The following is a 144,179-nucleotide window of genomic DNA, read 5'->3' on the forward strand; positions in this document are numbered from 1 at the left end:
AACAGATTTTCAGGAATTTGGATATAATTTATTGTAGCTTATAGTCTTACTTTTACACTGTTTTGATGGTGGTTACTGATATTCGTGCTTTGCTTAGTACTTCAAAGCTATTTTTTTGTCTTTTTAAATGGTTTAATATATTGTTATTCACAACTAACTAATTATATACTAGAAAACTGTAACCTCTATGACATTTGCAAATCCCTTGGTTATTCATTTGTATCTTCTTTTATCCCCTTTTTCCTGCTTTATCTTGTTTCTATGTCTGCTTTAGAGTGTTCAATAAAAAAAGAAAAATGGCATTCTTCAATATCAAATGTTTTTTATGTCTGTAAAATGTTGAATGTAAATTGTGTAACATTGGCCAAACCTATAAACTGAATAGTATCTTGGACAGAAAGTTTGGAATTACACATTTAACACTTGTTTTTTAATGCAGGTAGTTCCCAATCTAAATCTAAAATATTTGATTTGTTTCTGTACTCAAAATTTGTTGGATAAAATATAATGCCATTTTTGCTATAGACTGAATATTACAGCTGTATTAGATCAGTGTTTCACTGTATATATTATGTAGAGCCACCTGTAGGCCAGAAGGAATCAAATAGTGGTGTGTTCCTTTTTCCATTAGGTGCATGGTACATAGAACTTTATATGAGTTTATATTTTCATAGAATAGTTCAGTATGTAGTGCAGAATTAAGCCAGCTTTTATCTTACTTGGGGCCATACTTGGGTCATACTTTGTTTTGCCCTGTCCTTGGTGAGATATCTGTGTAGAGTAGATGATCTTTCTCATCTTCAATTCAATTAACCTTGAGAAACAGATACTCCTTAACTTTGAGATTATCTTCTCACCATCCAGTGTAAACAAGGACTCCCTAGATTTGGTGGTCTCCTTCTTGGCAGGACTCTTCAATCTTGAACCTTGATGGTTTTCCTCTTGGTAAAATGGTAAAGCATTCCAAGATAAGATATACTTGTCCCCTTTGTCATTGGTAAAATCCAGTGACATGAAACCATTCAAAAACTGGTATGCTTAATTATGGTTCAGAATCTATGTAAGCTAGTCAACCCCTCTCCCCCAAGGAACGGAACTTCAGTGCAGACCTAATCGAGGGTGCTACACATTTGCTGACCTTTGAAGGTCTGTCTATCATCATCTCTCTGTTTCCTGACTGGCAGACAGATTCTTTCTCTTACTGTATTCTTGTCGTCTTGAATATTTGTAATTACTGTCTTGTGTTAATATTTTTTTATTGCTGTCTTACATTGTGTTATATTCTTCAGTATTCCTGTATATTCTCAATTTACTGTCTCATATTATGTGATTATGTTATGTTCATATTCAGGTAGCCCTCACTTAACAATGGTAATTGGGATTGGCAACTCTGTCACTAAGTGACACAGTCATAAAGTCTAATATCATATGACTGCGCCAATTTACAAAAGCAGTTGCAGCAGTTCCAGTTGCCATTGTTAGGCAAATCCTGCAGAGTCTCAGCATCCCATGGTCACGTGATTGCCATTTGCAACTTCCTGCCGGCTTTCCCATTGACTTTGCTTGTTGGAAGCCAGCAGTAAAGGTCACAAATGGTGTTCAAAGTGACCATAGGATGCTGCCACCATCGTAACTGTGAGCTGGTTGCCAGGCACCCAAATCACAACCGTATGACCGCGGGGACACTGTGACGGCCGCAACTACAAGGAACAGTCATAAGGCTCCCTCATTCATCATAACTTCGAATAATCGCTAAACCAGTGGTCATTCAATGAGGACTACCTTGTATTACCTTGGAATAAAACCTTAAATATTGATATTGGTGACCCAACCCTGCTGGGCACCTTTAAACAAACATATAAATAAATATAAAATTTTAAAATACTTATGTAGTACATAATTACTACCAGCATAGAAAGTGCTTTTCATACAAAATTTATTTCACTTTTATAGACATATCCACAGGTAATTTTCAGGCATGATGCAACCTTAGATGTTAGTAACAGTTAATGTGGAAAGTGAGTATATACCAGTGATGTGACTCGAGATAACACTTTTACTTATTGATTATATATTTGTTTATTCTGACAAGCCACCAGAATAACAGGTTAGTTTGAATGAAAACATTACAGTAGTGTTTCAATTACTTTTTCAGTTGAATAAGGCCATTCCAGAGATGGAGTTTTAAATGACATTTATCCATCATACATACTGTTATGGGCTTATTTTTATGGGCCACATATAAATAAAGTGGATGGGGGAAACAAAACAGCAGCATTCAGTAGATTGTCAGGCACCAAATTTGTACCTGAAGCTTCAAAAATGACCTTATACTTTTTAAGTTAAAAAAGCTTTTAAGAAAAATAATTTGTATAAAACATGTGGTCAAAAAATTATTTGGATAATAATAAAAAATGGAATGATAGAAATTGACATTAATAGTTAGAAACCAAACCTTGGAACAGACTGTCATCCTGCACCAAACCAATATGTTTTTGTACTGGACTACACAGCACAAGACATATAATACCTGGTTTTTGAAGGTAAGTAAAGGTTTGCATAGTCTTCATCTGTTGTTATATAGCATCTATTAGCACCCTGCTGTGCTTTGGGTTTGATTCCAAAAAAGTGCTTCAGGGTATACAGAACAACACACACAGCTTCTGTCTGAAACTCTAAGCAGTTGTGATTTTTCCTAGGATTATAGAGCTATTTTCTGGAGCTGCCCAATGATCGCAGGAAAAGATATGACTGCTTTATAGAGGTACAGTTAGTGTTACGTTTGGTCCTATGTGCTCTGAACACTTTTTGTGGAATTAAATTGCAAAGCCCTGCATTACACAGTTCCAAAATCCACCTTCTGATGGACTATCGGTATTTCATACGCTGTAATTGCTAGAATATGTGTATATTTCTTAATCAGTACCAATATTTTGATATGATAAGTCTGCAGTCACATTTGTTACAAGTTTCAAATGGTATTTTGTATGGAACTATTCTTAAATTTTAGGAATGTAGGAAATTACTCAGTAGTCTTTAACTGGACCGCTAAAAGGCCATAGTTAATGTTTGGGATTTACATTTTGTTTCAAGTGCTATAGTCTTTGCACTATTTAACCTTGTTCCAAACACCGAACAAGAAAACCTTTGCCCCTTCCCCTATCCCAATGAGCACCTGCTATATTTTCAATTAAGTTAGTCATATAAAACTTCTATAGATAAATATCTGTAAGTATGCATTAGTGCACAAATTACGTAAAGGACACAACACATCTTTAGTACATAATTAGAATTATGTAAAGAAGAGCTTTCTGAGAAGATTCTAGCCCCTGGAATTCAAAAGTTATTGGCACATTTGGTGGAAAAAATTCATTTTTATTCACTGAACTCCTTGATATGCTATTGCTCACTAATTAAAAATCTTTGGCTTAACAGTTAGTTAAAGACAAAGATTTATGGTAAAAATAAATATATAAGAATGACTTACAGTATATACAAAAAATACAACCAATATTCAAGCTTAAAAAAAAGACAAAACCTGTGTATATATCAATGCAGGCTTTCACAGCCAGCAACAATCCAGTGGTGATGAGCTTTTGGGCTAACAGGCCATGGTCTAATTCTCTGGTATCCTGATGTTTTGCCAGCAGTTGTGGCTGCCATCTTCAGAGGTGAAAATTGTCTGCTCTGTAGCACACAGTTGTTGGCAAAATGGTAGGATACCAATGGACTAGCCCATAGCCTGTTAGCCTGGAAACTCATCAGTGTTGGGAAACCTGTGTATATTTGGTGTAAGCGACATTCACGCATGCTAATTCTTAAAACATTACTAAAACATGTCCTATTGCACATTAAAGATTGTTTTTGAGCATGGTGCTTACACACAGGTCTTAGAACACAGAATTAGCTGATTTAGAGACTGCAAGTTTACCTGAAAAACACCAGTCCGTATCACTGTGTGCAGTGGTGGGACTCTAAGTGACAAACTCTTCTCCTTTCTGCACACTGTAGTAGTACAATAATCAAGAGTCAAGAGTGCCTTTAAACAGATGCAGAATGCCAAGGCCTCCCTACTCAGAAGCATCAACTGCTTTTGCTAGACAAGGAGGCTTCTTTGAGATCATGATTGTAAGATAACTGAGCTTTCATTTAGAAATTCAGCCATTCATCCTTGCATCAGTACTTGAACATGAAGAGTCGGATCCGGATGAAATTAGTTGAATTTGAGTCCCTCTGTTTTAAACAGGATCAAAATACAACTAAGTCTAGATCCAGACTCATTCACCATTTTATAGATATCTATTGCAGGAAAAAAAAGTTACAAATGTCAGCAAATGTTTGTTTCTCTTAACATGCATTTTTTCAGCCATTTACCCCTTAAAAACAAAAAACCTAAACATTGCTACCCCTAAAACTGAATTCAGTTACATAGACAAGATAATCTTCCAGAGGTTACAACCAATTCTTAATGTCACAGTTTAATCGTATTAATGTAAATTATTAACTTCTGCCCATAAGCCATACATCTGCGTCTCTCACCTTGGAATAATCACAGTCAGCCATGAAATAAGTGGGATTAAAGTAACATATTCTGGGCTTGGAGATGGGATAAAATCTCAGTATCATGATGGCCAGAGAAGTTTGAAACCCCCATTTTTATTTTAAACATTCAGTGACAAAAAGAAAATCAAGGTCAAGTAACTATCCACAAATGGGAAAGAATGCTGGGTTACACTACTTTCTATCTCAGTAGGAGTCCCATATAATTTTCCTAACAAAATACTGGTATTTTCTTCAGATATTTAAATAACGAAAAGAAATGTACTGAAATATATCTGCATTTGTAGTTAGGAAAATTATCTCGTTATCCGGTGAGAGACGTTCCAGCAATACAAGAAAGGTGGGATCAAAGAAACAGCTTTAAGTCTTGACCTAACATGTAGTTCAAACTCTGGAAATAACAAGTAATTGTACAGTTCAGTCAAATTTTGGCAAGGGCATTCTAACAAGCCATATGACCACTTGGGTTGTGTCCCCCCTTTTAGACTGTAGCTAGACGTCCCTCCTCACACAGCTAGTTTCATTATGTTAATTTTTTTCTCAGCCCAAGGGCAGCCAACTACTATCAAAGTTAAGCTGGGGGCAAAAAGATCCACTACCTGGGAAAGATTCATATAGCTCCATTTTGCTCAAAGGAGGGAAGATTTATCTCTTTCCTGATGGATAATTTGGATTTTAACTGCAATTTTTTTAAGACTAGAGATTTAGTTAATGCATAGAGATTGGTTTAGGGAGTCTTAAAATTTGGATCTGTAACACCAAACAACTTTGATAAGGAAACAACAACAACAAAACAGGTCTTCCCACTTGCATCCCTCATGTTGCTCAAAGACACCTTAAAATCCATTCAATCTTTTAAGTTCAGCTGGGATCCCTAGGAATAACTTTCATTTCCATTCCACTTTGTGATCCATTGTTTTTTTGCATGGTTCTCTTTAGTTTTTCCATCTTTAATCTGCCTTTCCTCCTTCCGAATTCTTACAGCATGGTAGCGGGGGATGCTGTCATCGTACCTGGAACGCTGGAAGAACCCGCACTATAGGAGAGGAGAGAAAATGCCACAATGCATTAACTATTTATGTTATTAAACAAGTATGGTCTTACCCACCCTGGAACCCCCCAGATGTGTTTCACTACACTACCCTTATCTCTGTCTTAAAGATGTGTATTACCACAGAGCATTCCTTTAAAGAGAGGGACAAATGCAACACCAGATGTTCCATCTCTCTCTCTCTCTCTCTCTCTCTCTCTCTGTATATATATATATACATACACACACACACACACACACACATATATATATATACATACACATTTTCCTTTTAGATTTTTTATCCTGCCTTTATTATTTTTATAAATAACTCAAGGCAGTGAGCATACCTCATACTCCTTCCTCCTGTTTTCCCCACAACCACCACCCTGTGAGGTGAGTTGGGCTGGAGAGGGGGACTGGCCCAAGGTCACCCAGCCGGCTTTCCTGCCTAAGGCGGGACTAGAACGCACAGTCTCTTGTCAGTGGAAAACTCTCAATCTCAAATTTATTTTACAAAAGTAAAATCTCTTTATAGTCAACCTGGCAATATTTCTGTGAAATGCGGTGTCAAAATTCAAGGCCAGCCCAAATATATGGAACTTTGCTTAGAACATAGTATTTCCTAAGCATTTCATGAACCATATACAATTTACCTGGCTCAGTAAAAGCATAAAAATTGATCCTTCGCTTTCTGATTTATACCCAATAAGACATGCCTTTGGGAGTCTATTTTGATGAATCTAATGAGAGCAATCCTAAGGATTATGGAGACCAGAGGTCAAATTTATGCAGGCCTGGCATCAGGATACACCATGGCCAAATGCCAAAGTCTAGGCCTCAAACAGCCCGCCAGAACTCAGGCCAAGCTCAATGCTAATTTTAATTGTAAGGTTGGTGCACAGAAAAGTATCATCCAGGCAGCTGCCATCTCCTCCCCATATCCCAAAACATTACATTAGGGGACAGAGGCTCAGAGAGAAAGAACATGGGGGCTACAACAGAGCCATCCAACCTGTGCTTCTTACAATGTAATTCTTTGCGTGAATGAGCATAAATATCAACCTAGCTCAGGATCCAGACTTTCCTTTTCCCATCATCTTTTAAAGAATTGGGGCTGAAAGAAGTGCAGTCCAGGCAAAGGGGCAGCAGTTTCTTCCCACTAAGTCATGCCATTGCCTTCCTGTCACCCTGCAAATTTCCAAGGGGGCTATTACGGAGCTTCATTCAGGAAATTAGGGTTGCCTGAGGAACCCATGAAGGCTTGGATGGGAAAGAGGATGTTGCCATGGGGCTCAGGGTGCTGAAAGGAAAAGAGGGAGCATTGCCTTGGCACTTCAGAGGGAACCCCACACAGGTCTCCATCTAGCCTAGCAGTGCGCCTGTGTTTACTCACATATTTTCCAAGGTCTGTAAGCCTCATCAGCGGTTCTAGCTTCCACTCTCCCTGGGATTTTTCTGTGCTTTATTATTATTATTATTACAATGAATTTATTTTCCCTTCTAGTAACAAGATCCATAGGCTTTTTCAACCTATGTACAAGAAATGCCAGCCAACAAGGCTATAGGGCTTCAGAGAACAGGTCATATAGTAAACCCCACTTCAAATGGCCTGGATCAGTAACTACTCAGAAGGATGCTCATTTTTCAGACTATCCCCAGGGAATGTCATAAGAGATTTTCTTCCTCATGTTAATTATATAAAATTCACAATGTTCCTCCCTCTCTTCAACCCATTTGGTCTATATGCAGTGTGTATTTCTAGCCCATACTTGGCACTTTACTGTATAATGTTGTAGCAAGGACTTGGTCAGAGAAATAAATTTTGATCGGCCTGAGAAGTGGCTCATATTCTTCCTAACTGGAACATTTCAGCTTCTTTAGACATAAAGCAGCAAATGAAAGTGGCCATTCTGGCAATCCAACAAGTGCAATGTACATTTACATCTATGCGCTCAAGGTATACAAGAACATTAGCCAGCATGCAGTAGGCAGGCTTTACAGGAAGAAATGCAGATCCAAGTATAGATAAAATAAAATAGAAATTTGTCCAGTAAACTTCTGTGAAAACAGAGAATTGAGAACTGCCTTATATTGGAAAGGGCAACAGCAGCAGCAAAGGCTTTTGGCATGCATTTGTGTTAATAAAGCTATTACCTGCTTGCTAAAAAAAATCAAAATATGTCTTGCATCTCAAAACACACCCATATCGTACTGAAGCCTGTCAACGATTAACAATTATGGATGACATAATCATTACATCTTTAAATATGGATCTTCAAATACGGATGTAGACCTAGTTATAACAGTTCTGCATATAATGTTTGAGAAAAGCCCCATTACATTCAATGGAGCTTTATCACAAGATTTTATTAACTCTTTATTGGATTGTGGTCCCTGAGCAAGTAAAAACAGAAAATGTTAAATAGTTTAATGGTAATATATATTTTTCTTTCCTAATATTTGTTGTTGGTCTTTGTTTACTATATCTATATGGCCTCCTTCTAGCATACATTCATTTAAATGTTGGAAAGAGTGCACAGATAGGTTTAAATTCATTACATTTAACCATTTCATTAACTTCTTGTATGAAAAGTAGAGTTGTGGTTTAAGGTTATAACCTCAAGTTTCATATCCAGATACTTCTGTTCTTCATTGTCTTTTAACTGGTCAATATTCACTCAAATAGCTTCAAAGAGTCTCAAAGGCTATTTCAACCCTAAGTATGAACATGCTGTTGTTAGGTAAGAGAGATGGAGTTACTGGGTGTCTGATTGTTTGCTAGGAAATGGCAATTTAGCTCAGCATTTTCATTATGGGAAAGTGCTTTCCTCATTAATTTACCACTGAATGTCTGCTATAGAGTCCCGATGAACTACAGGGGATTCAGGGCCATGCTCTAAGAAGGACCTGCAGTTTACTTGAGTCACAGACTAGTCTTCAGAGACTCACTTGGATAGTAGCTGCTGGCAAGCTGTCTTTCTGGAAGAGCTTGTCTGAGTTACAGACTTCTCCTTGAGGAAACAAGCCAACATTCTTTGGAACACAGTTTGAAAGCCACTGCTTTGGCTTATCACAGGAGATTTTTTCCCTATTTCATAGCAAAATCAGAAGGGGGTTCCAGGGATGTGTTGTATCTCCTGGACCACGAACCAGCATATTTAGGCCTGGGATGCCAACCCTACATAGAAAGTCTCTAGAGTGGCAAGGGAGAATGCCTAAGTAAACAGTAGTTAAAAAACAACTGACAAAAGGATTGGCATATTTGTGCATGAAGAAAGATTATTCTAAAGAATGTAAGCAAGCATAAAAAGAATTGATATTTTGAAATGAGGCAATCAGCGGAACAAATGCAGCAAGCTTTGGGTCATTAGCCACCGCAACTAACCTGCAGCTAATAAATTCAAAAAGCAATTACCAATTACAGAAGTGGATCAATACTATGCATCAGAAGTAAGCCTCTCTTTATCAGATGGCTGAGCATGGATCTCAGCCTTGTGATATGTGGCATCATAATGATCTTTCTTATCTCTCTTGAAGAAACCACACTATAAGGAAGCAAGGCATTTGGTTAATATTAGGGACTAATGTGGAAAAAGGAAAAAAAAGGAGAAAAGAGTGAACTAACCAGACTGCTCTGAATGTGAATGCTAAAAATCTGTCTTATAAAATAACTACAAGGATTGGTTTGTGGTTATAATTTTCCCCCATAGCTAAATCCTTTGTTGCATGCTTTAAGGTTTCAGTTATGAACCTTGGACAGTAGCTATCAGTAGATTGGCAAGCCTTTTTTAATCATCATTTTGAGAGCGTGAAATAAATATATAATGCTTGTCAGGGCAACCAGACATGTTTACTCCCTATAGAGGCAACAGCTACTTTTCTGCAAAATCAAATCTTGGTATTAGAGATACGGCATTATATGAAACATGAATAAATGTAGCTTTGATTCAGTATGATAAAAAGCTCTCTTACTGTGCCCATGCATAAAAGATTCCCAAAGAAATTGGTGTCCTGTTTCTTGAGAGAACTTTAAAATCCAGACCCTGATTAATTTGAACAGTATTAGCACTGCAATCCTATTCATATCTAGACAAAACAAAGCTCAGCTGAGTTTATGGGGACTTACTCTCAAGTAAGTGTATATAGAATTGAAGGTTAAGATGGAGCAAGGTGCGGAGATATGGGAAGGACATAGAATATACCCATCCCCTACATCATGACATGTGCATCAGCATACATGCTGGGTAGTGGTGGAAAAAGAAATAAGAGTGCTGTGAGAGTCCACCTACAGTTGTAGGACACTCGTTTTCACATGGAAAAACATTGGAAATACTGTATCTATAGTTAACATATAAAAATGGGATCCATGTGCGGTCTCAACAGCAACAACATCTGAAGAAAATTCCATAATTGGGGCCCGCATAAATATACAAATATGCTAACCATCTCCCTAAACTCATTTAAAACTAAGATTTCCTTCCCCCACATTATTTACTTGTTGAAGAAAGTATTTTATTTAATTGTTCAACCAGACAAATTTCTCAATATTAAAGTAAATGTAGCCTCTGAAAAATCACAAGTTTTTTTCCCTTCTTCATTTTTTCCTTTTTGAAAAAAACAAAAACAAAAAGTTCTTTGCACGTTTTAAATGATATGTGACTAAATCTGAACAAGCATGTTGATAAAATAACTCACCTTCCACAGTAAGAACACCAACAAAGCAAGCATTAACAACCCAGCAAGAATAGCAACCAAGATGATCCACCAAGGAACTCCTTTATATAAAGCTACTGTTTTTGCAGGAAAGACAGTAACCCGTACCTACGAAAGAAGCAGAAAAAGATGTCATTTCCCAGGGAAAAGTTAGCCAATGTGTTACAATATTGATTCTACATGTATATTGAAGCACTCAGGACTTTTTGTCCACTTGTAATTTTCCAGATGTGTTGGATTACTTATTCCATTATATCCAGGAAGTTGGGCTCTTGACCATGCTGGGAATTATAGTCTAAACGTCTGGAGGATATCAGGTAGAGTAAGGCTCCCTTTGAATTACAAAATAGTGCAAAGCTATTTTCAAATTATTTCTCGATAATATTACAAACTAGAAGAACTATCCTCTTTCCCCACACATACTTTTTTGAAATCTGCACATTCTTACTAGAACCTGTGGGAGCTCAGCTTTGAATGATACTACACACTGTCATAGCAGCGAACAACGTGAAGAGGAAGCAACTGCAGGACTTTGGGGGAGATATGGAGAACTGACGATGGCTCTGCAAAAGTGGAGCCGACACTCGCGGCCAAGACCAAGGAACTGGTGAGTAGACCAGTCCCTTGGAACCTCTCCAGATAAGGAGAGAACAGGAGATTGCCCATATGTGCTCTGGACAGCTCCTCCTTGCAAGGAGACTGCAGGACATCAGTTTTCCATGGGTTTGAGCACTGGGAGATGATGGGATCATCCATCTTGCTCACAACCGCGGCAAAGCTTTTTAAAGGACGCTAAGTTTGAAAACCTAACTTTCTAATCACTTCTGGAAATTGCTTATTAATCATTTTAAAGCTATTAGAGACCTCTGAAATGACAAGTTTGAAAAGTCTTCAATGGGTGAGTTTATCTTCAACTCTGAACAAGAGAAAAATTAATTATAAGCTTAAGAACTTAAAGAATCTGAAATAAACAGCAAAAAGCTAAATAGGATTTTGAGCTTTTGCCTCCCCAAAACAGTGCCACAGAGATTCTTTGGGAACCAGTTTTGGAAATGATTAATTTCTGAAATGCTATTTGAGGAAAAGGAGTGAATAGAATTATTGACCAAAGTGGCTAGTGCTTTCCAGGTTTGTATGTGTTGTTCTAGCCCACTGAAAGGGTCTTACAGACATTGCCTAGAGTATTTTCAGATGGAGGGAGGGAGGGAGGGAGGGAGGGAGGGAAGGCAGGCAGGCAGGCAGGCTGGCTGGCTTTCCAGTGAATGACTCTTATGACAGTCTTAAGTAGAGAAATAGTGCAGACTCACACTTGTAGCTTCATTTGTCAGCTTGAGGTTATCCACAGCAGAGATGCCAATTCTAGCTTTAACAGGAATGTCTAGATAGTTCATTTTATAGAATTCCTGTAGAGTAGCAAAAAAAAAAAGGCTGTCTTTAGAACAAATAAAAGAACTCAGTTCAAAACTGTGTAAGGTACATTTATGGAACCTACCTCTAAGAAAGTGCTGTTCCACAACCTTGAGCGCAGTACCACTAAGGCTTTACTGTCTAAGCCTTGCAAGGAACATGTTATGTTGACACAGTTTGCCTCTTCATTGCATTCCTGCAAATAATACACAAAATGTTTCCAAGAGAGCTTAACTCAAAAGCAGATATACAGTACTTTTTGCAAGGTTTCTGCAGTCCTAAGACAGAGAAAGCCAATTTTTTCAAAGCAAATGGAAAACCATTCATAGAGCAATCCTAAAATGAGAAGAAAGACGAAATCTGTATGGAGGGAAGAGAGAAGCAGCTTTCTGTCTTTTTTTCCTTGTTGAGCTTTCTGATGGCCCACATCATGGCTTGGGTTCCAATGGGTACAAAATTCACTTCAGGTGTTTGTGGATGGCATAGTTTTGCTACTGGCTTGGGAGCGTGTCTGTGGAACAGGAATACTGGATCCAAGCCTTTTCCAGTCTGCTGTTGCACATCCCATTTTGCCCAACCCTGAAGTGGCAGGAATTTCCATGCTCACAACAAGGAGGCATAGGAAAATCACTCTGTTTCCTGAAATGTTCTCACTGGAACTAAGGGATTGCAGCCTTATAGCCTCAGGTTTATTCTACTGCTATTGCTCTAGTCATGTGGTTGGACAAAAGCCTACTTTCACTAATTCCACTAAAGAATAAATTCAGTAAATGTGAATACAACAGCAAAACCGACAGAAGACTGAGGGGTTATTTTCATAAAACGTCTTTCTATCTTTCTGCCTAGTTTTAAATTTACAAATGGCTTATTTATTTACTTACTTACTTATTTTTGTCCCTTCGAGTCAGTCTTAACTCCTGGCAACTGCCCGGACAGGTCCTTGCAGTTTTCCTGGCAAGATTTTTGGAAGTGGTTTGCCCTTCCCTCCTTCCTAGGGCTGAGAGAGAGGGCCTGGCCCAAGGTCTCCCAGCTGGCTTCATGCCTAAGGAAGGACTAGAACTCACACTCCCCTGGTTTCTAGCCTAGTGCCTTTAACCACTACACCAAACTGGCTCACTCCAAACGGGTAATACTAATAATAAAATAGGTAGCCTTTACATGCTTTCTCATGTCTCAAGCAGTCACAGACTGGAACTTAGTTTTCAATCAATCCTTAATCTGACAGTGCGTGGACTAATCTGAGAAAAATTATGCTACATAAAATTATGCATCTTTAAGATGCCAGAAAACTCTTTGGGTGTTTGGAATTTTTAAATATAGGCGTTTTACATGTGCTAAATATAGTTTAATAGGTGTACTTGACAATAGATTGCATTTAGTAGATTTTGAAATCTGAAAGAAACAAAGCAAGTGTGGAATTCCTGTTATTTTAGTGCACACGCATCATCGCTGGTTCCAAAAATAAATACTGAGGGGGAAGTTGATAAGGCAATTTGTCACTGGTTAAATAAGTGCTCACCAATGTCTTATACTTTCTTTCTGGAAACAAAGAAAAGCTTTTGCTACCGTCTGTCCGCTTCTCTGCAACTTCACGTTTTATCCGAGAATTTTGAGACCCCTAGAAATATGAACAGGCTTACAGAAGTAGTCAACATAAAGCGCACTGCAGACAATTAAAAAATAAACAAAAACAACCACTTAAGGCAGAATTCACTACTGAATTCTGTAGCCAATTTCACAACCATTTGTTAAGTTTCCATTTTAATATATTTATCAAAAGTCTTTATAGATTTTATCTTGAGCAGAAGTGGGTAGGCAGGGTAAATGACAAAAGAAGGGTCATACCATTGGGACCCAAGGTACACCCATTTCATACAAGTGTCATGACATCAAACACACTTATGAAAGGTGCGGAGCTTATGGCGTGTTTCTGCTTTCATCATTTTGATGAAAGTCACCCCTGATCTTGAAGCAGATTACAACAATATTTGAAGGGGGGGAAATCCATTTAAAGCAATATAAAAACAGTATCAGAAGATAAGGGCAATCCACTAAAAAGTATAAGGAGTTAAATGTTAAAGAAAGCAAATATAAATCAACATGTTTTTAAAAGGCATCTAAAACATACCGGTATTAGGACCTGGAGGAAATGTTATTCAACAAGGCAGGTGTCACTACTTAGAAAGCTCTCCTCCATGGCATTGCCAAGTGACTTAGAGCAGGGCCTTCCCTCAGCCTCAAAGGGACCTTGATGCTGGGGTTATGGGACACATTCTTTCAGGTAGCCCAGTCCTGGGCTGTTTAGCGCCTAGCAACCTCTGCCCTAGGCCCACGAGGACCAAAGATAAAATAACTACACTGGCAGCATGTAATCATTTAGATGTGGGTTTACTGTACTGTACTATCTTCTGCCAAGAGCGGAAAATAGAACTTGTTGGGATAGAGCAGTGTTTCTCAACCTTGGCAGCTTTAAGCTGTGTGGACTTTGCTGGCTGGGGAATTCTGGGAGTTGAAGTCCACACAGCTTTAAAGTTGCCAAGATTGAGAAACACTGGGATAAAGGTTGCAGAATGGAATGCATACAGAAATTAAAAAGCAAAAGACTATGAAAATTCCACAGGTTATTTATGTGCAGGTGTGCTCTTCCTCAAGAGAAAGGAAGGAAAACTTTTCTCTGTCCACATTCTCTGCTTCTCATTCCCACAGATACTGTATGCTACACTTCCCTGCAGTTCCAGACATTAAGTGAAATGTTACCAGGGTAGCAGGACTTGCCTAAATACTGTGCCAAGGAAACTGGCAAAAGTCTACAGTTGTTTCATGCATTATTCAAGAAGCCAAAGTTCGAGCCAACCCCATCACCAACTCCACAATCCTTTATAAACACCACAGAACAGCCATTATAATTCAAAAATATGCAGTTGCATTCATTTACCTGAACTTTCAAAAGGTTTATTTCATCTTGAGGAGTACACTGTAATTCTCCTAATTCCTTCGAATGAATGGAAACCAAATAGAGCAACCACTTGCCTCCTTTCAGTTCTTTCGGCCACATAATTTCCAAGAAAGCTGTACCAAATGTCTTCAGTGGTTTACCTAAGTTAGTGATCTATCAGAAATAAAATACATGCATTTGCTCATATTAATTAATAGATGCCCCCTTAAAAACTATCGTGTAATATAAGTGCAAATATTCCAATTTACTATGAATCTGTTTCCTTTTTGCTTATTATGGCAATACAGTATAAAACTCTCATTTCAGCCTTCTCCAGTATGGTCTTTTCCAAATGTCTTGGTTAGGCTGAAAAAGGTGGCTCAGCTTCCAATACAGTCATATACAGTATCAGTTATGATATATGACCCATTTTATTTATTTTGCTTGCATCTTTGGTTTTGAGAAAAATCTAACAGAATTAAAATCACTTGAAGGTATGATTTCAAAAGCCAGTATGTTTCATATAAGCAGCTTGACTGAAGGCAGGTGAGTCCTGGGGACTAGAAACATCTGAAATCAGCATTTCTAGTGATTCCTATTGCTAAGAAACATCATTCATTTGGAAATTCTCCTTCTGTTCATGGAAGAGGACTCTGATGCACCAAAGATTCCTGCTGATAGAAGGGAGTTACTGTAACTCTTTGGATCGCCTCCCCCAACTCCATTCTCTTGAGTCCAACAATTGTCTGGAGCAGGTTTATTGGAAGCTACCATGGACTAAAAGGGGAAAAAAATACCTCCCCATTACCAGTGTGAGAATCCCGTGAGCAGAGTTCCTGTCATGGAAACTTCAGTTCCGAGTCACTACATTTACACAATAGTTACTAAGGAGTGAGCTCTCCTCTCATTCAGGTTCTCTCCTTCCCTCTCTCTTCTTTCTCTCTAACAGCACGTGTATACTTCCCAATCAAATAGACTGGATGCAGCGTAGATACACTCCATAAAGATGGAAATTTGCAGCTATTCTGAGATACAAATGTCTTGGGTAAATACAATTATTTGTAAGTCCTAAGAACATATCCAGAACCACCTACCACCAAGGGATGGTTATTAAGTAACAGTAAACATAACTTTTAATGCTAGCAGGTATTGTTTCTTAATCACTATACAGTTTGGGATTTCCCCCTATCCCTTCAAATATTTCTAAGGAATATGCATTTAACAGTACATCTAAAAGATGTGTAATTGTTTGAATATAAAATGCAAAGGTTCCGAGTTCTAAAACCTTATTTTATCTCTGTTTTTAAGCACCCAACTTCACTGGTTGATTTCAAGCATTGATATACTGTACCTACATGCACAGATGAATATCTGTACATTGCTTTTTGAGAAAAGCAAGGGCCAGCTTCTCCCCAGTGATGGTCTTTAAAAAATGCCATTGAGATACAAAGGCTGGACCATGTGTGAAGTTTCAAGAAGATTATTTGAACACCAAAAAAGAAATAACCTTTTTTTTTCTAGAAGCCAACTTACCCTGAACTCATATTCAATTAAACTACCGATGTCATCTTCAGATTTCATTGCACTTTCCCCAATGATATTACCTCCAAAATATACCTGGGAAGGCTTAGCAACCCTATTGTTAAAAAAAACCACACAAACATATGTAAATGACCTTTAAAAGGGACTATCTGTAGCACTGATTTGTTAAGCCAGCTATGACACTTACCCTGTAAGTGATAAAAGCAGTTCAATAACTACTTTAGCTTTTGCAGTAATTGGTTCCAAATTAGTCTGATTGCTTGTTCTGCAACAAAAAGGAAACAAAAGGACACTTTCAAAGAATAGTTCAAAATAGTTATACTATTTTCATGTTATAATTCAGATGCCTACACAACCTATTCATGGTCATATCAGAATATTAGAAACAGATTAGAAAACATGATAAATCCAGTTAAAAAAAATCTTACGTTTCCAGTTTCAGATTGATGTCCAGCTCTTTCGTATCAACATTAACTTTAGTTGTACTTAAAATCACATAAAATGTCACCTGAAAAGGGAATAAGAGGAGTGATTTCACCACATTGCTGGCATAAATCTTATAAGCCATAACTGATTTATTTGCTGGGATTGATTAAAATCAGACAGACATAATTGAAGTACTGGTAGCAATCTCTTATTTGTTATTCGAATTTACTAAAGCCAATGCTTTACCAAGAGGTTTTACAGTAAGTATTGTATAATTTCTAACTTTTTACATTTTTTACACACACACACACACACACCCCTTTTTTGCTGAAAGATGCTCCTTCTTTTTAAAAATTACTGTTATGGCTTCTGCCATAAATAGGGAATAAGGAGTAGCTGCTTTGCTTAATTTTGGGTATGTTTTATCATAACAGATATTTATGGTTCTTTTATTTTTTAAACTCAACTATTTTTTTAATGAGGGGGTAGTATACTTCAACTATCAGAAATGTAGGGCACTCTGATATTCAGTCATCCCATTCTCAGAGATAAAAGAAACCATATTTACAGTAGAATTTCTTCTGAAAGGATTTCCAAGTTCACACTCCACTTGAGAACCATTTGGATTAGCACCACAGGTAAGCAGTTTTTCCTGAATTAATAAAGGACAGGTGCATCAAGGCAAAATTAAGTGAAACAGTATCTTTGAACATCCTCATCATTTGGTGGAATTATTTACCGGAAAGCTGTTCCACTCCCTGAAAGCAGAATAAATCAAGCTATCTGGAAATGTTGCTAAGAATTTTGCTGCATGCGCATCTTCGCCATCTTTCATGGGGTACATTGCATTGGACGGACTGTTGGTCACTGTGATTTCAAGGGCGATATCTCTCTGGTCTTTGAGAACAAGCACCGGGACATTGTTTTCCCTGGAAAAGCAGAACTGAGTCACATCACTGGGAACTGGAGGGTAGAGGTGTTAGTATCACATTCTTGCAAATTCCTTCTGTCAAACTTACATGGGGAAATAGGCAAATTTGTCCTCATTTCCCTCTTTGGTGCAAAATCTGTAATGCATCTTCAAATTGCTGTGGCACACATTGTCTGATCCACAGCCCTCTTTCAGGAACTGCACCTACAAAGAGCACAAGTTCGGCGGTTTGATTTCAAATGCCACATGTGATTTAATGAAAAGCAGTGGATGGATGTTATTTTAATTTGCTTTATTTTATATAATTCAGATACTTATATAACACCAGTCAGCTACCTCATATTCAGGCAACTTTATACATACAACCATAAATAGGAAAATAATTCAGACACATTATCAAATAGATCCCTCCCATCACACAGTGTTCAATCCACAGTAAACTACCTTCAGTTCCTCCTACTGTGTTTCCCTTCATTTCCACAAACTAGTGCCTCTGCCACACTACCAGAATGGGATGGGAGACATTTCCCCATCTTGTACTTTACTTCAGGAACGTTTAGATCCAGGAACTGCACAGGCAAATCAGTGGTGGCAATCTGTCACCAACGCTATCCTCTAGCCCACCAACAGTTCTCAACACGAAGAAGTCAGCATTCCACTCATCAGGAGCGCTGGGGCTGCCTTGTGTTGGGACGAGCACACCAAGGTCAGGGACAGGGGAGTTTCTCGACTCTTAGCAGAGCACAACAGTACAATACCGTGGGAATGAGAGTGCACAGCCACCAGTGTGCTGAAGAGGAACATAATTCAATGCTCATTTCAAGGAGGAGATGCAAAGTACAATGGTGAGAATGCTGGTAGAACACACAAGGATCTTCATTCTTATTTGTACTGTGAAGCCATTTTATCTGTCTGTCTGTCTGTCTGTCTGTCTGTCTGTCTATCTATCTATCTATCTATCTATCTATCTATCTATCTATCTATCTATCTATCTATCACATTTCTACCACCGCCCATCTCCCTCCCCAAAAAGGGGGACTCTGGGCGGTTTACAATAAAATTGACCATTTAAAACCATCAGTGAATAAATTACCAAACAAACAACCAAGATAATAAAATAATAAATAATAAAGATATTTTATCATCTCGATCAAGGCAAGGAGGATCTACATTTCATTTCCTGTGCTTGCAGCCTTCTTTTCTTGACAAAATAGCTTATACTGGTACTGACTGAAGTGGCAAATGTTGCTGAGATAATAGTGCCTTTTTCTATAGGTTTTCTAAGCATGATATAACATAACTAATAAGAGTCATATAGAAGTCTAGAGTAAAGACTCAATAAATAACTGACCTCTGCATGAATAGTGTTGGGCTCACTAGCATCCAGAATTGGAAGGAGGTCTGGTAGCGATCTTCCCTGTCTTCTCCTGGGCTGTAAGGAGGTCTCAGGAGTATGAATTGCAATGCTAAGAGATACAGGAATTGGACGCAATTTATCTTTGATTTTTTCCTAAGAAATAAGGGAGGAGGTTCTGATTAATACATGGAATATATTCCATCTGGGTTGATTTGAAACTTGCTAATACATGCTATCACAAAACTCGAATATAATGCTATTCATTCATTCATTCAACAATTTATAGGCTGCCCAACTACCAATGATTCTGGGTGGCTTACAATTAAAAGGTTTTTTTTAAATACAAAAGATGAAAAAGAGATCATGAATGGCCCAACCACAACATATAACTAAAACACCCATCCAGCATGGGTTCAACCTTCACCCTGCCCCCAAACCAGGGAGCCAGGTCCTTAATAGGTTCCTGAACATCACCAAGGTGAGAACCACCTGGATCAATTAGATGTGTTTCCAATGCCACCAATTCAGGTGATATTTTAAAGATGCAGGCTGGCTTGTCTAAAATAAAGACATTCCCCATCCCAATTTTAAAGAGCTGGTACACATTCTCTAAGATATACAGTATAGTGAATTACATGTCTCCTAGAATTATATAAAGGCTCACATGAAAACTGAAGTTAACCATAGGAACCAACACTGTTTTGTCTAGCTTTCTTTCCCGCCTCATCCTTAATGCAAAGGTGAACTATACCCTCCAGAGTTTTTCTACCACCCCATACTAGTGGCAGTTTCTTACCAGGGGAGGCATTCACTTATGAGATGACCATTGTACGTACGCAGGACTAGTGCTGCTAGACAGTACAGTGGAGAACACAACATGTGTAGAGTTCTATGGCAAATGCAGCAAAACATTTCAAGGCTGGAACATTCTGATCCTGAAAGATCTCATTCCAACTTCACCAGAAGGGCTTCATTTCAGTCAGAAAAGCCCATTTTGAGGGACAATCACCTTTGGTAAGATTGGAACAATACTGGAACACTTCTGGTGAGGTTAGACCATTTTGACCTTGACCTCTACTCAAATCTTTAATGCAGGAGTGAGCAAGCCTTCCAGATGTTTGGGATAATAATACTCATAACCCAGGTAAGTTGCCTGAAAGAGATGGGAGTTGGAGTCCAAGATATCTGGAGAAATTCAGAGTGTTTCCCTCAACAGTAGTCATTACAGCTCTCATTTGTGGCCTGTGATTTGCAGGCTGTCCTACATTAATCTTGAGTTTGATCCAAGCATGACCTGAAAATGAGCACCCTAGAACAATTGCAGACCCTTTTTTGCTCATCATACCTCCAATTCGAGCCTGGTAGTCACACACTCTTCCATCTTCTGTCTTTTGAGAGTCACACTTCCACTAAATGAAACAGAGCGAAGCTTAGAAAAATGCACTCTTGGTGGCCGGCTTGATTGCCTGTTCTCATTTTCTGCTTCAAATGTATAGTTCAAAACTGGAGAAAGGAGAAGTGTGGAGAGGAAGGAGAAAAAACAAAACACTTGGAAATAGTAAGGCTAAGAGATACAGCACAATAAAGATTGCACTCCATCCAAGCTAGGTCTGAGAAGAAAACCACCCCACATGGCTAGCCAACTATCCAAATGCTGCCCCTAAACATCAGATCTTTCAGAATCAAGAGGCCAAGTTCTGGTGACTGTGAGCTGAGACACACCCAGAACACCCAGGCTGGAAGATCTAGATGGACTTCTTTTTTGTTCTTCAAACTCAACTCAAAGGGCAAGGTTGTCCTACAAAGAAAGTAGCTTTGGAGAAAATTCCTCCCAGATGTATCTTTCCCTGCATTGCCCTAGTGGAGTATCCGCGTACCCAAAGAAACCAGGGTGAGAAAACTAAATTTCTGAAATCATCCACAAAAGTAATAAGGATGCTAAGAAACATTCAAGACTTTCTAACTGGAGCTTGACTCTTTGTTACTATGTTAGTTGTGTTGGTGATTAGTTTGCTTGACAGCAATATGGAAGTGATTTGCCCCGTCTTCTTCCACATTTTACTTCCTATTGTAACTTACAGCCTTAGGATTCCTGGTGGCCTCTCATCCAAGTACTAACAAGGCCAGAAACTACTTCATTTTTTTTCAGAATCAACAAAGTACTGTTAACTGCTGAGGCAATAATGATAGGCAAGTATTACTATAAAAACTTACTTATTTTTTGATTGAAGTTACTCTCGCTAGCTGTATATTCAAAACATGATCTAATGTTCAGGCTGCAAAAATTCAAGAGGATAGAAGTGATTTTAAAAAGAGAGTTCTATACAGCTGACATTTTGTTAAGAGTTATTGGAAGCTCAGGAAGGACCTCTCTTTGAGAGTCCTTCCTCTTATATTGCACTCAAACACATTTTTCAGATAGCTAAGGTTCAGTGTATCAGTTACCCTAATAGCACAGGGTTGCACTGGAGTTGATTCATTTCAAAGCCAGTGACATAGTGTGCAAAGCCTTCTATCTCTTGGAAAGCTTCCACATTGTGACTTTATCCTTGCCAGCTTCAGGAAACTGAAATAATGTTAGTGTGGAGTTGCAGGCTCCATCAGGCACTGGAAGTGTTGGATATGCATCTTGATCTGCACCTGAGCAAAGAGTTCCAACTAATCGTTGAAGCTTCCTAGCCCTGTTGCTCAAGCCACTTGTTGACCTGACCTTTCCAAACAAGCCAGCAATGAGAAGAATAAGGAAATGGAGCATCATCCTCTGCTTGCCTTGCCTTCTCCTTCTGGGCCAACACTGGAGTTTTCTCAGCTCTATCTGGAGATGCTAGAGCATGAATCTGGGTCCTCTGCATACAAAGCATATGCTCTACCACAGAGTTATGACCGTCCTTAAATGAAGGGATGCTGTATTTATTCCATTCTACTAATTTCTGAAAGAGCCATCCTAAGAGTAAAAGGATCAATGGGCTGATTGAGTAACCCACATGACCATACACCATGAAGCTGAAGATGACTAAAGTGCCCATGTAAATCACTTGCATGTAAGTCCATTTGCTAAAAATGAAAACAAAAATAAAAGGTTCGGTGGCTCACCAAAGGTTACTGGACACTTCACAGTTCCTCATATTCAGATCAATTTTGTCTGGAGAGATCATCATGGTTTTCTTAATGCTTATCACAGGCCTTGATCTTGTGAGAAGTGAGGCAAGGAGAGAAAAGGACATTAAAATAAAAGTAATAAGAGGAAAGAGGAAATGTATTATACTAATAAACAGTAAAAATAACTTGAAGCTTCAGGATTAGGATGTCACACAAGGAGAATGAAAGCTACCCTGCTTTGTTTTGTGTAATAGTACATTAAAGTCACATCTATGGGTAACTGGCTCCACCCCCAATCACTATTTTGCATCTGGCTCCACTCCCACCCACTATTTTGGACCCATCTGTTACTGGTATATTCTGAGGTTTTGATAAAAAACAAAGATCTCACAAGCATGAAACTGGACCATACCTATTCTAGAGATTAGCAGTAGGGATGTTTCAAAGTTTAACACTGTTTCACGTTTGAAACCATCTAAAATGATAAGAACAGTCTACTTTGCACTAGAAGCAACTGATTTACATAAAAATGGGTACTTCATCGTCAAGACAGTTTGAATTCAAAATATTCTGCACACCCCTAAGTAGACTTAAGAGTTGTCATGGAATCAGTTGGTCTTACAAATTTGATAAATGAATAAACTTATTTTAAGAACCTGTTTTATTCATGGGGACAGTTAAACCATAGTAAAGAGGGCACATACCTGTAAACTGAAACAGAATCTGAAAGAGACCCAACAGCAATGTCAGGGTAAGAGTTTCCATCAAGATCCATATTTCCAGTGATAGAGTAACCAAAGAATATGACATTATTTGTCTCACCATCAAGAATCTAGAAATCCAAAACAAAAGCACACAAAAACCACACAAGTGTTAAATTACCTCTTTAATGAGTTCATTCATTCAACTTCTGGTGACCTATGCAGAGGTATCCACAAGATCAAATGCTTTCATCAACATGACAAAGCAGCATTGTGCTGGAAGCTCCACCCTTTTTGTACATGACATCATAATGCAGGTATAGAAGGGCCACAGCTTGCATAACAACAATGTAACACTGCTTTCATCATTTAGCCCCTACCCTTGACCCCATTTACAGGCAACTCTTTTTGGGGGGGTCCCTTTGAGTCAATCTTGACTCCTGGCAATTCCCAGACAGGTCCGTGCAGTTTCCTTGGCAACACTGCATAAGTTGTTTGCCACTGCCTTCTTCTGGGATGTTTTTCAGCTTTGAAGTCTAGAATTGAGAGAAAGTGACTGGTACTTCTATCACCTATTAAACAGATGAACAAAATCAAGGGTACATTAGGCAGAATGAAAGGAACAGGATGGATGAATCATTGAACTGCAAGTGGCAATTTCTTTTAAGACTTAGGCCCTCTCCTGTGTTGGCCATTCCATCTTCCTACACAGGAAACAGCATATAAGGACATTCTGGTTGAAATTAGCTTTGCTCAAACAACAAAACCCTTCTGAACAATGGTGTGTTTTTTTAACTTTGTCCCACCTGCCAGTTGTGACTTACTCTTTAATCCCCATAATTAGTTTGTCAACAGTTTCTAGTTCCTCCCAGTTGCTATCCACAACTCATTCTATATGCAAAGGAGAGCTAGTCATGCACCTCTTCATAGCTCTTGTCTAAATAGTAAGCTCTTATTAGAATTATTGACCTACAAAGTTAAGAATTTATTGATGAATGTTCAGAACAGATAGTCAATTTTTCCCAGATTTCCTGAATGCATAAATCTTATAAATAAAAGTGGAAGAATCAATGGCAATTAAGAGACATTATATCTGTATTTATATGAGGTCTTGTTCATACAAGAAAAAATAAGATTCTAAACAGAAAATAAAAGTCAGAATCCTGAGTGAGATACAAAAATATTCCCAAATCTTGCAGGAAAGAAGGATCCATGCTTCAATGTTGGTAATCTAAAGGCTCATTTAAACAGCCTAAATCAGAGTAGCACATGTTGTTTCTGCAAGTGAGGCAGCACTTGAAAAAACTAAGACTATATCTAATTTCCTTGTGTCAATGAAATGTTTATATTTTGCATGTTTCTGTATTTTCCCCTCTCTCCCTTCTACTCTTCAAATTTAGTTATGGAAAGACATGAAAATCTGGAGCACAGAAAAAGGAGATAGGAAGGGGTAGCCATATGGTTCCCCTGCCTCCAACACTCTGGCTCCTGAGCATTCTCTTTGGAGGTGTGGTGGTTGGAAATAGTGGTGCACTATCAGTAGCATTGCTGTCCTTAATAATTATGTTACTTGCAATGTACAACACAGTGCACTGCCTTCCCTGTACCAGTGCCATAACTTCTTCCCAACCCTGCATCATTCTCCCAAGTTCACCACTGTCCTCCCTCCCTTCCTACCAGGGAGGAACAGGAGTGTTGTTGGAGAGAAGCAGAACTGTATTTTCTACCCATTTAATGTCCCTCCCTGTGAGTCCATGTCATGATAGCATGAACAGAGACCTAAGTCCATTAGATTCCTCAACACAAGTTCAGGAGTGACAAAAGATTCCAACTCACACAGGAATTCTACAGATATAGAAAGCCCCTTTTGAGCTTTCATAAAAGACATGGCAAACTGATTATGATCCAATTTCCTCCTTATATATTCATTGAATATGGAGTAGAAATGATCTGCACAGAGTGAAAAACAGGGTTGATAAAAGGTAGAGGAGAAGTTGACCAGCCCTTCTTGAAGAAGGGAAGCAGGAAGGAAGATCCCAAGATGCTAGGCCAGATGATCCTTCTTGGGCTGAAATGATGAGCATTCAAGTCCAACATATTGAGAGAAAATCAGGTTGGAGAAGCTATAGGAAGGGCACAGGGGACAACACAATGCTAGACAAAGTAAACATCACATTAAAAGCCAGTGATGGAAGCTGGTGGCTTCAGTGACAGGGCAGCTGGTCAAGAGCAAGTGAGTAAGCAAATAAAATGTCGTTCCACTATACACAGAAGCAAACGTTGCAAGCTAGTACCTGTGCTGGCTTTGTGTTTATTCCATTTCTGGAGCCATGATAGAGATATAACTTGCCAAAATCTCCATCATATGGAGCCCCCACAGCAATATCTGTATTTTTAAAAAGAGGAAGAGAAGAAAGGAAACAGAATGCTCAGGGTGATCTTATTTCTAAAAATGTCATGAATTGTTCAAGTAAGGTATAACAAAAGCAAGCATACAAACCTTAGCAGAAAGGGAGAGAACTGTAAAAACTCTAAAATTCCAAGTATCAAATTCTAAAATATGCCACAAAGAACAAATTTTTCAAGGTGCAAATTTTCTAAGGATAAATGCAGGTTTCAAAATTTGTGGTTTTTAGACAAAACACAGTCCAGTATTTCATGGTATTCATTGCTTTATGCAGTCAGCTGTGTTGACCAATTTTAAAATGAAACATGGGATATAAATACTGTATGATAAACAACCCACAGAAAAAAATAAATGAATAAGGACAATTTTATTGGTTCCAAAGACTATGGATTAAGCATTATGTTGGATTCAAGTTTATGGATAACTTGAGCCAACTGCTGAACGTTAACAAAGAATCCATTCAAATTCAAATGCCTACAAGTTTCTTCCCTGCTTACCTGGAAAGCCATCTTTATTAACATCACCAACATTTTCAACTGCAATCCCAAACATGGAGTCTGTGGATCCATTGAGACGAATTGGCTTTACCCTGTCCCATTTGCCTTGCTGATTAATATACACGTACGCAGCACCACCAATTTCTCCATCTCTGTCAAAATACTGTGGGGCTCCAACCACAATATCTTGCCAACTGATAAAAATAGAGCACAAGTGGTTTTAAGTCCCCCCAAAAAACATACTCCCAAACAACTGCTAAGAGATCAGATTAGTCGAATGATCACTGTTCAATGCACACTGCAAACATGGGAAGGATTCCTTTGAATCAAGCTGGATTCCTAGTACCTTTATGGACACATAGAGGTCCTTCTGGGAAAAGAACAACAAAATAGTTTATCTTTGCTTTCAACCAGGTAGTTTTTAAACATCCTCTTTTACCCATAGCCCCGGAATTTTCTGGTAATTTCCAAATACTAACCAGCTTTAATCCTGCTTTTTTTTTTTCTTGCTATCAGCCAACATCAGTTAAGTGCTAACCACCATGTAACAAGAGTCCACAGAACCATCTGTGGCAAAAAATCCCTTTAATGCAGCTTTAAAAGTTTCAAGATTGAAGGGCCACTGCTGGCTAGGAATGATGGGAACTGCAGTTGGACACATCAGGAGGTCACCAAGTTGGAAAAGCCTCTTATAGTGCTTTATAATAGTGTTTCAGTGGTTGATTATCACAAGGGTCCTGCAATGTTGGTTGTTACAATTCCAATAGGTGGTCATCTCGTGGCATTTATGAGATTCCTCTCTTTTGGACACAGACCTGCTTCTGAGTAAACATGTACATCACTCCACAAAGTTAAGTGTGGTTCAGTCAAAATTCATGACCAAGATAGAATTTAAATGCAGGGGCCTAGAATCCAAGCTCTCCATCATCATCTTCCTTAGCCTTCCTGAACTTGATACCTGCTGCATGTATCTGGAGTACAGGATCTTTAGTTTAAATTAAAGTATAAGAGATCTGGCAGATGGCTTCTTCTGAAAGGAATACGGGGGTGTTGCATACCTCTGTGGTTGCCCTGTGCTATTTCTGAGCTGCAGGGAAGGAGCCCAGTTCTGCTCCCACTTTGCCAAATAGATGGGATCACAAACCACAGAAAAGGAACTGCGAGAGGGAAAGGAGAGGAATCTCACCCATCACTGTTGAGGTCCACAACTGCCACATCATAGCCAAAGGAAGAGGCCAGCCCCTCGCCTTCAAATATATGTACAGGGGACAAGGCCCGCTCGATGTTACTGTCTTTTCTCAGAAGGACCACAGCCCCACTATGGTTAGCTCTCGGAGCACCAGAAACAAAAGTGACGTCTTCCCGAGAAACAATCCCTTTCCCAGAGTCCAAAGAAAAACCTAAAACAGAACACAAAAGTGCAGCTGAGGCCTCACACTGTGACCTGTAATGGCTGAGCAACTACTGTTACATTAAAGGAGGGGTAGGAAAGTGCAGTAGGTATACCTACGTATTAGACCACATTAGAGAATTCTTTCCTTTCAAACAGGAGGCCCCAGGTTTAAACCCATTCCCTGACCTTTGGGCACATCAAAGCACAAACTCCTGTTTGCCAGAAAATGTTGAAAGGCCAAAGATGCACGCATGTGCACACACACACACCTATCTCAGAATAGATTATTTCCATGGAGGCCCACATTTCCTTAGACGTAATCTCTTGGGAAGCTATGGGCCAACAGTGAGTAAGGCCAGAGTTCAGATCGGCACCAGCTTTACCCCCCTCACCACCTTCTCTTTCTCCCCTTGTTTTTCACAAGAGAAAGAGCAATAAAGTAGGAGAGTTGAGATTGGGAAGGGCCTTCCCCATCTTCCCAAACCTGTGGTATGCATTGGACTACAATTCCCACCGTCCCCAGCCGCTCTGGTTTGGGTAAAGCTGATTGAAACAGAAAAAGCATTAGTGACAATTTTCTCTTCCCTCCATCCCTCCCAGACCCACAGAGACACAAACACCACATGCCATGTAGACCTTTTATGTATCCATCCTTCAACCCATCAATGCACACCTCACACATCTATTCATTTATTTTCATATACTCACCCACCATTTTCATATATACCACCCATTTATTTGCTCTCCTGCACACACAGAAACACATCACAAAAACATCATGCAAAAGAGGAAGAGGATGAAGCAACCAGAGATGCAACAGATTGCAATTTCCCAACCTCTGATAGACAGAAAGACAGACACAGACACACATATATACATACAGTACATACATACATACAAAGACAACTTCATACATCTTCACAGATATAGTAACTAATTATGTATACAATCTATTTCAGTGAATAGCGAACTGTAACAAAAAAAACTATATGCACTTTAAAATGATAGTGCCCCTTTCCCACAGTATACCCATGATGTTCAGTGAATGTTCATATCTCATGGAAGATGGCTCATGCTCTCACATCTCAAAAAAGGGCATGCTTTGCCAAGGATGTCAAATTAGGATTAATTTGCCAAGCATTCTACATTCACTTTTTATAGGACTCACATAGCCCCAGCACCAATGAACTTCAAGTTACCAAAGCAGCAGTGGTGAAATTACCAGTGGCACCTGGAAAAGGTCCTTCAAGAATGTGAAAACAAAAAAATCAGGAAGGTGACATGCTTCAATAGATGTTATGCTCTGAACAGAACTACATGTTATGCACAGTGATTATTTATTTATGTATTTATTTATTTATCACATTTCTATCACCGCCCATCTCCCCCTAAAATTATCCTTACTGACATTTTACCATTCGTCCAATCCACTGAGGGGCAATTATAAAGCAAGCGCTTTCCTCTGTTTGCCTTTCCTTTTTTTAATTCTCTCCTTCCTGTCAGAACTTTAAATATTGTGAGCAAGTATCATCTTTAATCTCTAGCCCGCAGCAACAAAGGTGAGATGGCTGGTGCTTACAGAAGTGGGATGTTGCGGCGGGGGAGGAATGTTTTTGAGAGCTGCCAAGGGGACAGCTTTGGTTGTTTCAGGACCCAGACAGCCTAGGCAAGGGGTGAGCAGAAATGGATCAGGACCATTTCCAAAGAATACTTGGGGACCTTCCCAACAATTTGGAAAGCAATTCCACTGAAGCAGGTTTATACCTGGAACAGGGGAACAACCAAGGTTCTTGATATAATTGCTCCCAAGTGCCTTTTTGCTGTTAGCTGATCCTGGGAAGTCTCTTGGTTCCCTGAGGACCTCCAGGAGATGAAGTCACAGAAGAACCTCTCATGCTGGCAGAGGAAGTTGAGAAGTGAATCTGATCAAGCATAGATACAAGCTCATGTTTAATGGTTATAAGAATGAGGGTGCATGCTTACTTCTCCATTCTTATTGCATCAGTGGGTTGCCTTCCAGTGGCCTTGTTTAAGGTTCTCTATTCTTTCTGTTAGGGAACACTGAGCAGGAAGAACCACAGCCTGGCTGTTGGGACCAGCCAGGGCAATAGTTTATTTATATTATTTAATTTTTATCCCACCTTTATTATTTTTATAAATAACTCAAGACGGTGAACATACTTAATATTCCTTCTTCCTCCTATTTTCCCCACAACAACCATGTGAGGTGAGTTGGGCTGAGAGAGAGTGACTGGCTCAAGGTCACCCAGCCAGCTTTCATGCCTATGGTGCGTCTAGAACTTGCAGACTCCTGGTTTCTAGCCCAGCACCTTAACCACTAGACCAAACTGGCTCTCTTGCCTATTTTACTGATAGTCACTCAAATTCACTGTAATCTTGACACTTCATAAACAGAATCCAGTATGATGTCTTGAACAATGTCTTGTAATATTATCTGGGATTCTTTTCAGCCTGTGGACTCTGTGGAATAGGTGCTGTCTAGCATGATTTCTGTTGCCTGTGGGCTCATTGAAAGAGGGGGTTTCCACCAGCTGATCCTGGGAAGTCTCTTGGTTTACTGAGGACCTCCAGGAGATGAAGTCACAGAAGAACTATGCTATGAAGGGGATTATAGTGCACCCCCACCAAGAAACCATCCCTATACCTGACAGTTTTAATAAACTATCATTGAGTTTCCAATCTTCCCTTTCTTCAGAATGCTGTTGAGAAACAGGTGGAGTATCAACTATAAAGTGCTTTTGAGGAAGCGAATCTATTTCAGTTTGGATTCAGACACAGTGATGTCTTTGGTTGCTCTGGGTGATGAGCTTTGTTAGGATCTGAATATGGTGAATACACTTCTCCTAGTCCTTGTAAATTCCCAGCAGCTTTTCACACCACTGTCCATGGTATCCTCCTGGACCACTTGCAAGTGTTGGGGGCTGGCATCTCTATACTTTACTAGTTCTTCCTTATCTGAGTAGGCAATCCCAGCTGGTGGCAATGGGGGAAGAGAGGTTGGCCTGTTGGTCCCCCGTTGTGAGGTTCCATAGGGTTCAGCCTTCTTCCCCCTACTGTTTAATGTTTATATGACACCACTGGGAGAAGTCATCCATCAGCTTGAGGTGAAATACCATCAGAATAGCAATGATATTCAGATGTATCTCTCCATCCTGAGCCAAGCTGGAGATGCAGTAGATATCCTGAACTAGTGTTTGGAGGCTGTTTGGATCTAGATGGAATGAAACCCAAGCAAGACAGAGTCACTGAACGGACCACTACTGGTTCCAGTGACAGTTCGTGAAGGGGTGGCACTCTTTCCTTCTGCCATTCAGCAGGGATGATAGCTTTAATTATGTTCAAAGTGCCAGTTTTTTCACTGAGAAACCCTAACTATTCTCTGTGCAGGCATGGGTAAGGTTACCTTCTATACGATGATAAGCCGCAGCACCTATTATTTAGACATTTAGAAATTAGATGAAATTAGAAGTGAAGCAATTAGTCTTGAATTCATGCACTGTATTAAGGGAATAAAAAGACCCATTACCAAATCTGAAGGAACAGATGGTTAAAAGTAAACAACATTTGCTTCTCTTACCTGCAATTTAAAAAAAAAGAAATAAAACCTATCCCATCTCTTTCAACAGAAAATCCCAAACCTTAAAGGTCAGTTACATGGGAAGAGGAACAGTTTAATTAGAGCCAAAGTGTAATCTAGTTGGTTTGGTCCAGTTCACAGAAACGAGTTCTTACGATTCTTTTTAAGATGGAGGGGTGGGTCATCAGGAAGATCAGTGGTAGCAGCAGGAAGATGCTAGTAAGATGGGGCGCAGTAACAAGAGGTTGAAAAGATTGTGGGTAAATGGACAAGCTGGTGGAAAATGCTGGAAAAATGGGTGGGCCAGCCAGCATATAAATGCTAAGAAGATGTGTTCAGCTCTGTGGGTCTTCTATCAAGTAAGACAGTTCCTGAGTAAGGTGCCAATTTCTGGAGAGCTGAAACTTTCTGTCATGCCTGTAGGAAACCTGTCACTAAATGAGTGATTTGCTGAAGAAACTTAAACTTCGGTTTTCAAGCAAATGCAAGAGGGAGCATAAAGGCACTGATAAACTAAATGCCACCAGAGCACAACTCAAGGCTGCTGCTAACAATGGATTCCCCTACTGAATTAACTTCCCTTTCCCATTAGAATGTATTATTCTCACCTACCCCATTTGATAACATTTCCATATAACCATCAATGTATATCATCAAAGGCATGGAAGAGGTGTTGGGGATATGCAGTATCATAAAACGATTCCATTTATAAGATAAAATAATAGCACATTTTATGGGAGGTGGGGCAGGGGCATTGGCCCTGAGGTGTAAGTTTTAAAGGCAGATCCACCTTATGTATAACATGTAGTTCTACTCCATTTCATCTGCATCAAATTCAGTTCAAAAGAATATATGTGCATTAAGTGAATTTGTGCCACAAATTTTTTTTTCTTTTTAATTCCTAGGTTTTTTTCAAATAGTTTTTTCATACCAAGATAAACATTGTGACATGCTGGAAAGGAAAACGTTTGCCCTATAGAAAACCCTGGATTGCTTCACTGCTGCCTTTCCAATTCTCAATTTGAGAACCGCAGTGTGAGATAAGAGGTTTAGGTAAGATGGTGATGATGACATATTGTACTTACTAAATAGTCCAATGTACTTTCTTTGGTGCTACTATGTTCACCCAATTATTTCCTTTATTTGTTCTGTAAGGGAGTCACCCAAAGGATGACCATGGCTTCTGATTCCACTATCGTCTCTCTGGCTATTTGATAGCTTCCAGTTTTCATTTACCCAAACCACCATCTTCTGTAAGCCTCTCATCTCATCTGCACTTCCTCTCAGACATGCTTTGACTTGAAATGGAAGTCAAATAATGATCTCTGGAGTGTCATGAATGAAGGCAGATGGGTTGGTGCTTCAGAAGTCACAAACCTAAGTAGCTATTCATCATCAGATCGGCAGGTTTGTCTACTCTGGCACTGGGCGGCAGAGTTTTGTACACAAACTGATCAGGGTTGGCATAAGACACGCTTGTCATAAACAGAAGACCTGCAGTGATGATTAGAGAAAGAAAAGGCAGAGAAGAAAGGAGGCCAAGTTAAGCAGAGAGAAGAAAAATAGATGGTTCCATGCAGTCTAGCTGAAGCGCTTACTAGTACAAATAAAGGACAGTAAAGAAATACACTGCAATAATATACAGCAGGGGTTGGCAGGCTATTTCTGTAAAGGGCAGAATCCTGCCCCTCCTCTGCCTCCACAGGCACAGCTGGCAGGTCTGTAGGCCAAGGAGCACGACGGCCATTGGACAGCACTGGCCCGCCAGCAGGAAACTGCCAATAGGTCACTGTTGCCACCTAGGACAACCTGCCCCTGGCCCTTGGCCCCGCCCCTCTCCCCAGGAGCTCGGCTGAGGATCCAGCCTGGCAATTGGCCAACTGCCCACTTGTCCATTCTTAGCATGCAGAACATATAAAAACAGGCAGCAGGCTGGATTTGGCCCACAGCCATAGTTTGCCAATCCCTAGCATAGAACGTTAATCAAGCAACAGGATAGCTAACAATAGCCAACTTGGCATTCTACATGCTGTAGGACTACAATTCCCAGAATTCCAGTGGCCATGGTGGCTGGGAGGTTTGAGTTGTAATCTCAATATATGTCCATGTTAGAAAGTCAGGTCTACAGGTAACACATTCTGGAATGTAAATAAAGCTGATGTATTTTTTCATTAGCAAACACTGCTGTCATTGCCATACTTATTTTTATCTCATTTGTGGAAAACTATTTTATGCAGCTTTCTCCCCAGCTTTCGCCTTCCTGTTCCACACTAACTGTGAAAGATAGGTTTAGATGTTCTCTGCACTAGCAATAGAGGAACCAGTGGCAGACCCAATGCTTATAGAAGACCCCACTTATAGAAGATCCCAGCATCTCCAGTGAAAAGAATGAAGCACCAGGTGATAGGAAAGACCTCTCCCCATGGACAGCTGCAACAAGTCCTATTTTTTAGCCAGTTTTCTGTGTATTCAGGAAAAGTCACAATCAAGAAAGTATGAAGTATATTTCTTCATGGCTTACTAAATGGATATTTTATGCACATAAGGAAGAACATGTCCTCTTTTTGCACAAGATCAAATAAGTAATCTAATTTGTTGCCACCTCCCATGAATGTTCTAAGCCACATTAACAGTGATTCTCCATATTCACTCATGGACCTTCATTGTACTGATTCTGTAATTCTTATACCCTATCCTGAACACTTTATAGAAATCATGGTCCTAGGAGAAACATGAAAAAAGCTCATCACATGAGGATTTGGGGAAGGGGAATATTATTCTGAATACCTATGGAATTAACTTTCTCTGGTGCATTTCGATCTAAAGATCCATCTCAGGTTTCAAAAAAAAAGCAACGAATTTGCTTCTTGAATGATATATATTCCACCTTTAAGACCTGTTACTCCATAATACCTATGGACTCTTTTCAGCCATAACTCTACCTGTTCTTGCAAAAAAAAAATTTGCTCCAGAAGTTTCCAGGTTTTCATTAGACTTAGCATCAGTTTGGAGTCATGAGCAGTAAAAATATAACTCTGGTCAACTGCAATGCAAAACTCTCCAAATGTGGGGCTACATTTGAGGAAACAAATGCTGAGATATCTAGGGAAACTTGCAAGTTTATGTAATAGAGTTCTAAGGAGCTCAAGACAACTTAGATGGGGTATCCCTCATTTTATCCTCACATCAACAACCCTGTGAGGTAGGTTGAGCTAAGAACTACATGGCTCAACAGGAACTTTGAAGCTGGGTTTTCTCAGGCCAATATTCTAACATTATCAATATCAGCAACAATCCAATGTTGTTAGAACAGGAGTGTACTTATTTTTTTTCCAAGATAAGGTCCATACTTGGGTTTTAAGGGGGGATGCTGGATAATTATCACTTCAAACAGGGACCAGAAGTTTGAGGCGGCTCAGGCCCAAACCAAACTTGATTTAATATACTGTTAGTTGTAACTAAAATTAAACTACTGTATATTTATTGAATACTTAATATTGTTACTTCCCATATATTTCATGATCTGGTTTCTCATTAGAAATTATAATTTAGCAACAACCTTCTGATGGGCTTGGGGGATGGACTGTGTGCAGTCCCAAGACCATAAGTGTTCTCCTAAGTTAGCTGAACTATAGGGCTGGAGAGATCATCTTCAGAATAGACTTGGGTAAAAATATTCCTCCATCCCTATCCTTTGGATCTACAGCCAGAGCAGTGACGTAAGCCTATTGCTACGTGAGGATGGGTGGGGTTGTGGTGGGGATGCAGAAAGGTGTGTGTGACTGTGCATAAGAACATCATTCCATTCCACATCACAGAGACTGTAGACTTGGGGAATGAAGTGATCCCAAATTGCAAAGTAAATCTGGAAGCGTTCACACCTTATACAACCTTTTGCTTCCAACTCATAGAACAGCTTTTAATGCCCAAAGATATTTCTTGGTCTACCACATACTGCATCCTTTCACATACCCAAATGCACTTACAGCATCAGGATTCAATGTGGTGTAGCCACCAAAGGTACACAAAGCTGTGCTTATTCTTCATTATTAAGAAAAACTATTTAGCCATTTTTGAGACTGCCATACAGTCATTAGTTTGAATCCATGTTCAATGCCTCCCCCCCTAGCATCTAAAAGCATGTTAGCAATTTCCATACAAGAGAGCCATTAAACATTTCAAGGAAGCCTCAGGAGTGAAGCTGATGATCCTGGAGTGCTACTTGGATGCTTTTGCTGCAGATATGCTTGTATCCTGTTCAGCAACCAGCAATTTAACAGAAGTCCTGAGGCTCTGTGTTTGAGGTCATGTGACATGGAGCTACTGCACCTCAAACCATAGCTCCTGCATGTGAGAGAGAGCTGATAATCACAGCATAAGAATCCCCAAATTCACAACCACACCTCTTAAATCTCTCTTCACATGAGTGGCTCTTAAGGATTCCACAGCCAGGGTGCCATCTGCACTCTGAAGGAGGCCTAAAGTTGGCAGGATGAATGGCTAAAGCCTTGATCCAAATGCAAGGCTTCTATAACTGAGTTACCTCTTGGGAGCATTTGAATGTAACAATTCAGATGGCCATTTTCCCTTTGAGCTCCCTGAAGAGCTTAATCCTACCTAAATAACTGTTAGCAGGAACAGGAACCAGGGTCTCCTTTTGCAGTCTTTCACTCCCAACTTCATAAGGCCCATCATCAAAGATGCCCATCAGATCAAGGGTGTGATTCCTTTGCTCTGCATGAACCACGCCTAGAAGAATGAAATGGCAAAACAGAACAAAAACAAAAGATGGGATGAATGTTAAAGGAAAGGGGAACATTAAATAAAACAGAAAGCTTTAAAATGAAAGGGGCGAGGAAACATCAATGAAAGGGAGTGACCACAACTGAGCTCAATCCTATCCTGGATTTGAATGTCATGACATAATCAACATGAATGGTGCAAAGAAAGATTCTGGAAGATAGGGTTAGAGCAATGTGCACAAACAACAGAAATCTGCATATTGTGTTGATAGTAAACATGTAGGAGGTATACACTTCCAAAATGCACTCCACTTAAGAGAATAGGATGCATTGCAGAGTATGGATTATTTTGGCAGAATCAAGTTTGCTAAAGAGATAGGAAGGAACAGAAACAGTAAGAGGGGAGGAAGAGAAATCAGAGCCCTGCAAGAGTACACAAAGATGAGGAAGAGGGCACAAATACCCAGAGAACTTGAAAATGAAGATGCAGATCGAGTATGATTTGCATTAAGCTTTGGGGGAAAGAAGAACACATTTCAAAAATAAATCAGTTTCTTGACTAGAATACTGACTGACTTAACTTTTGTGACAATCAGAAAGCCATTTCTTTTCCCTTAAATGTAAAAGGGGGAAAGGGCATCTTGGAGCCTAACATAAATTAAGTAAAATGACAAAAGCAAAGCTTCCCATCCCCTTCTCTCCTTGCGGCCTGAGTCACTCTTCCAAAATCCTCCTGGGACTGGGAGGAGACTCCCTGAATGATGTGGAACAAAGCATGAAGGGTCAGCAGGGCCAATAGCTTCAGAACAGAAGGAATTGGCTTCTATAGAGTCAAATCATTCCTCCAGCACTGTGGACCTCCAGCATTGCTGGAGTTTTCCATTCCTATCTGGAGATGCAGGAATTAGACCCACAGCTTAGTGATGCAAATCAGGTGCTCTACCACAAAACAATACTCTGCCCTGTTGGTTCTGAATACTCCCTTCACCACAGTCATCTATTTCCTGTCCCCAAATCACACTGTTTAGGTGGCTACAAATGGGATGGAAGGGATAGAAATTTTTCCTTTTATGGATTTGCTATAGATAAATGATCTTAGGAACCAAAATTGGGAGAGGGGAGTGTAAGAACTGTCACATAATTACTGAAATCAACAGGCATTTCGGGTACCTGCAGGCAAAAGGTCTCTAGAGCTGGTGTGAAACTTGATGCAGTAGAGTAATCTTGACTGTGCCTAAGTGTATCAGTACAGGAAAGATGACCAAGAATTGAAAAAGCTGAGTCAACTCCAGAATGGAGATTACTTTAGGCATTAATAAGGAGTTAAAATGTCATAAAAATCATGGGATCTTACCTTCCTTTTGCCTTAAGTAAGCCTTTCTGAAATTAAAAGCCAAGATTCTTCTGATTACACATTTTTTCTGAAGTTCAAAGTGCACAGACATTCAAAATACAAGGAGCACTTGTCTGGACATCTCAGGAAAGACGATCTTTTCTTGCCATACGTAATACAGTTGTTGCATGTTTTACTAATTCTCTGAGGGACAGTGGAGAGCATGGACTGTCATGGCATGGCAAAACTCTTTTAAGAGCTTCGTGTTCTGAGAGGCCCAAGTGCTGATGCCAGATCAGATCCATCTGTGAGGTTTTGAGGAATGTCCCTGAAGCCTCAGAGCGGAACTCTACCTCCCTGTCAGAAAAAAGATGCTTTGCAAACAGAAAGTGATGGAAAAAATGCTTTGCAAACAGAAAATGATGGTGTGTCAAGTGAAAAGGATCAGATCGCAGGTGACAGCAAATGAAGCAGCAGAATAGAAAAACTGGCTGAGAATCTGAAGAATTCCAGGAAGTCAGAGCATGGCTGGCTGTGGGATTCTGGGAGCTGAAGTCCAGACATCTTCAAGTTGCCAAGTTTGAGAAACACTGGTATAGAGCAAGATGGATCAATGCTTTGATTCAGCCTAAAGCAGCTTTCCATGGTTCCCTACGTTCTCCTCCTCTGACCAAGGAGGCTTGGGATGCAGTTGGGGCACACAGTGAATCAGTCACCAGTTTGTGCTGAATCCTGGTTAATGCACCCCTACATTCTAGTCTTGATCTGAACTCTCTATGGCGGGCAACGAGATTGCGTTCCTGGAGGCTGAATGATTACACATGCAGCAGGGAACCCAATGAAAATCTTCCTGCCAAAATGTCTGGATTTCTGGATTCCAAATCACCTCACCCTGATTTTGGCATCAAATTGTGGAAGCAATCTGCCCTTCCTGAAGTTAATATTTGCAGATTTCACTTAGCTGCTGCCGCTGCTATACAGGAACAGCCTGTCAGTTTTCCATTTGCACACTTTTTTCCCATACAACACACACCATCACAGATTGGCACCATTAAGGACCCCACAAAAAAAAGGAATCCTAATGTGATCATGCAGAGAATTATTCCCATACTACAATTCAAACAGTGCCGACCTGTGATGGGGCCAGCCCTTGAAAAAGCAGACTAAGGCAGTTGATTTGGGTGTCTCAAAAGGCAGAAAATGGTTGCACTGATTTATTCTGATTGCATTTTCATCCCTTGGGGGAGGTGCTTCTTTGCCTTAGCTGCCAAAATAATTTGGTCAACCTCAATATTGCTATAGACAGCAGTAAGTACAAAAAATTGTCTGAAAATTGTAACAAATGATGCTTACAGCAACCTCAATATTAATAGTATAAATTTTCCAAAGTAAACTGGAAGGCAAGAACACCTTGAAGAAAACAGCATCAAAACACAAAGGAGATTTCAGCCCATCCCTAACATATATCCATGATGGATACAAAAGTTGGCATTTCATACTAACAAGAGGATCATTCTGGATAAGCTTCAGTTTTTCAGCTTGCACATCCATTCATAAATCTGAGAAAGTGCTCTTCAAACTGTAACCCCAGAACATTTGTAAATAGCCATCATTTAAATGTCCTGTCAAATAAAAAAACTGTCTGCTAAGCATGACAACTCACTTCCATTCACCTTTTTAGAAACCCAAACTTTTTTATACCAGCAAGTACCCTGCACAAATTCTCTCACAAAAGGAACATGATCTTCCCAGGCCAGGAAAAAGCCCTCTTAAAACTAAGTATGGTGGCAGTAAGTACTTGTAATTTAAGTACACCAGTGGCTTAATTTAATACCCCATCTCAGGAAAGTCCAGTTTTCTTGACAAACACCCAGCCTGGGGACGGGCAGGCTTTTCCCTGAGAACACCTCGTGCCAAGGCACAAAGTCTGTTCAGGGTTTGTGTGTCAGGCACAGGTGCACACCGCAAGGATTTATCGCAAGAAGAAAAAGGCAGGGCAGAGAAGAATTCCACAACGTTGGTATAACAGAGCTGCAAGAAAAACACACTGCTCAGCCAGGGAAAAAGAAAAGAGGCAGGGAGGGAGGGAGCAGTTTTACAGCTTCTCAGCAAAGCTAAGGTGGGACAAAGCCATGGGCTCTCTGGTTTAATCACCAAATGAAATTCAGCAGGTTTCTCTTTCCTGATTACTTTGGCTCTCAAGCCAGTTTTCTTCTCAGTGAGGTTAATGGCATTTTTGGTTGCTGTGAAAAAAACAGCAATAATCTAGGCGATTTATGTAAATGCCTGATATGCCTGTCTGAATGTGTGTGTTATGTGTGCGCATGACACACACACACGCATATACAGAGATACACAGACATTCTCTTTGCATAAACTCCCTCAGGGTTCGAACATCCCTACTGAATATAGGCTTTTTCTGGCTCTAAGGATGTGTCCAAAGAGTTTTAGTGTCCAGCAGGTTGTGCAACACTGAATCCCTCAGTCTTTGAACCTAGAATGAGGAAAACTGAATGCAAGATTATCTGGAAGATCCCATTCCATATCCAGAAAGCCTCAATAACACTGCTTTTATTTGCCTTGATCAAATCAAATTCCACCACGTTAGGGATGTGTTAGGCTTCAGATCTGAAGCCAAAAAGATGCTTTTCAGCAGGCAAGGATGCACGGGTTACACCTGTTGGTGCTACACACGTGAAGCTGCATCTTTTCTTGGCTCACATGTTATCTGCATGATCCCCAGAAAAACATCTTTAAGCTAAGGACCTGCCAGCAGTGCACTGCTGTCTGTTCTGAAGCACCTTGTCACAGCCTTCCCCAGTTCAACCACTATGTTTAAGAGCAGTCTACCAGAAACTTGTTTTGTTGTTGTTCAGTTCTGGGGCAGATAGCATAAAAGAGTTTGCAAAGCATATAATAGTATCTGGCAGTGGTTATTATTTTGTAGACACAGGATATATAATCTGGAAATAGGCAATAGGAATGACAGGAACATAAAGAGGCTCTACCTTTCCAGTTATAGGTCCCTGGTGCGCCAAATACAATGTAATGATCATCTCTGGTAAACATGGCAGCAACACCTTGCTGGCAGGAGCCAAATTTCTCATGGCCTCTCAATCGACCGTTGCAGAAACTCCAATCCCCGCTATCACTGGAAAGATCCTGATTCAGCACGTAGCACCTCCCAATGATGTCTCGGGTTTCTTGTTCAGTGTTGACATAATACCTTTTCTCATAGCGATGTGCACAGGTCTGCAAGGTATTGAAAACAAATTGATTGGCCAACAGATCTGCCTCCTCTACAAATGATCAGGGCTGAATTTACAAACAATTAACTCCGCACAGAAGTTCTATATATAAGCGTCCCTTTGCTTTAACCAAACTGAAGTGCATTTTAAGTGTGGCTTTACTTATAAAATGTAACGGTGCACTTCTAAACTTATGCATACTTATTCAAAAGCAGGCCCTGTTAACTGCATCCTTGGAATAGTTTGTTTTGTTTTGTTAATTCTATTATTTTTATTTTATTTATTTATTTATTTGTGGTATATATATCCATGTGCCTTGTGATGTAAAGTCCACAAATAAGATATAAGAGACAACTCAAGACCACTTCCTATCTCAAATGAACAGGACTCGGCAAATCTTTTGAAAGAGAGGTTGCAGAATGCATAGGAAAGCATGCAAAACACCTCTTTTCAAATCACCCAAGCAGACAGATCTTTTTCCAAGCTTGTGACCGCTTTGGAAGCTGCCCCTGGCTGTCTCCACACATGCAGGCGTGGTGTCACTTCACTTCACTCCACAATTCAAAAAGAAAAGATTTGTACAGTCCTAAATATTACAAAGAAAACCAAATAGCAGAACAGCACGACTTCAATCCTAGAGGTAACAGTGATTAAACAGTTGTCTGGAGGCCAGAACTATACTTCTTTCCTTTGTTTTTGAGAGCTTTTGTGCAGTAGAGTTTCATGCTGATGTTATAGAGGTGGGGAATCAAGACTCCAGGGATGCTGGGAGGACTACAGATTTTTGATGGGTTGAACCTTCAAACACCTACTTTTAGTTTTTTTCTCCTTAAAAACTGGGAAGTCATTCCTATGTTGCTTCATAGCTTGGTGCCAACCTTGAGCACGGTGTTTCTCAACCTTGGCAACTTTAAGATGTGTGGATGACTCCCAGAATTCTGGCTGGGAAATTCTGGAGTCAAAGTCCACACATCTTAGTTTCCAAGGCTGAGAAACACTGATTTAGCAGACCCATTTTGGGGAGCTGCAAAAAATAGGAAAAAAAGGTTTGGAAATATGTCTCCTTGTGTTGCCCATCTCCTGTAGGTTGCCCATCTCTGTCACCAAAATAGTACAGATAATCCTTGTTTAGCAACCACAATTGGGTCCAGCAACTTGATTGTTATGCAAAGCGGTCACTAAGTGAAACCATGACTATACTTATGATCTTATTTCAGCTTTCCTTTGCATTACAGACCTGCAAAGGTCATAAATGTGAAGACTGGTCACGAAGTTACTTTTCATCACCATCATAACTGCAAATGGTTGCTGTACAAGGCAGTCACTAAATGAGGACTACAGGTAGTCCTTGATTAATGTCCATTCGTTTAGCGACTGTTTGAAGTTACGATGGCACTGAAAAAATGACTTACGACCAGTCCTTGCCTTTACAGCCGTCGCAGCATCCCCATGGACACGTGAGCGCGATTCAGGCACATTTATGATGGTTGCAGCATCCTGTGGTCACATGATTGCCATTTGTGACCTTCCCAGCCAGCTTCCAACAAAGTCAATGGGGAAGCCAGCAGAGGTTGCAAGTTGTCTTGCTTAATGACCATGGGTGATTTGCTTAACAACGCAACCGGGATTGCTGGAACTGCCGTTGTAAGTCAGTGCAGTCACGTAATGTTTCTCTTAACAGCCAATTCACTTAGTGATGGAGTTGCCAGTCCCAATTAGGGTCATTAAGCAAGGACTACCTGTACCTGTAAAATCAAAGTAATCTTAAACCTTCAGTCGTGATTTACCCAAATGTCAAAAAACCCAGTAATGTTGAGGCTCAGAGAACCTCCTGAAAACTTACCACAACTTTTCCACCAGGCCCCTGACTTCGGACAGTTACACCCATCCACTGATCTTCTTTGCTTTCTTTTGTTGGATCATCTAAAAAATCATTGCAAAATAGGTTTCATCCACTTTTTTTAGAGCAGTATCTGCCGAGTTACATGCAAATTATTATTTTAACTATGAATTCAGTGAATAATATCATTTGTACCTGAAACAGACTTTAGATGGCACTGTTTGTCTACAGTATCAGTACAAAGTTTTCACTGATCGACACTGTGTTTAGTATGGGGAGATCTTTACAGTATGAGACGTGTGATGAGACATATATCAAAGTAGCAAAGCATGAAGTGTTCTTTTCTCAGATTCCATCTCTTCATTCCACTCTTCTTCCTGTTTGTTAGGTATCGCTCCCATTCCACCACAACAATCAATCAGGATTCAGTGTTCATTGAACATGCTCATTCTGCTCTTGGGAATCCGTGTAAGTCTAGAAAACTCAGAAATTCTTTGACTCTGTTGGTACATACCCACAGCATATGCTGTTTTGCCACTTAACAACTGGCAGTCAGGGAATTGCCATAACACCGATATATATGCAGGGCACCAGTTTTGATGGGACTATGTATTTTTTGAAGCATCTATGAAATTGACTCCTCTATCATGTCTGAACTACATACATGTAGTCTTTGAAAGAGCAAGACTCATACATGCAAAAACCATGTAAAAAAATTAATGGAAGCTGCAAAACCAGACAGGGGATTATATCCACCTTTAAAAGCTATAATTAAAAAATAACACATAAATTAAAACTGCCAAATTGGATTCTTCCAATAGGTTACTAAATAAATATTTTTACTGTGCCTAAAAAAAAACCAAAGGTCTAGCTGTTTTTTAGCTAGCTCACCTGTCTCATCAAATTTGATGCGTGTGCATGGTAGATCTGGAGTTGTGATGTCACAGCTGAACAACCCTCCAGTCCTATTGGCTTGCTGTGATGGGAAAGCCTTTTGTCGAGGTGCACCAACCAGCAAACTGTGGAGAGAAAACTAGAAAGAATGTAATGAGGAACAGACAGCTGTGGATGCAAATAAACATCAGGTATCGGCTCACACACTTGTAAACATCACACCCGCGTACGCACATAGTGCCCCATCATTATCTCTCTGGACCTGGTATCAGTGTTATATCCCTTCCTCCCAATCCCCTACAAAGAAACATTTCTTCTGTTTTGGGGGGAAAAATGGCATTTCTTAGCTTATCTTAGTTTCTTGTTTAGATATGGTTTTGCACCAGCTGCATGCATAAATTTTATAGAGAAGACCAATTCCACTCCTTGCCTCAAGGATTTCAACTTAGCTCTTCTTTGCCTGATTTATAGAGCCCCCATCTCACACAAGTTACCCTGGGCAGCTTACAAGATTAAAACAGACAAACCCACCAAATATAACCCACAGCACCCACGGATAAACAGGTGATCCCGTCCACCATCTGCATGCTCATCTACCCACCTAACCCCAATGGCTGGGGAAACAGCCAGGTCTTCAATGCCTTGGAAAAGGCTAACAAGGTTAGAAGCAGGTGGGAAATAGCCAGGGTCGTCCATATCTTTGGGGAGATGCTGTTCCACAGGGCAGGTGCTGCCACTGAGAAGGCCTGTCTCGTATGTTCCAAGATCTATAGATCCCATCAGAAGAGATGCTCATTCCCCCTACAATTTCAGTGTCCTCAGTTTGCCAAGAATATGCAGAAATTCCTTCAGGAATTAAGTAATTCTGGGACTTCAGGCCATGTATCACTTAAAATAGTACATGTCTTTCAAGCTTTGCTTCAACACCATATAGATTTATAACCTGATCTGTATTATGTCACTCTGCTTTTTTGTTTGTTTGTTTTTGAAATGGGATACTCAAAAAATAAATATTATTAGAGATATCACAGAGTTCAGCCATTTTAGAGTGAGAAAAACGTTGCCAGCCAATATCCCCTCTGTTCCCCTGCATGAGTTCACTGAGAAAGTAACAGTTTTGTTATGGAATATCCAGAGTGTTCCTTTTCACTTCATTTTTATGTATTAACCTCTGGCTACATTGGATGAAATACGCATTTCTAACTAACAAAAATACTGAAAATGTGAATCAAAAGCAGGTGAGAAAAGGGGAAAACTTTAAACAATACCCTTTATCCCTTCAAATGGAGCTCTGGAATTATTTTAAACACTAGCCATGGCTAACAAGTTGAAATTTACAGTAGATTGTGGGAACTTGCCATTCTTAACTCAGCCCCATCCTTCTTCTTGAGAAAAAGTTCTGCTACCCCTTACCATGATTTGCTGCTACGTGTGGCAGCAGTGAACAAGGGCTAACACTGATTAGAATTCTTTTTTTTTTGCTTTTAACTTGGTATAATATGTGCATTTATCTATTATGGTTTAATATTACATACAGACTTGAAGATTATAGCCTGTTTAACAAACCATAGTTAGTATTCCTAATGTACAGTAATGCTAGGTGACATCCAGGCCTAAAGTACATCTTAATGCTACCATTAATGCAAATAGATAACCACACATATAAATGTACCTCATGATTAAAAGCAATGTAGTAAATCCACAGGGTAGGAGATAGGTTGAGAGAAAAACAGTTAAAACAATAGCTACAACTATTAATGGCTGAATATGTGATACATCTGCATCAGGCCCTGTGCATCGTGTCATGTCGTGCCGTGTCATTTCATTTCATTTCATCCTACTCAGATAGTTCAGAAATCTTCCCAAATGATATATATGCAACTCCAAGTAAAGCCAGGATCATTTCTATGAAACCTGTACTTTAAAATCATTGGCTTTTCACCAGATGAGAAAACCACACATTAAAGGCCTCTAAATTAATCATCATTTTGCTGTCTTTTCAGACATAGCAAATGCCTTGTCCCATCTCCTCATATCATTAAGGAACTCTGGGCTTTTATTATGTTGTAAGAACCTGTTGGCCTGCAAATTGTTAAATTACTTCATGCTAGACATGCTGGTGGTATCCATTAAGGTGTTTTTTTTTTTTACCTACTGTGTTACTTTTCCATCTTGTTTATCTCTTATACAGTCACAGAAAAATATTCAGTTTAGAGAGGGGGGAAAAATCATGAAAACAATGCTTATGTGATATATATATATATGATCAGGCTACTAAATAAGAAGCAATTCTCATAAGACATGGCACAATGAGCATAAATGGTATACACACATTAATTTAAAAAAAAGTTTGCATGTTTTAAGAAGTAGAAACAATTGGTCCTTTCATGCTTTCTTTCCCTATAACCAAGCTCCAGCAAAGTGACAAGCAAGCAGGACAGAAGGGTGAACATTTCCCAGAATCACTACAATGGACATGGTTTTTGTTGACCTGGTCAGCACCAAGAGACAGCAAAGAGGAATACACACTAGTGGAACTGACATGAAACGGTGTGAGTTTTGCCAGACAAAAAGGATAGGGCAAGAAATTTGCATGGGTAAAGCTGACGAGGTCGTCACATACGAATGTTCTCACACACAGGACTGCAGAGGGCTGAAGGGTTAAAATCTGAATGAAATCCATCCCTAAATGTTAGAATCTGCAGGAAAGAAGCAGGGTGGCTTAGGGGCTAAAATGTACAGTACTTAAAACAGAAAATACACGGACAATATCTGTGTATGCATATAGTACACACACACTACAGAGGAACCAAAAACAAATTATAAGTCCACTTTGCTACAAAACTATCACTGATAGGACCTTATCAGAGCATGTAGGATTTTTATATTTGCACACCTCAGCAAAGTGTCTGAAAAGTGCTTTAGGAAGGCATGAATGAAATCCATCCACCTGTAGTACTCTGCTCCTCTTTGGGGTCTGTAGTCCCTTGAGAATGTAGTTTCAGTCAAGAAACGACTCTTAGCTTAGCAGAAAAGTATATGCTTTGCATGCTAAATGTTCCAAAGTCCTTCTCCAGTCATCGAGATAAGGGGCTAATCAGGGTAGAGCAGCCTTTCTCAGCCTTTTGACCTGAGAGGAGCCCTTGCAATATTTTTCAGGCCTTGGGGAACCCCTGCACATTCAGGCTCAAATACAGGCCAGAAGTGACAAAATGAATATATTCGTTTCACGTGTAGGCCTGTCTATATGCATTAACAGTGTTCTTAAACTAAAAATAAAGAATGATACTTACCTCTTTAATGTGAAGTTGTCCGAATTTGAAATAATTTTTTAAATAAATTGTGATTCCCCCAGAGAACCCCTAGTGACCTCTCTTGGAACCCTCGGGTTCCATGGAATCCTGGTTAAGAAACCCTGAAGCAGAGAGTGCTGATCCCTATATATTCATATATTCCAGTTCCGCTGCTTAGATGCGCAACCATATACATTTGATAGACAGATGGACAGATTGGTGGACAGATAAATATTCAGCTGCTCCAAAGAGTCACAATATCAAAACTGGGGTTCCTGGTCCTCTGGGGTACTCCTGGTACTTGAACATCCATCATCTAGTCCTTCAATTTATCCCCAAGAGAACAGGATCATCTGACCTGCATGGAAGCCTCATCACTCCCTGATATGCAGAGAATCAGAGAGCTGGAAGGGGCCACTTGCTCAGTGCAGGAATCCAAATAAAACCATCCCAGACAGATGGCTGTTTAGTCTCTGCTTGAACACACCCAGTCAATAAAAGATAATTGGTTCCTGTAATGGTATGTGGAAATGACCTTGAGAGGCGAGGGGAAGAGATGCTGCCTAGGGAACAATCACATAAAAGGGGAAGGAGCCCACAACTGCATAACGGGCACAGAAAGAAACTCAGAAAGGATCCACCCTAACTGATCAGGCGGTAAAAAGGTAGGGTGGGAGAGTTGTACTTTCAGACCTGCAAGATTCTGTTAATGTAGCCTTACAATAAAGTAGAAGTAGCTCATCCGGTCGTGTTTCCTGTCTGGTCTGCCTGGGAGGGCTGACAGTTCCACTGTCAAACTGGTCTTACCGTCAGGAAGTTTTTTCTAACATTCACTTGTAACTGGCCTTCAGCTGTAACTTAACTGCGTCCTCTAAATATGCCTATTTTATTTAACAATCTTAGGCTAAGAATCATTTAGTTCTCTGTGAAAACATCTAATAGTCTAATCTTCTTTAAAAGCCATTTCAAACTGGAAGCTGTCACCCTACCTTATCTTCAGATGAAACATTTCCAAGTCAGCTGGAGATCAACCTGCGAATAGACTAAATTTGTTTGCATCTGATCTGTATTAAACTGTATCATTTTTAAGGATTTTTAGAGTGTGCTTATCGTTGAAAAATGATGTATATGTACTTTAAAATAAATAAATAAAATTGATCCTTTGCTTTCTTTTAGACTAGGTTAATGCAATAAATGCCTCAGTGCTCATTAAATAAACAGGTTTATTCAGGAAACTAGTGTGATAAAACATTATTTTATCTAGCTTAACCTTTACAAGGATAAGAGGAACAAAATACAGGTAGTCCTCTCTTAATGACCACAATTGGGACTGGAAGTTTGGTTGCTAAGCAAAGTGATCATTAAGCGAATCTGACCCAATTTTATGGTCTGTTTTGCAGCGTTCGTTAAGTGAATCCCTATTGATTTTGCTTGCCGGAAGCCAGCTATGAAGGTTGAAAATAGTGATTACATGACCATGGGACACTACAGCAGCCATAAATGCGAACTGGTTGCCAAGTGCCTGAATTGTGATCATGTGACTGCGGGGACGCTGCAATGATCATAAGTCCGAGGACCAATCGTAAGTCGGTTTTCTCAGCACCGTTGTAAGTCCAAACTGTTGCTAAATGAATGGTCCTTAAGCAAGGACTGCCTGTACAATCCTATTGAAAATGCATCAAATATGTATATATATTTTACCTAGTGCAATCATTTTTAAAGAAAGAGTTTCCTCTTTGGTTTGTCTGCTTCCAAGTCTTTGAAGTCCTCAACTTCGGTGTTTCAGATATGAAAGGTAGACATTCCATCCCAAAGTCACGATGTTCACAAAAAGCACTCGGTATTGAGAGGGGAGATACAGAAAATTTAGCAGCTGAGCTCCTGGCCAAACAGTGAGCTCTGCCAGATAATAGTCCCAGAATTTATCCCTAAATTCATCAAACTAGGCCTTGAAGCAGCGCCCTGATTATGAAATACCAACCTCTGAAAAATGGAGCAAAGGCCTGGTCAATTGCTACCTTCATGACGACAAGCTTCAGACGCTGAACTCCTTTGCCTGGGATTATTTTGTCTATCCACAAATACCAATAATGCAGGAGCGGCCCCATGCTACATCCAGTGACAAACATGTGACATGTACGGTCAATATCCCACCGCTGTGTTTGCTTTTTCCTCTGCTCCAAAGCCTGCTGGATTATATCTGCACCTCCTAGTAAGAGTCCAGAGCTAGCCGTGTTGACAATGATAAGGCTGCGGCCACGAAAAAGTGGGGCATGCCTTTGTGCCAGCCTGACCAACTGTCGGAGAATACGGGAACGCATCTCACTTTCTTGTTGCTCTGAATTAAATACATCTAGCTCAGATAACTATGATGAGCACATTTTTCTTGATGCTTCATCTTCTTCTTTTCCCAGACTGAGAGTGCTGTGTCTTCAGAAACTACTTTATGGTAGCTTTGTAGAGATTATGGAAGTAGATAATTCATGGTAAAGATCAGAAGAAAAATCAACTTAAAACTAGCATGTAAGATTAGGCACAGGAAATACCTCACAATATTCTAGTGAAGAATTTTACTCTGATGCCTTATTGTGATGTCACTGCTGATCTTCAACATCTTGCACTTAATGTAGCAAATAAATCACATCAACTGAACAGGTTCTTTCTTTCTTTCTTTCTTTCTTTCTTTCTTTCTTTCTTTCTTTCTTTCTTTCTTTCTTTCTTTCTTTCTATCTTGCCTTTATTATTTTTATAAATAACTCAAGGCGGCAACATACCTAATAGTCCTGAACAATTGTTCTTATGCTACATATGAAGCACATTTTGGGGGCTATTCTGGGCTACTTAAGTGTGTGTACAGTTTTTGAGCAATATATCAAACTGTCATGAATAACTGCAAAATGCATCGCAGGGACGCAGATGACACTGGCATACTGAATCGGGTCAGCTGGCCCCCTCCCCTCTCCCTGCACCACCAGCACCTTGTTCCCCAAATCCAGTTTCTCCTTTCTTGTCCCTCCCTTCTGCCTCCCCTCCCAAGGACCCCTTTGCAAACTAGAGGGGGGCTGACACCTTGCAACCCCCAACACCCCTCGCCTTCATATTTGGATTCCTCAGCCTTTCCTGAAATCTTGGCACCCTGATGCCAAAGCCTTCACCACCACCACCACCACCTTTTCCATTCCCCCACCCGCTACCTTTGTGGGTGGCTCCTGCTGCCACTGGTTCCCAGGCCAGACCAGCCCCAGATCTCCTGCACTCTCCCCGACAGAGCCCACCCCTGGGCCAGGCTGCTGAGAGGGGCAGAAAGGCAGGCGCGTGCCGGCAAGGAGCTCCCTGGCACAGAGGTCCCAGCGGCATGTCTCTCTTGTGCACGCTCTCTCACCACCTGCTGCTCCTCCCTCCTAACCTCCTCCCTCCTCTGCTTGCGCTTTGCTCACCTCCCCGCTTGCACACACATGCACAATCCCCGCCCCCGCCTGGGGTCCGCACACACTCTGGCGGGCCAACCCAGTGTTGGAGGTTGGAGGGGTTTTGTTCAGTTTTTGTCTCTGCTTTTTTAAAATAAATTGTGATCTTCCAGGGAACCCCTAGTGACCTCACGCGGAACCCTGGAGTTCTACAGAACCCCGGCTGAGAAACCCTGGCTTAGGGCAATGAATTAAAGTAAATTAATTTACTTAAATTTACTTAAATTCATTTAATTAAATTAAACACTTGTACTGCATTTACATATCATGTCATGCCATAATTTGTGGTATATACAGCTTGTTGAACAAGCTACAAACAAATAAATCGGACTCATGGGGAAATAAAGTCATCAGGACTTGGTCAATTCCTGGTTTGTTTTTCTTGTTTTAGCTGCTCTTATTCAGCAGCTCTGTGGATAGGCTGTAGAATTGTGCATCCCCATCTGCATTTCATGGTATGCCACATTTGGAGTGGTTTCCTGTTGGTTTAATGCCCCAAAGCAAATAATGATTATTTATTGAACTCCGACCCAATTTCGCACATCACACTAAGCCAAAATCAAATTAATCAGCCATATTATGATGCAGAACAATGCACAATTGCCTCTGTCAGACTAAATGCTTCCTTTTTATTTATCCTGCTCATCTTGACTTTAATGACATTCACCTCTTCGTTTCCTTTTAAAGGAAATCCTCAACTTCTTTTCAGATATGTCCCCTTGAAAGTTAATTTCTCTAAGAGTACATTCCCGGCAAGATTTATTTCCTAGTAAGTGTACACATGACTGGAATAAAAGCAATGTACCAAAATAGTCAGTGGCTGTCACTACCATAAAATATATAAACTTTTTTTTCCTTTTACAAAAAAAAGTACAAAGAGAAAAATGTTTACAAGCTTCTTGTTACAGGGTTGTTTTTTTAAGAAAACAACAAAGGAATCAAGGTGAAATTTATCGTATGTTATTTTTAAGCATGCTAAGAGCAGCTGGCTGCCAGGTTTGGGTGTTTCCCAGACAAATATGTATTTCCTTTTGAATTCCAACCCACCCAGACAGTGTGTGAGCGTGTCAAATTGAATGGGTTTATCTCAAGGAAAATGTGTAGGGCAATTCAAAAATGTATGCACTTGCTTGTGATTCATTTAAAGAAAACGGTTTTTAAGACCTGACCAATGCTGGTGAACAAATTAATTTCAGGGATGAGCAAATTGATGGCTTTCCAGATGTTGCTGAACTACATCTCCCACCACTGCCCTGCCGGCCAGAGTGACTGGAAGGTTGTAGTTCAGCAATGTCTGCAGGGAGAGTAGTGGGCTACCTCATACAGTTGCTTGACCATCATGAGAACAGTTTGCTGAACTAGATGGGCCAGGGGTCCAATCCAGCAGGGCGCTGCTTATGTTCTTAAAGTGTGTCTTATGTATTAATATGCTATAATCCCCTTTGTTTAGCCAGAAGTATGTTGCAAAATTCTCTATCCCAGCCTTCCTCATTAAGCAGAAATGCCCATAAGAGGTCTGTTTCAACTAATGGCAAACAGGAAGATATTTTGGACCACAATAAACGCTATTCAGCAGCATCCATGCAAGTCATAATAAAGTTTAAGTGACCTGTGTGTCATTACACCGTTGCACAAAGAATGCAACTTAGTACCGGCATCTTCCAACACTTAACCTTCAGGAATTATGCAGATTATTTCTGGAATGTTCACAGAAAGGGCATATGGGAAGAAAACAGTCCTTGCTATTTGTCAGTAGTGTCAGGAAATCAGAGTTGCCTCTTTTTTCTCTTGTGTTTCACACTTCTTTAGTTTTTCTTTTTTTTGTGGTTTTTTTGTTTTTTCGTAGCTTTTATCCTTGTCTTGAAACTTAATAAAATTCTTTTTTAAAAAAAGGAAATCCAAGTTGTCTCCATATAGGAAAGTTTTCCTGGAAACAAAGCATGATTCAACTGACGTACAAAAAGGATATATACATTTCATTGTTCGATTCATCTGATTATCCATGATACTTCCGTAGCAGAGGACTTCAGAACAAATTGGAAATTTTCACACAAGACATTCAAGCAATGATGGGCATGCACTGACGCTTTCAGACAAGGATAGGAATAACTGGTATAGATAACAGGTTATCTTTCATCCTGGACAGTAAATGATGCTTTCCATCGTCAGCTGCTGGAATATTCATCTCTGATAAGGGATATGAACTCCAGCGATGTACTATCTGTCCTGGCACTTCTCCAGATATGTTAGGATGCAAACAGATGTGCACAACCTTTGCTCAGATCTGGGGCTACTCTTGGCTTTTGAATAGCATGCTGGGGGCTGTACACTTGAAACAGGACAGGACAAAGAAGTGACAAAGAAGACTAATTAACTAAATGTGATCAAACTAGAAGTAAGTGTTATTAATTAAATAGAATTAATGTGATTATTCCCATGTATTCAGTCTCTTCTCTTTGGTGACTCTAAAAATTACAACTCAATGGCAACTTCTAGGGTGGCTCCAGAGACTACACCCAAAGCTTTATGGGAGGCTGAAAGTTGTATGCCCCTGAATTACACTTTCCAGAATTCTTAGCCAACATGGGGAAAATTGATCTAACAGGTCTGGGAATGAAATCAGACTAATGAAGTGTTTCCAAACTTATTACAGATGGGCCATAAGACTAGTAAGCTTGAGTGCCAGACATTTACAAGAAATGTCACCTGTTGACCAATAGATTCATCCTTTGATTCATAGCTACCCACCTAACTACCTCACCAGCCATCTCTCACTTCATGTGGCCGATGAAAATTTTTCATTAATGTCCCCTTGAGGAAGTCAACTTGGGGCAAGAGAGATTAAAGAAGAAAATCCCACTGTCAGAGGAAAGGAACGTTTGCAGTTAATTCTGTGGAAAAGCATGCTGTCAAAAGCCACAGGAGGCATAATCAAAGTAGTGCCTCTTCACTGAACAATCTCATATGGAACAAATTCTTTGTAAGCTGGTTTCTTCCCCCCACCCCCATGGGATAAATCCTTACTCAGCTCAGCAGCCTCTACACCCACATGAACAGACAACATCTCACAGCAGCTCCACAGTATGGTCCTTATCACATCTATTCCAGAATTTTAAAAATTCCCATAGAAAGCCATAGAAAGACACCTCTGTAATTATCAGACATAATGGAATATTCTGTGACAAGTCAAGAAATATAGCTGAATGATTGACACAAAAACCAAAGTTAAAAGGAATTCATGCTTTAACGTAGCTGTCTTTTACTGAGCCTCATTTTTATTCTGCTTCTTTTTGGCATCGGCTTGACTAGTTTGGGAACAATGTCCCCTTCTCCAACATGCAATCTGCTTTGGGGCTCAGGGAACCCATTTCGTTTCAACTCCGGCAAGGCTTTGGCTACTTCTGTGAGAAACCGTCCCACATAATTGCCTTGCAAGGGGGTAAAGAATGCCTGGTGGAGCCACTGGCTAGATTTTTAGCAGGGAAGAAAGAGGGTGGGTTTGGAATTTGGCACACTCTGCAGCTTTTTATAAGAGTTCCTCATTTAAGATGCCAAACACCTTAAGTGGGATGGTAATGTTTTATTTTTCTTGAGGAGGGGGAGCAGGAACCACAGGAACTCAGCCTAGCAAACATTCTGCTCTTTTCTGAGCCTTACAAGATGTAACATTTATAAGGAAATCACAAACCAGTTTTCTTGCTACAGCCAAGGGGGCAGGGGGGCAGGGGAGGAGGCATTTCCTGGCTTGTGAGCCACATGCATCCCACCAGTTATGTTTCCAGCACCTCAGATTGACCTGCTGAATTGTGGCAACAGGATTTTGGGCCATGTTTAAGGTGTGTGTGGGCTCAGGGGTGAGATGTATTTATTTATTTATTTGTTAGATTCCTATCCTGCCTTTCATTCAGGAGCTAGAAGTGGAATACCTGGCATTCCTCCATTTTTCCCCACAATGACAACCTTGTGAGGTAGGCTGGGCAGCGAGAGAATGACTAGCTTAATAATAATAATTTATTAAATTTATATGCTGCCGAACTTGCAGCAACTCTGGGCGGTTTACGAATGGTTAAAAACATTTAAAAACAAGAAACAGCACAAAAATACAAAAACAACACAAAATAAAGGAACAGAGATGCCAGAGAAAACAACCTTGGATAGGAACAAGGAAAAGGAAGAAAAGGGGCACCAACTTCCTTGCCAAAGGCCTGGGTGAAGACCCACATCTTCAGGGCCTTTCAAAATAATAGAAGGTGGTGGCCATTCAAATCTAGGGAGAAGACATTAGATTTCCAGAGGGCAGGCACTGCTAACAGAGAAGGTGTGTTTCTGGGGTCCTGACAGATGGCCTTGTTTAATCTATGGAATCTGGATCATGCCAGCCATGCCAGGTCAAACCGCCTGGGCAGATACCACAGGACCACCCAGTGAGCTTCGGAGGGTAATCTACCACCCACGTCTCTCTGGTGCCAGTCCAACACCTTAACCACTGAAGCACATTGGCTGTCCCTGAAGGATTCTCCTGCCTATTCACACCAAACACACGCACACACCCGGAAGCAAAAGACAAAAATAGCATCCCTGGTCATAGTGTGTCATAGCATCATGGCAGCCCTTAACTCCTCTGCATTACAGTTCATCCCCAATTGGCACACCAGAGTCTATCATCTTAACTTTCATTTTAATATTTTATGCTAATTTTTATTGTAAGCTGTTGAGACATTTTGGTAGTCAGTGAATCAAATAAATAATTTATGATTGCACTACTAATACTATTCATTTCTGGGAACAAGCCCCAGGGAGGACTACCCATAGATCTCCTCTTGGAATTGCTAGGAGGGCATCCCCCAACAGAGGAAAGAAATTTGTAATTACTTTTCTGTACTAACTTTGAGGCAGTTTAGGGGGCTCTGCTCAGGGCTCTCGCTGAAGAAGGAGGAGGAGGAGGAGGAGGCTGAGTGTCAATTTAAATCCACAAAACTCTAGATCAGCTTTTGCCAACCTGGTAATCCAACTCATGTGGCAAACACAACATGAGTGCCAGTAAGGTAACTTAAGTGCCTTAAATGATTTTGGACCTGGCTAGGCTATCTGAGGAGCTTCTGTCCATCACATAAATTGTCCTTCAGAAGTGAGATATAGTATCTTTTAATGATATGACCTTCTTGGTGATGGACCCTTACTTGAGCCAAGTAAAATCACAGTGCTTCACCAAGTCTTTAGCACAGTTTATGTTTTATGTTCCACTTAATTATGAACAGGCTGCTTGATCATCATCATCATCATCATCATCATCCTGTTGTTTTATTATATTTTAGTGTCATTTCTTAGACTTTATCTAGCAAACAGGTGAATAAATTAGCCAGAAAAAGCCAGATGCCAAGTCCACCCTCAGCCATGAAAATAATTGTCTGATTTTTGGCTAGCCACTCTCACTTCAATCAATTTCATGTGTTTATTACTGGGGCAGGGGGGAAATGGAAGAGAGAGTGTTGAGCTGATGGAAGGAAAGGCAAGCTAATGAATGAATGCTTAGAGAGTTGTGGTCCGTGTTAGTTCTGCAATTGTTAATTCATAAGTCTATTCCATCTCATTTCTGCATTATTGTGCAAGTTAAGAGGAAAAAAACCATACAAATATTTGTATTTTTCCTCATAAATGATATATTTATAACTGCATTTTGAATGAATGGCCATTACCTCTGAATATATTCTGTGCTAAAAGATGTGTTTCAAAAGGCGTGTCGGCATGTTTTGAACCACTGTGAAGCCCAAAGGAGAGCTACAGTACATTCCAATCCTCACATTTGTGTAGGAGAACCTTCCCCGACTTGGTGACCTCCAACTCTGTTGGGATTGTTGTTACTCAGATTTCCAGCCAACATAGCTAAAGAATTCTGGGAGTTGCACTTACAATATAAGAGGAGGGCATCAGGTTAAGAAAGGCTGGTTTAAGACCGTATAATCAGTTTGTGGAGAAATTCACAAACAATACTTTTTTCAAGGGTATCAAACGACACCCCACTTAAGATCCTGGGCTAGCTGTCAATAAAAGAGAGAAAGAATGTTTTAAATCCAAACATAATTTCCTCAATGCTGCAAAGGTGCACAAGTGAAACCCAGTTAATACTACCCTTCTGATCTCCTCTAATTTTCAAGCTACAGTGGACACAGAAAGAAACAGAAAAAACATGGCAGTGCAGGGTTGGGGAAGAGGCAAAATCAACCTTCTTTTTCCCACAAGCTCAGCAGAAGGCTTTTTAGAAGACTTTGACCGTATTCCATTATAGTTCAAATTCTCAGCTCAGACCTGTGCCTATTAGAACAGCTTTGTTTTAAGAAAGCAGCGACCTTTTTAAACAAAAGAATGATTAATTAGCAGCTCTACAAAAGGGAAAAAAAGGTTTGCAATGTTTAAGAAAGACACAGAATTGTGTGTCATGTCTCTAGCTCTAAGGCAAAGATTTCCCCGTCTGTCTCTGTGGGCCTGCGTCTGCCCAGCAAGTTGAAAAAAACACAACAGCTATTCTGGACTCGATTCTCCCAACCAAGGACAAGTGTTCTAAACTCATTATATCTTTCCAGTAAGTAGCAACATCAATCTGAAAAAAATCACAAGTCAATTTTGTGGATTTGTCTTTGTGTGGATAGTATAGGGGTAGAAGTTGTAGTCCAACCATTCTAGCAGGTATCTGGTTGAGAAGAATGGTCCACAGTCAGTACCATGGATAGGAAAGATGATGCCCTTCAGATGTTGTTAGATCAGGACTTACATAATTCTTTCATGTTGATCATGGTGGCTAGAACTGCTCAAAGATGAAGTTCAAAACATTTGAAGAGCACTATTGCTCAACAAGCTTTCCCATTCACAGCTTTGCAGTGCAATTCCATGTTACCCAGTGGGCTTGTTGGCTAGGAATAACAGGAATTGTAGTTTATATTTTGAGGGGAACAGATTAGGCAAGACTGCAGTACATGTTCAGTTATTTTCTCCCCTCCTATGGAAGTCTGCAGCGTTCCTTACAAAAAATTATGCAAACCAATAGAGTTGTACAATACTTTAGGTTCAGCTTGGAAAAGGTATTTTAGAACACACAGGAGCACAAACACAGCACCTGTGTATGACTCATTAAAGCCATCTCATTTTCTAGGATTGCACAGTTTGTACAACAGCAGCACAATCCTGGAAAAGGCTTGACTGCTTTAAAAAGTCACAGACGTTCACACTTCTACACATTCCAAAGCACCTCTTCTAAAGCAGATCTAAAGTACTGCATTGCCGAGCTTTTTGTTTTTCTCTGTTCTGTTTTATTTTTTGCTCTTTTTTCTCTCTTGTTCGAACTTTGTCAAAAATCTTGAATCTCCACCTTTTATAATTGAAATGAAACAAAATCATCTAACTTTCCCAATATGCATTCTAACAATATAATGTCAGGCCAAATGAGGAATTTCAACAGAGAGAGCTGGCTTCATATGTCTTTCTCTTTTTGGGGGGAGCAGGGGTAAAATGTTGAACAACCTTATACAATTTTTTTAACAATACAATCCTACAGAATCTGCTAAGAAGTAAAGTTAATTGAATTCCATGGGTTTTGCATTAATAATTGGGTAGAGAACTATAGGCTTAGATCTATTGCCGGCTTCTACTTACCATGTAGCAGCTATTATAATACATATGATATCTTGCCCACTTCCTGAGCTGACTTGCCCACATCCTGTACTGCCCAACCACATGACACTCTATAAGACAACACTGGAATGTCAACTAATGGATCGGGGCCCACTATTTAGTTACAGCTTAACTGTAGGCATATATTGCAGTTCAGATCAGAATGACTTAGTTTCTCTAAACATACAGAATTTTGCCTGTGCAATTCATATAGTCGATTGTCTAGTATTAATGTTTATTGGTATTGTCAGTTTTAGAAATTTTATTAATTTTCTGATTTGTATTGTTTTGGTCTTTGACAGGAATAAAGCATTACTAATAGCAGTATAGACATATACAATAAAAAAATAAGGAGTAGGGCAGCAAATTTATGCATGGACTAGTGGTGAGTTCCAATTCCTTAGTCAATCATGTATAGCACAAAGAGGAGATATGCAGTGGACATGCAACAGGGAACCAGAGACAATCTATATGTCCAAGTATTTAGAAAGCTGGTCTCTGATCAACATTTTTAGGTACAGTACTCCAGTCAGGCCACGCATGAGTAGAATCACTGAAACCAATAGAAGTTAGTCATGTAATAGTAATTCCTATGAATTTCTATGGATCTATTACACACAGCACAGGGACGCGGTGGTGCTGTGGGTTAAACCGCTGAGCTGCCGATCGGAAGATCGGCGGTTCGAAACCGCGCGGCGGGGTGAGCTCCCGTTGCTCGTCCCAGCTCCTGCTCACCTAGCAGTTCGAAAACATGCAAATGTGAGTAGATCAATAGGTACCGCTTCGGCGGGAAGGTAACGGCATTCCGAGTCGTCATGCTGGCCACATGACCCGGAAGTGTCTACGGACAATGCCGGCTCTAAGGCTTAGAAACGGAGATGAGCACCGCCCCCTAGAGTCGGACACGACTGGACTTCACGTCAAGGGAAACCTTTACCTTTACCTTATTACACACAGCTAACTCTGGATCCAACCCAAAGTACGTGGATCTGTCCTCTGTCTAGGCATCTCCAAGATAATTTTTTAGAAACACTTTCTCATACTGTGAGAACATCACTTTAGACTTACCCAACTGCACAAAGCTGATTTACACGTGCTAATAAAATAAGAAATACACTGATATTACATACGCTAGCCTCAGGCTGCCTCCGCCAATTCCTTACCCAAATGAAATTGAGAGAAGCACTACGGAAAATTTAAATACACTTCAGGGTTTTGTTTTCGTTTTGTTTTTTTCCAGAAGTCATCTCAATTAAAATAAATTCCAACAATGTACTTCCACATCATTATCACAGGGCAATACTCTGACTTTAAAAAAAAAATAAAGAAAGCATAAAAATTGCCAGTTTCAAATACAACTTAACCTTTGGGACCTGGCTCACGTTTACGTGGTTACCCTTGAACTTGCATGCTTTCATGTGTTCTACGTTCTTCCTTACTACATGTTCAAATAATCTAGTCTGTTATAGTTTAATCTGCCAACTCATATTACCTAGCCTTCCAGATGTCCAAGCCAAATAAGAGATTGTTAGTAGAAAATATAATATTGTGATTCCTTAATTCCAGTGCAGAAGCAAACCATGGTTTGTGATAATAATTTCCTAAGGAATACACAAGGAGATCCATGGCGCACAAGGGCAGAGGGCCAATAGTCAAATTGTGATTACAGGTGTCTGCAAGAAGGACAAGGGAGTGCACATGACAACCCAGCATCATGACATTATGATTCAAATGACAAGATTTACATACTTCTGACACTTTCGTGCAATGACATCATGGCATACATGTTGTCATTTCAACATCATCGTGGCTTGCTGCATATGGTTGTGAATGCAACATTTGAGTGGCACCAATTCTAAAACTAATTGTACAAATCAAATGATGATTTGGAACTTCCTGGTTTTTTTAAAACAATGCTTAAGTAGGCTGGATTTCATTAATACGGTAGAGGATTTAGGGAATGGCCTTGAAGAACAGGAGGAAAAGCCGCTACCAAGGCAACAATCAGGCAAGTGTGGCTTGAGACCCTTCCAAGAAACTGATTTGAGTAAACATCGCAGACAAGCCCTTCCCTAATTCACAAAATGATAACGTGAGGGAAAGTGGAAGTACATTCAGAGTTGCGAGATTCTGTTACTACAGCTGTTCCAATAAAAGTAGTTTTAGACCCATATGGCATGGGTCTAAATTCTTAGTTTTATCTACCTTATAGGGCTCACAATATTTGATATTCCTGGACAAAATAATCCTGCTAATAATTGGAAGTGTCAAAGGCAGAGGAATCACTTTATCACAAAACTCAGACTAATATTAGGCTTTCGTCACGATGCTTGCACTGTGATAGCATGAACTCAGGGCCATCTCAACCCTGTGTGCAAATTGTGTACCCCACAAGGTTGCTGCATGAGGGAGGGCACCAGCTGCAAGTACAAAAAGAGAGAGAGAGAGAGAGAGAGAGAAGGACATATGATAGCAATAACACAGGCTCACTGACCTCACACATACACACTCAGACATCAAGACCACTGACCAAACCATTATCTGCGATCCATCAGGTACCCACATAATTTTTGTTACATAATTATATTTAATACATTTTAAATATAAAAACATGTTTTTGGGGGCACTAAGTGGAATTCTGCACAAGGGTGCCTTGTATGCCAGCAGCATCCCTGTGCAAAGCGGCTTTCTTCTGTCTTTCCCCCACCCCCCCAAGATAGCACTGTGTTCGTATCTTTTAGGGAAAGTAGTTGTAAAACTGGGGACTCAGAACTAGTTTCTGATACCTTCCAGTCTGACAGTTCCTGTTTGGAAAAAAAAAAAACACCAGATTTTCTGAAGCTAACTTCATCCCTGGCCAATTTCTAAAGCTGCCGGTATCCCTTCAAGTAATCTGATCCTGGCCATTCAGGGCTTGAAAGACCAGTGTGTTAAATTGAGTCAGGAAATGAATAGGCAACCTGTGCAGTTACAAATCAGTTGTCATATGATCTTAATGCCTGGCTCCCACAAGCATTCTGGCAGCTGAATGCTGTCCCAGGTGAAATTTTGAGACTTATTTTAAAGACAACCCTACGTAAAGAGCACTATGGAGGATGGATGTAACCAAGTACAGCTGTTACTTGTTGAGTTCTAGCTGGAGTTAGGAATACATGGAAGCCTCCCTCTCACAGGAAGTCTACAGCTAGATTTTCATCTAAGCCCTCGTCTTCTGATCTCTTAATTAGGACAGCTCCCTGAAAGGACTACCATCACGTATACGGATTTTTATTTAAACTTGTGCATTATCAAATCTACTCAGACTCCCTGTGACTTACAACAATAAAATACATCAACAAGTCAAAACATCCAACGCATACGCCAAAACATCCACAGTAAGACAACGATGTTAACACACTGGTCTTTCAAGCCCTGAATGGCCAGGATCAGATTACCCATTACACAAGAAAAATTCAAATAAAAATACAATAAACGTCACAAAACAACAGTAACAACAGCAGTATCCAACCACCAAACCCAAGCACCTATTCCTCTCCTATTCCACAAATGTTGCCTGGAAGAGTTCTGTTTTCAGCAACTTTGGAAGGACAAGGTGAAGTCTGATTTCCAAAGGGGACTGTTCCAGAGAAATGGTGCTACTGTAGAAAAGCAGCATTTCCAAGCCTTGACAAAATGACTAAATAAGCATCGCAATAGCACAACACTCGTTTTGTCCTTTTTCCTCCCTCCTTCCCTAGTGGCCACCTCTGCTTTTGCAGGGTTCAACTTTAGCCTGTTCCATCCCATCAAGGCCCCTACAGCCTGTTGAGGACTTCAACAGCATTTCCAGCACAGCCCAGGTGGGTAAAGCTGGGTATCATCAGCATATTGCTAATACCAGCCCTGAACATTGGATGCCCTCATCCATTTGGATTCATGCTAAAAGGCGGCGGGGGGGGGGGGGAGAGAGGATGGAACCTTGCACACCCCATAGAGGAGCAGCCACTGGGCCCAGCTCTCCTTCCCACTGGAACTGTCAATTGAGGAAGAAGCGGAACCACTGTAAAACAATGCCTCCAATCCCCAACCATCACAGAGGGTCCAGACTGATACTGTGATCAATGGTAGCAAAGACCACTGAAGGGCCCAGTAGGACCAGGAGAACCACAGTCCTCTAACACTGACTAGAGTGATCAGTGCCATCCCCATCCAATGTCCAAGCCCAAATCTGGCTAAAGGTGGGGGCAATATTCTACTACTCCTAGGGCACTCTGTAGTTGTTTTCCCACACTGACTCAACAACCTTCCCTCCAAAAGAAACAGTTGGAAATACTGGGCAGCAATTGTCCAAAACATCTGGATCCAGAGAGGACCTCTTTAAAGGGGAGCACACCATAGTCTCTTTCAAGGCTGTTGGCATCACCCCTTCCCAAAGTAAGACATTGACAACTTTCTACATCCAGCTACGTACCTATTCCAGCCTACTGGGGCAAAGAAAGGCAAGGATCCAGCCCACCGTGGCATTCTAAAGAGTACCCTATCCACAGGCCAAAAGGCATCCCAGATACCATAGCCAAACACCATTCCAATTATCACATCAGATCTGCCCATGAGAGTCAAGGCTTCAGCAAATGTGAGCAATTTTATCACCTGGTCAGAGCTGCCAGATAGAAGATCCACTTGCTAACCTAAACATGGTAGAGGCCAACAGCCTGCTAATACAATAACAGAGGGAAAGTGGTGACTGGGTTTCGCAAAGGGCTAAGTGTAAGATCCAGATCCAGATCAACTGAGGCAAAGACAAGATCCAAAGTGTAATCAGCTGAGTTTGTTGAGCCTAACATGGACAAACCCATGGTCACCATAGAGGCCATGAACTTCTGCGCTTTCCCATGGCCCCCAAGGCATGGAGACTGAAGTTGCCTCACCCAATACCAACAGATGAGGGGACTCCAACACTAGCCCAAAGACCAGGTCTAGTATCCCAAATAGGGCCAGTATACCAAGAGGATCCCTACTTTTCCTCTGCAGCCCAACTTAACACATAGACATTCACCCATCTCAACCTCACAGACAAGACGTTTTTTAAGGTCAGAGTTGCCACTAGCCTTGATCCTGGAATCAAGGCTGCTGAAGGACCCAAACCCAGGAGGGTAGATTACTGAAAGAATAACATCATTGTCCTCACCCAGCTAGATTTTGGTAATATACACCAGACATTTTAGCTGTCTTTTGTAAAATCAGGCTGTATGTTAGTCTAGTTCCATGCTGTATCTACTCTGATTAGCAAGGCTGACCCTCCCCTGTGGCAGAATGAAGCTGATTGGGAAAGACATCAGACCATACCTCAACTCATCAGAACCCAGTGAGCTGTTCTTCATCACTCATGTATCCCCAGCTGGCTGTTAAGTATTACTGGGTATTTGCTAATGGTAGTGTAAGTATTCCAGAGACTCTTGAAACAGAGGGCATATTGATGCAAATCCACTTGCTTTCATTGATTTAAACCATGATTTTTCCATTAATAATCTTCATAGTTGCTTACAAGCAAAATAAAGTACAGTTCAAAGACCTGTAGGCAGTCTCTTTATCATAGCCCCAAATGAATCCTGAGTATCTTTTGATGGTCCTAAAAGGATTGGAGATGCTCTGATTTGAGGAGTTTGCATTCAGATTGGAGGCAAAAGAATACGCTTCCATCCCCTTTTCAGCTTTCTTTCCACCAAGAAAATCACCCTTCCTCCATCCACTGATCCCTCATTGAATCAACACTGAGAAACGGATACAATAGCAACAATAGATGCATTTGTTTCTCCTATCAGGATGAAGGGGTGAAACAAACTTCAAAGTCCAGCCGTGGCTATTCAGATGGAGCACTGTGTATGCTTGGGGGTGTACCTGTCTGTTTTAAACCGTTTGCTAAAATGCTACAGTCCAGTTTCATTGTGGAGAAGGTGATTTCTGGTGACCGTTGATGTCTGTCCTGATGTAGGTTGTCTCTCTGTAAAATAACCCCTTGCCTATTTGTTGTCTGCCAACAACTAAACCAAAAGAGCAAAATTTAGTAAGTTCAGTGTATTACACAAAATTCAAGATGGGTGTCAGAGGAATTGTGTATGGATTTACAAATGTCAACTGTAACTTTCCCACCCTAATGCTCTCCTCTTGCTGGGTGAGGACAATGATGTTATTCTTTCAGTAATCTAATCTCCTGGGTTTTGGATCCTTCAGCAGCCTTGATTCCAGGATCATGGCTAGTGGCAACTCTGACCTTAAAAATCTTCTTGCCCACTGGTGGGGAGGGGGAACTGGACTTAAAGGCAGCCCCAGTAAAGCATCTTATAGTAGTTAAGCCTGGAAGTTAACAGCATGTGCACCATAGTCCTAAAGACCTTTTCTTCCAAGAAGAGATTAAGTTGGTTTATCAATCAAAACTGATAAAAGGTTCTCCTGGCTGTTGTCGCAATCTGGGAAGCCATTTAGAGATCCAGCTGCAGAAACACCTTCCAACTGGTTACCTGCTCCTTCTAAGAAAGCATTATCTTTTCCAGAATAGAAGATTTATCACTGCTTTGGAGCTATGACCCTTCCCAGTAACACTCCTGTTTTATCTGGATTCAGTTTCAGTCTATTACCCTTTTTCTTTCTGACACTTGATAACTGGGTATAACCTATATAACTGTAGTCCAAACCACTGGCTACTTACAACCATCTTCTTCAACTGTAGGGCTTTTGCTGCCCCATGACTGTGAAGGAGCAAGAGATGGCTGATAACTGTCCATTTTTCAACAAGAGATAAGATAGTGTGATAGGTAAAAGCCTAAGACATTCCCATGTGCCCTCTCCAGAAACAATTATGGCCTTTAGGGGTAGTCTCACCACAACCAAGGGATATGGTAGTGAGGAGCATTCACACAGTGCAGGTGACTCAGCAATTGTGTTCCAATAGAACATGGAGCCAGAATCCTTTAGCATTCTCATTGATTAGGAATAAGCAAATATGCTGATGCATATGGCTGTACCACATCCACCTGGTTCTTCATATCAAGTAGAGGATCCAAAAACGCAGAAAGCCTCCATCAGTGGTTTATTTAGTATTATATGCATTTATCTTATTCTGCACTGCACCATCACAATTCTGTCTTCAGAGTTCTCCTTAGATAAAGAAAGCACCAGAACGAAACATCCAAAGAGCCAGACATATCACTTCCAGGTCAGCAATGGTGCCAAGCCAGCAGTAGATTCATCTCAGACTAGGAAGACAGAGGATGGCGAGGTGTAGGATGTGCAGCTATGTAAAATCTGAAGGAGAAATCAGGTCTGATCAAGGCCAAGGAGCAGAGACTTCAGGTCTCTGGGCACAGCCTGGCCACAGGAACAATATTGAACTAAAAACGACTCCAGGATGCTGCTTGACAGACACTGAACTACAAGGCCAGATTTGGCATCTGACTGCAGTTCTTCTCTGCCTTCCTAATTTGTGTATTCCTTTTGATGATGATTTCTCATCAGTTGGCTTTTGTGTTCTAGACTGGGTCTGGGTTTATAAAGACAGAATTAGACTGATGCATTTGTGTGACAATAACATAGATCATGAACTGCCATTTGTGTGGTAAGGACATGCACATGAAAAACTGCAAGATGGTGGTCAAGGCTGTATGATCAAAGCCCCCTCCTTTTTGTACTCACATCAATGTCACAGACATGCAAAGGAGCAGGGCTTCAATTACACAGCCATGGCTGCCATCTTGACTTTTTTGACACATGCACCTGCAGACACTGTTGGCAATGACTAATCTTTAATATGGAAACAGTCTAAATTAAATTATTGACTAAATTTGGGCAACTGTAGTATGACTGCAAAAAGACCCTGTGACTCTTTTACAGAAACTTAAGCCATATAGCAATCTACATTCTTTTGCATCCTTTTTCTTTCCAACTGCCCTGCTTATTTTTTTTTCAGTTATATTACTGCCCACACAAGATAACATTTTATGCCACTGATGAGGTGAATTATAGATAAGCATTAAGGAAGTGAACCCTATTTATTTAATTGAGATTTACTTCCACGTACATGTGTCTAGAACTGCAGTTTTAAGCTATTTGTTTACCCATGCTTAGCTGGAACCAAGCCTTAGGAGCTTTGTATGGTGCGCATACTCATCAAAAGGGAAAGTGGGAATCTGCTGGAAAAGAAGCATGCTGTAATTCAAAGGCGAGTTGATTACTGTTGGGTATAAGCCAGCTGTGGCATGAGTCAGATGTGCCCAAGGAAGCACATGTTCACACTTGTGGCAGCTCCCCAGAGCCTTCAGGGAAAAGAAAGAGGGAGAGCTGAGCTGTTCCCTTCTACTACAAAATAAAATGCAACTCCTGGAAGGAAGCTGTAGAAAGATGAACATGGCAGGAATCTGAAGTTCAGACACAGTCAAGTAAATCCCAAACAGCATTTTCACTTCTAGTTCTTCCTTCCCAATTCCTTATTTTTGCATTTCACAAAAAATAGGAACTGATAGCAGACTGTTTCAACTTTGCTCATGAGGCAAAAATATAGGAATTCCTTGACTGCTGCATTATAATGATTAAAGAATACAAGCCTGCAGCTATTTCCTTGAACATTTTCACATCTAACAAAGCGTGTATGGGACTGACTTGTGAACTGCACATTAGGACAATTTCAACTTGAATTTCACCTCTACCATCACCTTCCAAGTGGCCTTAAGTGAGTTGTTCTCTGTGTTACCTTAACCATATTTAGCTACCTTGGGAATAATAATACTGAACTACCTTACAAGATTGCTTGAAGTACAAGAAGGCAATGAAAAAAATACACTAAAAACTACAAGAAGCTCATAGAAAAATTCACTAAAAACTCTACAGTGCTACTAAAGTGCTGGCTTCCCGTTCTTCCCCAAACCCCCAACTTTCAAATGCACATAAATGAAACCATATAATTGCTGTTGTTTTAGCACTTCTGTGGGTAATACCATGCTCTACATCTGAAGGTAACAGAGGTATCATTTGTCTTCTGCTGCTTTTAAATTGTCTTTATGTTCTAGTGCAAAACAGACTTTAGGCACAAAAACTGGACCAATGCTCTTCAAATGCTCCCCCCCCCCTTTGATGCCAAATCCTCTGGTGTAATAACTGTGGTGGTTGACTTTGGAGCAGTCATCCTGATGGGCAACAATCTGCTTCTTTGGCAGGTGATTTTTACAAGTTGGGCTTTTTATAACTGGGACAAGAACAAGCTAGGCTGGGTGGGTTTTGTTCTGTGTCTCCTGAGTCACTGGCACTCCCATTTTGGATTCGCGGTCAGGTGAAGAAGCCTGTCCAGCCCTTACAACTGCGGGAAGAGAAGAAGTTAAGGGCAGAAACACCCAAGACTGCTTAGCCCTGCTGTGGGTTGGCACTGCAAGGCAAAAGATGCATAAAATGGAAAGGGTTTCTCTTCATTCTTCAGAGATATATTCAGAATGGGCACACTAAGTCTCCTGTCTTTTGAATCTGAGCAGACCACTCTTGGTTATTTGTGCACTGCCCTTTGGCATTGCTGTGACCTTAGAAGTTTATATTCTTTAGTGGGGGAGGGGGGAGGGGATGTAAATTTCCCCTTTTGTTGCAGGGCCACCCCCACCCCACTGATACCCTTTGTTAGCAGGGATCAGGAATGCATGGCACAGTAGGAACCGGTTCCTACTGTTTTCTTCTAAAGCCAGCTGCACGGCCCCCTTTTGATGGTGACCTTTATGTAAAACACAGTAACTTTCAACCAGGTGGGACTTCCAGATTGTTTTAACCCAGCAGAGCTTTTCAAAATAACACTTCCATTCACACATTTTGACCCTTCTCATCTGCTTGCCGTGCTTTCTGAAGTTCATCTGGTTTCCAGTCGAATCAGCCGCAGGTAACAGGTGGCCGCTTTTTCCCACCCAGCTTCTCGACTTGTTCTAGTAAAACAGCCCCGCACGGCCACCCGCTGATCAAACTGAAACCGATTTCGGGTGGCAGAGGAAGAGATTAGTGCAACACACCGGCGGAAGTGAGCCTCGATGGCAGCCTCCTCCTGCTCCACTACACACCTCCATCCCCTGTATAGCGATGGGCACAGTTCAGCTTCAGGCACAAACTTCAGAAGCTGCGCCTCCAGCTCCGTTGCCCCGGAACACCCCGGGTGGAGCTATTTCAGAATTCCTGACGCCCCGAGTCTCGCGACGGAGCCACAGGCACCCTAAAACTGCGCTGAACTAGCAACCTTCAAATAACCGCCAGCCCAGGGAAACAACTACTCCGTTGCAACTACAGTACAGGCGCGGCAAACCCACGAGGTTCTTCCTGCCGGATCCCACCTGCAGGGGTTGCGCGCGCTCTCCCTACAAGAATCCCAAACCTGCACTCTTTATGTACTTTTTTTTTAAAATTGCTCGATTCGTCTTCGAAAAGTGACAATCAGCACTTCCACCGGTCAATCAAGTATCCCGATCCTGCAGCATCGGATCATTAGCACATGGTGGGTCGAAAGCCACAGAGGGTTAGACCAAGCGACTCCACGGTGCCGTATGGCGGGGCAGGCCGATCTGTCCTATTCCACCTCCCCCGCTGCCCCTTACCCTTCACAGCAACCAAGTCCCTGCTTCAGCTAAATCCCTCCCAGCCGCGCCCCGGAGACACTTACAGCCTCCTGTTCGGGTTCAGCTGCTGATGCATGGCCAGGGAAAATCCGAAAAAGCTGCCGGGTTCGCCGTTCCACTTGACTACGTTGTCCGTGTCCAGGTTGAAGGCGCGGAGGATTCCAGGCAAGAGGCACAGGTAGAAAAGCGGAAGCATTTTCCCCGAAGAGCGAGTGCGCCAGCCAGGCGAGCCCACCGTCCCTGCTGCTGCTGCTGCCGCCGCCGCCGCTCCGCCCGCTGGAATCCCCAGGAAAGCCAGGCTCGCGGGGCGCCCCTCGCCGTTCTGGCCACTGATCGGCGCCGCTCCCCTTGCGGCCGCTCTGAATGAGCTCGTTGTTCTCTCCAGAGATTTGCTCGGGCTTTACACCAAGTGACGAACAACAAGCCAGGAGCCCCGCCCCGTCTCTCCCCAGCCAAGCAGGAGCGCCTCGCCTTGCCCTACCCTGCCCAGGCTGCCAGCCGCCTGTTGCCCAGAAAAAGGGCTCGAACCAACTACAGTATAAAGCGCCCAGAGCGAGAGGCTTTCGTTGGGAGGAGCAGCGTTGTCTAGGGTTCGCTTGTGCGCCGCCATGCCGTGAGGTCAAAACGTGAGAAGGCCACCGCTGTGACTGACGGAGCCTTGCCGATCCACAATCCGCTGGGTGGGTCAGTTCTAGGGCTGGCACCGGGCTTGTGGGCGATTGAGTGCAACCCCTGCCGCATGCAGGAAAGCTGGAACTGAGGTATCCTGGCCTTGTCCTGAAGACCTCCACGGGGGACCTCTTCAGTTACCCCTTTTGATATGAAATGTGTGAGAATGCAAAAATAGCATGTGAGAATTCATAACGTGTTAGTGTTGTCAGGTGAGATCTTGTGAGATCTTACCTTCAACGCAGTGAAATCTCACACGATTTAATCATTCTATAAAATCTGGGACAAATTGCCCAAGCCATCATGCAAGATCATGCGATAGGACCCTGGGCCTGAAAAAGCCGCCAGCTCTTAACTTAAAGTCAGAGTTCCAGTGGTGACACCTGTTACCGCTGGTCCTATTTATATCAATACTTTGAAATAACAGCATAGGATAAAAGCTAGTACTGTACTCATTTCTCCACCCTCTTCAAAAAGTAATGAACACAATGACCTGATGGAAAGTTAATAAACTAGCCACTTTTTTCTTTTCTTCCAGTGTGGCCATGAGTAGGCAGTTCAAGGCATCCTTAATCCAATCCCATTTTCTTTAAACCACATTTGGTTATGGCTCCATTGTCAAACTGTTTTTACCATCAAGAAGTTGCTCCTAATGTGCTGGACCACCGATATGTCCTGAAACTTAAGCCCTTGAGATCCAGCACAGAATAAATCTTTCTCTTCTGTGGGCACTTCAGATATTTGAAAAGCACTTTAGGTATTTAAGGTCTGCGAGTATCCTCAGCCTTCTCTCATCCAACAAAATTTGCCTGGCCCCTTCACTCTTTCCTCACAAAACTTGTTTTCTATATTCATGGCCACCTGCTCAAATGATAACTTGAATAAATGAACTCCTTGTGATGTTTCCACATTGCAATCCAGATAATTATGAATGAGGAAAGAAGGTCCAGGGATCAAGTTGGACAGATGTAGGATTCTTGCATTCTGTGCCTTTATCTGCATTGCCTCAGGCTATTCACTGGCTTTTGAAAGGACATTTTAATAAGATACTTTTCAAATGAACAGCTCCTTGTACAGCCCATCCAAAGGTGCAACTCCTATATTCACCTGAAAGGAAGACTGATTCTTTCATCAAATGATTTACTTTTAAAGGGGAAGGTTGTTTAGATTACCTTAAATACGGAAATGGAGAGAGAAGAGGGATTTTTCTCTCTAATGTTCCATATTCTAATACGGGGATACTGTCACTTTCATGGTTGCCTTTCGGTTGGGTAAACATAGTATTTCATCTTTCTGTTATTAATAGATTTTGTTTTGCAGTAATTAAGTGAAACGGATGGATGAGTTGGGAACTAAACAGAAGGGTTACAAATGGACAACACTGTTTTCTCCACCCACCCCCAATAAAATGTGACAGAGACAGGATGATTGTACCATAAGGCCCTGTTTGGAAGCACTTAATACTATCAACACACTGTTGTACTCCTGCTCTTGATTTTTGTTCTTATGATTTTTGACAGACTGTAAATAATTAGAGTTAAATAAAGAACAGAGTAGTAGCACAATCTCCTCAGATGCACATTTCAAGTAATTTAAAATACTGTAGTTTAATAAAGAAATGAATTTTAGTAAATAATTGCATGAAATTTAGTAGATAATAGTGTATGAAGCTTTATTTATTACAGTAATTTATATAGCACCCTAAGACTCCAGGAGATTTGCATGTCATCATATTCCCCATCAGATTCTGTGCTGAAAAAAAAATCTGGAATAAACAGCAAGACCGTGATTAAAATTTGATTCTAGAAAGTTACAAACGGACTAAGGATCCAGATAAATTTGAAATAAGATTTTGGAATTAATTATAAGAATCCTTCCCATGAGAAAATACTTTTGTTTTGAATTCTTTAAAAAAACTTGTAGGATGAGACTTTGAAAGTTGGAAACTAGAGGGAGCTAAAGGTTACAATTAAAGGAGAAGAACACTTAAATTTGACTTACTAATACAGAATGGAGCAAAATATTTTCACACTGGACTTATTGAAGGATATTTTTGAACAATGGGCCAAGAAGTTAATTTTAAGAGCATCTACCTCTATAGATAGACTGTGTTTCAAAGATGTTATGGAAGAGGAACAAGTTTTATCGGACAAGACTGAGACTGATCTGAAAGTGGATTTAAAATGACAAGCTACAAGAATGATATGAAAAAAGATGTTACACTGGCTGTACAAAAGAAACTGGCTGATGTCTTAATAATTAAAAGGGATATACAAATAATAAACCAAGAGAGTAACCTGGATAATTTTCTTATATTGGATTTACAAAAGAGGCTTGCTAAAGTTTTGAAGAATCTTGTGAGAAGGAACAAAGAAAAAATGGGGAAAAAAATCAAGTTCTATGACATTATTTGAAGGGACTAAAGATTAAGATTGTTAGAAGTAAATGGAAGGAATATAAACTTGGTTTATTTGATCAAGGTTAAAATAGATGGGTTGTCATCTCTGGTAACCCTTAATGAACTTTTGCTGATCAGACTGATGACAAGGTTTTTAAGGATTTGTTTATAGATAAGAGATGGAATATGAGAAGAAGAGATCATTTGTTGTATTTTAAGAGAAAGTGATAAGTTACTAAAATTGTTTATACTTGTGGTGAAAAGGGAAATCATTTATTTATATATTTCTTTTCATTTTCTTTATTCCTATTTTTTCTTTCTTTTCTTTCTTTTTCTATTTTCTTTTTTTTTCTGCACCTTCTAATTTTTCTTTTTTCTTTGGTTTGTATTAGTTTTTTATCATTGTAGTTGCAATTTTTAATATAATTAGTATTTTAAAAAAATTCTGTGCTGAATACTAGGAGAGTAACTGAAATTTCCAAGATTTCCTGGATGGGGGGACGGGTTGGGGGAAGGAAGGGCCCTGAGTGTGTTCTATTCATTTCAGTGGGATGCTTCTTGCAACCTTTGTAAGAGCCACAGAAAATACTTGCCTGTTAAAATACTATAAGGCACACACAAAGTGATCCTGTGTAGTTTACTCAGCATAATCACTTGATTCACTAGGGCCTCATTTCCAGATAAGTGTGTAGGGCTTATGGGGCAATTTTAAACACACAAGTTAATCTCTACTGACTATGTTGTAAATACAGTAGACTCTGAGTTAACCGGCACCCATGGGGATTGGTAGATACCAGATAAATGTAGTTTCTGGTTGCTTGAGAGTTACTATTAAATTTTATTTAAAATATTATTTATTCGATTTTTTTTGCCAATTGCTTGAGAGTGAGTTCTGGTTAACTGAGAGTCTACTGTATTATTTATTCAATTTTTTTGCCGGTTGCTTGAGAGTGCCGGTTGCTTGAGTTCCGGTTAACTGAGAGTCTACTGTATTGATAGGATTGCTCAGTAAAAAACTGACAAATGTAAGCCAGTGAGTTCTAGTGATCTAAATCAAACCTCCCCTCAACGACGGAAGCTCATTGGATGACTTGAGGCCAGTCCTTTCCTTTTAGCCCAACCTACCTCACAGGGACATGGTGGCGCTGCGGGTTAAACCGCTGAGCTGCTGAGCTTGCCGATCGGAAGGTCGGCGGTTCGAATCCGCGTGACGGGGTGAGCACCCGTTGCTAGTCCCAGCTCCTGCCAACCTAGCAGTTCGAAAACATGCAAATGTGAGTAGATTAATAGGCACCACTTCGGCGGGCAGGTAACGGCGTTCCGTTTAGTCATGCCAGCCACATGACCACGGAAGTGTCTATGGACAAACGCCGGCTCTTCGGCTTTGAAACGGAGATGAGCACCGCCCCCTAGAGTCGGACACGACTGGACTTAATGTCAAGGGAAACCTTTACCTTTACCTTTACTACCTCACAGGGCTGTTGTCATGGGAAAAAAGGGAGACTGCTGTGTATGTTGTCTTGAGTTCCTGTATGCCCCCAACCGGAACATCAGGAACATGTAGCAGGGCCTTTTCTGTGTTGGCATCACTCGGATGTAACTCCCACCAAAAAGAGACCTGCCAAGTTCAAATAGAATGGCTAGGAAAAAGTAGTTCTGCATGATATTTTGACACATTCTGATTAAGTTGTTGTAACTTACAGAAATAATGTTTACTGGGGTTTGATTTAGAGTAAGAGATTAATGTATTATGTATTTGTGTTTATATCTGTGTTGGAGAAGGTCGGAAGTCACTTATTTTGTATTTCTTTCTAATTATTTCTGCACTTGTTAGTTGGTTTTTCTTCTTTTAGTCTTTTCTTCAATCTTTTCTATATTTTTAATTTAATCTGTATTTTGAAACTCTAATAAAGTCTTATATAAAAAAAGATATTTTGACAAATTCATCCAACTGATGAATAGTCATGTTTTCAGGAACCCCACAGAAATCAACAGGCCAATTTACTGATTCCAAAGTCTCTAGATATTTTCAGACAGGGGTTTTCAAACTTTTTCAAGTTGAAGAAAAAATAGTTCCCAGTACCCCAATCAAAAGCCTAAGCTCTAGCGTTTGAAAATTGGCTTCTTTTATAATTTTGTACATTCTTTTCTTTTGTTGGAATGTAGTTAATTTTAAAAGAAAGAAAAAAATTGCTGCACTGGAGTGATTTTTCTTCCTCTTAGTCTCTTGTGGAACCCCATCAAGTTGTTCTGGAACCCAGGGGTTCCCTGGAACACAGTTTGAAAATTCCCAACTTATCTGTTGCTGCTGCTTTCTTTTTCTACATATTCTGCTGCTTAAAAATGTGTGTCTCCAATTACATGGTTATTATATGTTAATTACAAGGAGCTGTCTTTGGAAAGAAATTGTAGATATATTTTAAAAAAACAAAAAGGATTCTGAAAAACTCATTGCCAAGGCTGGTTTCTTAGCCAGAGGGAAGCTGCAGGCCTGTGCTGCCAACACGTGCACTTGCCGGATTTTCAGCTGCCTTTTTATTAAGGGCATGTTGGCCCCCTGCCCAATGCATTGCAAGACATGGGCCTGCTGGGCCCACATATTGGGCCGCAGCAGTGCCAGCTATGCTCTCTTCATCGATGTAACAATTCTTTGTCTAATGATAGGGTTGAGCCTGAAATTGTCATTTTTTAAAGCTGGGGAAAAGGTAGGCAGGGAGCTGGTGCCAAGGGAGGCTCTCCAATCTGCCTTCCAGAGGGATTTGAAGGAGGGCCTCTTTCATTGCCAAGTCTTCATTCGTTACAAGGACAAAACACAAAATTGGCACATTGATTGCCCTAAAGTGCAGCATGTAATATATTGGCAGATATATAAAGCCACAGCTGTGTATCTCAGGCTGCCAGTGAAAGACATTCTTAAACTCCAAATACGCCTTGTGCCGGCACTGAAAATAATAATTACCCTTAGAATAAAAATCTATGAAATCGATGGCTGTGTCTTGAATACAGTGGCTGCGTGCTGCCCGTCCAGCTTTTAGGAAGAGACTTTAAAACCCTGATTATTAAAGCGGAGAGGAAAGGAACAGGAGGGTTAGACAGCCACTGTGCCATTTTGTGAGGTCACCCAGGGTTATGTTATGTTATGTTTATTATATTTATATGGCTGCCCATCTCAAATACTCTAGATGGCTTAATAGTATTACAAATGATAAAAAAAAAAAATACAGACTTCTTTCCTTTGTTCTGCGGGCTCAGATTTTCTAGCATCAGATATCCTATCTCCACAGCTGCTTTGATAAAGAAGTTCTGTGCTCATGCAAGGCCTGAAGCATTTCTTCCAAATACCTTGCAAACCAATCCAAGCCCTGGTATGCATGTAACTGCGCTATCTGTAGCTCATTTTCTTCAACCTGTCTGTTAACAAATAGTCAAGGCTGGCTTAAGTTTCCCTTAGAGAAGCCAATTGTGTCTTAGAGCCTTCCTATGATTCCAGAATCCTTCCCATTGTCATTTATATGAACCATTTTAAAAGTTTTGTTTTGGGTAATATTGGTAGCTGCCAAACAGTTTGTAAGCTACCGTTAAAGCCCAGCCCCATTTAATTATGCAATGATTCATCTGACTTCTTTATAAGAGGTTCCAGATTTAGTCATACAGCTGATCTGGCATCCGCACATGACAGGCAGGGGCACTAACAGAGTACTGCAGGGGTGGGCATGCTAGGAAGCCTTTGATGGCTGGGGAGGGGCCCACATAACATTTCTGAGAAGAAGAGAGGGTGATGATACAAAGCGGGCAGGGCTATGTCATCACATGGCTGGTGTCGGATTTTTCTGATTTTTCTTGGGGTTTGGAAATGTTCCTTCATCAACTGTTTTTTCAGTTCCGTGCCTCAATGGCAGAATACGATGCCATCAGTTTTCTGCAGTTGTGGCCAGGGGCTTCCAGTAGAATATAGACTTCTGGATAGACATATCATGTACAACAGAACGGCTTTGCCGTATTTTATGATTGTTTGGTTGTGAGAATTGCATCCTGCTTTTCCTGTATGAGCTTAAGGCAGCACATACAGCACTCCCTCCTCTGATTTTTCCCCACAACAACCCTGTGAGGTAGGTTAGGGTCAGATACAGTGACTGACCCCAAACCAACTTCTCTGGGGAAGGCTGGATTGAGCTTGGTCTCCTTGGTCCTAGAACCATCATTCTGTGCTTAAGGACAAGGATTGTATAAAAATAAGTTTCTCTTTTAAAAAAAACAGTAAAAACACAAACTAGCATAGACACTTTCCAATACGAATTTCTTAGTTTGAAGAATATCCAGAAGCTGTGCTTAAAAATAGAGCTGACATGTTGCTGTCTCACAGTCCTTTTCCAAAAGCTAGAAGAGCAACCATCCATGTTTTCTCTGAGGCAGAAGAAGGTGGAAGATTTTCCAGTCAATACCTCGAGACAGTCCATGAAGAAGCTAATCAAGACAGCATTTCCACATGTTTGGATGCTTTTAGGGAAAAGGGATAGCGTGGGAACAAGGCTTTCTGTCCAGCTGAAAAAGAGAAATCAGAAAAGAATTATACATTTACTGAAAGAAGCTTCTTTTATGTCTTCAGGATTGGATCGATTTTAATGCATCCGCTGATCTGTGTTGGGGAACTGAAAATATATTCAAACTCAGCTGCACGAGGAAAAGCCAAACGTAAATTTTAAACTGTCATGCGCCAGATAATTATGAAAACCTGTTTACTTGCAGCTGTGAGTGTGAAGGGCTTTTTTTTTTTTAAGTACAACAGACGGGCCAGAGCATACGCTGAATAGACGGCATTCAACTTTCACGATGCTGCTGACTCAGGCTTTCCTTTCGGACAGAAAGGCTGGGCCTGGAAGTTGGCTTGGGGGGCTGGGAGACAGATACTGCAGCTATTCTGTTGCTAGGAATGGTCCCAGACATCCCTCTCTAGGTTCCTTCCTGATTCCTAAGCCCAAACAGTGAGGTGGATCCTTCTCTCTCACACACATACACACAGCATGGAAGATGGGCACTTATAGGACAACAAGCCCTTCTCAATTGCTTTTCTCTGCACTTTGATTCTATAATTTAAACCAGTGTTTCTCAATCTTGGCAACTTTAAGATGTGTGGACTGATGGAGTTTTTAAAGGTTAATAAAAGAACTCCAAGCAGCTAACAACAATCTTGCAAAGTAGAAGTTTGAACCAAAACTTGCAGATTAAGCTTAATTACATTCAGAAATAAAATTCAGTCTTCACACAGTAGTTAGATGAAGAGAAAAAAAAAGGTAGCTTACATTTATTCAATAGATCTGGATATAAGTAGCTTCATAGTAGAAAGCACTTATTCATCACTGGTTCTTTGTAGATACATTTCTATGTGGAATAGAAATGCCTGCATGCAAGCGAGATAAAGGGAGGACGAGAGCTGCATTCTGCAGCACCTCCTGCTTGCAGGTGTGCCCAAGAGGTAATGGAGATTGTTAATCCCCAAACCCAAGAAGAAAGAGGAAGTGGAAATCAGGTGACCCATGTGACATCCCACAAGCACAATAGAGATGCGTTTATTAGAAAGACCCCCCCTTATGCTTATGAGACAATGCTGAGTTGACCCCTGATAATTCCAACCTGGACTTCAACTGCCAGAATTCCCCAGCCATTCCATGGGGAATTCTAGCAGTTGAAGTCCATGCATCTTAAAGTTGCCAAGGTTGAGAAACACTGACTTAAATGCTCTCCTCTAATTGCCTTACAAGTTAACTGATGACTCTCTCATTATAAAACAGCTCAGGTACTCTGTGGTTCTTCTCCCCCTTCCAAACTGAAAAAAGAAAATAACTCGAGGGTGACTCCTCAAGGTAACTTTCAGTGCATGCCCCTGAACATCACTTCATCACCCCCTCATTAGAGATGCGGCTAAAGCCACAGGTGCAGCACCCGCCTTCTTCCCAGGAAAAGGAGCTGCTCCTGATCTTATGTGTGGTAACTGCAGCAAGATTATTTTATGCACAACAATGGAAGAACAGTGAAATCCCCACATTGGAGGAATAGATTGTGAAAATGTTAGAATTTGCAGAAATGGTCAAACTAACCTGTTTGGTCGGAGAAAAAACAACAACAAAACTTTTCTGAAAGACTGGAAACCTTATATGGACTTTTTGCTGAAAGAAAGAAATGAAATGATTTACGGGTTTGAAGATTAAGATAGACGGAACTAAATAAGAGGCTGAAGGGACTTATTATATATCTAAGAGGGAGGAGGGATTATAAAATTGTAACTATCTCTTGAAAAGAAGGTCGGACATCATTATATTTCTTAACTTTAGTTCTTTTCTCTTTTCGTTTCTTGCACTTTTTTTCTCTTCTTTCTTTTCTTTCTTTTTCTTTCTTTCAATTTGTCTTTTTATTGCATGGAACAACTCTTAATAAACCTAAATAAAAAAGAAAAAGAAAAGGAGCTGCTCCTCAGGAATCAGAAGGAAACCAGCAGCAGCAAACAAAGCATTTCGACCTGAGCCGAGGGCAGGTCCCACCCACCCACTAGCCCAAGCAGCAAAATTCATTGGAGAGGTAAACACTTCCCTCAAGTCAGGTTAGATTCCTGATAACTACATGTAGTGTTCTTGACAGCAGCACAGGAACATTTTGCTACTGCCTTTTTCAAGACTATTTTTTTTTCTTTTAATTTCCCAGTCTAGCTTACAGCTCTTGACTGTCGCATTCAAATACAACCAGGCCTGATCCTGCTGAGCTACCAAGCCTTGAGAAGAAGCCCCACGAGGTTCCACCATGTGTTGAGACAATCATTCCTTTGCAGGGGATAAAGCAGGAGGCGGGGGAATTGCCCACCACTGTCCCTGATTGGTCAATAGATTCATTCAGAATTCACTGACTAGACCTTTCAAACTTGTTTCCTGTTGCTCTTCATTCTCCATGAATGCTCCATGGGCAGAAATAATACCCTCCCCCCAAATTCCACTAAGGGAGGGGAACTATGTGTCTATGAATCTTTACAAGAAGTTACTTGCTTGCTGAGAGTTACTAAGGCAAAAACAAAAGCTTGATTAAGAGAAGGCTGACAGTCAGTACTGTTAATGGTTATCAAGATGTGGGACCAGTTATCAGAGGGCAGGAAGGAAAGGGTTGGCTGGAGTCAGCCTGTTGCTGCATTGCCTCCCGCGCACTCCGGAATCAGCCTTTGCTATCCTAGGTTTTAGTTTCAGTTGCTAATTCCGTTTTTGTGGGCAATGTGTGATAGCCTCTCCTTTTGCAGCTAGAATTCAGAACATGGTGATATTTTTAAGAAAGCCCCACTTTACCCTGTAATATATAACCCAGCCATTCTGATTTTTAGCACAGGTGGGCAATCCACAGGCTGGACCTAGCATCCCTTTTGTGCCTCCTCCCATTCTAAGAACATGCAGCTGACGTTGGGGGCAATATGGCTAAACTTCAGCTGCACAATTTGCAAGTAAGTTGGGTGTTTTTAAAGGTAGGAATGTGAACAGTCTGCCTCTAGGTGACCTCTCCTGCCATTCCCACCCTTACAACTCTCCCCCAAAGCTGAAAGGTGAACAAAAAAGCTAGCCACCCCCTTTCCGGTAGTCTTTTAGAAAGCCTTGAGGCTGAAATGCAGTCCCAGCTCCTCAGAATTACAGGATACACCACCATCCTTGCAGACAGAGTAGAGGTTCCATTTCATATCAAGCTGTAGCTTAGAGAGAGGTGTGTATGCTTTGATTATAAATACCTCCATAAACTGTAAGTAGGAGTTTGATAGCCCTCTGCCTGAATGCTTGGAGAACTGTTGGGAATCAGAGTAGGGAAAAGAAAATTACATCCTTCCAAATATTGCTGAATTGCAATTCAGTATGACCAGTTATCAAAGCTGATGGAAGTTGAGACCATAAAAATCTGAAGGGCAACAGATTCCCCATCAGTGATGCAGACAATACTTTTTAGATTCAGTATAAGAGCATAGACTGTCATACTGGACATAGCCATGGTTTGGACTCAGTGTAAGATGCTTATGTTCTCTAAAGCTGGAGAAGATATCTGCAGACCCTTCGCATCCTGGACATAAACTGTTTCAACTTTTACCATCAGGACGGCGCTACAGAGTACCATATGTCAAAACATCTAGACATCGAAACAGTTTTTTCCCTTGTGCCATTGCTCTGTTGAACTCCTAATTAATGTAGCATGATATAATGATTGACAATGTATGGTAAGACATGACTGCTACAATATGACCAGTAATGGTCTGTTAAATGTGAACATACGTTGGACAACAGATGCAGTATGCTGTCCCTTAATTCTCCTTTTAAATGTGAGTGTGTGTTGGTTGATAGCTGTAGTGTTATCTTCTTCAATTTTTTTTTCTTTCTTGATTGTATGGTTTTAGTAAATAACATTGTTGCTTTATTATTGTTTATTTTTGATGTTGTGTAGATATGTTGAGAGCTCTTCCACTGAAGTCAAATTCCTTGTATGTTTGATCATACTTGGCCAATAAAGTATTCTATTCTGTCCTGTCCTGTCCTGTCCTGTCCTGTCCTGTCCTGTCCTGTCCTGTTCTGTCCTGTCCTGTCCTGTCCTGTCCTGTCCTGTCCTAATAATCAGGAATCACGCTGAGACGAGGAATAGGTCTCTAGTGTTTTATTACTGCTACATTAGACAGAAAATCCTAACAAACTGAAGAAGCGTGGGAAAAACCCAGACAGATAAACCCCAAAGTCAAGGCGGGTCTGATCTGTGTCTCTTTGAATGGCTGCTTAACTCCTCAGTACTACGCATGCGTTTTCCCCCCTGGATAGAGGCCCCTCCTGCTCGCCATCAGTACTCATGACATATTCTATTCTATTCTATTCTATTCTATTCTATTCTATTCTATTCTATTCTATTCTATTCTATTCTATTCTATCTATATCTATCTATCAGCTTTTAGTCCCTCACCTACAGTGATGGACCATGTCAAGTTATAAGTTGTTCTTCTTAACACCCTAGTCTTATTGGAAATGACACAGTACTCAGCTCCATTCTGTTTCTTCTCATCCTAACATAGGTGCTACAGGTCTCACTGACAAATCTCCATCAAGGTAGGATCAACACACAGCACATGCTAAGTTGGAGCTTGGGGAATAATGTCCTGAACTGTCTGCAGGACACAAGTACTTAGCTTCTCTGTGCAAGCAAACCTCTGCATAGATGCCCTTGGTGACCAGACTGCAGGGAGCTCCATTGGCTCAGACGCTGCTGTTACATGAAAAGAGAGCTTGGCTCTTTTTCACATTTTCACAATTAAACATAGCTGAGTTTCAGCACAGAAAACCTAAGTATAGTCAGGTAGTGACAATACCCAACTCACACACCCAATACTTGACTTTAAGTACTCAAAAACTGCCTGTCTATGTAAACCTCTCAGTGCAACAAAGCTTCCAGTATAATGGATTCTATTTTGGAAACTGGTTTTATTGAGCTTGAAAGGCCCATTAGAAATGGACTGAATGGTAATTATATGTGGAAGATACTGGATTGCTTCACATTTTTTCTTCAATATTAAGACTATTTTAAGGTTGAATTTTAACTTTTTTAAGCAGAAATGGTTTGGGAACTAGCAGAATTTAAGTGAACTCTGTCTGAGGCTAACATGCTTTCAAAACCTAGGATGGCTCCTAGACAGACGATATATACCAACAAAATAAGTAATGGATGTGCAGAGAATTACACTTGTTCACCTATGCATATAGATGCAAATTTAGAAATAATCACAGATCCACATTTTGTTTCTAGTTTTTATGAATGCAAACCACCATGAATCCCACTGTTTTTGGCAGTATATAAATGAAACAAATGTAATACAATATAGTTCATCCTGGTATGGGAGATTCTGCTACTCAGGGCATTTCCATACAGCCACATACAGTGTTTCTCAACCTCGGCAACTTTAAGACGTGTGGACTTCAACTCCCAGAATTCCCCAGCCAGCATGAATTCTGGGAGTTGAAGTCCACACGTCTTAAAGTTGCCGAGGTTGAGAAACACTGGCCACGAGTCTCATTCCTCTTATTCTCCACAGGAATCATGCATCCTCACTGCTGCTCCCTGAGGAGGGAGGAGGGCAGAATCCAGCTGGCCACAGAGTAGTGGAGACGCCAAACCTGGACAAACCTGCTTGTCTTTCAAGCAAAGACCATCCTCCCTAAAAGGGAAAACATAGCTGATCACAGGCTATTTCAACTGATGAAACAGACTGTGATCCACAAAAGCTTATGTAATAACACATCGATTAGTTTTTAAGATGCCTCAGGCCTAGGTTTTTTACTGCAAGAGACTAGCATAGCCACCCGTGAAGACACTATATTATTAGTTTCACATCTATCTTTATTCACTGTTATAGCCAGTTCATGTATTACATAGGTAGGTAATGTCTGTTTCTTTAAAAAAAAAACACTGTACCTCAAGAGAGAAGAAAACTTTCTGTCAATTTAGGTTTTCCACCATTAAATCTTCTTAAGGTTACAATTCCTTTATCAGCCTCCTTGAAATAAAAAATGGACAATTGTGACTACTACCAGCCCAATAACACTGACTATAGTTTTAAGACTATAGTTTTAAGACAACATATTTGCTCTTTGCTAAAAGAAGCATTAATTCTGCCAATGGACTAATGGTTAAATAGATTAAAATTAAATAATCTAAATTAAAAATAGATTGAGTATAATATTTGTCCTAGAACTTTGCATCATTGGTGTTTTTGAGCAAGTTTTGTTTTGTTTTTTAAAGACCACTGGATACTTATTTATTATTTATTTATTTGAATTTATATAGTCGCCCATCTCACCTATGTGATTCTGGGCAGCTCAGCTTGCAAGTTAAAAATGTGAGGAATGGGTAGGAAAGTTGACTTTTTCTTTTCTCCCTTAAAATGTGTTGATCCAAGCCCTTGCCTCATGCCAGGCAAAATGCATTCATTATTTCATGCCAGGGACTTCTTTTAAAGGAGAAGAGAAAATGCCAGTTAGGAATGGTATACATTTGGATATTTATTTTTATTTATTACTCAAATTTAGCCACCACCCATCTCCCCCAGAAGAGGGACTCTGGGCAGTTTACAATAAAATCCCACATAAAACATAAACATTAAAATCACATAAAACAATTATGATAAAATACAATAAATAAATAAAATCCAAGAGAGGGTATACTGTAGGTCTTAGTCTAGCCATTCTGAATAGAAGGAGAAAGGGTTATGCAGGAATACCGCCTTTCCAGATCAACCTGACCCGCTTTGTGAGAAGACTCAGTTTCTCCTCGGAGTTCCAGTTTCATCCTTTAAAAAGCGTGATTGCATTATGCCGCCCTACACAGGCAAGCTTAACATGTGAACAGTAAATCTAATCAGTTTGGTAAAAAGGGTGTCATGGGATCTCAGCAGACAATGGAAATGGTTGTGTGGCTTTGTTGACTTCAAGTGATTCACTAGGTTTATCTGAAAGAGCTAAAGAAGCAGCAAAACAATAATTAATTCCTGATGCATAAGAGGTTGTGCGCGTGGAAGTGTGCAAGCATGTGATCCATCCAAAACAGCTTGGAGAAGCCTTTTTTTTTAAAATGCAATTATTCAGTCCTTTCTTCTTTTCCTCCCTATTGCTGGCCTCCCAAATTTTACTCCATTAGACTTCAGTTTAATAAAACTCATAAATGAATCCAGAAGTACCCCGATAGTTTTGGAACACTTATCAAAAAGTATCTACCAAAAGGTTTCAAGTTATCCTCAGTCGTAATATTGCTTTTTGCCAGAAGAACTTCTTAACCAGTTCCTCTTAGTCTCTAAATCCAAGCACTGTATTATAATATATTTGTTATTAATTTGTTTGCTCAGATTCCATATTCAACTTCTCATAACACAACATCACAGAGATTTTATTTTTCCACAATTAATTGAATAGCTAATATGTAAGTGAAAAAATATTTTAAGGTCATCCTAATGAACACAAAAATAATAAAAACTGCTATAGAACTGTCTTAGCTCTAAACATTCAGGTCCATAACAGGATGAAGAAATAAATGTAACATCTAATTATTCTTTCACAATTTTTTGTACTTTTAATTCTTTCAGTTTAGAATTCACAGCTCTGTAATTTATTTATTATTGGATTTATATGGCCGTCCATGTCAAATACTTGACTCTAACAATATTAAAATAATAATAATAATAATAATAATAATACATATAAAATATCACATAAAACACAAAGCAGCTGAGAAAAAAAATTACAAAAATATCATATGATCAACACAACCAGGAAACAGGCTTTATCATATACTTGGGCCCCCAGGCTTGAGCATAATAAAAAAAAAAATAAAGTTCATTTTAGATAATGGGAGTGACAAAGCTTGATAATATATATTCTTGAATTTTCATTCCTAGCCTTTCCAAGCATAATACATGAAAATGTGCTTGTTTCACCAACCCAGAGAAGTTAGATTTTTGTAACTGGGGTCAGTGGATTGGGATGGGGGGGTGTTACTATTAATGTTTTTGTCACAGCTCCCAGTTCTGTAAGAATACTAATTAAATAAAATCCCTGTTAGATGTGTTGGCATTACAGCTCCCAGAATTCCTATGCTGACTGAAAACGGTGGGAGCTGTGGGCTGGAGGGCACTCGATTGGAGAAGGCATTAAATTGGACAAAACTGGTATAGATGTATTGATATCAAGACAACATAGTAATGGCTAACTTAAACCCCAGGGATTTCAGTGGGTCTGCTTTAAGTATGACTCTGTCTGGGTCCAATCCATTGAATCCATGGATTTTGGTGAAAACATATGCCTTCACTTTTTGGAATGCCAGACGCAAGCGTCCTTCCTTCTTGCCTGAAGACATTTCTTCATCATGACTACAAGGAGCCAACACCTAAATATTTCAGGATGCTTTGTCTCCACATGTCAGAGATGAAAAAGATACATACCCTTAGGTGGCTCTTAGGTATTTTCACGGCTGCTCCTGGGTATATATTACATGTTCTTGTAGTGGATAGAAGCAAACAGCATAAGAATTGAGCAATAAGTCCTAATGAACCAGATGCTACCCCTGGTGTCGTGAATCAGCAACCTTTTAATATCCAGCAGATTAACTTTCTCTGAGTCACTGCCCAGACAGATCTGCAATCTGCAAAAATCAGCACATTTGGGCTTACCTGGGCTAAAGTCAAAATCAGAGATTCATTTTCAAATGTGTTCATGAGCACTCAGGAATCTTCCCTTATGTCAACCAGTGTGCCCCACCATTTACAACATACCCTTTCCTGCTTTAAGTGTTTCCCTTTTTAAACACACACTTGTTCTGCTTCTTTTTTATATGGCAGAGCAGTGAACTCTCCTGGCAGCACAATGGCATGAGCCATTTGGGGGGGGGGGCTGAATGGCAGGATGAGCCACTGAATGATACTTTCTATTAACCCTAGCCAGTATGGACAATGGTAAAGGGCCATGAGTCCTCCCCTGCCTGCTTTACCTTTTCAGCTGCTTTTGAATCCAGGGTAAAATGTTTGCTGCCACCTGTGCCAAACTAATATCAATATAATAAGATTAGAGTTTATTCAGTATTTGCTTAATATAAACCATTCATATTGCTCAATTGCAAATACTATAGTCATGAGATGTTTAAATTTGAGGAGGAAAACAGGCTGTTGCAAACAAACAAACACTCCACATGTTTTTAAGTTGTTAAAAGTGAAATCTCCCAAATGTTTCAACAATTTGAAGAAATGTTGGTGTTATATCTCCCAGCATCACCAGCAAGCCTGGCCTTGGAAGTGCCAACATGGATGGAGGACACCAGATGGGAGAAGACTAAGCCACAATATGTACTTCATAGAATACTGGAAATTCCTAACCTATTTTCCCCTTGTAATATTAATACTGGCTGTGGCATCCCCAGCAAACCTCATTGATGGCAAATTGATGACATACACAATAAGATCATCAAGCATATGCCACCATTACATACTTGCATCCCAAAGTCTGAGACAAGTACATATGCGATGTCATTTATGCAATGATGTCATCATGCACACATCGTCATTTGCCTTACAGACACCCATGAATACGGGAAGAATCAAAATCCACTCCCACAAGATATATTGATTTTCTTTCCTCATACCATCTGGAAAGCCAGCTAAGGGTTCAGAATCAAAGGGAGGAGGCAGGTGATGAGAAAAGCCTTGTGAAATTCTAGGGAACTCTCCTGATCAGATCAAACAACAGGAAAAATGGGGGGATCAAAGTTTCATCTTGCTGGCAGCTTGCTGGCTTTGAAAAAAATAGACTGGTTCATACATTGCGCTATGAAATTATGTTTGGGGGGGGTGAGGTTTCAAACTAGGCACTAGCTTCTTCAACAAACTATGATTGAAAAATCCTAGCTCTTACCCAGCCAGTGTTTCTGCCTACTATGATCAAGCATTCTAAAATGTCCAGAATAGGGCTATGAAATGTAGGGCTTTTGAGCACCAGTAAGCCCCAGCTGTTGGGGCTCACATGCTTCCTATTCCATCTGGTGTGTGTGTTTGTGTGTGTGTGTGTGTGTGTATGTATATGTATATGTGTGTGTGTGTGTGTGTGCGTGTGTGTATATATATATATGGAGCTGGCAAGCACAAAGCAAATATCGGCCTCTTGCATCATCTTTACTTTCAGGATTGCCTCTGGGCAGTGCAGGAACTTCATAGCATTCTTCGAAAAGTGGTGATTAGCTGCAGTCTAGTGTTTCCTTTGGAAGTATGCCTACCTTCCTACAAAAAAAAGACAAAAGTGGAGAACATTGTAGGGGACTAAAAGGGATGGCATGGAGCATTATCATTAGTTTTGTGGGTGGTTTAAAACTGGTCATAGTCAAAGGGGCAACCATTCTGTAAATATAGAGGCAGGGTCCCCATCGCCCTTCACAATTTTTTACATATCTTCTACAGACCATTTGTTAAATGGAAAAATGCTTGCTATAAACATATGGTGGATATCCAGTTGGATAACTTGAAACCTGATTGGAGCTATTCATTAGGAAGTGCTATTGCAGTAAAGCATTATTTTCATCTGAGCTTGCATGAGTTTTATTAGCAATGGCGGTAAAAGCTCTTTTAGATCTACCTGGCTTATGCTGGTTGGATATTGTAATCCAACATATCTGAGGTCTACTAGATTGGATAAGGCTCTTCTAGGTCATCTCACACTCATTAAAGGAGCCTTGAAAGTTTGGACAAAGATCAGGTAGGATCAGATAAGGATGAATATTTCTAATAATGGGAGCTTACTGATCTATTAACATTTTATTCTATTGTTAGTTCTTTCTAATGTACTGTATAATATAGTGCAGTTCACAAGACCAACTTTGCAGTCAGCTGGTACAATTGCTAAACTGTAGAATCACAAAATTACAGAGTTAGAAGGAGCCACAAGGATCGTCTCATCCATGCTGAAACTGATGATTTACTGCATTTCATTCTACGATTTTGCTACATTTGGAGCTTTTGATGGCAGAAGCTGATTGGTCTGATCAGTAGAGTGGTCAGATTGCAGGAGAGGTGAAAAAGTCTTATTCCTTCCTAATCTTAAACTCTTAGAGATAGTTTTAAAGGCTTTATTTTACCTACAACCTACATAACAATGTAACTTAGGAAAGCTTTTAAAGCTATTATCCTTAATGTAGAAGTCAATGGAGGAAAGTGGTACAAGTTCTACAATAGGCCTCTTTTGTGAGCTGTAGACAATAGCAGCTTGTCACTGTCTCCTTTAATTTCCCCCTGGGCTGTTTGTGTGAGGGGATTATATCTTTATGGTAAAAGCAGACCATTTTCTAAAGCAACAAAACAATGCCTCCTACAATGACACTGTGGCAACCCCCTATTTCTACTTTGGCTATAACTGACGGCACATTTGCATGCCGCAAGAGTGAAAGTCTAAACAATTGTCATTCTGAAAACCGACAAAACTATAGAACGATTCACAACCAGGAGCCTGAAGTTGCATTCCATTCCAGTGGATTTCAAGCATGCAAATAATCAGAAGGGTAATCTACACAATATGTAAAATGGGCATGACGCTGAAGGCCTTCAGGTTTATTTGCTCTCATAACAATAAATTATGGTATAAATGTAAATAATTAGGGTGGTCAGTTGGGATCACCAAGCCCAGCAAACTGATAGTCTAATTCTTTTCCAGAGACCTTTATTTATAATAATTCTGCATACCTCTACAGGCACTGGCTATTTTCAAAGACTCTATTGATACCAATGCAGTTGTTTTAAAAAAGCCCATGCTCTTGTGCAAACGTGCACAAGGATGTAAATACACTCACACAAGGAAAGACCGTCTGTTTGAAATCTGGCCTAGTTAACGTAAACCTATGCATAAGCTTACTAGCTCTTAACCTCCAGCAAGGATGCATAGGCAGTTGGTGGGGATCTACCTGCTTAGCTTAATCTTTTTCTCTACCAGATCTAGCTAGGATACTTAGGGTACTTTCCACTACTAATCCCACCCAGAACATTTACAGTATGGTTTTTAAGGGGGGAAATTCATTAAATACCTATCTACTTTTTCCAGTTCCCTTCCTCCCTCCCTCCCTCCCTATACTATATTCATAAATAATAATACAGTGGAGATGTAATATTAATTATTAAGTATCAAATATTAAACTCAAAGATCTAAGCTTTTTTCATGTTATAAAAAAATAATAATGCACTTTGCAATTTTTATCAATACATTTAGCATTAATTGCACAACTTAAGCAACCTTGTATTTTATATTTATATAAAAATATATATATATTTATATTTTATATTTTAGAAATCATATTCAACATTGATATATTTTTTCTCATCTTTAAGGGTTTAATTTATCTTAATCATCACAGTGTTAACAGTTTCCAATTTCTATTGTATAAATGCCACTGTACTTGGTTATTATCTGTATTCCATAATATATTATTTGTATTTTATAATGCAATAAAAGTATTAACTTGGGGGGGGGAAAGGGAAATGTGACCCTTCTAAATGAAGAAACAGATCTGTGCTGAGTCAGTCAACGGGGCGTTATCACAAGGGCCCTCCTTTATCAGCTTCAGGATCACAGGAGTCAAAATATTAGAAGGCCATTCTTGGATCCTGGGGTAGTATCTTCCCTGAAAGAAAGAACCAAGAACACTTATTGCATCTATGACTTCCTCATACTGTAAACTAGGGCAAATTGTTCATGTAAACATCCCACAGTAACTGTTACTGAGTAGGTCCTCTAGGATTTTCTTGACATGCATATCTCATACAATTTATAAATTATTATGTTCTCTATTTATGCTGCTTCTAGTAGATAAACTGCTTCAAAAGAAGAGAAAGTGGTAGTGCTGTTATTATGGGTGGCACAGAATAAATAATGGAATGCTATAAAGAGGAGAATCTACTGCCTTATGTAACAATTGCATAGTTGTTTATATAAACACCCAAAACGGAGGCAAGGGAAGCAGTTGTTTCCTGCTTAGAACTTTTGCTTTGTCACTTGCCTGATACTTTTATAAAATAATGGATAATTTTATTCTGCTTCCTGGGAGGACTGTGGAGAAGGGGGAGTACTTAAACAAAAGTATTTTCTTTTTTTAAGGTAGACTTTTCCTTTCTATCTGATTCCAGCTTTTGATGAAGATCCATAAGCAAACCTGTACGATAATCACACAGACAGAAGAATTTTTCCTCCTAAAATAATATTGCTGCCCATCTTTCCTTACAAAGTTCTAGTGGGGAAAAATAAAACATGCTGTGAAAAAAATACAAAAAGTACAAGAGAATGATCCACTAGATAGTGCAATAAGGACCAAAAAAAAAAAAAGGATATTAGTAGCAGGGAAGTATTTTAAAGGCCTTTTATGGATCAGTTGGTGATCTATTGATTCATTTATTAGAATGAGGGAGAACTGATTAGAACAACAGAATCCTGAAAAGAAAGACATGAGGGCAAAGATAGCCTCTTTCTGTACATGACAGTTCTAATTGTAAACATCTATCAGAGGAGGGTAGAAGGAAGATTGGTGGTTAATTTGTTGCATACCAGTGTGTGGCCCAGTTCTAGTTTTAGTGGTTTGAAAGGCCATCTAATATGCTAAGCTACTGACTTGCCACTGCCATGTCTTTCCATTTCCATGGTCTCGCTCTCTGGTCATGATGTATCCTGCTTCCTGTTAGCTGAGGAGCCTTTGCGTTCTATTCACAGCCTCCCCATTCCACTGCTGAAGGCTCGACTGGCAACTGAGTCTTAAGGATGAAAGTGAAAGGAGGCAGCCAAAGATCAACAAACAGTAGAAAGCAAACCAGATATCAGAATAGTGGAAATTGTCAAGAAGAAGAGAAGCCAAGAAAGTGTCATGATCGCCGTTGCGATGTTTGCGACATCGCAATGGCTCGCATGACAAAGCGCAGAGGCTTGTCAATGACTGAAGAGGGACGGGCGATAAACAAGACAAAGAAGATAATGGGTTTAGGAGATCTACAAGCTCTCATCGCCCGGTAACCGATCATTAACACCAGTATCAAGGAAATGATCAGGGCGAGGTTCGGAAGGGCGCATCCGGGCGCTTTCGAGGAATTCCGAAGCCGAATCTCCCGGTAATGGCCCATTACTCTGCAAAAGGATAAACGGGGCAATGCCCGAGGCGAATGGGGCTGGACGACCTCTCACCTAATGATGGCCTGTCACTCCATGGAACTCGTGGGGCACACCCGGGGAGTGTGGGGGTGGAGCGCTGTTTGGCACGAGACTATTTAATTCAACTTTTGGCGCGCTTCCCTCACTCTCAGCTTTTTACTGGTGTGCATTCTATTCTGAATAAAAGCCAGAACTTAAACTTGCTTTAGAGTCTGAGTCTTTTATTTAGTCTTAGGCACTCCTCACACAAAGCTGAGAGTCATTCAAGAACGAACCTCACCAGCCTCTACCAGAAAATTTTTTTTGCGAGAGAAGCAGCTGGCGATGGCGGAACTGGGGACGATCCTGGAGTCGGCGCTTCAGAGCGGAGACGCGAAGGACTCAACGCGAGGGGGGGAGGTGACCAGACAGCTTCTGGAAGTGGCACTCCTGAGATGGGACACGAGCCCCACCCCTATCCACACTGCACCCCAGTTGGGAGCCTGGAGCTCCAGCACGGAGTGGAGGGCCCCGATGGAAGAAGCAGGCGTGAGTCAACAACACTTCAGGTGGGACGTCGTCGTGGACTCCCAGCTGGGGACATCCCACACCACCTGGAGACTTCAATACCCCCAGACGCCCGAGAGGGAATTCGCAGAACCGCCGATCGGACCACAACTGGCAGTACTGAGGATGGACGATCCCGTCACACCAGACAGGATCAGGGCTCTGGAAGCCAGGGTGCTCTCATTAGAGCACCTGCTGCAATCCCTGTCAACTGCGGTGAGTGAACTCACGAAAAGTACGGCCGCGCAGGGAGGGGTCTCGGCATCCCACCCACTCTATCGCCGACCCCGAGAGGAAGGGGCCAGACACGGGACTTACTCTCAGGGCCCCGTGGTTTTATTCCGGTGGGGGTCACCCCTACTCACACGCACGTGGGAGTTTCTCCAGTTGGTGGGATCGCTAAAGGCTTTCCAGTCAAATTTGATGGCGACCCCACGAACCTGTCATTCTTCTTAACAAACGCGACAAACTACATCCAACTATATGGACATTGTTTCGCATCGGAAGGGGCTAAAATCTCAGCTATTGCCACCAAACTGAAGGGCAGAGCCGCAGACTGGTACGTTCAAATGTTAGAGTCCGGAGCCCCAGCCCTAGATACCTTCCACACCTTCCTGGCCGCCTTGAAGCGGTACTTTGAAGACCCCTTGGTGAAGGAGAGGGCTAAAAGCGCACTGAAAGAACTTAACCAGGAACAGAAATCGGTCGTGGATTACGCCCTAGAATTTAAGGTCTTAGCAGGGAAGATCCTTGAATGGTCGGAGGCCACCCTGATTGACATGTTTAAAGATGGCCTCAAACGAGAGGTGTTACAATGGGCGCTGTACAGAGACGATCCAGACTCACTACATGACTGGATCTGTCTTGCCGGGAAGGCTGAACATGCCCAGCGCACCTTCATGCTGGCGGCCAAAAGGGACAGGTTTCCTCTCAGCGGGAAAGCAACAGCGCCACAGTCGGGCCCAACATGGGACGCCGAAAGACAACGTCGCTTTGCCCGTGGACAATGCATCAGGTGTGGGAAGGCGGGTCACCGGGCGGCGGAATGCCACAAGGCTAGGACAGCGGATCGCCCATCTAGACCGACGCAGAAGGCTCCACAGAAACTGCCTAACCCCCCCCCCCCCCGACGGCTGACAGCGGCACTAGCGACCCAGGACGAAGAAGAGGACGTCTACCTTGCAGAGGATGAGTTGGCCGCCCTGAAGCAGCTGGCGGAAAACACCTTCCACCTGTCCTAAACAGCGCCGCTGGACAGGTGGTGGAGAATGGGCACGATGACACCAGGGTGAGTGCGGACTGTCCCATCCTGGCTGTAACAATTGAACTGAGCTACTGCTCCAAGACCATCAAAGTTGGGGCTTGGGTGGACTCCGGGTGTTCCAGATGCCTGATCCACCGCAACCTAGTCGCTGCACTAAAGTTACCCTGTTTCCCGCTCCCGAAGCCGCTGCTCTTCCAGCAACTTGATGGTTCCACGGCAGGGGGTGGGCCGGCCACCCAGGGTACAGGGAACGTTACCCTACAAATGGGCACGCACAGGGAAACCATAGAATTTGTGGTCACCCCGGTGGGCAAGCCTATAGTGGTTCTGGGAATCCCCTGGCTAACTCGCCACAATTCCTACATTAACTGGAGGACCCGTACGATAACATTTGAGGATGGGTTCTACCAAGCACCTGACAAGGGGAAACCCCTCACTTTGATGGTAGGGAGGGCAGAGATTGTCAACCCTCAGGTTCACGCTTCCCCCATGGAGGGGTTGCCGGAACAATATGCGGACTTCGAGGATGTCTTCGGGGAGGAGGAGGCGGACCAGTTACCCCCCCATCACAAGACGGACTGTGCCATCGAACTACTCCCTCATGTCCCGTTGCCTAAGCCAAAGATTTACCCAATGACACCAAAGGAGTTGGCGGCATTGCCGGACTTCCTCAATAAAAACCTCACATGGGGCTTCATCGAACCAGCAAACTCACCGGTTGGAGCACCCATTCTGTTCCACGAAAAGAAGGACGGTACCCTAAGACTGTGTACGGACTATTGCGGGTTAAATTCAGCTTCCTTGTCAAACAAGTACCCCCTCCCCCTCGTGAAAGACATGCTGGCACACTTGTCGACTGGAAAGGTTTTTTCCAAACTTGACCTCTGCGAGGCGTATTATCGCATTCGCATCAGGGAGGGGACGAATGGAAAACAGCTTTTAACTGTCCCTTGGGCTCCTTCCAGTATAAGGTACTGCTGTTTGGTCTTGCGGGGGCCCCAGGGGTTTTCATGCAACTAATTAATGAGGTTCTGCATGACCATTTGTTTAAAGGGGTACTGGTCTATCTGGACGATGTCCTGATATACTCCAAAACTGAGACAGAACACAAAAGATTGGTAAGACAGGTTCTCACCAAGCTCCGGCACACTAAACTTTATGCTAAGCTCTCCAAGTGCAAATTCCACAAGTCGCGCCTGGATTACTTAGGCTACAGGATTTCAGATAAGGGCATCGAAATGGATCCTGCTAAGGTCCAGGCTGTTTTGAGCTGGGAGCGCCCACGCACCCAGCGCCAACTCCAAAGTTTCCTGGAATTCGCAAATTTCTATAGATCCTTTGCAAAAGGGTTTGCAGAAATTGCCCTACCCTTGACTGACTTGTTGCGGACCAAAGGCGTCAGGGAGACGCGCAAGGTAAAAAACCCAGGGGCCGTGCTCAATTGGACTTCCACCTGTCAGGCTGCTTTCGACCGGTTGAAAGCTCTCTTCACAGCGGAGCCAATTCTATCCCATCCCAACCCAGAACGGCCTTTTGTCGTGCAGGCTGATGCCTCTGATTTTTCCATTGGGGCTATCCTATTGCAAAAGGATCCTGCCGGACTCTTGAAGCCCTGTGCCTATCTCTCCCAGAAATTTTCCGAGACGGAAAGGCGCTGGCATGTCTGGGAGAAAGAGGCATTTGCAGTAAAAGCGGCACTGGAGGCTTGGCGTCAGATAGAACAAATTCTTTCTAACCCTTACACCCCTCAGCAAAATGGTGTTGCTGAAAGAAAGGGCAGAACCTTGCAAAATGCGATGGAATGCATGCTAAAAGATTCTTATTTATCTTTTAAGTATTGGGGAGAGGCCATATCTACTGCCTGTTATGTACAAAACAGATTGTATAACTCTGTGATTCAGGACACTCCATTCCATTTGTTTTATGGTGTGAAACCAAAGGTAAACCATCTTAGAGTGTTTGGTAGCACTGCATGGGTTCACATTCCAAAACAGCAGAGAAGGAAAGGAGGCCCCACAACAAAGAAAGCCATCTTTGTTGGCTATGAACAAAGCCAGAGGAGCTACAGGTTCATAATGGGAGAGAAATTAATAATTAGCAAAAGCACTTCTTTTGCTGAACAAAACTGGGGGAGATTAAATTCTAGCTCTCCAGTTGATCTGACCACCCCAAGAGAACAGCAAGGACTTGCTGATGGTGATCTTTTGCCTGATGAGGACATTAAACCAGAAAAGCAAACTGAAGATCTGTCTGATGAGACAGATGCTTCTCAGGACAGTGATAGGAGTCAGAATTTAAGCCCTGTATTACCTCGCAGATCTCAGAGGAGTAATAAAGGCATTCCTCCATCACGTTTTCAGGCTGAAACAGTAAAGGCTTTTCACATATTCACGGAACCTGAGTCTTTAGAACAAGTGAATGCTTTACCACCTGAGATTGCACAAAATTGGCATTCTGCCATGCAACATGAATTAGCATCCTTGAAAGAAAATAAAACGTGGAAACTGGTAAATCTACCTCCCAATGAACGCTGTCTGGGTTGTAGGTGGGTTTTCAAACTGAAAAGGGATGCTGATGGCAAAATCCAAAAATATAAAGCAAGGTTGGTTGCAAAAGGGTTCACTCAAAGGAAAGGTTTAGACTTTGACAAGACTTTTGCACCAGTTACTAAAGGTGAATCAATTAGATTACTGTTAAAAGTTGCTGCACTGAAAGGAATGCCAGTTCACCACTATGACATTCAAACTGCATTTCTCTATGGTGATTTAGACCACAAATTATACATGCAGAAACCCCCTGGCTATGAAAAAGGGGAGAATCTAGTCTGTGAACTGCAGAAGTCAATCTATGGGTTAAAACAAGCTGCTAGATCCTGGAACCAAAAGGTAGATGAAAAACTGCAGAATTTTGGTTTTGAAAAAGGAAAAGCAGATCCCTGTGTATATATGAAGAAGGACAAGGCTGTATGTATCTGTGCATTTATGTTGATGATTTGCTGCTGTTCACACCAACAGAAAAACAAAGGCTTGATTTTGAAGCCTGCATGAAAAGCCATTTCACATTAAAAAAGCCTTGGAATTATAACAACCTAGGTTTGGAAAAACACAGGAAGAAGAATGGTAGCTTTCTGTTAAACCAAAGGGGAGATAATGGTAAAATAATGTGAATGAAAAGACATACAGAGTTGTCAGAGAAGATTGGTTTGCATCTTAATCTATAGTATAAAAAGGGGAGGCAAAGGAGCATTAGACATTATTGCTGATGAACACAGAATGTGCTTCATTGATTATAGAAAGGTCTTCAGTTGTGTTAATCTTGTTAAGCTGTGGAAGAAAAACAGAAACCCCAATAAAGACATTGCATTGTCTTCATTTAAAACCTATACACAGGACAGAAAGCCACAGTATGGGCAGAACATGGTAAACATGCTGGCTCCAGGCTGGCAAAGGAATGGGACAAGGCTGTATATGCTCCCCTTATTTATTCAGCATGTGATATATATATTGAGGAAAGCTGGATTGGAAGAAGATGAGCATGATTTTAAAACTGGAGGAAGAAACATGAATAATTCGCACCCTACTGATGATGCTACTCTGATAGCTGAAAACGCAAATGCAAGCTGAATTACTGAAAATCAAGGAACGCAGTGAAAAAAAATGGGTATAAAATTACTCCCAAAACCAAATTAATGACAACAGATATGTCATGAGTGCCGTTGAGCTGAAGACATCAGCGCAATGGCACACATGACAATAACAAGGAAACAGGGGAAGGGGCTCAAGATAAGTAGCCATCAACTTACAAAGACTGAAGGACAAGAGACAATGGCTAAACGGATCGCGAGGCACACCCAAGCTGTTAGCGCTAACGCAACGGAGATCGCCCAGCTGACAGCAATCACCGGAGGAATAGGGAAACCGATGATGGGCGATCCCGGAACGCCAGCGGGGCCTCGCAACCCCTCACCTACCGGCAGGACAACGTGTTGGACAAAGGGGGGGTGACGTAACCGCGAGTGAGGGGGCGCTGACCGGCGCGGGGTATTTAAACCCCGCGCCGGCGCGCTCCTGTCACTCTCAGCTTTTTTCCTATACTGTACCTACACTGCGAATAAATCAGAGCCTGTTCCACAGAATCAGCGTCTGAGTATTACTCGGAGGTAGGCAGCGCATGACATAAAGCTGAGAGTCATAAACTCAGCCTCGCCGAGCCCCACCGGACGACAACGAGCCGCGGGAGGAGTAGACGGCGAGAAGACCAGGAAGATGAGGCCGGCGCGACGCGGACAAGTGGGGCGAGCCGCACGGCAAGAAGCAGAGGAGGACCGATCGAGGCCAGAGGCACCGCGGACTCCCGGAGCCATGGACGCCCACCCGACCCAACCCGAGCCTCAGCTCCAACCCCAAGGGGAGATGGCGACGGAGGCAACCCGACCACGGGAGGGAGCAACATACCTCCCAAGACCAGCGGAGAACCCCGCGCCCCACATCGCACCCCAGCAACGGGCGTGGAGCGGCAGCCCAACGGCGGCAAGCACGGGGGAGGACGATGAAGCAACCCAGCAGACGGCGGAGGAAGCGGACCAACGGCCGAGAGAGACTGAACCCCACCGGCAACCCACCCCCGCCGACACACCGACGGAACCGGCCCCAGCGGCGGTGCGGATCGCGGACGAGGACGCACAAGCTAGACTCGCGGCCATGGAGACCCAACTGAAGGAACTCCGGACCATGCTTCAGTCGCTGATGCCCCCCGCGCCGCCCAATGACGTCCCCGCACAGGTCCACACCCCGAGCGAAGCGCCGAACCCCCACGGGCCAAATGAAGGTCAACAGACGGCCCAGGCGGACGACACCACAGGCCGGGAAGCAAGAGGAAGGGGCGCACAAAACGCCCGGGCCCCAAAGGACTTCCCCATCTTCTTTGATGGGAACCCCATGAAACTGTCGTTCTTTATCACGAACGCCAGGGAGTTCATGGGGAGGCACGGACACTCCTACGACTCTGAAGCAGACAAGATCGCTGCCGTGGCGATCAAACTACAAGACCGGGCAGCGGACTGGTACGTCCAACTGTACGAGTCCAGCTCCCCCGCCCTCGCCAACTTCCCCGCCTTCATCAATGAGATGAAAAATTACTTCGAGGACCCACTAGCCAAAGTGAGGGCGAAAAGCGCACTCCAAAGACTTAAACAGGGCACACGCACTGTCCCAGACTACGCCCTCGAGTTCAAAGCCCTCGCGGGGAAGGTCAACGACTGGTCCGAGACCACCCTGCTGGAAATGTTCAAAAGGGGGCTCAACCGCGACGTACTTCAATGGGCCCTCTACCGCGACGACCCAGAAACTCTGCACAGGTGGATCCACCTCGCGGGGAAAGCAGAACACGCGCACCGCACCTTCCTCATGTCAACTACGGAAGACACGAACAACACCTGCAAAAAGGTACCCGCATCACACGTGGGGACGGCCGGCCCCACATACCCAAAGAAGAAATTTAATCGGGGGCCCTGCGGGAGGTGTGGAAAACTAGGGCACAAGACGGCAGATTGCTTCGCCAACCGACCGCCGACCAGTGTGCCTAAACCCACCCCGAAAACTAGCCCCAAACCACCTAACCCGCCGCCGCCCCCTCACCGCCGAATGACCGGAGCCACAGCGACACCAGAGGAAGGCGGGGACGCCTACTGGGGGGAAGAGGACGACGTAGACCCAGACCAGCCGGCGGGAAACGCTCCCCGCCTGCCCTGAAACGCGTTGCGAGGCAGGCGGTGGGACAGCAGCGCGGACCACCCCGACGGAACGGCGAAAGCTCCGTGATAATGGCGGCAATTAAACTCTCTGCCGGCAATGGAGCCACCACGGCCGCGGCACTAGTGGACTCGGGGTGCTCAAAAAACCTCATCCACTCCGACTTAGTCGCCAAACTCGACCTCCGCTGCTTCCCCCTCCCCACGCCGTTGGCATTCCACCAGCTGGATGGCTCTACAGCGGGAGGGAAACCAGCCACGATGCAAACCGAGCCGGTCACCCTGCAAATGGGCACTCACACCGAACGCACATCGTTCGTCGTCACGCACATCGGACGACTCATTGCAGTCCTAGGAATGCCATGGCTCGCGACAAACAACCCGCGCATCGACTGGGAGACCCGCACCTTCACATTTGGCGACGGCGAGTATCGGGCACCAGTTCCGGCGGGCAGAACCAACCCCACTGTGGGACGAGCAGAGGCGACTACACAGGACAACGCCGCTACCACAGCAGACCTACCGGAACAATACGCCAACTTCTCCGAGGTCTTCGGAGAGGCGGAAGCTGACCAACTACCCCCCCACCGCAAGACGGACTGCCGGATCGACCTGCTGCCCGACGTCCCCTTACCTAGACCGAAGATCTACTCGATGACCCCGAAGGAGATGGCAACCCTCCGGGAGTTCATCGATAAAAACCTAGAGAGGGGATTCATAGAGCCAGCATGCTCACCGGTCGGAGCCCCCATCTTATTCCGGGAGAAGAAAGACGGCACCCTACGGCTCTGCACCGACTACCGGGGCCTAAACGCGGCTTCCCTGTCCAACAAATACCCCTTACCCCTGGTGAAAGACATGCTCGCCCATCTGTCCACGGGCAAAGTCTTCTCCAAACTGGACCTTTGCGAGGCGTACTACCGCATCCGAATTAGGGAGGGGGACGAATGGAAGACTGCGTTCAACTGCCCCCTAGGCGCCTTCCAGTACAAAGTGCTGCCGTTCGGACTCGCGGGGGCCCCCGGGGTGTTTATGCAGCTCATCAATGAGGTCCTGCATGAACACCTGTTCAAAGGGGTTCTTGTCTACATAGACGACGTCCTTATCTACACTAAAACGCACAAGGAACATGTGACCCTAGTCAGGCAAGTCCTCGACAAACTCAGAAGGGCGCAGCTCTATGCCAAACCCACAAAGTGCGAATTCCATAAAGCGCGCCTAGACTACCTGGGGTACCGAATCTCCGGAGACGGCATAGAAATGGACCCCGCAAAAGTTGAGGCGGTGCTGAACTGGGAACGCCCCCGCAACAGACGCCAACTCCAGAGCTTCCTCGGCTTCGCGAATTTTTACAGGTCATTCGCCTGGGGGTTCGCAGAGATAGCCCTCCCCCTAACGGACCTCCTCAAAACCAAAGGGGTGGGGGACACCCGTCGCGCCAAGAACCCGGGCACAGTACTGAATTGGACTCCCGCATGCCAGACCGCATTCAACAAGCTGAAAGCGCTGTTCACCACGGAGCCAATCCTCGCACACCCGGACCTAGAACGGCCGTTCGTGGTCCAAGCCGACGCCTCAGACTTCTCCCTGGGGGCCATCCTACTCCAAAAGGACCCCACAGGACTCCTGAAACCATGCGCCTACCTATCGAGGAAATTTTCCGAGACAGAAAGGCGATGGCACGTCTGGGAGAAAGAAGCCTTCGCGGTAAAATCGGCGCTAGAAACATGGCGACATCTACTCGAGGGAGCCACCCAACCATTCGAGGTCTGGACCGACCACCGGAACCTCAAGGCCCTCCGAACGCCCAGATGCCTCAGCCCAAAACAGGTCCGATGGGCCCAATTCTTCAGCCGCTTCAACTTCCAGCTGAAGTTCATGCCGGGTAAAAAGAACTTCCTGGCCGACACCCTTTCCCGACTGCCCCAAGACGAAGAACCCGCCCCAGACACCATTGGGACGGTCCTATCCGCCTCGCAACTAGGGATGGCCGTGACCACCCGAAGCGGCGCTCGGAGGCAGCTCGACTCTACGGCGCAACCGACGGCGGGACAACCTGTGACCAGACGACGCCAACCGCAACTACCAGGGGGGATACGCACGGACCTCGCCGCCACCCTCAAAACCGACCCCTGGTTCCTGGCAAACCCCGACAAGGTAACGATGGCACAGGACCTGGCATGGGGGGAAGGCAGAATCTATGTCCCGGACGCGCAACGCCAAGCAATCTTGCATAGATCACACGACGCCAAGCAAGCGGGACACTTTGGGTTCCTCAAGACCGTACACCTAACAAGGTGTCAATTCTGGTGGCCCGCGCTAAGACGAGACGTGAAAGCATATGTAGCGTCCTGCCCAACGTGCGCTAGGGCCAAACGGGCACCAGGCAAACCCGTGGGGCTTTTACAACAGGTGGCAGAACCCTCCCGCCCATGGGAGGAAATCTCTATGGATTTTATAGTGGACCTCCCACCCAGCCAGAAGAAAACGGCCATTTGGGTGGTGAAGGATTATTTCTCGAAACAGGCCCACTTCATCCCCTGCACGTCGGTCCCGTCCGCACAACAACTAGCCAAACTCTTCCTCATCCACGTGTACAGGTTACACGGATGTCCCGCACGTGTGGTGACCGACAGGGGCACACAGTTCACTTCTAAGTTCTGGCGGGCCTTTCTAAAGCTGACGGGGACCCAACAGGCCCTATCCACTGCCTGGCACCCCCAGACGGACGGAGCCACAGAGGTCCTTAATGCCACCCTAGAGCAATTCATACGCTCATACACCAACTATCATCAAGACGACTGGGCCGAACTGCTCCCATTCGCCGAAGTCGCATACAACAACGCCGTCCACACGAGCACGGGGAAAACTCCGTTCGAGGTAGTCTCGGGGCGCGACTTCGTCCCCATACCGGAGCTACCACAACCCCCGGAACCCCAGGTGGACGCTAGCGACTGGGGACGGAAGATTGCGGAATCGTGGCCAATAATCACGGCAGCGCTGAAGGATGCACAGGCGGCCTACAAAGAGCAGGCCGACAAGCACCGGCGCCAACAACCGACGTTCCAAGCGGGGGATATGGTCTACCTATCCACCAAATTCCTAAAGTCGCCCCAACCCTCGAAAAAACTGGGGCCTAAGTACATCGGGCCGTTCCGAGTCACGCAGATGGTGAACCCGGTGGCAATACGCTTGGACCTGCCACACAACCTACGGAGACTCCACCCGGTGTTCCACACCAGCCTCCTGAAACCGGCAACCACCTCTCGATGGCACCCAAGCACGCCACTGCCCTCACCGGTGATGATCGACGGGCAACATCACTTTGACGTAAGGGACATACTCGACTCTCGCAGGCAACGGGGGACTTTACACTATTTGGTCAGGTGGAAACACTTCCCCCACCCAGAATGGGTGGCGGCGCACAACGTTAACACGCCTGACCTGACCCGGGCTTTTCACCGGGCATACCCCGACAAGCCAAAACCAAGGCTAGCAAACCGTCACCTGCATAACCTCTCCCCCGCGGGGCCCCCCCGCCTACCGTGCCCCAAGGGAAAGGGCCCCCCCAAGCCCGCGACTTGGGTGGACCTCCACCCCCCGGGACTCACCCCCCCCGCCCCGGGCCCACGAGGCAGTAACAAGCGGTCGCCAGCACCCTCCCCCCGCCCCGGGCCCACGGGGGAGTGGCAAACAAGTCAACAGTGCATCCTGGGGGCAACGCCCAGGAGCACACATAACAAAGGCGACGCACTCAGAATAAAAAAGAAGGGCCCTACCTGGAGCTGATAAGCACCCGACCAGCCACGCCTCTCTCCTCGTCGAACTGAGCCAAACAAACAGGGTGTGGCCGGAGCATGCGCACGCCCAGGGTGTGACCTGGGCATGCGCACCAAGAACACACCCTAGAGAGACACGTGGGAGAGGGCGGAACAAAGGGAGGGGCGAAAAACACTCCGGCGGGAAATTTAAAAAAAAACAAAAAAAAAACCATTTTGACAGCTCTCCTGGTAAAAACCAGAAAACCGGGGGGGGGCACTATTCGGACAGGGGGCAGTATGTCATGAGTGCCATTGAGCTGAAGACATCAGCGCAATGGCACACATGACAATAACAAGGAAACAGGGGAAGGGGCTCAAGATAAGTAGCCATCAACTTACAAAGACTGAAGGACAAGAGACAATGGCTAAACGGATCACGAGGCACACCCAAGCTGTTAGCGCTAACGCAACGGAGATCGCCCAGCTGACAGCAATCACCGGAGGAATAGGGAAACCGATGATGGGCGATCCCGGAACGCCAGCGGGGCCTCGCAACCCCTCACCTACCGGCAGGACAACGTGTTGGACAAAGGGGGGGTGACGTAACCGCGAGTGAGGGGGCGCTGACCGGCGCGGGGTATTTAAACCCCGCGCCGGCGCGCTCCTGTCACTCTCAGCTTTTTTCCTATACTGTACCTACACTGCGAATAAATCAGAGCCTGTTCCACAGAATCAGCGTCTGAGTATTACTCGGAGGTAGGCAGCGCATGACAAGATACAGCAACCAGCCTTAGAATTGACAATGAAGATATTGAAGTTGTAGATAGTTTTTGCCCTTTAGGATGGACTGTCAACAGTAGAGGAAACAGCAGTCAAGAAATATGCTCCAGACTAGCACTTGGTAAAGTAACCATGAAGGCCTTGAAAAAGATATTCAGATGCTGGGATGTATCTATATCTACAAATATCAGGCATTGTGCAGGCAGTGGCTTTCCCTATGACATTCCATGGAAGTGAACATTGGACTTTGCAGAAGCAGGATAGAAAAATTATTGATACTTTTGAACTTTGGTGTTGGAGAAGATTCCTGAGAATACCATGGATAGCTAGGAAAACAAAGAAATGGATTGTCAAACAAATCAACCCACTTGAGGAATAAATGACCAAGCTCAACTTATCATACTTTGGACACATTAAGCAAGGACCGAGCTCTCTGGAGAAGTCTATAATCATGAGAAGAGAAATCTATAATCCTGGGAAGGAAAGAGAGTAAGGGGATGACCAGCAGCAAGATGGATATGAAGCCATTAGTGGACAGCTAGGACCACTGAAGGAGCAGAGCTCAACACAGCAAAAGATGCACACAGAAAAAGAATATTATCTTAAATAGCACTAATGAGCACGTTAGAGAAATATAGGTTATTGATCTTACACACTTAGCCCACCCAAGCATAACGAATTACACACTTCGACAAAGTAGGTTCAAAAGTAAGTAAAAAGAGTCTTACTGATTTATTTGGTCCAGTTACATCCATTTAGAAAAATGATCCTTTGTTCTTCTTTCTTTTCCCTAAACTGAATTGACCCTCAGCCTTCATTGCTGCTGAAGGCTGTAAGGAGAAAGGGGGATCCTCCTGAATTCTAGGCCCACCACATGGCCCAAGATGGAAAGAGCTGCAGCCGCATGCTCCTTTCCAGGATGGTAAAGAAGGAGGAAGTAAGGAATGTGGGAGGGGCAACAAACAGCTTCCAGAAGCACATAGAGAATTTGCATCCTAGAGTGAACTTATCCACATGCTAATGGGGCATGCTGATTTGCTGGGACCTCCAACAGGATGGACTCGCCTACAGTGGTGATGGGTGCACCATTGGAAGATCTGAAGGACTGGGTTGAGGAAAGATCCTCCTGGAGAAAATCTATCTAAGTGGTCACTTAGAAGTGACACTGACTTGATGGCATAAAATCAATCAATCAATCAATCAATTAATGCTGACCTGACAGTGCCAAGGGAATCCAGAGTCTGATTAATTTGTTGGCATCTAGAGAAGACAATGCTTCCACAATGTTTTTAAATGCTTTCTTGGAGCAAGGGAGAGAGGCTGAAATTCTTACTCCTCTGCTTGTGTAATAGAAAACCAATATTTACTTGGGAAGTTGGCATAATTTTGACCCATGCACTGAGTAGTCATAATAGCTCTAGAATATTGCATATCCCACTGAAAATGAGCTAAAACATGTTGTGAAGACAGTATTCAATATTCCATACCACAATTGGTATGTATGGCAAGTTCTGACCTGCCTTTTTGCCCTGTGTTCATTCATGTAAGTTTGATTTAAAATTATATAAACAATAAAATGTTCGGGAAGAATAAAATTACATTGAGAACAGGAAGATGAACTTTCATCTCTTAAAACAGGGGAAAGAGGGCCATTTGATAAAAAATACGATGTTTGCAGCTTCAGTTGACTTCTGTTTCAGCCTTGCTTTCCAATATGAGCCAAATGGTCAACATCTGACATTCTTGAGATAACAGGAGACCTTATTTGCTCTCATGGCTAGGAAATGACAGAATCCACTATATCTAGCTATTGTACTCCTAATGAAGGTGATACACTGTTGTGGGATAGGGTGAAAAATAGTCCATTTGAGCAGAGGATGTGGGGAAATAATTTACAATGCAATGGAATGTTTATATGGGCAAACTTACTCCAGAGATGGTTCTTGTTTGGGTTTTCTCAGGCTTATTCCCACGGCCCTCCCTGCATTTCAGGGTTCTCCCTACTAAAGGCAGCTTCTTCAGAGGCAATCTAAATTCACAGAGAGATAACATGTATTGAGACAGATGTGCAGCTTCATTTAAAAAAATTTTTTTTTTTAATGTTATGCTGCATTAGTTCTTCTACTCATGGCAGAATGAGCTCCATAAGGCTGTAAGATGTTATCGCATGCATAGTCTTTGAGGGTGGAAGGGTAGAAATTGCATGCAAAAAAAAAAAAGATGCATGTGATTCCATCCTTGAGCAGGCACACATATTACATTTTGAATAATGGCTGTCACTTCCAGAACCACAGCAGTTGAGGGCCACTATATGAGGCTTTCTAGGAGCCACCTCAGATTTGCCAGTGTGAAATTGGGGGTCCAATTTCCAACCTGCATGTCATATATTCCCATCAAATTTTGGTTAAAAATGCTGATATACTTTGTTGAGGCATATCAAGGGAGTAAAATCTTTATTTTGTTTGGAAAAGTTCTAATCAGCAATTCAAATGTGGTAAACATCCACCTCCAGCCATGGAAGCTGATGGGATGACTCCAGACCTGTCACTCTCTCTCAGCACAACATACCTCACAGGGTTGTTGCTGTGGAGGAAAAAAATAGAATAGGGAGTGCTATATATGCTGCGCTGAGGTCCTAGAGAAAAGGAGGGATATAAATCTAATAACTAAAACTGTAATGACTAAAATATTTAAAAGGTATTAAAGCAATAACTAACAACTAAATCTAGTGACCAAAAGCAGCCTAAACTTGCCTTCATGAGTGAGGCAGCCTTAAAAACTGAACGAATGCATGAAGGAGGGAGGGAGGGAGTCTTTGTTAGCAAAGCGGTGTACATGTTGAGTTTCATTCTGAAGGGGCTACTATCTAGGATCAATGTGGGGTTTTACCCAAAAAACAATTAAAAGACAATGTCAGAAATGTGCTGGACACTTTGGAGTATTTGGAAAACATAATGAAAAACAAGCTGCATTGATCTTCTTAGATGCAGAGAAGGCCTTTGAGAATTTGAACAATTAGACAATTCAACAATTTCTTGTTCAAGGTATTGGAAGATATCAACTTTGGAGAGAATTTTATAAAATGGGTAAGATTGATTTACACTTCACAGAAAGGACAAATAATTGTTAATGGAGATCTAACAAAACCCTGTGAGATATAAAAAGGAACAAGACAAGGATGCCTATCAGCTCTCTTGTTTATTTTGGTTCTTGAAATTCTGAATAGAGACCTAAGACATGAAAGGATTGTGGGAGTAAAGATTTAAAAAGCGACTTATAAGCTAAGAGCTTTTGCAGATGAGTTGGTATTGGTTTTGAAAGATCCTTTGAAGGGAATCAAAACATTAATGGGTAAATTAAAAGAATTTGGTGCATTAGTGGGGTTCAAGATTAATAAACAGAAGATGAAGATGTTAACAAAAATATGAAAATACAAGATCAAACAGAATTGATGAATAAAACGGGTTTTAAGATTGAGAAGAAGGTAAAATACATGGGTATCACTATGATGAATATGAATCGTATGTTATTTCAAAATAATTATGTTAAGACATGGAATTGAAGTTAAACAATATATGTTAAGATGGGAGAAAGTACAACTGTCTTTGCTGGGGAGAATTTCTGTAATTAAGATGAATGTTTTGCCTAGAATGTTGTTTTGTTTCAGACAATACCTGTTTTGGCAACTGATGCACCATTTAAAAAATGGCAGAAAGATATATCTCAATTTGTGTGTCGGGGAAAAAAACATGAGTTAAATATAAGGTGTTACAAGATACAAAGGAAAGAGGAGGTCTGGGTTCACCAGATTTGAAATTGTATTTTGGCTTAGATGAAAGAGTGGTATTGCTGAGAAACAGAAAACTTTTGGAGGTAGAAGAACATGACCTGAGATTTGGGTGGCATGGAAACTTGTGGCATGATAAAGTTATGGTCAATGTAGATTTTAAAAATCATTATGTTAACTGTGCCGTACTGAGAATATGAAATAGATACAAACCCAAGTTGTGCCCCAAAACACCTTTCTGGCTCTCAGTGCAAGAAGCATTTTATAGATGAGAAATAAGAGGCAAACACAAATGGCTAACTTATCGTGAGATACTAGAATTTTGTAAGGTATAAACAAGAGAAGATCTGGTGGCAGAGGAATATGCTTGTCAATGGTTTTCTTATGTACAATTATTAGAAAGATTTAAAGTAGATAAAAGAGTTTATGGTTGTGAACATTGTAAGACTGGGTTTGAAATAGAACTGTGTACAGATGATGAACATGTTATTGCTAAAATGTATAGACTTTTATTGAAATTTGAAACAGAAGAACAAGTGAAAGAATGTATGATAAAGTAGGCTGAAATTTTTTTTATAATATACAGACACGACAATGGAAAAATATGTGGTTGAAAGGACTGAAATTTACATTAAGTTATAATCTTAAGGAGAGTTTTTATAAAAAGATATATCAATCACAGTGTCCAACTGCAAGTTATTCCATGGCTCAGATTTGCTCCCTTGAGGGATACCTGAGGAATACCTGAGGCACAATCTTTTTGTCCCTGTGGAGCTGTCTTGAGTCTGAGGAACAGAGGAAGATCTGAGAGACGAAAGAGACTCATCAATATACACCATGCAGAGAAGACAGCATGAAACAGCTGTTACCAAATCCCATCACTGAGCCTTCATCTGATAGCAATGCTGAGGATGAGGAATACAGGCCTAAAGCAAAATGTTAATATAAGTAGTCCTTCATTTACTGGGATTTGCTGTAGTCTCTAGCCAGTCAGAATGGAATCGTAGCCTGCATCTGAAATCCACATTTCCTATTAAAATTGCAGAAAGTAGATTTCAATAAACAAGATCCTCTCTTTTAAAGACCATGAATCAGCACAAAGAAGCCTTCTGGGTATCTCAGCAGCTGGCTCCCTAGGTGTGCTTGCCCAAATCTGGGACTCTCTTGATGGTTTGGAATTGGAGCTCTCAATACAAAATTCCCAGCAGTGGCCATGCTGGCTAGAATTTGCCCTCTTAACACATCAGAGGTACTCCAAGCTGGAGTAGTCTGCCCTAGACCATCTGGTGCTCTCCCATCACTCTCAACTACCTTGGCCAATGGCAAGAGTTTAAAGGGCTCCAGATCCCAGATCTAAATGGTGATTTGTGGTTATTTGTAATAAAAATATACAGTATTAGGGAACTTAAGCAAGGGGCTGGATACGAAGAATGCAGAAGAAGAAAGGTTAAAATGGGTCCTGAAGGAAAAGGAATTTCATCATTAGAGTAACCCAGGGCATACCTGGGATACTCACTGCTCAACAAGAGAGAGAAAATAATGTTATCACTTCCTGCTTGCCAAAGGCAAACATTGTGCTTTCATCAGATTGGATTCCTGATTTCGACTTTGCTCAATCAGCTTAATAATTTATATCTATTCTTAGTTTATTTGTTGTTTCCTAGCTCATGTTCAGACTGGTTATGTTGATCAGGAACTGAATTTGGAAAGATCTGAAACCGGCTTGAATAATGTGGACAGCACTGGCTCAGATCTACCCGAGAAATTCATGAAAGGGCAAAACCAGCCCTGCAGCAGGGAGGGCAGTTGGGAGGGGGCCTTGAGTAAATCAAGTGTGTGTGCATCAAAGCATGATTATTCCATAAATATGAAATATTTCAATATCCTTTTGAGCTGGAAAAAGATCTGTGCAATGATATTTCCCTCTATCAGTCACCAGTAAGCTTCAGGCATAATTATATCAAAATGTATTAGTTGACAATGAATGCGAAGTCAGAGAGAATAAATACCAAGAAAAGGGGCGTGGAATTTGTGAGTGGTTTGTGAAAGAGAGTATGTGCAAAGTAGATTTGGAGGCTGGTACTTGAATAAAGCCAAGAAAAAACCCTGGCTCCAGCATTAGTTCTGTTTCTCTGTAAAATGCTCCTCATGTGTGATTTTGAGTCAATCACTCTCTTTGACATTCATGTGTTTACTGTAGCCTCCTCCCTTTGCAATCCACCTTGCTCCTTATTTTTGCGAAGTTATAATGCAGGTTCATTTTGTGGATAAAAGAGAAGGGAACATTTTGCTGGAAAGAAAGCCATTTCCATTTCCCGGAAAGAAAGCCAAGAATTAACATATAATGAGCCTGGTTGCATCACACAGTACACTGGAGTTGCAAATCATCCCCAGTAGAAACTGTGCCCAGACTAACCACTGCTCACCTACTCTATTTTATGTAAGTCATTGTTTTTCAAACTTGTCAACTTTAAGATGTGCGGACTTCAACTCCCAGAATTTCCCATGCTGGCTGAGGAATTCTGGGAGTTGAAGTCCACACATCTTAAAGTTGACAAGTTTGAAAAACACTGATATAAGTGGAGGCAGAGGATGTGGGAAGAAGCCAGCTTTAATAAATAGTACACTGTATACCATGAAACAGAACTACATGAAGGGGATTACTCTGTTTTCATTTTGTTCAGTTTTTTTTTCCTGGCCTTGTGACAAAAGGCCTGTCTTTCAAATAAAAAAGAGAGATAGTCAGACAGACTAGGACAGTATCACACAGATGTACATGTTGCTTTGGGCTGGTTTTCTGTTTTCTCTCAAGAAAAAGTTATTTGGCCCACAGTAAGTTGGCTTGAACATTGAGCTGGGAAAAATAGACATATTCCGAGCAGAGGCATCCACAGGATCTACCACTTTCGTCAAAATGTTTGTACAAAAGGGGCCAAGGTTGCCTTGTATTGGCGTAGTGCTGCTTCCGCTATTCAAACCCCTCTCCCCCCGCCACTTGCAGATGCCACTGTTTCCAAAGCCTGCTAAGCATGCAAATCTCAGAAAATTCTCTGCCTTGGTTTTCAGTGTGTGTACCCCATACCTACACTCATGCAAATCTTCCCATAGTTAGAAGTAGCATCTGCTTTTATAGGATAATGCCTTTAAATGTCATGGCTACCGCTGATGATAGTATCCTTGAGCTGGGTTCATTTTTTACACACTCTCTTAAGAAAAATCTTATCTGATTTTTTTTAAAAATACTTTTTTATAAATTATCCACCCCGGAAACTAGCAATGTTAACACAATAAATTAGCATGGGACTTTATGTATGATGTTAACATTGCTAGTTTCCAGGGTGGATAATTTATAAAAAAGTATTTTTTTAAAAAAAATCAAATAAGCTTTTTCTTAAGAGAGTGTGTAAAAAATGAACCCAGCTCAAAGATTTTATCATCAATGGTAACCATGACATTTAATTATATTCTATGAACATGTTTGCTATGAGCAGTAAATGAGAGTTAACAGACCAATCCATCTGTCTGTTGTACGTGCACCGAATGTATACAATCAAGCCTTTATTTCTCTTTCTAGATGTTCAAAAACAAAGAAGGTCTATGAATGTAGAATATGGAATTAAATATGGTAGCTGATGGAGCTCCTTGCTGGATTCTTGAGCACTTTATCAAGAACAGCCCAGATGTGATGATAGTTTGCAGACAAAATCATGAAGAAAAAAGAATTGTCATAGGCAAGGTTTTCTACAATAGACTGAAGAAAAATGTTGAGTATACAGTGGCTCTTCTGAAGTCTAGAACAATGTATAGGAGAATATTGCTTTATTTCTCATTTTCTTCCCAATATTCTCAAAACTCAGGACTACGTTAGCCCTTGAATCACCAAACTGTAGAGTTTACAGTTTACAAATATATATTTTTATTACTGAAATGTTGCTTTAGTTGCCTGTGAAAGGAATCCAAATAAGCAGATTTGGTGGTGGTGATGCTGGGTCTGCTAGCATATCATGATAAAAATGCTTGCCAAATAGCCATGAATAATCAGACTGGAGCATGTTCATTTCATGGTGATTTCTCAAGTATGACTCTCCTTTGGTATCAAATACAGTGACAAAATTAGGGTATTGTTTCAAGCAGAAAACAATACCCTAATTAAGGAAATACCAAGGAGAAAACCACACCCCCACCAACACTGGCAGGGCAAGCTACTGTGTATAAACATACTCACACTCACTAAAACTGATGATGTTACCTAGTCAGGTAATGAAACATCTGCAAGCAAACAACCAAGCTCAGAGAGCACCAAGGACTCCACAGTGACAAAATTATCATCCAATTTATTCAGGAAAACTAATCTGAAAAGAATTCAGAATAAACAATTGCTTTGTAATGTGAGTGCTTACTTTCCAAAAAATAAAATGGTAGTATATCCCTGAGAAGTGATGAACTTATATTAAGGTTATAGAGTATCAACAAGTAGATATTATGTTCAGCTAAAAATATTATTTTAAAAAAGTCCTCATAGTGATTTGAATCATTAAAATAGAGTCATCCTGAAGAGTGATTGAAATCATGATTTAATTTTATTTGTTTTAATCCAATCTGCTGCACTGGTTTCACAGGATAATGAAATGGCTGCTATGCATAACTAGCCAATCCAATACCATTTCTTCTTTCACTCCAAGAGAGAGGTACTCTCTTGAGAGGGCAATAAGATAGTGCTGATTTCCATGGAAACCTCAAAGGATGCCAACCCTACTGACTGAGCTGCAACACTTCGTCCATTTGGTCTGAAACTCACATGTTTTTCTCTGCTAAATTGATTAATACAGAGCAAACCCAAAATTGAAGCATTAGGCTGAGCAAGAAAATTTCTCAGAAACCCCAGGAATTTGCTCTTTAATCACACAAAGTTTAGAACATAGAAGAAATAATGGCATGCCTGCCTTTCTTGTAAACTGATTCTCTGAAATCTGCTGAAAACTCCAAGTAACAGCCACAGATGTGGAAAAGAAAATCTCAAATAAAACCTAAAGACATCATTGTTCATTTCATTAAAATAACACACTTGACTATCTCAACTGCAATGGAAGCAAGGTACAAAGCTAGCAAGATATTTTTCAAGAAATTGTATGTAAGTATAACTTCACTCCATGCAGATAGCAATAAGGAAGTTGGAATGGGATACCCCTGGAACCACTCTTTCCAATATCGAGGTCTGCATGAAAGGCTAGTCCCTACAACCAAACCAGAAATTACTGCAAAAAAATGAAGTGCCTGGTTGAAAAGTGCCTGGCTGAAAATCTGAAAAGTATCCCTTACGTGAAGTCTGAGAATTTGGATCACAATGAGAATGGATAACTATAGAAAAGAAGAAAAATGCCACATTTCGGTTAACTGCTATACATTTATTTAAACAGCAGCTATAACTAGCATCATTTCTTTCCTTCAACAGTGACATGTTTAGCAATCTTGTTTAAATAGATCCATTTGCAAACTTCTCAATTTCCTCCATATGTACAGCATCATTAGTCTAAGTGACATTTGACATTAAAACTTATTCTTCACTTTATTAATGGAGCAAAGGGAGCACTATTCCACATTTCCTTCCTGTCACTGGTAGAGTCAAAAAGGGAGATCTTTGTTTATTATGAGAGCAAAGGAACCTAGACGTTAACATGTGAATTTTTTTTCATAATTAAGTATTTTTTACTTTAGGAAAATTAAGTTTTACCAAAAGGCAGGAAGACATTTTGGAGGTTACACATTTTTAAAAAATACTTTAATTCTTTTGACTCAACATAAAATATAAAAATCTAAATTAAACATAAAGTGCTATGAACTTAAGGCTTTAACATTTAAATTCTATAATACAGACATCTAACATATTTGGAGCACCCCGTTTATGAATGATGTATAGGTATGTATAGGTATATAGAGTCCCTCCGGTCGGAGGAGATGGGTGGTGGCAAAGTTGATAAATAAAAATAAAATAAGTTTGTAATATTTTTTTCTGTGTAAGATTCCTTTTCAGGGGGAATTGGGCCAGTCGCTCTCTCTCAGCCCTAGGAAGGAGGCAATGGCAAACCACTTCTGAAAAACCTTGCCAAAAAAACTGCACAGACTTGTCCAGGCAATTGCCAGGAGTCAACAGTGACTCAAAGACACCAAAACAAAAGGTCATAGTTGCTTACTGGAAAACCTCAAAAAGTCTTTAGATAGACCTATCTGGGCAGATAAAATTTGAAAAACTGGGCTGAGATTATTCTGTAAAATAAAGCATTTTTTTTAGTTATTCCCTGCTACTAGGAAAAGAAATTCCCCAAAAATATATATTCTAATTTTATTCTGATTTTGTATCCAGTTTTTTATATGCAAATTCTGTAAGTGGCCTAGGATCCAATTGGGTTCAGGTGGTGAGGTAAATTTGAGGAAGGAAGGAAGGAAGGAAGGAAGGAAGGAAGGAAGGAAGGGAGGGAGGGAGGGAGGAAGGAAGGAAGGAAGGAAGGAAGGAAGGAAGGAAGGAAGGAAGGAAGGAAGGAAGGAAGGAAGGAAGCTGTGATAAAACTTTCTTAAAAGCACTGATGACATTTTGCTTTCTATATGTTGTTAAACAGCCAGTTCAGTAGGAAAGCTAATTCATTCATATCAAGCACTAAGGAAAAGGCACATTTAGCAATTAAGCCCAGCAAAATCAGATCTTTTCACAAGGAATTGGAGAAGAAAGCTCAAGATCCAAAGAACATTCTTTAGCTATTAATGAAAAGAATAATGAACCCAAAAGAACCGTATTGAGATGCATGGATATTACAGGGAATCAAAACTTTGTCCCTCTTTATCATAATACACATTGATTGGGAAGGATTGTTGTAAGAGCATCATCAAACCTTAAATAATACTAACAGTAATAGTTCATGTTTTAATTAATATGGATCAACCTCAGAATAAAACTGAACATGTACAAAGAGAAGTTAAGAGTTGTGGTTAAACAATCAACCATAAAAATAGGAATAAACACATTTACATCAGCAAGCAATTGTTAATGTTTTATCAGCCATCACATAAGTCAGGCAAACATTCTATTATGTAAGTATTATATGGTTTATGTGAGTTTCTTTTTTCTGTGATTTAGCAAGTATCCTGGTTCCTGGCACCATATCTTATGTTGAGGGTTAAAGGAGACCTTACATCCACAAAATTCTAAACTATTCCACTATCATGTAATGCTCCCAAGCTAAAACAACAGCTGCAGCTATCCCAGCCTGGAAAGGACATACTTGTTTCTTTCTATTGGACTTAGTGGGTAGACATTAAGAAACCTCCATGCGGTAGGGAAAAAAGAACGTTGTTTTTCCCTTGGTTGCCCTTCAAAATACAAGCCAATAAGACTGAGGAATTTATCTTTTCTCTAGAAAGGACTTTTTTTTCCATCTGCATTGACTTCCTTTAAGATTGCTCTTTGTGTCTAACATAAATCCAGCCACCATTATACTGTAGCTACTTCCAAGATGGACAGCTCCTACCACTACCAATCAAGAGATGTCATACAGTTTCAACTTTATCTCCTTAACATTTTCTTGTGAAAACAAAAGCTAAGTGAAGAAGCAATGGCAAAACACAGGAGAATTACAACGTTCCCGCTACTGCCTGTCAAATTGCGTGTCAAATAAGGTAGAGTTATTGCACACTAAGAGCTTTATCTGGAAATACCCTAAATCTGGCAATGTTCCTCTCTGAATTCATTAGTAGCTGATCAATTTACAGCAAATATAACCTGACTGCCCTCCCCCAATAGGTAAGCTAAAGGTAAGGGCTCATTTAACATCTTGTCTAGTTTGGCCATCACAGAAGTACGCTTTGCACTAGAGAACAAGATGCATGGCATAATTATGGACATCCACTTTTGTAACTCTTCTGCTTCAATCACTTTTTAAAGTACAGTGAAGAGATCAGGTCTTTGGCTGCTCAGCACCTGCTCCACATTTATCAGATTCTCCAGTAAGAATGCTGAGAATTTCCAGAAACCACCATATCCCAGATGTTCAGAGACTCTTTCTGCCACTCTTCAAATGGCTCAACTGCCATTTCATTAAGAAAAAGAAAATCACTGTGCAAAGGCTCTTTGTAAGAAAAATAGCACTAACTGTCTCAGATAATTGACTCCAGAATAACATCACCATCATCAGTGAGATCATTCTGGCAACAGTAGCTGAAAAATCACTCAGACCATACCTGACATCCATGCTTTAGAAGTTTATGCCCTGAATGCTGATTATACGCTGGACTTGCAGCAACAAGAAAAATGTCCTTGAGTTTGGCAAGAGCCAAAAAAAAAAAAAGTTCTACCCTGTAGACAGTATAATCTGAATTATGTTTACCCAGAAGAACCCCTGCATCTTCTTTTGACCTCAGACAGTTTTGCAAGGTGGTGGGAATTCAGCATATCTGGAGTCATAACATTTTGCTTTCTGAAGTGAAGAATTACCTGGTGCCCCTTCCATGTTTCACCCACAAAAGCCAGCTGGCTTGACTCTAAGACAGTGTCCTTGACCATACCTGGAGCAGCAGACTGGTTTGGCAGGGAGGCGGGTATGTCATACTGGGTGGTTTGCACAGTTCAAATAGGAGATCAAAACTGTGGTCCAATTGTTCCTGAAAAACATCCATATAGGTTATACTTCACTCCAGTAGATAATATGAAGTGGCCTAGGCAATTTAAGTCTCTAAGAAACCAAATTATAGCTTGTTCTGGCCAATTGGAGCCAATGTATAAATATATTTAAGGGCACATGATTAGATTGGATTGGATTGGATTGGATTGGATTGGATTGGATTGGATTGGATTGGATTAGATTAGATTAGATTAGATTAGATTAGATTAGATTAGATTGGCTATAGGGGGAGTGGTGGACCAGTTGTGGTAGAACAAGGAGAAAACCAAATATAAACAATGGTTTAGTTACAGTATATTCCATCTTAACAAGATTAGTTCTACTCTTAAATTCATCTGCATTCTACATAAAAATGATTACACCAATATCACTTTACCATTTTTTTTACCTTTTGGCTGCACCACATAAAATCATTATAATTACAATTACAATTTTCACAACACTTTGACTACTTCTGAAACTGCTTCATACAGCTACTGAAATTATTTCTGGCCCCCAAAGCTTTATGCTACAATAAACTATGAAGTGATGAAGGTGCCACAACATCCCCTGTTCTTTAAGTAAAATACAAATTAGAAGTTAGGATTACCACCCTCAGATAAAGTTACAAAGGTAACACCTGTTCTGAAAGCAATCCTTGGATTCCCCCCATCCCCAGCTCTTTAGAAGACACATTAAGCAAGCAAACAAAGACACACAAACTCTTTTGTTAAGCAGCAGTGACAATCAATCACTTTCTTTTTGGACCTACCCAAGCCTTTTAATTACTGACACAGATCATTAATTGAAGGTTACCAGCCTCAGGTGCAACACAGCCTCTATCAAAATTTATTTTATTTTTTATTTATTAATCAAATTTATCACCGCCCATCTCCAAAAAGGGACTTAGTTAAGGAAGTGGATTGAGAGGCTTCAGTTTAAATGGGGAATGAAATGAATATTACACCTAAGCAATACCTGGCAAATATTGATTCTTGCCTTATCTGTGTATAGGAGGAGAATATATACTGTAGGTCTCAATTTGCCTCATTCTCAGTCTCCATGGAGGAAGAGGTGATCGACCATCTGAAGGTAGAGCTTGTAATAACACCAGATGTCATCATGTGTAAAATGTGAAATATCCTTGCAATATTGCCACCAAACTGCTTCTGTGATTATTTTAAAAGCTGAAAGGTCTTTGACTTCAGCATTTCTCTCATAGTCAACCCCCTCACTGTTCTGGCAGTTCTGTGACCTACCCAAAAGAAAACACTCTGGACATCTTCACAAACATGCTCTTTATGAACATTTTGCTTATTCCAGAATCATGTGACCCCCTTGATAATTCCTGTCACAACCGGCTAGCCATGGTTCAGTATTTGAACCAGGGAGGGGAAGGCTGCCCTCCTGCCAGCCAAACAGGGCTCCTAGAAAGCCCCACAGGCATTTCGAACCAACCCCCCTCCACTTGAGCAGTCAAATGACTTTTCTCATGTCTCCAGTTTTGGAGCAGTTTCTCAACAGCACTGAAATAGCCTCTCCCTCCCTCCTTCCCTCCCCACCAAGCCCACTTGTCAGTAAGAGCCGTGTTTTTTCTGCTGAAGGTAACCTTGCAAAGCAAGACAATGTTAATTCCCGCTCAGAATTAAAAGAGTGAGCTGTGGGACCCTGGCCAAGCTCCTCGTGTGTTAATGCTTCTTCCCCGCCTGCTCCCTCCCTAGCGTGAAGCCATTTGAAATGGTGGGTTAAATGAAATGGCGGGTTAAATGCCAAGCAGGTTTTTGGCAGAGGGACCACGCACAGGAGTAACCTTTGCACCCTCTGGTGGGGGTGGGCGTGGGGGTAGAAGCCAGTATTCTGCAGTAAAAGCATGCAAACTACAATGCATTCACAAAGTATGTTTTTATTTTTTTTATTTTTTATTTATTTAATTACTAAAGCCACCCGTCTCAACAAGTGACTCCGGGCGGCTTACAGAATGAGAAACCATAGAAACACAATAAACACACACATACCCCGCAGCAGCAAACACATTCATACCAGCCACTTTTGGCTATGAAGCAGCCTGGGGCCCCCAGGCCCATTGACAGAACCACATCTTCAGGGCCTTCTGGAACAGGAGCAAGGAGAGGGCCAATCTTATATCTGGGGGGATGATGATCCAAAGGGAGGGAGCCACCACAGAGAAGGCCCTTTTTCCTTGGTCCCACTAGCTGTACCTCCCTAACTGAAGGGACCTGCAACATGCCCTGCCTCCCTGCTCTGGTGGGCCAGGTGGATGTGGCTGGGGAAAGGCAGTCCTGCAAATAACCTGGCCCCAAGCCATGTAGGGCTTTAAATGTGATAACCAGCACCTTGAATTGGACCTACAACTCTCTCTCTGTTTTAGGCAAGCACTGAATCCATGACTGACAACAGGGGAGGGATGACTTTGGTCTCAGAGTCACACCCAGCCTTTCAGTGGCAGGATGGAGAAAAGACAGGGTGCTTGGGAGTCAGGCTTGCGTTACTTCACTGTAATTTTCTTGGCAACGATACTAAAATGATTTGCCACTGCCTTCTTCCAGGAAGTTTTTTCAAACTCCCAATCTAACCAACAGCTCTAGGACTTTGTAGTTCTTTCTCTAACTGGGAATACTGACTGGATCTAACCTGAATTAGCTTGAAAATCAGCCAGTGTTAGTAAGGTGCTGTTACCTATTGGGGTACATAATGGGAGGCACGCTCAAAAGAGAAAAAAAATGGGCAAGGCCAACATAAATAATTCATTTCATTTCATTTCATTAATTAAATTTGTGATAGCCGCTCACTTCATTAGATACTTACTAAATCCTAGAAAACATAAATAGGCAGCAAGAACTAAAAGCACCAAAACAATAAACCATACAAATAACCTAACTGATCTACATCTAAAACAGCAAATTAAATACTGTTTGCATTATTATTCCTGGTGTATTTAATCATTTCCCCTTTCTGTGACCTTAAAAATGACACTTCCATCTATGGCAACTATTGAGAGCGTGTTGCCTTGGGCCCCGAAGGTTTGCACCTCCACTCTAAGAGTGAGGAAACTAAGGAATGGGAGGTCAAGTGGCGTGACCCCCATTCCTCTAAGTCAGTGTTTCTCAACCTTGGCAACTTTAAGATAGGTGGACTTCAACTCCCAGAATTCCCCAGCCACCATGCTGGCCACAGAATTCTGGGAGTTGAAGTCCACATATCTTAAAGTTGCCAAGTTTGAGAAACCCTGCTCTAAGGCCTACTCCCTTTTCTCCAGGGTGGGCCTCCCACCTCAGCTGGGAAATTTCACCAGCCTTTAGAGGATTTTGCTTCCACCCAAGGTCTATTTTCTGCCTAGGCCTTGAAGTTTCCTTTTTGTGCAACATGATTTCATTAAGGGCACCCAAGATCTAATGAGTAGTCTTAGGAAATAACAAGAAGCCTTGCTGCAACAGGAAGCAAACCAAAGTCTTAACTAAGAAGGGTCTGGCTGGGAAGTGTGCTATTGTTAGAGCTTTGTGAGTTTAAATCCCTGAGCAATCATTGACCAGCTTCTGGAAGCTTGGCAAGCTAGAGACATTTTTTTTTCCTCTCTGCCTTCTTCCAAGGCCAACTTCACAGCAATGTATTCAAGTTGGAACCAGTCCAATAAAGGCAATTATCAGTAGTGGAAGGATATGATTCAGAAGGAGATGACTTTTCTAATCAGGAAATATGAAGCCCTCAGGAGATAGGATTGCTATCAGCTACCTTCATAAATTGTAGCTATGGAGCATCCAGAACTTCATGAAACTATTGAGCTTCTGGATTGTTTTACGTCTTACCTTAGTTACTGTGCTCCTGGAAGTTGGTAAATCTGACCTTCTAGAACCTTTTTATTATTCTGTTGTATTTTTAAACCGGATGGCAACTTAATCAATCCACAATCTAAACCATAAAGAAATTGCTTCAAGGAACTAAATATGTCCACCATCATCAGTGAATCTTGCCCATCATTTCAATTCTAACAAAGGAAGAAAATCATTTCAAATGTCATGAAAGGCTGATCTAGTCCATGTTTTTTTTTCCAGTATTTGGTCTAAAAGGGAAAAGCAACCACTGCTAACCTGTCCTTTGCAGGAAAAACTTTTTTTATTTCTCTGCCTTGTAACTCTAGCTGATGACATGAGAGCAGCTGAGATCACAGTCCCCTTCATAGGTTAGTCACCCCATGCAAACAACAAAGATAATTCAGCTTCTCCGGTTCATACCCCAACATCCACACATTAAATAAAGGTATCTGCAGAAAGGGAGGCCTCGGCATCCAATGCTCAATGTTTCTCTTCCCAGGCCTCAATGCTGATGTTTTGGTGCTGATTCCCACTGGATATTGCTGTATAAGTCCTGCTTTTAATTATTGTTATCTTGTATTTTGTTTTGTAAAGCACTCTGTTATTCTGGTATGAAATGTGGAGTGTAGTCTTGCAGTGCCCGCCTGTACAAGTTTACTGAATTCACTAAGTTCACTAAGCCAGTCCTTTTCTTGAGAGCAATGGGACTTCCATGTAAGCAAGCAGAGAACTGCAGCCTTCATTCATACAATGTATGGAAAAACAAGTTTGTATATAGTTTACAGGGTGGTGGGCGGGGAGTTTCAGGTGTATTCAGTGGTAGAAGATAAGAAAATTATCATTTCCCTTTAGCTTGTTCACTTTTCCTAGGTTATTTATGTTGGCCTTTCAGAATCAGGATGACAAGGTTGCCTAATCCAATATTCCTTGCAGCCAAACAGGCCCTGCTGTGTAGCAGCCTGAAAGAGCTTGTTTCAAGTGGTGTGATGGGCCATGATGGTAAGGCAGCTACTGCTCATCTCCAGCTCCTGGATTTCCTAGAGACATCTGGCTAACCTCTGCAGGAAGCAGACTGCTGGACCAAATAGAACTTTGGTCTGTCAGGATGGCTGTTCTTTATTCTTATAAAAGTAGGAAGTGATATATCAAAGGTGCAATAAATTTATAAAAGCATCGGTGTTACCCAAAGGGAGATATCGTTTGGCTTGAGATTTCAGGTAGCAAAATGTTTTGAGTTGGCGCTGAAATCAGCTTAATTTTTCAGAAACACAGTCCTTCTCCATGTCATAGAGGAAGGAGCCAGATCAGTCAATCAATCCAGCCTAGAGAACCCTTAAAATATTAGTCAATCATTCATACAAAAGACCATTTTTCATTAACATTCAAAAATTAAAAACAATTTCTCACTATTCTTTCTGCCCAATGAATCGACATTAAATATTTATAATTTGGTAGTGAACTGGCAGATACCAAAGGGACATATTATCTAACAACACACATTATAGGTTTACAGTAGTGACTAGAATTTCAGACAAACTTCTTTATATGTCTAAGAGCCAGTCTACACACAAATCAGAGCTCAGCAATATGGTGATACCGCAAAACTCCTAAGCATTCTCCATAGCCTCTCCATTACCCACACATACACGTGTAAAAATGCCCCAAATATCACAAAATTACCATATCTTCAGAAATTTTGCTGTTCTCTCATGAGATCTTGAAAAAATTCAGGCAATAATCTTGCCCGGATTTCTGTGCTATCCTATTCTGGGTGATTTTACCATATCACCTACATCATCATGCAAGATAATGCAATAACACCTGGTTAGGTTTTCCAGCCCTGTGCTAAGCAGACTTAGTGACAAATTAGCCCCTACATCACTGGCTCTGCCTATCATGGCAGTGGCTTGTATGTAGCTAATCAAGCCACAAACAAGTGCAGCATAATGTGTGAATGCTGGACATTCACCCAGAAGAAGCCTAAGAACGAAGTCATTCACAAAGATAAAAGTTGTTATCATTCTCTAATTTCTTGCAGGTAGATCAACCCATCTTACAATGATTGTTGTAGCTAACCATCTTGTTCACAAAATCTTCTTTCAGGCAGCATCCACAAGAAAGTCTCCGGGGAGGTGACGTGTGGGTGGGTACTGGCGGTGACTAATGCACCTCTGGAGGAGGGGGTTGTGCCCAAGCCTTTCAAAGAGGCTGTGGATCGCCCCCTCCTTAAGAAGCCATCGCTGGATCCCACCCTGACAGTTTTCATCCTGTCTCCAACCTCCCCTTTTTGGGGAAGGTTGTTGAGAAGGTGGTCGCGCTGCAGCTCCAGAGGATTCTGGATGAAACGAATTATCTGAACCCCTTTCAGTCAGGATTCAGGCCTGGATATGGGATGAAAATGGCATTGGCCGCGCTTTTCAATGCTCTCTGGTGGGAGCGGGATGGAGGTGTGCGACCATCCTGGCTCTACTTGACCTCTTGGCAGCTTTTGATACCATCAACCATAGTATCCTTCTGGAGAGGCTTCAGGGGTTGGGGATGGGGGGCACTGTGTTGTCCTGGTTTATCTCCTTCCTCCAGGGCTGTTTCCAATCAGTGTTGGCCAGGGGCAAGAGGTCCCACCCTCGGCCTCTGCTTTGTGGGGCGCAGCAGAGGTTGGTGCTCTCTCCGCTCCTGCTTAACATCTATATGAAGCCACTGGGTGAGATCATCTGTCACCATGGGGTTGTTGGAATTATCAGGGGTCAACTCAGCATTGTCTCATAAGCATGAGGGGGTCTTTCTAGTAAACGCATCTCTATTGTGCTTGTGGGATGTCACACGGGTCACCTGATTTCCACTTCCTCCTTCTTCTTGGGCTTGGGGATTAACAATCTCCATTACCCTTCTGGCAGACCTGAAAGTAGGAGCTGCTGCAGGATGCAGCTCCCCCACTTTAGAAAGTGTCTACAAAGAACCAGTGATGATTAAGAGGTTTCTACCGTGAACCTACCTGTATCCAGATCTACTGAATAAAAGTAAGCTATCTCTATTTTTCTTCATCTAACTACAATGTGAAGACTGAATTAGTTTCTGAACATAATTAAGCTTAATGTGCAAGTTCTCTTTTTTGGTTCATGCTTCTACTCTGCAAGATTGCTGTTAGCTGCTTGGAGTTCTTTTATTAACCTTTAAAAACTCCATCAGGGGTGAGGTATCCTCAATATGCTGATGATACTCAATTGTACATCTCTGCCCATGGTGAGTTAAGCGATGCCACAACTGCCCTCTCCCGGTGCCTGGAGGCTGTTGAGGTCTGGACAGGGAGCAACAGGTTGAAGTTGAACCCTGGCAAGACAGAATGGCTGTGGGTTCAGGGCTTTCTGGTTTCCAGAGAATTACCATCTTTGGTCTTGGATGGGGTTGCACTGCCCCAGACAGACCCTGTGCATAACCTAGGGGTTCTCCTGGACTCACGACTCCTGCTTAAGGAGCAGGTGGCAGCCGTGGCCAGGAGAGCCTTTGCACAACTGCGTGTTGTGTGCCTGCTATGCCCATTCCTGGACCAACAGGCCTTCTCACAGTCACCCATGTCCTAGTTGCTTCCCGTTTGGACTATTGTAATGTGCTCTATATGGGGCTGCCTTTGAAAAGTATCTGGAAGCTTCAGTTTGTTCAAAATGCAGCGGCCCGCATAGTTTTGCCCAAGCCTAGACTTGCACATGTGTCACCTCTTTTGCGGGAGCTGCATTGGTTGCTGATTTGCTTCCTGTCCAATTCAAAGTGCTGGTTATCACCTTTAAAGCCATACATGGCTTGGGGCCAGGTTATTTGCAGGACTGCCTTTCCCCAATCACATCCACCCAGCCCACCAGAACGAGGAGGCAGGGCATGTTCTGCGTCCCTTCAGTTAAGGAGGTACATCTAGTGGGACCAGGGAAAGGGGCCTTCTCCGTAGTGGCTCCCTCCCTTTGGATCATCATCCCCCCAGATATAAGATTGGCCCCCTCCTTGCTCCTGTTCCGGAAGGCCCCGAAGACGTGGTTCTGTCAACGGGCCTGGGGACCCCAGGCTGCTTCTGAGCCAATCAAGTGGCTGGTTTGAATGTGTTTGCTGCTGAGGGGTGGTGGTGGTGTTTATTGTGTTTTTATGGCTTTTAATTCTGTAAGCTGCCCAGAGTCACCATGTGTGAGTTGGGCGGCCTTATAAATCTGTTTAATAAATAAATAAATAAATGCTTGCTACTGAGGCAATTTATGCATATTGTAAGTAATTGGCCTTTCAACCACATGCACCTGAACTCTAGTAATTGCTACTGAAAAGGAATGGAAGACAAATGTTTCAGTGTTGGAAACTTTTGTTTGTGGGATATATGAGCACATGCAAATACTAAAAACTCTGACATTGTGGTCACAGAATCATTATTTTCACAAATGCCTCCTTTGATCAAGAAGGAGTGAATGTTAATGAAACTACTTTATTCTTGCTAAGAACTCAGAGTATCACTATCCAGACTGAAATACAATAGAGTGACTTCCTCAACACCATCATTTAAAGCCAGATGTCTCTGTTCCCCCAAAATGCAATAAATTCCCTCCTTCTGGACAAATATCACACACAGATGGTTTCTGTGCACACACATCTCTTGGACACTACAGCTGAATGTGAACAGACATCACTGAAATAAGAATATGTTTGAGGCATTATCAAATGATGGAAAAGCTCGTTCTCTAAGGATACAGCTGTGATCATATATGTGAATGCCATTTCTTGATGTGCACCAACACAAACAGAATTTTAAATATCACTGGAAAGGGTCCAATTAAATAACAACCATGAAATATGGAACAGGGCAGAAGAAGTCATGGCAGGTGCGTTATGATGACTACTCCCAATGTTACATGACAGGATTACAGCTCACTCTCCTGTATCCCCTGGAGCACCTGCATAAGATATCTGGAGGGTCCCCAATCCCTCAAAGCTGATTGGAGGGATATGTAGTGGGGTGGAATTAGGAGGAGAAATCTTATTCATCTGGCAGATGCCACCCTGTGAGGAGATTGCTATCGTCGGATCAATCTGGTATGAAACCAATTTCAGTTCTACCACCCACTTCTTTTCACTAAGTGTTCATTGCAATTCCTGTTCTTGTTGTACTTCTAGACCACCTAATAAATGCAGGAGAAGACAAATCAGTTAAAGCTTTTTATACAGAATGCACACAACACACACCCAGATAAAGTCACAGCAGTACTGTGTAGAACTATAAATTCAGTGTGTAAATAGTAATAAAAGTAGCAACAGTAGGTGAACATGTACAAGCACTAAATTGATTTTGAAACTGCTGTTTTTTAAAATGCTTGTTACAACTTTGCTGCACCTTCCCTTCCTTTTGACGAACTATTAAATGACTCCATAACTCATCAGATTCATTGGAATTTTATTTACGTCAAGCCACCTTCCATGTAGCACAGCCTCATACAGCACCACACCCCAAGCTAGCAATTTTTGCTTATAGCTTACAGATGCATAACAAGGAAAGCAAACAGGATGATTAAGAGAACAGCTCCAACATAATTGTTACGAAAATACAGGGCCTTAAAGTGGCACATGCTTGGTCTGCTCCTTCTGTTCTTAGACAGTATTCTGACACATACAGCATTCATCAATTTTCCTAAAACCTGTGGCATCAAGTCTCCTTGGGCTTCCTTCATCCATGCATGTACAGCCACACCAAGCATCCTTCAGTATGGCACTAGCCCACAAAGCTGTCCTACATGTGAGTACAGGCAATGCCTGGGCATGACCAACCTTGAAATTTGTCCCACTCCTTGCATCAGAGGGGAAAGACATGAATGTTATACCCCGAAGGCTTTAGCTGTAGAATTCCATATCCTGCAGCTTTTTAAAAAATCCATTAGATCATATCCAATTCTCGGAGACTGCCTGGTCAAGTCCCTGAAGTCTTCTTGGCAAGATTTCAGAAGTGATTTGCCATTGCCTCCTTCCTAGGGCTGAGAGGGAGTGACTGGCCCAGGGTCACCCAGCTGGCTTCGTGCCCAAGGCAGGACTAGAACTCACAGTCTCCTGGTTTCTAAATGGTCCCCTACACCAAACTGGCTCTCATCCTGCAGCTATATTGGCACAAATGACAAGAAAAAAGCTCCCATGAAACTGAAGACATCTGCACAATGGGCCCAAATCCTAAATTGCCAAAGGGAGTCAGAGCATCCATCACTGAAAACAGAGGGACCCTGCAAACTAAAGACTTACATTGGTCACAGTGATTAAACACACAGAGAGGTTCTGCAACTGCTGCTGGTGTAACTGCTACACCTTAAACTCTTTGCTCTGGTGAACAGAAAGAACTTGCTGAGACTTTGAAACTGGCTGCTTGCACTCTGTACTCGGTCTCCATCATCTCCAAGTAAGAGAAAACACCCAGGCAGTGCCAGCTGTTGAGAATATGCAACTCCTCTGGGAACTGGCCCTGAACAGGCTAAATACATGTACAAGTAGTCCTCACTTAGCGATCACAGGGGACTGGCAGCTCTGTCACTAAGCACTGAGATCGCTAAGCAGAAATCACGTGACCATGATGGACTTATGTCACTTCCCATTTGGTTGTTAAGCAAGTCACCACGAGTGATTAAGTGACCGCAACTTGGAACTTTACTTCCGCGTTCTCCATTAACTCTGCTTATCGCAAATTGGTTGGGAAGCATGAGAATGGTGATCACATGACCACATAATGCTGCAATGGTTGTAAATACAAGGACTGGTCGCAAAGCAGGTTTTTTTACATTGTAGTAACTTCAAACGGTCGCTAAATGAGGCAGTCGGTAAGCAAGGACTACCTGTATGCAGCTGGCTGAGAACCTTTCAGCTTTCCCAGTGTTGGAGGAAGAAGGAAAAGAGTGAGAATAAGAAAGAGCCTCAAGAACAGCTACAAAGACGAACTGACCTCTGGGACAGGCGTCCAGTGAGTAATGAGAGGGCAGTGCTAGCAAGATCAGAAACAATACCTTTGGAACAGCTGTTGCTTCATATGCTACATGGAAGCCAGCAAGAGATTCACTGGTCAAAAAAGGTAGGGTACCCCAGAGAGATTCCTTATGGGGAAGGACTTCATTTTTCTCCTGGAAGAAAGGGTCACTCTACTAAGAATGGGAGGAGCTACCATCAGCTCAGGCAGATAGTCCCAAACAGCCAAAGTATGTGTGGCCCCACCTCATTAAATCCTCCCATCCCTGGCCTTGAGTAAGATGGTGGCCACAGGTAGGTCTCACTGTGCTGCATATCTCCAGTGGTTCTGCTAGCTTTTGTATGGGGCCAGGAAGTGAAGATCTATGGACTTCTCAAACATTTATCTTAAGAGCTGTTTTAAAATACATTTGTTCATGAATCATGTCTAAGGCATGGTCTTTTCTAAGTAGAGAAATATAATTTGTATGCATGTTTGTGAGGTCAGAGGATCTCAGTCAGTGTCCAGCAAACTAATACCCAAACAAAATATGTTGGTTTCATGGTCTCAGCTGTTATTTTGAAGCCTCTGCATTTCATAATAGATCTAGGATCCACAGAGATCAGAAAGTAATTTCCTGGTTTCCTCTTAGCATCTCATACTGACTAATGGATTGTGCCCAATAGAACAATTAACCTTGAAGGATGGTTCTAGGGAGAAAATGCCAGGTCTGTCAAGGACAGCCCAACCCTGGCATTGCAAAAGGCACAGTTGGATTCACACTCATTTCCTCTCCATACCAGCAAATGCTCTTATTCTAAAACAAATCTGTTGGTCACTTCCTGAATCTGCCTTTGGGCAGGGCATCCTGCAACGGGTGGAGCATCAGATTGTTTAAGAAAAACACTGGCTCTCTGCCAGTGGAAATTTCAGACGTTGCAGAGCCCGATGCTGTTCCAGAATTGTGCTCTGATTCAAGGAGCCCTGCAGCATGACATGCAACGCAAACAGAACAAGAGAGGAAAAAAGAATCAGCTTTTCTACCATGCAGAAATAGCTATTTATTAAGTGCCCAGCTATATTATTTCAGATGTTGCGGTTATTGTTTTCGTCAGGCTGAGTGGGGTAGTTAATGTTTTTAATACACTTTTTTAATATTCCAAAATAAGATTAGATTTGATCTAGGCGCTAACTGCAGTATTTGGCCCCTTGGATCTTTAGGTGAGGTTTAATTATTATTGCAGCTGCACCCCATCTTTCTTCCAAGAAACTCATGATTAATCACATAGCAATGATTCAAAGTTCTTGTCGCAGCAACCTGGGGAATAGGTTAAAGGGAGAGACAGTGAGTCACCGAGGATCACACACACTGTTTGTTTCTTATCATACGGCCTGGGACGTTTTGGTTTATTCAGAATAATTGAAATGTATAAACTATTTCCACAATTTACCTGCTTTTCCTAGTTAGTGGAAAGACTCACTCTCCAGCTAACTACAGCTTTGCTTCTTTCTGGGTTCTTCCTTTCTGTATACAATGCCGGTTCCTCTTTCTCCTTGCCCTGATTACAAGCCCTGTTCGTTCCTACCCAGTGAGTTCCTGGTTGAGCAAAGAATTGCACTTGTCTCTGCAATGCAAGTTGCTACAAATGCTTCCCATCTTTTCAAGTGGTCAGTTCAAAACGGGGGCATCCTTTGAAAGGGGAAACAAATATCAACTCTCTTGGAGTCACGTTTCAATTTAACAGGGATAATCTTTTTCACCAGAAAGGCCAAAAACATAACCACGGGTTTTCAAAGGTGTTGCTCTTCTATAGGCCTTCACTCCCATAGTTTGTCTGAGGGTGGCCTCAGCACCAGCAGTGGTACTTCAAACCTTCCTTCCTCGTTTTCTCAAGTCTGATGGTTTAAATAATCCAATAGTTGTAACTTCATTGCATGCCTCTTGATTCAGAGAATGCATATGATAAAATGAATGAACTTGAATTATGGAATGTTTTACACCAATTCAGAATTAAAAGTTGAAGGTTATTTTCACATTCCAAACAGCAAAGTATGCATGCATGGGGAGCCAGTTTGGTGTAGAGGTTAAGGCATCAGGCTAGAAACCAGGAGACTGTGAGTTCCAGTCCCACCTTAGGCACAAAGCCAGTGTGTGACCTTGGGCCAGTCATTCCCTCTCAGCCCTAGTGTGAGAAAGGGGGGATAGCGATGTTGTTTTTGCAAGGCCTACAATAGAACAGAACTTGCTTTTTCAGTAACTTGCCAACTGAAGCTTGCTTTCTAGTAGCTAGGCTTGCTTGTCAGAATATTGAGGATGTGGGATATGTGGTTAGGGGAGAGTGTATTTCCACAAGGGCAGGTATAAAGGAAATAAGCTGCCTAACCAATGCTGAAAATATGCTCAAAACCAGTTCTAGCGAACTTTGTGGTCAGACAAGATCCTGACCTACTTACTCCAAGGGGGTGCTGCCTTACAAGGAAAAGAATAAATAAGGGACTGGGGGAGGTAAAAAGTGAGGAATGGGAGATATAAACAAAGGCGGGACTTCCTGTAAAATCTAAGGCATCTTGAATAGGCTGTGAACTCCCAAGTACCTATCCAATGGGGAACAGGAGGAGGGATTTCACCTGCCGGGGGTAGGGAATAAAACTGCATGCTTTGTGTGAAGGGGTGTGCCTATCTTGGCTGGGCACCCATCCTTGCAAGAACGTTAATAAAACCTTTTTGCTGCTTCTCAAGACTTTGCCAAATTTATTCTGGAAGGGACTTTTCCCACACTAGGAAGGAGGCAATGGCAAACCACTTCTGAAAACGCTGCCTAGAAAACTACATGAACCATGGGGACACCAGGAGTCAAGACTGACTTGAAGAGGGGAAAAAAGCATACAGGAGAACAAAGCGAATGCTTAGGGAATGGTTCAACGTTAAGCAAAGAGGAAGGCAGGAATATGTGATATTCCCTTGATTGTTTAATGTATAATGGATAAACATGTAGGGAATATTTGTGGTGATTCTAGAGACATGTTGGTTGGCTTCCTTATAAATAAAACTTATTTTATTGTTACAAAATACAGAAATATCAGTGATGATAATATATTAAAACAGTATTATGTTCTTGACTATTTTTAAACACTCAACTGCTGGTTCAATTTATTTTGAAGATGGCCTTGTAAATGTATGAAATATCTACAGCAATGTAAACAGGGGAAAAGTGAGAGGGAAGAATTATAGTGATTGGGCAGTACTGAAAAAGTATATACAAGTCAAAAGGCACGTTTTGTCATGTTTCCCTCGGTATGGTTGGGGTGGGATAGGTTGCTCACAAGAAGCCAGTTAATCAGTTGCTTGGATCTGATGTTACAGTTCTGCAAGCAACAAAAAGCATTCTGTGAGAGAAAGCTGCTATCTGTACTGGATTTCTGGCAGTCCAGCTCTGAGTCCCATGCTAAGAACCATGATAAGGATGATCAAAAGAGCAATATTCAATATTTTTAATTTTAGCTTATTCCTGATGGCTGAAAGCGAAGAGGAACTGAGGAGCCTTATGATGAAGGTGAAAGAAGAAAGTGCAAAAGCTGGCTTGCAACTAAACCTCAAAAAAACCAAGATTATGGCAACCAGCTTGATCGATAACTGGCAAATAGAGGGAGAAAATGTAGAAGCAGTGAAAGACTTTGTATTTCTAGGTGCAAAGATTACTGCAGATGCTGACTGCAGTCAGGAAATCAGAAGACACTTAATCCTTGGAAGAAGAGCAATGACAAATCTCGATAAAATAGTTAAGAGCAGAGACATCACACTGACAACAAAGGTCCGCATGGTTAAAGCAATGGTGTTCCCCGTAGTAACATATGGCTGCGAGAGCTGGACCATAAGGAAGGCTGAGAGAAGGAAGATCGATGCTTTTGAACTGTGGTGTTGGAGGAAAATTCTGAGAGTGCCTTGGACTGCCAGAAGATCAAACCAGTCCATCCTCCAGGAAATAAAGCCAGACTGCTCACTTGAGGGAATGATATTCAAGGCAAAACTGAAATACTTTGGCCACATAATGAGAAGACAGGACACCTTGGAGAAGATGCTGATGCTAGGGAGAGTGGAGGGCAAAAGGAAGAGGGGCCGACCAAGGGCAAGGTGGATGGATGATATTCTAGAGGTGACGGACTCGTCCCTGGGGGAGCTGGGGATGTTGACGACCGACAGGAAGCTCTGGCGTGGGCTGGTCCACGAAGTCACGAAGAGTCAGAAGCGACTGAATGAATAAACAACAACAAGGAAAATAAAATCAGACAAATGGCTTCTGAGATGTCTTTCAGTAAGTGATCCCTAAAGGCTGCAGAGAGCTGACGAAGTAGTTTCAGATGCCATGTCCTCCTTGTGGATGTTGATCAAAAGCTAACAGTGCTACTCTACTACAGATGAATAAATGCAAGCCAGTCCCTCATCCTTCATCCATGCCTTAAAATTTGAAAGCCCAGACTTGCACTAAGACAATCAGCAAGGCTGAGAAATTAGCAAATGAAAGCAATCAAGCAAACTCCTGTAAGAACACTTCCATCCCAGTGCAGTGTTCTTCCTGCTTAATGAGATAAGAAATGCTTTCAGGCTGTGCTGGCTTTAGTAACAGTTTAACAGGAGTAACAGCCTTAAGCAAATAATCCAGGGACAAAGTTCCTTAGATCAAAGACTGGCCCTACAACTAGACTGGGAAAGCATTAGGGATGACTGACCTAGCAGTCTGGTGGATTCATTATTTTCTGTGGCCTTTTCCCCATCCATTCTATATTCCATGATTATTTCCTGGCTGGCTGTGCAGTGTCCAAGAAGACAAATATATTGGTCATTTGACGTTCTGTTTACAAGGACTGCAGTCACTGAGAAAAAACTCTTGTATTGCTGCTGAATAATCACATGGAGAGATTAGATTATTCCTCGAAGCTTTATCTCTTTCTTCCAGCCAGCTAATTGGAAACCTGGAATAAGAATTTAGTTGGAAATTAAAAGTAAGTAGTAACTGATACAGCAAGACAAAGGTTGCTGATGAAATGATAAAGCCATTGCTAGTAGTGCAGCCTTTTCCTGGCTATTGTCAGGCCACCCTGACGATAAGGAACCAAAACTTGTCTCCTCAGGTGGAAAATCTTGGGTGCAATTTAAAGTTAGCAGCTACGATACAAACCAGAATATTGGGACTCCTTAACCTGTTATCGCCTCAGGGCTGCATCTGGGCCTCTGAATCCCTCCAACTGTTGCCACTCAATTGTTTTTTATAATGGGACAGGAAGGGGAAAATAGGCAGATGTAAGGTAAAGGCATTTTAAAACAAGGCAAATTAAGCTTAAACACATTTCTTTCTAATCCTGCTCCCCCCTTAGTGTGATCTGAAGGGTGCCTCTCAAAGGCCTGGAAAAGAAAATTCCTGCTGCAAATGAGAAGGTGATCGATTTCCATAATGAAAGAGCCATGGCAACTGCTTTCTCCAAAGATGCATATACAGACAACTCTCGGCATCTTTTTTAGAATTTCTCCTTTTTCACTTGGTTTCTCAGCTTGGCCCCTAAATTAGCCGCAGGACTTTACTCACTTTTCATGTGTTCTCCCTGGTGCCTCTTTCCCAAGCAAGGAGATGGGGTGGGGGAGGTGGAAGAGAAGACCTGAGGTGTGAAACGCAGCCAGATGGAAGAGCAAAACGGAGCTCAGTTAAGGAGGTGGAAAAGATTAATGAGAGAAATTCAGAATGGCTCCTTCTAGCGAAACAGAAAGAAAATGAATGTCCTATAGGATCAAAAGGCTGATATTTGGTGATTGTTTTCACCACTCAGGAGTTTGTTGTTCATCCACTTCAGAGATAGTAATCTACTATTTATGATGTCAAGTCTCGATAGTTATAAACACTGTCAGAAGACGTGAAAGGTCTCACGTGGGTGGTCTAGGCAGATGGTACTCCTCCCTTTGAAGGCCTTCAAGATTTGAAGAACTGCCCAGCCCCAAACTGTTGAAAGTAAACAATCTTGGGGTGGCAGCTTAAAATTGCTTTCGGTACTGAGCACCGGATAGTAGGCATAGCGGGCATTCAAGTCACCTGGGCAGAGTCTTGGTCATCTATGGACAGATGTACAGAATTGTATTTCCCTTTTGTTAGAATCTTTTTATATTTCCTTACCAGGTTTGTTTCTGAGCTGGGACCAAAGACACAGGCAGTTGCATGAAATTAAGGTCTTTATTCTTCACCCAAGAGCAAAAGCAGTAACAGCTAGCTGTTAGGTGGGCAGCCGCACAGGACCCCCTTCTTACAGCACATCACATACATTCCATTCAACTCCTCCTTTAGAATACCACCCCTTACTCAGTTACCCATACTCCACCTTAGCATCATTCCATATTAGGAATTTCCTTCCCTCCCTCTATCATCATTCCATATAAGGGACTTCCTTCCACCCTTACTAGGGCACCTTGACCATTATTAAACAATGCCTTTCCTCCAGAGAAGCTATCCTTGGAATGTACACCTTATTTTGTTTCTATGGGCATAGCTATCTATCAAGGCCTGCTAGAAAGGAAGAGTAAGAAAGTCAACAAAATTCTTCCAGGAAATACAACACAGCTTCAGGGCCATAATACAAGTGCAAAGGTTTCTAATATATGAACAAACACTACATATAAAATATATGAAAATGAAATATATGTGTATTTAAGTGTTATATATGTAAAATCTTCTATCACTTTAAATTACAGTTATTTCTCAGTTAGGTACAGTAAGCAGATGCATCCTCAATGTGTGTCCCTATACTGCGTGTATCTGTGAACTGATGAAATGTAGGTAACTGTATTTTGGCTTCCAAAATAGCCTCCGAATTAGAGATGCTTGCTTCCATATACAGTAATAATGTGAATATGCTTGGGTAAAACTGGGCTTCGGTTGTGGCACACCATCCAAATGTGCCAGAACCAACTGGGATTGTCTTTACTGTCCCAGTTAGAAGTGAAAGCTGGAAGTAGAAATAAATTAAATTAAAAATAAAAGTGATGAAATTTTTTGGAATGAAGCTGAAGTGGGGGAATGCTGGAACATGAAATGACTGTTTAGAAATGTGTATGGGAAATCACAACCACAACCCTTGTTTGACTAATATATTTATGGATAAATGTACAAGAAATGCTTGTGGTAGTATGCGGGTTGGGGTGTGAATGTGCGTGCACTTTTGTATGCAGGTGATGCTCTGTTGTTGGCTGAGAACTCAAATGATTTTCAGCAAACTTTAGATAGATCGTATGATGAAAGAAGAGTATGACATGAGAAACATATACATACATTGAATGCAGTAGGGATGAGGTACTTAAGAAGTGTTTGTCGTAAAACAAGAAGAGATAGAGTAAAAAAATGAATGGTTGCTCAGCAAACATGGACTGAGGACAAACCAGAACGAAAGAAGTTTGTTGAGGTGGTTTGGTCATATAGAGAGAAGGCATGAGGATCAAACCACAAAAGAAATGTATGAAGGAAGAATGAATGGGTTGGGAAGAAAGCCTTGGTTGGATGGACCTGATAAGATCCTCAAAAAGAAAGAAGTGAGAAGCTGAAAGAACAAAAGCAATATATGAAATGTATGGTAGAAGCAAAGATGATTTCCAAGGATAGAAAATTATGGAGAACTATAGTGGATGGTGAGAGCCAATTTGGTGTAGTAAAGGCACTAGACTGACGGTAGTGAGACCTGAGTCCTAATCTTTTAGGTACAAAAGCCAGCTGGGTGACTTTGGGCCAGTCAGTCTCTCTCAGTCCTAGGAAGGTGGTACTGGCAAACCACTTCTGAAATGTTGTCAAGAAAACTACATGGACCTGTCCATGTAGTCCCTAGGAGTCAACATTGACTCAAAAGACCACAACCGTAACACAGTAGATAGTATTAATATAAACTGGATGTAGCTATAGTTCCATTTGTATTTTGTATTTCATGCCTTTAACTTCCTGTCTTATATTTCTTATACCTTCTTTCCTTTTGCATAACACTGCTTATCCTGAAAGAGAACAGCAGGGGTGTGTGTGTGTGTGTTGAACTGATAAGTACCATCAAAATCTAACAAGAAGCTATATAACTCTATTTTATTTCCCTGACCCTCAAAGGCTCTAGCTAATCAACATAATAGGGCTTGTTCACAAATTTACTGGACTATTCTAAAGGATTCTGATCTATTCTGGGCTAAAGGAATATTGTAATGGAGGGCTTTTTCTTTGTTTGCAATTACAACCAAATCCTCAGAGAGTCCCACAAAATGGTTAGTTAATACTTAATTTGACTAATTCAAATCCTATTTCTGAAATAATGTACTGTTGATATGCAGCCTGCAAGAGTTGGAGAACTTCATGGTGAAATGATATGATAATTATTATTACATAACAATTCTGAATAAATATGGATAATAAATATATAATAAAATACATTATTGTTATTACTATTGTATTTAAAAAGTAAGTGCAAAATAGAAATAAAGCAACATCAGATGAATGTGGATATACAAGAGTACAAATTAGGCACAATAAAACCTAGGCAATTCCAAGTCTAAGGCAGTAATGGAATATCAAACAGCCACTTTAAAATAAAAAGAATGGATTAAAAACTAACAAAACATTTGGTGGCTAGAAATTAAGTTTTGGTATCACTGCCTGTCCCTATCATTTGCAAATTATACAGAGTAACAGTTAAAATGCCCATAACTGAGACAAGTTGCAGGATTTCAGCTTATCTTGGCATCTGAGAATAGGATACAAACAGTCGTGGTCATGGAATTACGGAGTACCCATGTTGAACATTTTAATTCTACTTTTAAAACGGGATAAAATATTTTAAACCAATGGTATAACTCCTATTAAATTTAGGTCAGTAGATATTTTTTAAAATATGCAATTAAATATGGTGTAGTGATTAAAAAGGCCCTGGACTAGAAGCCAGGAGTCTGTGCGTTCCAGTCCACCTTAGGCATGAAGCCAGCTGGGTGACCTGGGGCCAGTCCCTCTCTCGCATCCCTAGGAAGACCACAGAGGCAAGCCACTTCCAAAAAATGTTGGCAAGAAAACTGCAGGGGCCTGTCCAGCCAGTCGCCCAGAGTCAAGACTGACTCAAAGGCACCAAAAAACAGTTCCACATAATAGCAACTTAGTCCCACCTTGTGAAATATAACTTCACAATACTGTAAACAATAATTAGCTACAGGTACATACTTTGAGCATCATTTTTTTTTCTAATAAACATAAGAAAATGCCAGTATAAAACCATTCCAAACAAGTACTTAAGGTTCTTCTAGACAGAGGCATAGCTGTTTTTCAAATGAGATGATCATCCCAGTGTTCAGCTGATAGCTGGAAGATTACGATTGCAATAAATTTCAAGTTTTCATTCCATCTGACAAAAAGGAAGGAAACTATTGCAAGGAAGCAATTGCTGCTCCTGAATTGGGAATGTGGTGCTATCTTCCTTTAACGGGTGGTCTGTGGTCCTCCAATTAGCCTCCCACCAGTTAACTGGCTTGTTAAAGGCGCTCAGATGCAGGAATCCTGATTTGCCAGTGTTTTTAAGAGAATGGAGGTTTGCTACCATGCCAGCACAGATGGTTTCTTTTTCCTTATTTGGGGAAGGGATACATGCTTAGCCACAAGACAGAGGAACTAGGGCAAAGCAATTGGTTGATGATGATGATGATGATGATGATGATGATGTGCCATCAAGTCATTGTCAACTCTTAGCAGCCACATAGTTTTTCTTTATGAGGATCTGTCCCTAATCTGATCCTTCAGCTCTTCCAACAGTGCACTCATTGCTACTATAACTGAGTCCATCCACTTTGCTGCTGGTCGTCCTCTTCTTCTCTTTCCTTCCACCTTTCCCGGCATTAGACCCTTCTCCAGAGCTAGGTCTTTGCACAATGTGTCTGAAGTAGGATAATTTGAGCCTGGTCATTTGTGCCTTGACTGTCATCAGCATAGCATAGTTCACTGATGTTTCTTCCCCTAATTTTAAAGCCATGGTTATCTTCTTTCAGTCCAACTTCCCTTAATATAAATTCAGCATATAGGTTGAATAAATAAGGAGGGAGTATGCAGCCTTGTCTCACTCCTTTGCCAACCTGGAGCCAGTCTGTTTCACCATGTTCTGTCTGTACTGTGGCTTCCTGATCTGTCTATACGTTTTTCATAAGGACAATGACATGTTCAGGGATTCCCATTTTTCTCAGCACTTTCCACAGCATGACACGATCAACACAATCAAAGGCCTTTCTATAATCAATGAAGCACATAGTGACTTCTTTTGGGTATTCTTTGACTCTCTCAATTATCCAGTGTGCATTACAGCAATAATGTCTCGTGTTCCTCAGCCTTTTCTAAAGCCAGCTTGAACATCCAACATCTCTTTTTCCATGTAGGACTGTAATCTGTGTTTGATGATCCTAAGCATTATTTTGCTAGCATGTGAAGTTAAGGATATTGTACAATAGTTCACACACTCTGTTAAGTCTCCTTTTGTTGGTATTGGAATGTAGATTGACCTCTTCCAATCTGCTGGCCACCATGTCCTTCGCCAGATCTGCTGGCATAGCTTGGTTAGAACCTTGACTGATTCTTCTTCTGTTGCTTGTCATATTTCAGTGGGCATCAGTTCCTGTAGCCTTCCAACTTGGTAATGACCAGAATACTGATCTAACTTCATCTTCTAGTACTAGAGGTTCTTGTAAGTATGGACTATTGTCTAAGGTATCTTGGATGTTGACATCTCTACTGTACAATATTTTAGTATACTCCCTCCATCTTTATTTCACCTCCTTTTCATCAGTTACTATCTGTCCATTGTCTGATAACTGGCTGGAAGTTTTCTTAATCAGGTATTAGTCAAAAAGAACTGACAGTTCCCTAGATTTGCAAACATGCAAACTTCAGAAGGGTTTGGAAATGGAGAGAGCAGTCATCCATCAGTATCTTGCTTGGATTTATTTTCTCCATATGTTCGTGTCTCTGATAATTCCTTTCCTTTTCACATCTTGGTAGATGGTATAAAATGCACAAATTCATTTTGCTGTTACTGTTTTTCTCATTCTTTGTATCTCACCTACTTCTGAAACAGTTGATGTTTTTGAAAGTTCTTAAACCTGGCTGTTGTTCAGCATCTCCTAAAGCTAGTATTTTGTTTCAACATCTCTGCATTCACCATTCACAGATCATTTCATCAGCTATTGGCATACTAATACAATTAGAAAGTAACTAGCAAATCATCGTATGTATGTATTGTATGTATTTGATTTCTACCTTGCCTTTCCTTTAGGAACCCAAGGCAGCAGACACAGAGCTCTCTCCTCCAATTTTTCCTCAGGATTCCAACCCTGCAAGGTAAGTTGGGCTGAGAGAATAACTAGCCTAAAGTCACCCAGTGAGGTTCTATGGCCAAGGATGGACTTGAACCTGGGTTTCCCCAGCCTCAGTCCAACACCTTTTCTACTATACCATGGTGACTCTCCACTTATAACAACGCCATAAGCAATTATCAAGCAGGGCTTAGCATACCTGAAAAAAAAGAATATAAAGACTTATCAGAAGTTCTTAATTCAGAGTGTTCTCTTGAGTTCTCCTGAGGCAGCATGTTTACTTCAGGCTGTCTACATTCCTAGAGAACTTTGCCAGCTTCCCCTTTTCCACCGTTTCATATTCCCACAGTGGACTATCCCAAATGTTCCTTAGATTCCAATCTCCCCCTCAAAAGGAGAGGCCATGCTAGTACAAAGACACACCTCGTTCACATTGGTGCTAGCATTGAAACTACAGACAGGCAAACCCTGTAAAACTCCCTTCTGTGCGGCGAAAGCTGTTTCTGAGTTTTTGAGACTATCAAATCAAGGGCTCAAAAGATGTCACTTCCCCCTATCCCATTTTGTAGCTACTACCAAAAATATACCTGCCATGCAATTTTCAACTCCTAGAGCAACTTAGCTCTTCCCTTTCTTTCCCTCGTCTTTGAAAAGAAGGAGTAGGAGCAGTAGCAAGAGGCAAACATAAGCATTTGCTCCTCCATCTTCCTCTCTCCTCTCATCTATTAACCACCCAGAGGAATTGGGATTGGTCCTATCATTAGGCTAAGGGAGGCAACTGCAACAGTTCAGACAACTGGTTTTAGTATTGCAAAACAATACCAAATGTTATTGTAGAGATGATGATGATGATGATGATGATGATGATATTCCTTTTCTTCCTCCTCCAGAAGCTCTTGAGGTTTTCTGTAGAGATATCAAGATAACAAACTAGCCTTAGATAATATGGATCTTAACTTTGGAGAGAGGGAGAAAATGTTTACTCTTCCCCCTTAGACAACAAAATGTATGAATTGGCCCCAGGCATCAGTTATACCAGATATATGAAACTGAGAATGTGGGATAGTAAGTTCAATGAACACCTTCCAGAATTCTCCATATCCTTTCATATTGTTCACCTACATGTTGGCATGTCTCATATATTTCCAACTTTTTTCTTGCATTTGCGGTTTATAGCTAACCTAGGTATAAAACTGACATCATGCAAGGATCTGTAAAAGAATAATGCTTAGCCACATGATGCCAGAATTTGCTGCAGAGTAGCTGGCATCTATCTGTGTACATTTTAAAATCCTTATCAAAATATCATTCCTACTTTCAGATCATTCCCACAGAGAAAGCTTGATAAATCAGGAAATATGAGACACCCTGTTGAGCAACCCTAGTTTATGTCATTCAATGTCTTTTAGGATTATTCCCCCCTCCCCTGCTTTCTCAGCACTGCTCTCCCTCTCTGGAATATATAAAAGAAGAGCTTTTATATTAAATAGGAGGGTCTAACAGCTGGAAATTGCTAATAAAAACATTTGCTTTGCATGGTAATACGGTTTGCCACTAGAATTGAATTCTAAGCACGTTCCAGACACAGGATGCTTCCTTTCTTCCCTACCTTTCCTCTGCAGAACCATTTGTAAAAAGGAAGGCACTTTCAAGCAGCATACAGTTAATTCAAATTTTACCCTGAACGCTGGAGCAAGGCAGAATGAAATGAGTGTTATTGAGCATGGGAAGCGGTATCTTCTAGGAATCTTGTCAAAATGTTTGTTAAAGTTAAACCAAATACAAGCCCCATCCCTCTAGCCAAGACATATTTCCTGGAAAATATAGGATGGCCGTTTACATAGGATTTCCATGTTTTGTTTTTAAAAGAATATATAATTTTAGTAAACACTGGGGAAAAAATCAGGCCTGATGAACTTTAACACGTTTTTCCTCCTATCATATCCTGAGTTCTAACAAGAATTTAAAAATCAGATGAGAGTTAAGGAAAACACACTGTGATTTATATGAAGGCAACAATTCAAATGGAAAGGTTTGCCCCATTCTACTTTACAGTTCTCTAGGCCAGGTTTTCAAAGGAATAAACCTCATAAGGATGTTCTTCATTATCTGTGCAGTTTCCTTCCTAAGATCCCATGGATTACAAGGATTTCTGATCTAACTGTTTCAGCAATAAGCCTTGTGCCTGCTCAGTGGTTTACGCAGAGTCTTTATAGTCAAAGGCAAAAAGAAGGGAACCCAATTTTACACTGCCAGCAATCTCTGAATAGCTGCCACTTGCTCATCTGTTTCTACTCAGCTTTGTAGCTACACATAAGAAATAAAACTAAAATAGACTCACCGGTTTAAATTTAACTGAGTTAAATTTAATTGGCTTCCATCTTCTACCTAGCAAAGCATACAGAAATAGTCAGGGGCTTCTGTAGGTTTCCGAGCCTGTTTTAGGAGCGCTGTGGGAGGTGCACAAATCTTAGTTTATTGCACAATGTCAATAGCTTATCAGTCACTTGTGGACAGGGGAGCATTCTAATCACAAACAATGTTGCTATTCACAAATTCAGTGTGTGTGTATATATTGCTCCCCAGTCCACAAGTGACTACTATACGTAGTCAAGCTATTGATATATATACATATTCTGCACTAGGTTGCAATTTGGAATTTTAAGTTATTTTAAGTTTAGGGTTAAACTTCTTTCTCCAATCCTATTGCTGTCCAAGGAAAGGAATCACTTAACATATATTGACTGATTTTCTTTATTTATTTCTGGCCTAGCTTCCTTTGTAACAAGCAGTATAAACATATTAGTCAGTCCACCTGCTGCAAAATATTCTTTTGAGTGCCATTTTCCTCCAGACAGACTTCACCCAAAAGAGTACCACTAAAGGAACTTATGGCATCTACAGGAAGCTTGCTCACCTTTTTGTCTTCCAAGCCATTGTATGCAGCCCCACAGTTGTATGTCATGTTGTACAACTGTACCCAATGTTTCATAGAAAAAGATCCATAACACCGTCTTGTGATATTCAAATCACACAGCAGATTCTAGAATGTATTTCCTTTGCATTATTTAATTCTTCTACATTATTTAAATCTTTCACTTTCATACTAACTGCCATGGTGAAGGAAAAGTTTAGAAAAGTACATTGAGATGGACTTGATTTCAGAACACTGGTCCATGATTTCAAGACAGCTAACAGAGATTAGAACAGGATGTGGGCTGCATAGTGTGCTATTTTATTTATTTACTTTATTTTATTTTATTTATTAAATTTTGCCACCACCCATCTCCCCACAAAGGGAGATGGATATATTGGGTTACTGTTATTATCGATGGATTAAGTATGCCTGTGATTGTATATTATCATCATAACCAATTCTGCAAATTTAGCTACCAAGCTATACCCTTTGAATTGTTTACTACTGTCAGAACCGAGCCTGCCTCTGACTCGGAAAGTGAAACTCTTTCTGAGTCAGAGGAGGAATTAGAAACTTACCAGGATGAAACCAGGAAAACGAAACTCCAGGATGAGTCAGCAGCGTGGGAAGAACTCAAGGGGCTGATTGGCCAAGATTCGGAGGAGGATTTGAATCCTCCAATCAGTGCGCATCAATGACGAGCTGAAAAGTGCACGAAGGAGAAAGCAGCCCGATTGGTTACAGGAGACTCCAAGCGCACCAAAGATCGGAATAAAAGGCAGCCGTGCAAAGAGCGAGCTGCTGAAGTAAACCGATCCTCCAAGCCTGCAGCTTCGGAAGAAGGGTCCTTGCCTGCATCAGAGAGAAAGTCTGTTGCCGCAGAGGAATCAGCACCTTTGCTCCACACTGAGGAGGGACTGAAACCTGCTTCTGCTGCCACTGAGGAATCTGCGTCAGCCACGCCCATCAGCCTCCACCTTGCATCCAGCCGTGAAACTCCGTGATTTCCCCAGCAACTGAGTTGTGCCTTGAAACTCCAGCGCCACCGTTTGTCCTTGGTCGTGTGCAACCACGCTTCATACGCTCAGCTGTGTTTGGGAATTCCACACCTATCTTGTTCAGGATCTGTGTTCCAGTCCAGTCCAGGGCTTCCAGCCAAGTCCAGCCTTGTTCCGAGTTCCAAGCCTTGCTCCAAGTCTCCAGTCCAAAGAATCCAGCCTAGTCCCTAGTCAAGTCCAGCCTTGCTCCGAGTTCCAGTTCTACCTCAAGCCACACTCTAGTCCAGAGTTCCTAGCCAAGTCCAGCTTCATGTCCAGTTCGTAGTCCTGCTTTGAGACTCCAGTATTGTTCCAGTTCAAGAACTGTTGTTTCCAGTTTCATAGTACCTTGTATTTCAGTGGCTTCCAGCCTTCCCGATCCATCCAGCAGTCCTGTTCCACAGTCTGCAGTGATCCAGTTGGTCTCATTGGACCCAGAGTTTCATACTTCTTAATTATTGTAAATAGTTATTTAATAAAAAGTATTTTTGATATTAATCTGCCTGGTTGCATAGTCTGGACAACTACAAGCAGGGAGGGTACCCTGATGGACTAAACAGTGCAAACAAGCTTTTACAGAATCACGGAAAATTGTGACATCAGTTATAGTGCTCAAACACTGTAGCCTCAATCTACCCAGTGAAGATGGGTTGTGATGCCTCCCCCTATGGCATTGGTACACAGCATGAAAGATGGCAGTGAATGCCCAATAGCCTTTATAACACACTTTTCACAGCAGCATATAAAAAATATGCACAAATAGAAAGGGAAGTGCTGAGGTTGGTTTGGGGAGCTAACAGTTTAATCCAGAACAAAAGGGAGTTTACCCTCATCCCTGACTATAAGCCACTGCTGTCAATCTTCAGTCCACAAAATGGCATTCCATTTTCAGCAGCTTTTCAAATGCAGCACTGACTTTTGTTCCTTACAGGACACAGATACAAAATAAATTTCAAAAGGACATACAATCATACAAAGGGAGTTGGTTCGTCTTGTTTACCACTACAGGGTCTGAAAAGTCTTCCCATCACAGATGAGATGACTGAATGAAAAAGTAGAAGAGAACCAACACTGTTTCAAATATTTGTGGAACCCTAAATTGCTTGAATGCATATCAAAAATCTCTGTTCATGGATTTTTATAAGTGCCATGGTGAATTTACATTTGACAGTGATTAAATTATGTGAGATCTGAGAACCATTATTATACCTTTCCAAGCTCAAATGTTGGAGGAACTACATGTTTGACATCTTGGAGAAATAAAGATGAAGGCACTAGCTTGTAGCTTCATTGGATGGCTAGGAATAAACCAAAAAAATAAATGTATAGTGAGTTTCCCAGGTTGCCAAAATGTCCAAATTATGCCAAAATAGCATCACATCACCTATGAGAATGGCCATTACCTTGCCATGGCAAAGAATTCCGGTAATTTTTTTTAGGACCATTTAATGGACACTACCCTTTTAGTTGTAGTGCATACATACCCAAAGTGGGCAGAGATCTTTCCAGTGTTGTCAACAAGAGCCATGCATGCCATAGATATATTGAGAGACCTCTTTAAAAGAACAGGTGTTCCAGAACAATGAGTGAGTGACAATAGACCACAATTTGTAGCTGAAATCAGACATTCTTGAAAAAGAATGTTATCAGACTTATATCAGTACTTTATTAGCCAGCTACAAGTAGATCGGCTGAAAAGTTTGTTCAAAGTTTCAAGAATGCTTTGTCAACAATATCTGGAGAAAGTATAACACTGAATCAAAAGCTTAAAATTTGCTATTTGCATATCACAATGCAGTATACACAATTAATCAAATGTCAGTAATGTTCTTTGATCATGCCTTAAGTTCAAGGGTTTTTTTTAGATTTAGATATTTTTAAAATCCCGCCTTTATTATTTTTATAAATAACTCAAGGCAGCGAACGTACCTAATACTCCTTCCTCCTCCTCTTTTCCCCACAACAACCACCCTGTGAAGTGAGCTGGACCTTTTCCAAGCTAATTTGAGGTGTTCAGGACAAACAGCTGAAACAAGTTGAGCAATCTTGTCAAGCTGAAACATGACACTCCTCCATTGGACAAGCTGTACTAGCAAGAAGCTATAAAGGGGAATGAAGCAGGCAACTGGAAAGGTCAAGGAAAGACCTGGATTTCTTTCTTATAGAGATTGCTCCTGTTAACATTTGGAGAGAGACACTGACCAGCTGAAGAGAACAGAGAAGATAAAGAAAAGTGCCCTTGATGTGGTTGGAGATTCAACCTTAATTTGTGAATTAGCATCAGTAGCACCTGCCCCCAAAGTAGATGCACAGCTGGTGGTTTCTCCATGGTGACCTGTATTGTTGGACACACCAAGCATTCCTGCCTGCAGTGACAGATATTATCCAACTCACATACAAAAGCTACCACAGTGCCTAAATTTGTAAACATAGCAAGGTCCATATCTTAGCAGGGAGGGATGTAGTGCATTACTATTATTAATTAAGCATGCTGCTTATGATCTCTGACATTGGGCTGCTACTCCTGACTCTTGGGGGTTTTGTTTGATTGGTATAAAAGAGACAACACATACTTTTCATGGTTTATTTTTTGGTCTGTGCATTCCTGGCCTTTCCCGGGACAATTTCCCCACCCCAGGTTCTGCATTACTACTTCCAACTAGGAACTAAGAAAGCAGCCATTATCTCAACAAACTCCAGCTCACATGCCTCAGCCTCCACAATCTTACACTTGTCAAGCATTAATCCTGTGTTATCAGTATTCTTCTCTCCTTGACCTCTGGCTTGAGTTGCATTCTAAAGATTCTTTTCCATATCAGGTCTTAATGGTGGATGTCACAGAGAATTCCCCATAACTTTTCTCAAGACCAAACCTTCTACACAACTACTGTGTGAGATGACACTAGAAAAACAGCAGCTGGATTTCAGTTCAAAGTATAGGAAGGAATGAGATTACACTGACCATCTTGCCCAGGGGCATTTTTTTTCACCCTTCTATTTTGTCATTTTTTATATAGCTGATGAAATGAAAAATCCCCTTTGCTTAATAAACACTTTAGGGTTAGGTCCTCACAGACATGCATTTTCTGTACCATTCAAGTGATTAAATATTGCTCCATTGTTGATTCCCAACCTCAAAAGCCAATATATGGCCCATGTTGCATATGATTAACCTTTAGGTCCTTTGCAATACTTAACCGAGATTTATTGCTTCCTGGGTAAAAAAGAAGTTTATTAAGAGCTGAAGCTCAATGTACAAAGTATCTTTTATATGTAGATACAATGACTTGAATTTCCTATCATATTTTTCTGCTTTATATAATATCAATTCTTCCTGGTGCTACTGTGTTTACCTTATTATTAATTTAAATGTCTGTAAGGCTTGTCAGTGCAACCTGAATTAAACTGTAAGACAGAACCAACCATCCAGTCATGGTTAATCACCTCTTACGATAATGATCTGTTTTAGTTCTGCAGACACACTTTGTGAGAAAGTCAGCTTGAACAAGTATATCTGTAATGAAGACAGACATTAAAATTCCATTCAGTTTTTCTGTGACCTGCTTGGCTTCCTTTCCTTTTGTATTAGTTGAATTGCTTTCCTCTCTTTCTCCTTTAGTCCTTCAACCATCCATTATCATGGCTCTTTCTTTATAACCAACTGGTAGGTATTGATTGATCGATAGGGAAGAAATGCATATCTCCGATTTTGCAATCCCTATGACAAAGGCAGGATCTCTGCCAAGTCACAGCCAATACGGTATCTGGAACAGAGTTGTTTCTGGGACCACTGATTTGAACTGAAACCTGGAGGTAGCAAAGGAAGGGATGTAAGTGATGGTTTGGAAGGTAAAGACACAGTTCAGAGAACATGTTGTAAGCAGAAAGTCTATGATAGACATCCTCAATTCCATCCCCTCCAAAATGGATTGAACTACATCCCCTATCATCCCCAGGCAGTGTACCTATTGACTGTGCTGGGTCTGGAGTTGTAATTAACTACATGTGGCATCTAGAAGACATCACGTGAGATGTCTTCAGCTAAAGAGGCTGCTTTCAATCCAGGGGTACTGTTCTTCTAAAACCACCTGTAAGTGTAACAGAACCAGTG

The 144,179-nt window shown here is 41.6% G+C and overlaps 1 protein-coding gene and 1 pseudogene across 3 annotated transcripts; both read right to left on the minus strand.

Annotated features, from left to right (window-relative positions):
* Positions 1-1,919: 1,919 nt before the first annotated feature.
* On the minus strand, positions 1,920-68,077 carry ITGA6 (integrin subunit alpha 6). 3 transcript variants are annotated; one of them, XM_063318163.1, is made up of 26 exons: positions 67,736-68,077; positions 42,654-42,781; positions 41,766-41,845; positions 39,683-39,926; positions 35,217-35,348; positions 31,977-32,093; positions 26,795-27,008; positions 25,609-25,802; positions 24,999-25,090; positions 22,708-22,835; positions 21,998-22,093; positions 21,119-21,180; positions 20,250-20,407; positions 18,899-19,057; positions 17,636-17,751; positions 17,356-17,545; positions 17,185-17,268; positions 16,619-16,698; positions 16,378-16,455; positions 16,182-16,284; positions 14,649-14,822; positions 13,233-13,331; positions 11,799-11,909; positions 11,614-11,709; positions 10,289-10,414; positions 1,920-5,596 (listed from the first exon to the last, which is right to left on the minus strand). In XM_063318163.1, exons 1-26 carry the CDS (start codon positions 67,885-67,887, stop codon positions 5,435-5,437), a joined length of 3,375 nt encoding a protein of 1,124 aa, XP_063174233.1. In that variant the 5' UTR covers positions 67,888-68,077; the 3' UTR covers positions 1,920-5,434. The 3 variants fall into 3 exon arrangements, with proteins under 3 accessions (XP_063174233.1, XP_063174231.1, XP_063174232.1); XM_063318162.1 differs by lacking the exon at positions 31,977-32,093 and adding an exon at positions 9,009-9,138 and having other exon boundaries at positions 5,458-5,596; positions 67,736-68,075; XM_063318161.1 differs by lacking the exon at positions 31,977-32,093 and having other exon boundaries at positions 67,736-68,076.
* On the minus strand, positions 47,718-48,339 carry LOC134507493 (mpv17-like protein 2; annotated as a pseudogene).
* Positions 68,078-144,179: the final 76,102 nt, after the last annotated feature.

This window comes from Candoia aspera, chromosome 1, assembly GCF_035149785.1.
Source record: "Candoia aspera isolate rCanAsp1 chromosome 1, rCanAsp1.hap2, whole genome shotgun sequence".
In the NCBI taxonomy this organism is placed as follows: Eukaryota; Metazoa; Chordata; class Lepidosauria; order Squamata; family Boidae; genus Candoia; species Candoia aspera.

Coding starts and splice junctions, on each gene's coding strand:
- ITGA6 (XM_063318163.1), bottom strand. CDS start 67,887: ATGCTTCCGCTTTTCTACCTGTGCCTCTTGCCTGGAATCCTCCGCGCC. Junction 14,823..16,181: donor TAATTGAATATGAGTTCAGG/GTAAGTTGGCTT, acceptor TATTTCTGATAG/ATCACTAACTTAGGTAAACC. Junction 10,415..11,613: donor TGACAAATGAAGCTACAAGT/GTGAGTCTGCAC, acceptor CTTCTTTCGTAG/GTACGGGTTACTGTCTTTCC.